Raw genomic sequence first — 106887 nt, forward strand, 5'->3', positions numbered from 1 at the left:
TGTCGAGCTTCTCGTCAACCAACACCTCCAAGTCCTTCTCCTCAGGGCTGCTCTCAATCCATTCTCAACCCAACCTATGTTTGTGGTTGGGATTACCCCAACGCAGGTGCAGGACCTTGCACTTGGCCTTGTTGAACTTCATGAGGTTTGCACAGGCCCACCTCTCAAGCCTGTCCAGGTCCCTCTGGATGGCATCCCTTCCCTCCAGCATGTCGACTGCACCGCACAGTTTAGTGTCGTCGGCAAACTTGCTGAGGGTACACTCAATCTCACTGTCCATGTAGCCAACAAAGATGTTAAACAGCACCACTCCCAATACTGACTCCTGAGGAACACCACTCGTCACTGGTCTCCACTTGGACATTGAACCATTGACCACAACTCCTTGAGTGCAACCATCCAGCCAATTCCTTATCCACTGATGGTCCATCCGTCAAATCCATGTCTCTCCAGTTTAGAGACAAGGATGTCATGCGGGACAGTGTCAGATGCTTGATCTGGGGTCCCCTTCAATACCTGAATTAGAGGATCATGCTTTCCACTCCACTAACTGTCAGAAACCTATGAAGTGAAAACAGAGTTGAAGTCATTGAGTTATCAGGCTTAGAAGGATCTGTTTTTCCATGGAAACCTCTTCCCACCAACACCTAAGCTTTTACAAGAAGAGAAGCACTTCTCATCATGTGAGAGCTGTCAGGGAGCTGTGCTGTGCAAAATGCTGTAGCTGTGCAGGTGCCTGCTGCAGAAGTCTTGTCCTGCAACCAGGCAGCATACAGCCCCATTCCCAACAATCCAGCTGTAATTCTGTCTGCTCAATAATTTTTCACCATGGTCATGCCAGAATCATAGCCTTGTTTTCAGTTGTCTGGCTGTTAGTGGTGATATATGAATGAGTAAGAAAGACAGCTTCATTTTCATAAGCTAACTTGTGCCTGGAGTAACAGAGAGTGAGAGGAATGCACTTAATCATAACTGCAGGGCCAGAGCAGAAAACAATGACAGAGCTGTTGGTGATGGTATTTTACTATAATAACTCTTAGGAAGAAGAAACAGGCAGCTCAGAATGCTGAACAATTCAAATTCATTATGGTAGCCACCATGTTCTCATCTGCTGGAAGAATAACTCACACAACTCTTTTTACACTTGCCTTTTACAAAAGGCCATCGTAGGAAGGAACTCTAGTCTTTCTCCTCAGAAAATCTGAATTCAGATTGCGGTATGATTAGAGGGGAAATGAAGCTGGTGAAAGTCTCCGCAGAACTGCAGGCACCTTGCAAGGAAGGCATGCAGAGTGGCAGAGGGACAGGTTGGGGCTGATGGATGGTCAGAGACCTGTGGGCAAGGGGAGCAGCCAGTGTGCCTGCTCAACACCATGCATTGCTTTGGCCAGTGCCTCACTTCTGTAACTTCATAATGCATTTGAAAAAGTAAATAACTAAATGAAATAACTGGTAATGCTCAGACACGCTGGACAGATATTCTCACAATGATTCATTAATACAAAAAAAACTTTGATGAAAGCTTTGAGTGAAACATTTTTATTTGTTCAAAACTGGAAGGGCAAAACTTAGGATTTTATTTTGTTTGAACTTTTAGATACATAGAATAATGTGATATATATGGTATATATTATGCATCTGTATCATGTCAGATTGGTATTATTTAAAATGAGGAGGGTTGTACATTTAGATGTTATTATTTTGATATCTTCAGATCAAAATGTTTGGGGAATATTTTCCAGAGAATATTTCTGAATTTCTTTTTTTCTATACTGATTCAGAATGAAAACATTTTTTGGAACCATTAATATTTGCTATGCAGCTGAAGTTCTGGTTTCCTGATCATTTCTGCCCTAAGTCAAGATCATAGAGACAATGTAAAGGGAAATAAAAATATATTCTTCTTTGGCAGAGACAGCAATGCTATTCCAACCTAGAGAAAACAGAGAAGATGATACAAAACATACCTTCATAACTTTCTCCAAGGTGGCTTGGGAGGCAAGCCATCACATCTGCCTAGTAGGTTTTTAGACACCAGCAAGAGTTACGACAGCCTGACAAGTTGCATAATGCTCTACCCTAGGACAGTACGCGAACATGTGCGTATTCCCAGGCCATTGCAAAAGCAAGCTAAAGTGTGTTAGCTAGCACATTTTACTTTGTATTTGTGACAAGCTAAAAGGACATGTACAGGCAGTTATTCCAGCTCAGTTGATACACAGTAAGTCATGTTATCTGATCCATGTATCTAAGCCCTAAAGCTTGCATGATGTTAATTTCTGCCTTCATCCATGTTCTGTATCAAACCTCAAGGAATACTCGTGAGAGCAGGATTTGTTCTGGTGTCTTCAAAAATAAAGAGAAAAAGGGGAAAGAAATGATACAGCTATAATAAATACATGCAAACATAATTTCCTGAGCCTTTTCAGTTTATCTTAAGATGAGAAATAATAACTGAGAAATAAGTATTTCAGAGGTACATTGTCAGAACTGAGATTTTGGACTGGTAGGTGGGAAAGGAAAACCATTAACAAGCAGCAAGGTTTGTTCATTTTTTATTATTCATCAGTTTGAAGGCTGAACTCTGTGGCTTGTTGAGAAATGCATGGGGCTAAAATAATGAAAGCAGATTGATGCTCCATGGTAAGGAAGTTCAGTATCTGCTTCTTGCAAATGGAAATCTAACGTTTCTTTTGATGTTAGCAGTACTGTTCTGAGAAGGATCTATAGACTGCTGAGTTGTGAAATGTGCTGTTAGAATATGGGCAGGGTCACTCTCTTCCTACCAGCTGTGCTAGTCCATTCCAGCCCAGCTGCACCTGCATTTTTTGGTTGTTTTTTTTTTCATCCTTTACTAGCCATGGTAGTTTTTTATTTTGATTTATTCTACCTCAACTGTAAGGGAGTGATTATAAAGAACAGGCAGTCTTCCAGCATGGAATCAACAAGTGTTGGTTTAAATTGTGCCCTTCAGCCTTTTTTGGCTAAGACTTGTTTCAGCCAGTTGAGATCCCTTTCATATTTCCTCACAACATATGGCTTGTGGCACCTCATGTGCTGTCTAGAGTGTTCCATGTGTCTCACAGGTTGAAAGATGGTACAGTTTATTTGTATGAACAAATCATTGGTTGCTTAGGATGCATCTGCCTCTAACTTGTCATTTCCTTCATTCTCTTGTGCATTGCACTCTTAATTTTACCAGTTCTCAGTAGCACCAATGGAGTCGTAAATATGTGGTGGGTTTTTATATGATCCTTTCTTCTCTCCCTCAGATTTTCCACCTTCTTAAAAAATTAGTTATGGAACATAATGTGAAAAATTAAATATATATATATTATATGTTATATATAAAATATAATGGAAAAGGAGAGACGACATTAGAAAATGAGGTCTGGTGAGGACTGGCATGCTGTGATTAGGACAGAGTAGGATGATCCTGAACAGTGGTGTGAAGTGGACTGGGTAATCTCTCAAGGTTATTTCTAGATTGATTTCCATTCACTCCTTGAATGCTTTCGTAATGTTCTGATCTGTTATGTGCATTGGCCACTCACTGCTGATCACAGTCTTTGAAACAGCATTCGAGACACATGTGGGGGTTACTGATGTTCTACTGAGTTACAGATACTGCAGGAGAGTATTGCAATCACCTGACCTATCCTAAAGTCTTCCCAGCTGATTATAAAATTGAATTAATCTCTTCTGTCTTTATGTGTTGCTTCTCAGCCCAATCTTGGTTTTGGGCCACACTGAAATTTCAGTAATACAGCTGTGGTCCCACATAAGCAACATGATCGTTTAATGCTTTCAGTGCACTGCTGTGACCATGCACCCAGTTTTATGAGCATAGCTGGGATTTGAAAATCTGCCTTCAGAGCATGATGCTTAATTGCTTTCTCAAAAGATTGCAAAGTAATTTCCAGTCCCAGTCTTAGTGCCCTCACTGAGCAGGTCCCTCTGTCAAAACACCATTCCCTTTCCTTTCTTTGACTAGATCCAAACACAGTTTTTCCCTTCCCTCCATCCTCCCTCACCAGAGCATCATTTCAATCACTTCTCTTATTTACATTTTATACAGCACATTTCAGGATAGATAATTAAGTCCTTATCTATACAAACATTCACTTTTCAGTTGATTTTTAAGCAGTGCAGACCTTCTAGACACATTTGATTTAAAACACGTTTTACTCTAGCTGAAGCCAGCTGCTAATCAATGTAAGCTAAACCAAAATAAGCCCATCTAAAACTGAAATCATAATTCCTATGCGGCATTCCACACAGGCTTACCTAAATGACTTTTAAATTACTCTCTTAAATTAAAACAGTGCAACTTTCTTATGTAGGTAAACTCTTAGAATCCAATATTTTCCTGAACAAAAGGGATTTTCTTTGTGACTGAGAAAAAAATCCCTGAAACTAGTGGGGAGAGCATGGGAAGAAAATAATTTGTTATACTGAGCCTTGTTCTTCAATTATATTATCTCCATCAGAGTATGAACAGATCTTCCTATTAGATGATCATTTTACCAACACTTACTCTCACTAGGAGGATTCTCCATCATTGTATTCCAAATTCAAGCAGCATTCAGATTTGTCTGGGTGATATATTTTTGTCAGCGTGACAAAGGTTCCCGCAGTGTTTAATTACTCAGACTAGCCAGGGGAGAAGGAAAGAAATGAGCCGTGCTGAGTTTGCTGTGCCAGGCTTGCTGTCTGTTACATATGCAGGCGTCCTCTGAATGCGTGAAAGGAAGGCAGCACCTGAACTTCTGTCTCCTCTTTCCACTGGCTGTCCCTCTCCAGATGTCATGTTTGTTTTCCATTACTTGACTGTCTTTTGTCTCATGATCTTTTTGCAATTTGCTCATTTCCAGGGCAGCAAGTTCTTGGCTTGGTGGAAAACCAGAGTGATTGGTATTTGGGCAACCTTTGGAAGAATCATCGGCCCTGGCCAGCACTTGGGAGGGGATACAACACAGGTAGGCCCCAAGGGTTTTCTCTGAATTAATGTTTGCGTTGAACATGCAATCAGTCTCCTGGTATAGAGGGTATGAGATGAGGTAACTTAAACCTCCTTTCCTAACCTACTGCAAAATTTGTCATTTAAAGCAGTAAAAATGACGCAATGCGATGCATTTTGGAGTTGCTGGTCCTGTGCCACTCTGAGGGGGATATGTTCCTTCTCTAAATGGACTTAAGAGAGATTGTAGGAGAAGGACAGAGCTTTTCAGAGGTCTGACACATCCTCAGCACATCTCCTACAAGATTTCTGTCCATGATGACGCGTATGTAGGCACAGCAGGAAGAAAAGAATAGGAATCAAGGCTCATTTTCTGTAGAGAGGTAAATGGTATCACAGAATGTCAGCCCAATAAAGATATAACTCCTGTAGGACAGCAACAGGGTCATAATTGTCCTAATAAAATGCAAACTACTGGCCATCAATTTCTGCTGCCATGAGAAAGGAATAAAGGCTCTAGATCAGAGAATTTATTAGGTTACAAGAGACAGGTCTTCCCGCTGATTTGTGTTTGGTGTGTGAGAAAACATACCAGGTGCATAAAGAATACACACGTACATCTAAATCATTTCAATGCTAGGCTTTACATGCTGATCCAGTGAGTTAGGTTCCCTCTCTATTTATCATAAAAGGGCAGAACAGATGGCGAAGCCTCTATTTAGAAAAGATGAGTCTGTTTAAATATCCCTGCACTATCAGGAAATTATTCACCATAATAGTGGTTTTGCTTCACAGAAATGGGTTGGCTTGAATTAAACAGACTAACTAGAAAAAGGATTGCACAAGTTGTGGTTGGGTCATCTGTATTTCTATATTCCTTTGTATATTTGAGAGAATCATGCCAGTTTTTGTGAATTTCTATTTCAGCCTCTGCAAAGCATCTCTGTTCTGTGAAAATGTTCAAAAGAATAGCCTAACAGAACACAGATAGATATGGATACAAGATTTTGGCAAAAGAGGTTTGTTTCCTGGTTCTCCACTTGCCAGAGCAGAATTGCATATATAAAGGCTTGGGCTGCCCACCCCTTCCCTCCATCACTCCAAAAGCATGAGACAGAGCTAAGTTTCATGGATTTGTCCTGAAACCTGAAAGCTTATGTTACACACAACTAAACTTGTTGATGTCAGTTCTTTGCAGTGTTACACCATGAAGCAGTATCTTTTGTTCTGCTGAAAGATAACCACCTTTTACAGTTACTTTCTTTCTGCTGCACTTTTGCTTTTTCCTTTCTGCCATTTTAATGCTGGCAGAGAGAAATGTGTCACAACCACATAACGTTAGAATAACCCAGAAATGTATGGTGGGTAGTATCTAAAATGCAGTTACGTAAATACAAATGCTGTAAACCTTTAATTTATATTGTCTTAACTTACTGTTCCAAATATTTTATGTCAGTATATCACAAAATTCTTCCACTGCAGTCAAAAATAATTGAATATCTGCAGTCCTTCACATACATTGCATGTGTTAATTCTTGGTATGTGTTAATACATACCTACCAGGCCATGGATAATCCTGCCCATGATTTTAGTCTGCTCACAATTTCTTGCTTCAGACAACTCACCTGTAGTTATAAAAACTTTCTTTTTTTTAGAAAAAAAACCAGAAGGTAGATAATAAATGGAAGATTGACAAGTGATCATAAGAAATGGAATCATGATTTTTCAAGTACATGGAACAAGAGGTCACTGAGTGAAACAGTGCAACCTCTGAGAAGTAGCAAACGATGTTATTGACAGAACCAGCATCATTTACTGTAATTTTCTTAATTGAATTCTTGCTTTGCCTCAGTAATCTAGCAGAGATTGGAGGTATAAATCTCTCAAGGAAAATGAAATACCAAGTGAAACGGGCTTGTTTGATGTATTCAGTAAATCAAAATAATTGACACTGAATGCAACACTGTGGCCAAGGAGGCTTCAGAAAACTAAAGGCGGGGGGGCAGGAAAGAGAGGCAATAACTCTAAGCAAAATGCTCATGAAAGAAAGTGGACTGGGAAAGGGAAGACTCAGAAATTCAGGTGCTTGGAGCTGTATTAGGAACAGTAAAAGGGCCCTCAAACCCCTGAAACTTTAATGAGCTAAACGAAGTTGGATCAGAGGGGAGCTCTCAGACAGACTTTGCTCTTGCTCTTGGGAGAGTGTTTGCTACAGTCCTAGGATACAATCCTAAGCAAAGGGATTCTTACATGAGCCTCTTCAGCCAGACCCAGCCTGCCAGATTTGATGCAGAAGCACCCCTCAAATTCAAAATTCTTCTGCTGCTTCCTCCCAGTTTCTGAAACAAATAATTTATCTTTCACTCCTACCTTTCTATGTCTGAGCCACTGCGGACAACGTATAGGTTGGAGAAGTCCCTGAAGGCAGCTACATTAAAGCCAAAGGTGTGTTTGTTCCTTCTCCACTAGCTCTTTAAACCCAGTAAGCATGTGCGTTCTCCTACTCATGTTTTGCCAGGGCACATCTCCTGACAGCCAGTACAGGTTTTCAAGGAAATATTTTATTTGCTTGTTTTTCATCCTTCTTCCTCATTTGCACAGGCAGAGAATTCAAGTCCTACTTCAGTCCATGATGTCCTGGTTTCAGCTGGGATAGAGTTAATTTTTTTCCTAGTAGCTGGTACAGTGCTATGTTTTCGATTTAGGATGAGAATAAGGTTGATAACACACTAATGTTTTAGTTGTTGCTAAGTAGTGCTTACCCTAAGTCAAGGACTTTTCAGTTTCCCATGCTCTGCCAGCTAGGAGGTTTAGAAGAAGCTGGGAGGGAGCACAGCCAGGACAGCTGACCCGAACTACCCAAAGGGATATTCCATACCATAGAGCATCACGCCCAGTATAGAAACTGGGAGGAGCTGGCCAGGAGGAGCTGATTGCTGCTTGGGGATGGGGTGGACATCAGTTAGAAGGTGGTGAGCAATTGTATTGTACATCAGTTGTCTTTTCTTGGGCTTTATTTCTCTCTCTCTTTTTGTTATGTCCCTTTTCATTACAATCATTATTTTTATATTATATTTTATTTCAGTTATTAAACTGTTCTTTTCTCAACCCATGGGTTTTCCCCTTTTCTCATTCTTTCCTTCATCCCACCGGGTGGGAGTGAGCAAGCAGCTGTGTGGTACTTAGTTGCCGGATGAACTAAATGACAACACATGATAATATAATCTTAGGAAAACCAGACCAAACTCAAAAATCAGTTCAGCGAGAATTTAATTGGTGTTTAAAATGTTCTTAGTTAGAACCATTGTTTAGTTGAGATAGCATTCCCTTCCTCATTTTAAACACAGTTCCTTCTGTACCACAAAGGTACTCAGGTTTTTTCTGTAGCTCACCGGCCAAAACTCAGTAAGATGCTTAATCAAATACTTTTTTTATATATCATCCACTCCATTTTGCTTGTCTACACTGAGATTAGCTCTTACAGACTCCTCATACATTAGTTAAAGCACACTTTTCTTTCTCTGTAATCCATATTGTCTTTCACTGACTAAACGGTGCTTTCGAAAGTATTGCCTGAGCCGCACTATGATTTTTCTCTTTACAGATGTTAAACTGACAGCTCCAGAATTGCACTGTATGGTTTGATGTTCATTTCTGGAGTATCTGAGTCCTCAGAAAAATATCTTGTCAAAGAAATTCTAAACATAAAAGCTTTTAGTACTTTGTCTGCCTTATACTTTCCATCATGGTGGAGAATAGCTTTTAAAAGCAGTTTCTGTGACTGTTACCGTGATTTGAGGCCACTTCCTCAGCTGGTGTGAATCACCCCTGGCTTCTCTGGCTTTAGTGCAGTAGGGCCAACTTATATCAGCTGAGAATGGACCCCATGCCTTTCAAATGGAGCTTTAGAATGGATCTGTGCCTGTAATTTGGGTGCCAGAGGAGCATTTGTAAAAGCTTTGGCCCGGGGGATTTCAGACTTCTAGGCTACAGAAGCCCATCCTGAGGATTTGGGGCTCATCTGAAATACACTGCCTGAGTGCAACTACTAGATACTGCAAGGAGGTATCTCAACAGCTTGAGCTGAGGCTTCATACTCCCACACTGAGATGTCACATTACCAGATTTGTGGATTGAGAACAGAAGGGAATGGCTAGCGCCTTACCAGGCTACGTGTGCACCGTGCATTATTACTCCCATGTTTTTAATGACTGGAAGAATACTAAAACGAATCTCTTTCCTTTATTGTTTCCCTGAAAAAAAAGGACCTATGGAAGATGAATTGGAAGTGGGAAGCATATGTTATGTCATTTTTGCATAATATTTAACAATTGTGAATAATAAAGAAAGCGTAGGGCAGACTGTTTATATGAAATTAGACTGGATCACATCTTGTGCTTCTTCATGATGATACTGTGCATCTTCAGTGCAGAAAGCAAGTGACTGGTAAAGCAGTGGAAAATGAGGTCATGGTCGTCATGAAACTGCCTGTGGTCCTGCTCCAGAAACACGATAACAGCTTTCATCTGTGCTCCACAGGCTTCTGCTCACGACATTATGATAATGGCTCTGATGTTGAGAAGTGCTGAGCACTTTTAATTTAATCAGACATTTGTGTTTTGCAGAAATCCTCACAATTAATGCTTTAAACAGTTATTGTTGCCTAATTCTGGATAGATCTGTTGCCAAAATGCCTTTTTTTCCCCTGGAAGAGTCAGAATGCCATGACAGCCATCTGAATATAACACTAATTTACAAACTATATTCCACAGATTCTGACTAAAACTAGTGCTTTTCTCCATGGTGTAAAGAAAGGAATAAAGTGGTTGCTTGAGAGAGGAGATTTTTCCAAATTGTCTCAGTGAATGAAGAAATCGGAAAACTCATGGTTTGTAGAACCTTTAGATACCCACCATCAGGGCCTGACTCAGTTTAGCCATGCCCTCTCTAAAAGCTATTGTGATATTCCTGTCTCCCATTACATAAAACATTTGTCACGTTTGGTACAGGAACTGGTATCATTAGGTTTGGTTGTAAGTACAGGAGCCTTTGCAAACAGATGAAAAATACATTTTAATGATAAAAAAAGAAAGAAGTCCAACACCAGCGTCAAGGCAAAAAGTAGTGCTTTCTTCACCTACTTGGATTCACACTGTACCAGCTTTTTGGATTAGATTATTCCTTCTTTAAGATACTGTGAGTTCATTCAGCAAATACTGTTATCAGTGCAAAGCATACTGATACACATGTGCTTTATAATGCACAAAGATGCATTTGAAGTACAGGTATCATGCACATTGTACAGGTAGTAGTTTAGGAAATGCCAACACATTGTTGCTTTTAGGTTCAACAGGAAACATCAGTCTGTTTGTGTCAGTGGTAGGAAGCTAAAATGGTAATTCTGCTTTTGATGACCACATCCCTATCTTTGCAGGCTACAATCTGTAGCTTGCACTTAAAAATAAGATATCGTAAAGCTGACTACCCTTACAGAATAGCTTCCTTTCCAGTCTTTCTCATGCAGTTTCGAAAGCGTGTGATGTACTGAGAGCCTGTTTACAGCACACTTGACATTTCTGAAATGAAGGTCAATATGTATTTGATTTTGAAAATGGTGCCTGTAGTTTGAGAGGCCTGTCCATGTAGTAATGGCATTGCTGCGGCTGAATTAGTCTACTGTTCGTTGCATTCTCTGAGATACATCCTCTGCTCCTTAGCAATTGAATCTATCAGACCCTGCAACAACTGTCTTTTTTTTAAAAACAACGCCTGACTTTCTTTGAAACACTGAAAACTTACGTCTCCTAAGAAACTTGTGATAAAAAACAAGGGTATTCAGAAAGTCTATACCAGATTCTGGCTTCCATTGTACTGAAGTAAATAAAAAGTATTTCTTTTTAGTTGGTTAAGTTGTCCTAGTTTGGGGTTTTTTACTGGTCTGACCTGGGTTCATAATGTAAAGATCTCCATGTAATGTACATAAATAGGACATATACATGTAGTATTCCAATCTCATGATTTAAAGAATCATTCTGAAGTCTGGTATTTTTAGCTTGATGAAGACAGTTCTTTATGTGAACATACATAGCTTGATGAGTAATTATGTTGTCCAGCATTCTGAAATGCCCTCTCTTTATTGTAGAGGGACCATCATTAGCAGGTTAAATTTAGATGAAAGACTTGTACATAAAAGCTTAGTAGAGGCATCCAGGTGTCTAAACTGAGAACAAAAACTTCTATTATATGACAGGAGAACCCCAGACAAATGCATAGTAATAGTAAAACCAGTACTTTTTCTTCTGAAGTGCCAGTTCACTTTCCAGTTTCTCATTATGCTCATAAAAGTGATTGTATAAAGACAGTTCTTTTTTGTAGATACAGAAACAGAGGTTTTAGCCATAGTCCCAAAGCAAGGAAAGAGGCATCACAGTTGGACTCCATCTTTGGACTCTCAACAGGTAACCTGGTGCCTGTCACAGAAAGTAGCAGAGTAACTCAGATGTCTTTCTGCACCCTTGTGTCAAAGCTGTCACCTCTAAGACAATGCCAACAAAAAACAATTGAATTTGGTCATAGTCAGATAGCTGTCTTAGGTACTGTTGGCTACAGAAATCGTTATGCTTTAATCATTTTAGTGTTAGGGCAAACGAGGTTCAGGAGAAACCTTTCCCCTTTGAAAAAATATCAAGACTTTTGAGAAGAAGAATCTGCAAAATTGAGTAGACACTGAGATCTCAAAAGCAGCAGCTCAATTCTTTCCTTTCCCCATTGTCTTTCTTCTGTCTCTATGTTCAGCTACATCCTGACTTTAATTGTTCCTGCCGTTGCTCCTCAACCCTCCCTCCTCCACCTATCTGTCAAACTGAGCTCAGAGTACCTATGTGTACCCATAGTTTCTACATGGTTGTTCTCAAGGCCTTAGCAGAGACGGGGAAAAGAGAAGCTTTCCCAAATAGGATCATAGAATTATAGGCAATTTAGATCAGAAAGGATGTCCAGAGGTCTTCTAGTCCTTTTCCTACTGAAAGCCAACTCAGGTTGTTCAGAGCCTTTTCCAATGGAGTTTTGAGTATCTCCAAGGATATCTATCAAGGCAGCCTGTTCCTGTATTTGGCTACTGTCTTGGTGAGAAAAGTGAAAAATAAAAGTAAAAATTCCTAATATGTAATTAGAATTTCTTTTGCTGCAATTTGTGTCAGTTACTTCACCTTCTGTCTCTGTGCATCTCTTAGAAGAGTTTGGCTCCATTAAGTAGTTGTAGACAGCAATAAGAGATCCGCTTAGTCTTCTCTTCTCCGGGCTGAACAAGCCCAGCTCTCTCAGCTTCTCCTCATACATGTTCTCCAGGCCTCTGCCCATTTTGGTTGCTCTCCACTGGACTTACTCCAGCATGTCAGTGTCTTTATTTGACTGAGGAATCCAAAACAGTGCTTCAGATGTGGTCTTACAAGCACTGAGTAAAGAGTGGTAATCACTTCCCTTGACCTCAGGGCTAATATAGCGCAGGATGTGGTTGGCTTTCTTTGCTGCAAGGTCACGCTGCTGGCTCATATTCAACTTGCTGTCCACCAGCCCCCTTAGGACTTTTGCTGAAAAGCTCCTTTCTATTCACTTGCCATCCAGCTTGTACTGTCCATTCAGGAATAGTCCCATGCAGGACTTTTCATTGTACTGTATGAGCTTTCTCTTAGCCCATTTGTCCAGCCTGTCAAGGTCCCTCTGAATAGCAGCCCTTTCCCCAGGGTATTGGCCACAGACCCCAATTCAGTGTCATGTGTGACGTTGCTGAGGATGCATTCTATCTCATCTCCAGCTCATTGAACAGGAGGTTAAACAATATCAGCCCCGGTATCAACTCTCGTGGAAACCACTTGTAACTGGCCGCCATCTGAATGTTTTATTGCTGAACACAATGCTTTAGGCTTGGAAGTCCAACTTACTATGCAGGCACCTTGTAGTCCACTTACCCAAACTGTACCTCAGTTTGGCTATATGAGCATGCTAAACAGCTCCACATACATTTTCTCCTTACACAAATGCATCCCTGTATTTCTGTTGTGAACCTAATCCTGTCTCTCTGTTACTGGAAGAGAAATGGTCATGGAGGAAGGATTGACCTGCAGCTGACCTTTGGGTCAAATCATTGCATTAAAGTACACAGTGTTTCCTGTTTTTTTTAAAAAAATACTGTGGTTAATTTTTATGCTTGTTCATTCTGTGCTGCTGCTTTCCTTCCCCTAATCCGTTTCTTAGAACATTCTATTCCTCCTGAATCTCATCCAGTCAATAAATTGCCCATTAAGAGGGGGAAAAGAAAGTTGTCTGGTTGCTTCTGATTGCAAAACCTGAAATCTCTTTGTCATCCAACTATAAAGAAATACCTGAGAGGCTGTTCAGCCCATGAGCCACATTTCCTCCTCTGTTGCTAGGGCATTGACTGAACACCAGACCAAGAAAAAGCTATGACGGGTTCTTACTCATTGTGCCCATCCCTACAATTAGCCTTGTGGACTACTGTTAATATTAGAAGCCAGCCAAAATAATTATCACCTGTGCAGGGTGCATTTTTCCTCTTCACATAGTCCAAAGTGGAAACCTTGTAAAATTGTTGACATTTCGACTCCTATTAAATATGATGCTTTTGAGAGGAACAAAACCAAAACCACCCACATAATTTAAAGCAATGGTCCCTGTTACCTTTCACTTTTTGCTGCTTTCTGAGGAAGAGAAAAACAGATAAGCATCATGGATGAGGTCCAGATCTGATATAAATGCCTGGCTCTTGCGTTAAATAGGCCTGAGCTGATTTACAGGAGCTGAGGATCAAGAAACTAAGAAACACCTTTTTTTTTTTTTTTTGAAGGTGAGTGATTCTTTGGTGGAGAGTCCAAGATAGATTAGTTTTGGAAGATGTACTTGCTTTCATCAGGGCCAATATTCAGCGAATTCCAGCAAGCCTCAGTTTTTATCTACGGAAACAAGCTTTGTGTGATTCCTTTTTCCAAACGTGCCTGCACAGGGAGATTCAATGACTGGATCTCCTGCACAATAACCCTGTACAGTCTGTACTCTTCGGTGATTCCTCTTCAGGACAGCTCACCTGAAGTCCAGTTACTTTGACTTGATATAGAGTTGTGACACTCACTCACACTTCTGTGTTTTGATGCACTGACATGTAAAATTGTACACTCAGAAAGAGTGCAGAGATGTGTGAGAATCAGTCCAGGATGGATAATCGGATGAACATGAACTCCAGGTTTCATACAGTTGTCAGAATACTTTGTGTGATGTATAAACAGGGACGTTTCAAGTATGAGTACAGGAGATATATTAGTTTTGTATTGGGTGTAGAATTTTTGCTCCTGACATACTGGATGTCTACACCGTCAGATGACTTAACTCCCTAGTTCATTCTTTGCTCTTGGCTCCCTGATCATCCACAGGGCACAGAAAGTAGTTGGTACCCTGTCTTTCTCAGGGAACAACCTGTCTTTTGTCAAGAAAAAAATTAAAAATTGAGTGTAATTTGTTGATAGTTCACTCCAGGAAGTATTTCTGGAAGGTAGTATGGATGGGACTACACTCTGTTTGGCACCTCTTTCCAGTCCTTCACCACTGCATCAAAAGACTTGACACTCTCCAATATTCCCATGTCCTGATGACATTCTCCAGTGCACACAACATAGACCCTCAGTTCCATGCTAAAAACTCTCCAATCTAGAAAATTGTAACATGGCTGTCTCCTAATGTCAGACACTGAGAAATGCAAACAAAATACTTGCTACGTCTAAAAACTGAAGGACCACAAACCAGGACCTCAGAGACAAGTACTATGTAGTATGAATGTGGCCAGCCTGCTCAATAAAGAGCTAGACCCTGAACAGTGGCTGTACAACCACTCCGTAGTCCTTGATTTGGGTGCTAGGCATCACTTCTTGGAGTGGATACATTTTAAAATGTAGATTTAGCTACTTGTCCGGGCCTAATCTCCACAGGTCAAAGATAAGTACTTATAAATTAAGAATGTTCAAAGAAAATACTGGAAAACTTCCTATAAAGTTGGGAAAAATGGCTTCAGGAGCTTATCTGGGAGCAAGTCAAGGGGTAGTTTGATCACAGCTTATTAGTATCTGCAGGAGAAAATAACATTTCTTAATAGAGGGCTTGCCAATTTAGCAAAGGTTCAGCAAGATCAAATGACTGCAAGTTCAAAGACATGTTCAAATTAGAAATAAGGGAAGTATCCTTCATCAGGGTAATTATGCGTTGGAATAACTTATCAAAGTTTGTGATAGATTATCCATTATTGTAAATTTTTTAATCAAGACTGAATGTTTTTCTAGAAGTTATGCTCTAGCTAAAGCACAAATTGATTTTGAAAAATCCTATGGCCTCTGTTATGCAAGAGCTAAAATTTATCCTTTCTGACTTTATCACTTAAATATCTGTTTAATCGGGACTTTGTTTTCGCTTGACTGAAGTCACCTAAGCAGCCAGGCAAATGAAATCACAGATAAACTGCTGTGTAAGAACTTACTGCGTTTTTATTATTGAAGAGAAGAAAAGTTCTTTAAAACTTTTTAGAAATTTTGCACATTTCCCCCATGTCACTTTTCTTTTTAAGTCTCACATTTCAAAGTGCTTAATAATAAGATGTGTACCTGACCATCTTTTCATTAGTGTTAACTTTTGACGCCTCCATCATGAATTCCAGACATGTAGAGAGATGCACACAGAGTAGCTGTTGGGTGATACTTGTGCATGGCAGGGATGTGAGACATCCTTGAGACAGCTCTCCTCTGCTCCCTTTGAATTGGTCATTGCCATTGTGCTACAGCATCTAGAAGCTGAAACCTCCCTCCTGTATTGCTTTGCTAGTCTGAAGTTAGAATGTGTTATCTGAGCTTTAAAACTTCTGAGCAAAAGCTCTACCCAATCTTTTGAATTTCAAGAGAATGTAATGATTTGCCTCTTGTGGGTTTTTTTCCCCTCTTGGAAGCCATCTCCCTAGTTTACCAGCTAAGAAGTCCCTGAAATATTTGCTTTCCGCTGGCTTCAAAATGTAATCTCTGTACCCTGTATGCTTACAAGGGTCACAGAGTGCAAAGGCTATAAGAAAACTGAGGAGCTTTTTAAAACCCATGTACAGAGCTTCTTCGCAGGTGGTTTTCAACTCCTACAACTCTTTGCACAGGGTTCAGGAAACACAAGGATTCGAGAAAGGTCACTGTCCTTACTGTCTTCCTTGACGCCCCAAGCAAGTAGAGCAGCTGGGAAAAAAATCTAGCCTCCCTTTCTGATTTTCCTAGTATTTGGGTTTTTTGCCAGCCATGTTGTTTTCCATTATAGGATTTAGGAAAACTTTATCAGCGATTTGGGCAGGAAGGTGTATGACTTTGCAGTTCTTGGAATCTATGTAAGAGAAGGCCAATTCCTCCAGGTCTAGAGACGGTTTTTCTTTGCTGACCTCTGAGAGACCTGCAGAATTGTTACTTCTCTTCACAAGACTCTGGAAGATAAGAGGGAAGAGCATTACTTAGCAGGATAGTTTTTAAGTAGCAGAGATTTTCCTCCGTAGGCTTCCTAAAAGTCTTGTGGCTCATTACTCCTCACCTGTAGACCTTTTAGACTCCTGAATCAAGGAAATTTTTCTGTAGCAGCCTTTGGGGCTTTAAGAAAGTTGGATAAATTCCCCCAGAAATGGAAGTCATTAAAGAGAAGATACAAAGCATACATATCTTTTTTCAAATTGCTCAGGAAAAATAGCATCTAAACAATAAAGAAACTATTAGAAAACCAGGAAATTCTGAGCTACAGTCAGTAGCTCTGTAAGAAGTTAGAATCGTGCTCGAGTATACCCTTCATCTTAATTCTGCCTCAGGAGAAACAGCATACTTTGGAAGAGGAGAACTAAGAAAATAAAAGTGTTCCATTTCATTAAATGGTCATCAGGAAGAGTAAACAAAATGTTTATAATGCTTCAAGAGGAACAGCTCCCAACAGAGTGACTGCACTACATTTCAAAATGCACTCTTATCACAGCTACACTTTCAATACATGTGCAGAGAACACAAGGACTACTGCATTCTCTCACCATGCCCGGAGGCACACCCACTTTCCATTTCAAAACAGCTTCTCAGCCCTGTTTGGTTTTCTCCGAGAAAGGTTCAAATGTGGAGTCATCGTTTATTCTCAATTAACACATTATGCATCCCTGCAAGTTTTTATTTTATTTTTTTATTCGTTGTTTTTTTTTTTTTACATTGTGAACGGCTTTTTTGGAGAAAAAGGCTGGTGCGTGTAAGTTCATAGTTAAATAATGTATCGGGATGCTCCAAAAATGTGTTAGAATGACGGTCCTTTGGTCATACTGTGTTAAAAGCTATAGACATAACCTATGGTTTTATTATGCTAATGATATGGCTAGTCAAATTATCAGCAGCAGTTAGATAGGTGGTCTATAAATCAAGTGAAATAAATGCAGTGATTTTCATCCACACAAAGACTTAAAATGAAGATTTGAAAATGTGTGCAATGGCTTGTAGCGGAATTGCAGCTTTAATTCAATTTTTTATTCCCTAACAGCCATATACTTGTGCTTTCCTATTTGCTGTTCATACTATGGGTGGAGAGCGGAGGCCACAGTCAGTGGTGTGGAGGTGCGGCCCCGTGGATTCCAACTGCAGCCCTTAGCAAAACTGGTCATTTGGGCTCTGATCCAGCAAAGGCATAGTCGCATTCCCAGCATGATACAGTCTGACCATTTCCATTGACGTCAGGTACAATAAATTGGAATTAAAAAAACCTGCATAAGTATTTGCTGGAGTACTAAGCAGTCGGCACTATCATGGCGCTTCTCCTGGGATAGCAGAGCTACAAGTCCCTTCCATAACGCCTAAAACTGAACTCAGCTTTTTGGTGCCAAATCTGTTTCACAAAATATGGTAGCTTACTGTTGTCTGTACCGCCTTAAATCTCTGGGTCAGTTATTTATTGCAGCAAATCTCCGTAATGTCAGCTCTATTTAACATTATTTCTGACAGCATCTAAGACTCAGTGGTCTTTGGTACGCTGCTTAGGTATTGTAAAATCCCTGTGATTTTTTAAAACTCGCTATTGCTTTATAATATATTTTGAAGTGGGTTTTACCTGTGTTTTTCAGATATTATAATGATACCTACTTGCTATCTGTCTAGATAGTTCACTGTTACAGGCTTAGTTTCGAAAAGAATTTTTAAAAACCCAACAAGGATAGGCTCTGGGATGCTGCTGCCATAATATGGCATTGCCTCAACAGCTCACAAAAGCATCTTGTTCCACCTGAAAGAAACAGGCAAGGTAGTGCTTACAGAAAATGATGTCTTAGTAGCTACATTTTTTTCCCCCACAGAACTGTGTATTTTTTCAGCCACCTTAAAAGGGCCACTGTAATAAATTGATTGAGGTTGAAAGCTTGTCCAGTTTCACTAAAACTTCTGTAAGTGATTCTGTTCTGTCTTAAAATGTTGGTTATTACTTCCAGCTCTTCTATATATTCCTCTCTGAATTTCAGGAAAAGCCGTAGTCTGTGTTCCTGAAGCAAGAGGTGGGGACGCTTGGTAGCATTCCAAGGGAAATTGATGATGTTTCTGCAAACTTTCAATTTACTATTCAGAAAAGTGAAATTAAATTAAATGAAATATTTTGTTCTGGAGCAGATTAACAAAAAAAATCCTCAGACTATTTTGCTGAGATGGCTTGAAGCATCTACTGAAACCATTGCTTAGTTAAAACATTGGAAAGACAAAAAATTTGACTCAGATTGAATCAAAAAAATGGGAAAAGGACAAAAAATTCAGGTGACCCACAGAGTTTTGTTAGACCCAGAGTGAAACATTTCTTTTCCTTCTCAGGTCTTGTAACCATTTCCAATAAGACTTTTAATTTGTATCAATTCCTAAGGGAAAAATATTATTTTAAAATAAGTTGGTTTTTAAAATGTGCCAAAAAAAATTTGCAGTATTTCTCAACTGAAACATCTTAGTCCAAATTTGTTTAATTTGCATTTTTTCCCTGTTTTCTCCAATCTATTCTCCAAATTCCCTTGTTTTTTTGTTTTGCTTTTGAGGCTGGGATTTTCTGTATATGTCCTGAAATTACATTTTTTAGCAACTCCTTTGTTTGTTTGTTTGCCGCCTTCTTTGTTTGAGCAATTCAGAATCTGTCAGATCTTGGTAGATCAAGCAAAGTCTCATCTAGCAGGGGGAGAAAATGCCATTCAAGTAAAAACTAGACTAGGATGTGTTCCACAGTTTTAGTAATAAAGCCTTATTTTTCCAAGAGCTCTTTGAGATATTTATCTGTCTGTATATGCCTGAACTATTTCCTCAGGATAAGGAAAATAGGGGTGTTCTGTGGCCGATCATAATTTGTTTAATAGTCATGAGACATTTGGGTTGCCACTTTTCTCTTCTTGTTTATTTGCTGCCAAGCTTTCCCTTTGTTTTTCTCAGGTAGCTTAGGGCAGGAAAATGCTGCACTCATCAGAAGATGAGAAGTCCCGCTGCCTGGGGCCAGATGTTCATAAAATATTCCTTTGATTTTTTTTTTTTTTTTTGCTCCAGTCTCTTCCTCCCCCAGCGCAGCAACTGAGAGTCAGTCCCTGTTCCCTTTATGTTCAGCTGTATGTCATCTTGAATTTAGTCTGAGATTTCGGTCACTTTGACTCTGAGGGAAGGGATTCCTGAGGCACATATTTCCCTCTCTTTATTTCAGACACTTTGCACAGATTGGAGTTAGTTCATTTGTTACGTTTGCCTTTGGTAAAACTCAAATGTTGTGTTCTGAAGAAAAGGTAATTTTTCCTCTGCATGAACTATTTAAAAGTTCCCAACACATGCTTTTGCTTTGCTTTTGCACTAAGTAATACTAATTAGGTGAATAGTATTAAATTCTCTTCTTAGTAGAAATCTCTTTTCTCACTAATACTAGTGAGTAAATATTTAAACTTGCTATAAATATTCTCCAGTAGTTATTTTTACGGCAGCAGTAAATTAGAATTCCACAGTCCGCGAAGCCCTGAACAGAGGCTGTACAAAGGTATTAAACCCAAGCCTGTAGGTGAATTAAAATAGAAGTCACATCAAAATTAGACCTGACGATGGAACATTAAAAGCTTGTGAATATTTTCAGTAGCCATGATTGCATCATAATTCAATATATCCTTTCTCACATATATTCCAGTTTTTTCACCCATCTACCTCTTTTACTCTCAGCTGCTACCATGATAGCCCCTCAGGACAGCATAATCTCTTTAGCTGCGATGCCATAGTCTGTTGCTAGTGTAAGAATGGAAGACAAAAAAATTGGAAATACATACGTGCACATAGTAAAACATTTCCCCTTTTCCTTCTCAGACTAGAGGCTTAAAGAAATTAAGAAAATTCGTTTTATTGTCTATAAATTGTAAAAACTATTACATTACAGTTAACTGAATCTTACAATTATTCTTTATTTTTCTTAATAAAGAATCTTCTCAGTTGTATCTCACTATTGAAACAAAGCTGACAGTTCTTGCCAGCTGGAAAAAATCCACTGCCAAAGAGGAGCTTATCCCACCTAGTTTTCTGCTGCAGCCCAAGGAATCTGCTTCATATTGATCTAGAATTTCAGGCAATACACAGTGGCTCTCTTAGAAGCTAATGCACGCACATTACACACTCCAAATAGGCTTTGGTTGTGCTGGAGAGAAGACAAACACACTGGCAGAAATAAGTTGTAGCATGTTGTGACAATACGTCCCTTTCCAATCCAACAGCTGGAAGCGGAAAGGTTGACTGAAGATGAAAGGGGATCCCTCCAGTACAGGTTCCAGCATCCTTGGGAACCAGATGGACTGAAATGGAAAGCAGAACTAAAATAGGCCACAAAATTCACTGCCAAAAGAGGTTTTCTTTTTATTCGTGGCAATGCCAGGTTTTACTAGAAAGAAATTTGCCATGTTGTAAAAACTGAGGATAGGAAAGAACTGGAACGGCCTTTGTTCTCTCTGAACCAGTGCAGGACTGTTCCAGGTGTATTTTCTCGTCTTTGTGTAGTCTGATTTTTAAAGACTCACGAAATAAAGCAATTTTATCTGCCATTTTTAGGTTATTTCACCACAACACTTGTAGAATTTTTCTTAAGTATTCAGGCTACATTTCCTTTCTTATTCTCATTACTTTTAATTTCATCATCTCAGACTCCCTCAGGCATCTTTTCCCAATGCCTGCTTTTTGCCATTTCGTATTCTTCTGTGTAACTGTTAACATTTCTCTACAGTTGCCATGATATTTTTTGTAAGACCTCTTGTTTAATGTCACTTGTAGATGTCATTACTATTCTCTTCACTTCCCCCTTCCGCTAATGAAGATGTGAAACAACACAGACCCTCCTTGCTCTAACCAGGTGCTTCCTGTCAACCTGCGAGGCTGCTCTTTATCGGTACTTTTCCTTTATGGTCCTTCAGTTTGCATTCATTCCCCATGGCAGTGCTCTTATCTAAGTCTTTCCAAATTAATTTTTCAAGTAAAATTATCTGAGACACTGGAGGAAAGGTTTTGCTGATGCTTCAATCCAGCTTCATTGCTTCTGCTGTTTTCCCTTTGTCTACAGTAGGGATTTAGTCCAGACAAAAAGCAACTGAGGAATAACAATGCACGTTGAGATTTCTCTTTTCCCCCTTCGAGTGTAACTTTCTGATCTGAGGATCCTGCTCTATGAACACTTGCTGCCTCAATGGCGAGCACTGTCAAAGGCTAGGTTGTAACTAGCATGGATAATCTGTAACTCGGAAAAGTTTCAAGGATTGCAATCATCAGACATGTCAGGTGATTAACTTCTTACTAAATGGAGTAAGGGCTGCAATTTATGTATTGCATCCTATGCAGTAAGTATTAAGGACCAGATTTCACCCCACACACACTAGGTAAAATGTTTTATATGAGTGACAAAATTCTCTTTGTCGCAGCATAATCTTTATTTCAGGCCAGATAGAAGTTAATTTAGGCCATGGGAATTTGGAAGAAGCGGATCTCTGTTCAGTGTGAAGATGGCAGAAATTGAGTCATACTGGATAAATCAGGATTGTCTCTACCCTTTCCCTAGTAGACAGTGACTTGACAGAATATCCTCTTGGAGCCTGTAGTTTTTCAGAATAAGGAGTGAGGAGGGTCACTTCTGAGTGTTAAGACATTCCTTCTTTCTTTCTTGTAGGATATTGTCTAACTCTCTTTGGAATGATAATGACTTTTGGATAGAGTTAACCTCCATCATGTGAATCACCTGTATTGGTTCATTTTGTAATGAATAATCCCAATGCTAATCATGTCATAATGGAATCAAGCTTTATCAGTTAAGGAGAGTACTAGAAATACAACATCCTTCTTTTGCTTCCCCTCTTCCCAGTTTCACTCCTCTCTGGCTACTTTAGCCTTCTTGCAAGCCTGTATAACCTAGCATTTGTCTGTATGCCATCTCTTCATTTCTTCTCTGCAGCCTCAGGGGTTCAGGAAAACTGTCTCTCAGTGTCATCTTGAAACCTGAAGCTTTTTTTAGTCAACCTCCTGTGTTAGCACAGGGTAAGGACTGTAGTTTCCACTGGTAGATCTCAGCTCGGGTCCTTGTTTTAACTGCTGAGTCAGCACATAGACAGGATGGACCTTGACTGGCATGTGACATCATGGCTTCTCTTGTTCTCTACGCTATGTTTTCCTTCAGGAGTTATCTTGCTGCTTCTCGATAAGTTACGGAAGATGAAATGGGAGCAGATGTGGAGACTCACAGCAGAGCGGGAGTTAATGAGCATGCTGTCCACTTCACTGGCTGACCAGGTGAGTAGGACGTTGCAGATGAGTGGTACAACCACTACTCCATGGATTGAGGAAGGTAAGAAAGGGAAAGGGGATGAGAAGTGAGAAAAACAGGGGAAAGATGTGCCTATAGTCACCATTTGTTGAATCATTCTGGGGAAAATGTGGAAGAGAGGAATGGAGATGTACTCATGAGGTTTCTGTTACTACACTGACATTTTTACCTCCTCTGCACAGATGATTCATAAGATAGACAAATGGGGTTTTCAAGCTTTAATTTTCTGTCCTCCTTTCTTTAACATAAAACTCCCCAGACACTAGAAGTCCAAATATACTGTGTCTTTTCCTACTGGTTATTGCCTAAGCATACTTTAGTTTTAAGAATCTCCAGATATTTCTTTACTGTTTCTGGGAGATGAGTCCCAGCAGTCTTTTAATGCACTCCTTGCCACAACACCCCTGTGAAGACAAAAGCGCTGCTGTTTCCCTGCCACAGATGGGAAACTGAGGACAAGAGAAGAAATAGTGTGCCTATACACATGAAATGCATACTCTCTTTGTGCTTCCAGCCAGCTCTCAGTTTTAAATCCAGAAACCCTGTTAATGTAGTACTGGACCTGAACCAATAAGTCTTGCTCAACAGGTTGAGTGTATTAACTCAACACAGCATCATATTTAGATATTTCTACTGCTTCTGAGCTACATCTGGCTTATGACCAGTCACCACTATGGAAGCATGCTGCTCACTGTGCACAGAGATGTGCACTTCTGTACAGTATCCTTCCAGGTTGATCCAAAAGCTACTGAAGTTCATTAAAATGATTCTTGCAATTTCACTGTGTTTTCAGTCAGGTCCTGAGTTGCTGTCTAACACCTGCATGGGGCAGAATTTTGCAGAGTGGACCAAAGTTGCTTATGTCTTACCCTAATACCTTAACCACAAGACTCTCCTTGTAACTTACTTCTCCAACTGGATGGCTGCATAAAGGCAGAACACATTCTGTCCCTCATGGTGTAGGCTGTTCTGCAGATCTGTCCAACGTGCCCTTTCCGTGAAAAACCTAGAATACTTGTTGCAACAATAAAGTACTAGCTAAAAGCCCATGTAGTAATTCGCCTTGAAGCAGTGCAACTGCCAAGAACACTTTCATCCCCTTTATTGAAAAGTGATGCAGTACTTACTAACAGCAGGCAGTTTGTCATTTACTGCATATTACTCTTCCTGGTGACTGGAAGAGGAACCACATCTCTTAGCAGCAGTACAAGATACATATTTGGAAAACTTCGCTGGAGTCCATTAGCTCTGTTTGTCAAGAGAACCTGTTCCTCTTGTTCAGATCTACCCATCACCCCTTAGATTGATAGCACCGTCTATGGAAACAGAATTACGAAGCAAGGTTTGCAGAGTTCAGCTCACAAAACCATTTGAATTTCTACCTGTGAGGGGGAGAAGGACAGTCAGCTCGGGGAGGGGTTGAGATCACCTCACTGTAGAAACAACACACCCAACTGTTTCTCTGGTTTTGTCTGCTAGGATATCTTCAATGCAGTCATCAAACAAAATCCCTTCCTTGTCTACCAGCTCCCATGTTTCTGGAATGTGCAGCTGTCTGATCACACCCGTTCCGAGCAGTGCTACAGAGATGTGTCTGACCTGAAGGTATGTTTCACAGGAGCCTGGATAGGTGATATCCTTTGGGACAGGGAGTGCAGGACTCCGCTGTGACAGAAAGATGAAGTCCCTTAAGTAAGGAGGAAGCTAACACATACAGTTTATGGGGACACCCAAGCAGGGCAAGCAAATACAACTTTAGCTTTGTGCATTTTGATGGCTAGAAAAGTCAAAGGTGGATGCTGCTTTGGGGTTTGGCAAGGTGTTAGAGAAGTGCTTCACCTTCTTACATTCTGTACCTGTCACCTATGCTACGGCACCTTACTGCTGAGTTCCTGTCGCTGTCCCAGTTCTTGGCTCTTCCTAGCCAAAGAATACAAAAACTTTTTTTTTTCATACTGGGCAAGTTTGAAGCTCTTTAGTCAACATCGTTTAATAGAGTGAAATTCACAAAGAGGATTGGGCGGACCCTGGCTAGAAATACATTAACCAAAGTTTAAAGACCTTGCACACTTCTTATTTAACCTTTGTGTACACTTAACCCAGCCACACTGCTCCTCATTTTTCCAGGATTTCCCCTGGGAAAAAAGGCTGAGTAGAAATCTATTAATTTAACAAAATGAAGCTATAGTATCAGCTTATTAGCACATTTTTCACTATTGTCAAGTAGAATATAAAAGCAGGATGGATTTGAACAGATATGTGTAAATTAACATCAGTTGCACTGTGATCATTTTGAAAGGCTGGACTCAAATGTAGCATGCAGAGAGTTCAGAACTGAACTGAGCTTCTACCAGGTGTAGAATAAGACTGACTGGCTAAACAGCAGTAGAGTCCATCAGAGCAGACTAGTGGCATCAGAACTCAGTAAATATTAAGTAGTTTTTGGCATTTCATTTTAAAATTCAGTCAAGGTTCATATACTTAATTTATGTATTGAGAATGCTTTAGTAAATGAGGGTTAAAAAAAAAAAGGAGGGGGACCTCTGGAGACCATCTAAACCCTAATCAAAGCAGGACCAACTTAGATCAGGTTGCTCAGCGCCTTGTGCAGTTGAGTGTCAAGTCTCTGAAGACTGAGATGCCACACCGTCCCTGGCCCCCTGTTCCAGCACTTGACCACCCTCATGGTGCAATATATTTCCTAAATCTCGCCAAATTTTCCCTCCTGACAATTTGTAGAGTAACAGCAGGAGTGTTCAATATGAACATCAGACACTGGATGAATATAGAAAATCAATCATCACCCTCGACACACTGATTTCAAAAGCTGTGTTTCCCAAAAGACAGAAGATCTACTACATGGGTTAACTGACCTGTCAAAGCTGGACAGTATTGGTTGAATTTCATTCATAAAGTATTCACAACCAGCTATTCAGGTGTGGTCCACAGAAGATAGCTTTTAAAGTTAGATCAGTATACTGGTCAGTACACTGATCACTAGATGTTTTATGATAGATGTTTGCAGGGCAGGATCAACACAGGGACTTAAAAGCACCATGGTTTTATGGCTTGTGACAAAGTGCTGGTAAAGATTTTAGTTCTGTGCTCATTTTGAGAATCATGTATGACAGCAGTTGCAAGGCCTGAAACAAAAGGAGAGATGTAGTAGCAGGGAAAATGTTTTATAAAAGATGAATTTCAGAAAAATACACCTCCTGCCTGGGAGATATCACAGTATTTTTCTGTGAATTAGAGGCTGATGTTAATTCATGTCGTCCACTGAGACGGTCAGATTGGAGTCAGCATAAGGTTAAGGCACTTACATTTACATGAGAAAAAGATATTGAAGCTAATAACTGAAGATCTAGGGCTTAGTTCAATTGCCTAAACACAGTTTGAGTCACCATAGATACTCTCAAATATCCATATGGGACTGGCAGATAGAACACAGACCTACAGGAGATGATACCCTTTTGGCAAGGCAGCTGATGGGCGGGCAGGATAACCCTGAGGTGCTTTCAGTGTTGCTGTACATCTGTATTTAGGCAGCTGAACTGTGATCCCTGTGAGTGGTTTTGGAGACTGGTTAAGTTCACCTCAGAGTAGACATCTGATGACTAATCAGGTAAATCACTCTTTAGGCTCCGATGACTGTGCTGGCTAATCTGCTTCAGGTATGGGACATCTAGCTCATATGTAACACCTACAAGTAAGCATTTAATAGAACTGTCTTAAAAATAAATTGAATCCTTTCTCCATTGTTGATTAACAAATTTATGTTTACAAGTATAACTTAGGCTTGGTTGTTTATTTCCATATGTTGTATCATGCCGTCAGTTCCATTACAGCATAGGAAATGTAGTCTAAGATGCATAATATCCTCCATTGGCTTTCTGGTCTGAAGTATTTAACTCAACAAGGGGTGCAGACACATAAGCAATTTCTTCAGCTGAACTGGACTTTTTCACACTACTAAAATCATCCCCTAAATACTGAATCAGGGCTGAAATTCTTTGCTTCGGAAGAGAGTCAAGAGCCTTATCTAGTTCACAAAAGCCCCCTGGTTTCAGTAAAGCTCTTCCCATATTCAGCAGTTAAAGAACTGGCCCTCAGGCAGCACTGTTAAAAATTCTTCATACAATTAAAAAAAAAAGCATAAACCAATTAAAGTTGTGAATTTACATTATGAAAATTAGCAAAATTCTGGATCTGAAAAGAAACAGGCTGGTTTTTTATGTAGTCCTCTCAAAAAAGCAACAAATGTAGTTAGCCCAAGTTAGAAAATATACTCTTAAAATCACCGAAGTTAGTCAGTTCCGTGGCATTTAATATAAATAGTATGACACAACATATTTGGCACATCCTGTGTTTCATGGTAAGACTGGAATAAGAAACGAGGTAAAAGAAACCTCCAGGGTAAGAGGGAGAGAAAGACAGATTGTGAAGTTTGTACTGAAGGATTAAGAAGGATAGTGTAGGAAAGAAGGAAATGCAGGGAGAGATTTAAATTCCAAGGTAAAGCTGGCCCAGTCAAGTATTCCTCACTAAATTCAGACCACATTCCTCATGTCAGACTGAAAAGGCACTGATTTAATTCCATCTGGCTTCAAAGTCCATGGGACACGAGGATTTGTCTTCTCTTACACACAACATTGTGTCAAATAAACTTAGACCCCCAGAGCTGGCTGCTGTTTTTTTTTTTGGGGGGGGGGGCGTGTGTATGTATATATATACACACTTCTTTGCTGCTTTGTTCACATTCATGCAAGCATAGGATGACCGACATACTTTTTTGCAGGCCTGTCAAGCACTTGAATATTTCGTATTGCCTGAAGAGGATTCTAATAATTTTTTCTCTTTATAGTCCTCATTAAGTTGCATCTCTATTGATTTTATTGTTTGGTTGGGGGTTTTTTTGTACTGTCTTATGTTAGAGAAGGTGAGATGTTTGATTACTGCTGAACACTAGTTCCTTGCTGCAGCTGAGTGGCATATGCAAATTTGGAAGGACTTGCATATGAGGATCTTTCAGAAAAGGCATAGGGAAATATTTATAACCAAGTTCTGCATTGTTAGTGACCACTAATTTTATATCCATCTAAAGCAACATCAAAATAAGACTACTTTATTATTTTTATTCATCTTAAATGCTTACTTACCTCCTGTGTCATACTATATAGTGCTAGAGGCCACACTGTACACAACTAGACTGAAGTCTGTGGGCTTTGTTTTGCTGTCTGTGGTGTATGGAACCAAAACTTATGTAAACAATTACCCTTACATAAATCTTCTTTTCCCCACTCTGAGGGCACCTGTATTAAGGATACTTTGCTTTAGTCAAGAGTTTCTTGAAATGAACAATTTTAATAGAAAACAAAGAGTGGGCTAAGAGGAAGCAGATGCCCTTGAATTTTTTTTTGCCAAGTGAGCCAACTGCAGTCTCTAAAGGCCAGAGGTGTTTATTTTTGCATGGCATTTGTTACCCCTTGGAGAAACACTCAGGAGTTGTTACTGAAGACTGGCCAAAGGATGTGGAAGTGCTAATAGTCATTCTGTGTAGGCATCCAGTGTCTATCTTGCTTATCTCAGCTCCTCACATGGTCCCCAGTAGCCCACGATGTCAATAGACAAGCATGTGTGCTGTAGGACCATGACTTGCTGGGCTTCAAAGCCTGCGGGGATCTGCCTGGAACTGAGGCTCATTTATGCATTACTTTTGCTGGGTTGGGCCCTGTATTTGCTTTCCTTTTTGGTTAATAGTTTGTTCCTGTCTGTAAGGAAATCTCAATTACTATGACTTGGCACAAACCAAATGGCAAGAAAAATCCTGTGAAAGAAGGTAATGAATTGTGATGCCTCTGACAATGAATCATGACCTCATTGAATGAGTCAGTCACGAAGAGAAGTCTGGTTGTCAAGGGTACGGATGCTATTTACACACAGAGAATCTGGTAATTTACAATCGCAAAAATCAGATGCTGGACTCTTCAGTGGGAATGTATCAAATTATTAGAATTTACCCCCCCACTCCAAAATAGGAAAATACTTTAAAACCTGTTGATGACTTCTTCAAACTGGTTTTGAGCACAGCTGGTTCTAAATTAGCAGGTAGATAAATAATCAACCTCATATATTCCCCATTCTGAAATTGTGTTATGTGGTTCATTATGTCCTCCCTGGGAGTGTCCTCCACACCAGGACAACTTTGTGAGATCCCTTACAGAAGCTGAAACAGCTTCTTCTCCATAACCCCAATACATCATTCTAGATCTTCCTCGAACGTGACCTATTGTACCTCTTTCTATCCCAGTCCCTGAGCCACCCCAAGACGTCCAAGCACCTCAGCACTGATCTGCATCAATTCTGACATTCTGCTACCTTGCACCTTTTAATGCCAACCAAGGAAGAGCTACACTGAGACGAGTAAGGGCTCAAGAGGGCTAAACATACCCCTCCCTTGAATGAACATCAGAGTCAGTAAGGTGCTTCAGCTCTGCCAAAAAGGGAGCACTGTGGTATTCTAGAGCTGGGTTTAGGGGTGTTTTAGCAGGCAGGAGGCCTCTCATTAGGTATTGGTACTGGAGTTGAACGGAGAGCTGCAAATCCTTTTAAGGAAAAGTTGAGAACTTTGAAAAGTGTAAGACAGGAACAGCCTGTCAGCTTACTGCCATACAGCATAGGCAGTAAGCTGGGGAGTAAAGTAATCCCTGGGGCCATGGGCACCAAATCAGGCAGGGCAGGGATTTGAATCCCACATCCTAAAGCAGTGCCTCGATGTCTGGGTTGCTGGCTACTCCAGCACAAGCCTCTTCCACTTATGTAGTTCAGAAATACCACTCTGAAACCTCCCTGATGACATTTTTGTGAAGTATTTGATCCTTTCTGAGGAAATTGGTTCTTTTATTACACCATTCATTTCTGATAAAATGCAGTGTAAAAATAAAATTTCCAGACATCTCTAATCGAGGCATAAGTTACACATACAGTGCTTGTTTGCAGTGTGACTTGGGGCATATTTAAACTTTTCAATAATATGTGCTTGAAAAAAAGCCTATTGAGATGGCTTTTAAGTGGCTGAACATTTAACTCCCGTTGATTTCAGAGGCAACTGTCTGGTTGCCTAAACAAGCAGTCTAGTTTTTAAGCAGGAAAGCTCCCCATCTACAAAATACCACTTACTTACCTAAATTGTGAAGTGCTCATGGGCTTAATTAAGAATATGTGTTCAGTGCTTTGCAAAATTAAACTTCTTTAGGCTTAAATTTAAGCTGAATTTATTGTTACTTATTACCCCTTCAGCCTGGAAAGTATGTGTATAGGTATATGGGATATCCTGTATTCTCTGATTTCGTCAGGGCAGAAGCAGAGCGAGACATCATCAAGATGTGTCTTTGGGTAAAAAATGGAAGAGAAGTGGTTAAGAAAATGTTTGACCAAATACTTCTTTTGGAGAGAGAAGATACTTCAGGGGAAAAATGCATAAAGGTGTACCTATAGAAATAATGTTGTGTCAAAGCTTATCGTTCAGTGGTTCAAACATCAGATTCGAAGTATTTAATCTCCCCAGAGAGGACAATGCAGCTGGTAACCTAAGGAGGTTTGCTGGGATTTTTATTCTCAATGTATTTCCATGCAGATAACTGACCTTAGAGCCCTCTCCTACACTCCACCAGCTTATAACACCCTCTGTTACCTTCCATCTCAGCTCCCATTGCCAGTCTACAAGGCTCCAACTGTGTCATCATTTGAGAGCTTTGGGTCAGAACCTGGTGAATAAATGGGGCCTATTGGCACAGTTAGCCTGTTTCACTAGGTCACAAGTGTATGGAAGTATTCCAGGAGGCTGGCTGAGCGTAATCAGTCAGTGGTAACGGTTGCTGATTAACTAGGATGGTATTAACAGAAATTTAGAGAGTGCCAAGTTGCTTAATGACAACTAACCAAGTGTTAAACAGATGTGGAATTTTAAGTTCTGATCTTTCAGTACTTAAATTACTAAATGAAGATTAAGGAGTGTATTTTTCTTAGTTCTCAGGAGGCTTTGATCAAGAGTGGGAAGGATTCATGGAACAGTCTGAAGGCTAGCACTGTTCCTGAGGTGTCCATCCAGATAATGGCACTGGAATTTTATATGTTCTAGCTGCAGTTTCTTCTGTAAGCCAACAGAGCTTTGGAATAGCTTCGAAACTAGGAGGGAAAACGGAAGAAGAAATAAACACAGTATTATGATGCTATTCAGTCTTGGAAAGGGGATATTGTAGTAATGAGATTTTTAGTTTCTAGATTCAATTTCTCTTTTTAATGTTGAGGTAACACTTGCTCAATCTTCAAATAAAGTGGATTCTGACTTTTTTTATTTTTCTTCTGATTTCCCTGTAGTCTCTTTCCAACTGACTTTTTTTTTTTCTCCAATCAATTCACTGTTGCCAACATAATGGCGATAGCTTCACCTGTGCAGCCCGTTGTCTGTATCATGTACCTCACTGATGCCCATGACAGGCTGTGCAAGGATGTCTTGGGCTGTACAACTTCTGCTGTAGCTGATTGGTGCAGTAGACCAAATCAGACAGCTACAGTCAGACCTGAAGGTGAATTTGTGGGCTGACAGCAAAAAAAAAAAAGAGTATGGTCTTTGGATGTAGTGTTGTATGTCAGTGGTTAAGAGTCTTGCTGCTTTTTGAAACCTGCTGTTCTTCTTTATGCTTTCATATATCACATAATATTTATCTAATCATGTTACATTTGAAAAGCAGCCTGCTTTTTTGCTAGATCTGTTGTGTGGTTTTCCTACCTCAGGTCATCCAGATGGTTGCGTGGTTCCTTGATGTTCTTTAGCACATCATTTTTAGCACGCATTGACGTGTGCTGTCTTTCTTGATTAAAAAATGATCTTTTCTGGATAGTCATCAGCTCCTTTCAGCTTTCTTCAGTTCACTCCAGGCTCCCCTGACATCTGTACACATGCAGCATCCTGACACGTTTCAAATCTGATCAGATCTGAACCACCAGCTAGGCCCTTGACACTTACAAGCTTTTACACACACAACAGATTTTGAAGCACGGCAGCAAAGAGCTTCTACACTGACAACTGCAGTTGTCTGGCTTTGACGTCATCTCCCACACAACTGGGTAGAGGCATCAACACCAGTACTTGACTGTGATGTGACATAGTGTATGTTGATGGGAAATTCCTTCAGCACCGGGGAGCCTGTCCCGTAACAGCTACCGAGTTTATCATCATTAGCCATTTCTGTGCTCATGGTCCCCAGGGTGAGTGGTCAGAGTGCTCAGCAGGAGGATAGGATGCTCATGAAGACATCCAAAACAAAACTAGAAAACTCACATGAGGTGCAGGAATAGTATGGAGAACACACGGAAAGTTTTTCTTAGCAAGTATTTTTTGTGCCATTTGGCAGCTTCTCAGCTTTCTTTGATCCACACTTAAATAAGTGTAAGTTACCAGCAGACAGTTTCAGTTCTATGCCTGCTTGTAAAAATGCATACTAGTACCCTGTAAAACTGTTAAGCAGCCCTTTAGGTTCCTTCAGCCCTATGCTTCTGTTAATGTGCCTGTTTCCCTGAGGTAGGATTCAATCGTTGAGATTTTTTTGCATGCATTTAGTGCCCTTTGCTGCTGTTAAATGCAATGGATGAAATATGTCAAGTTCTTTTCAAAGAAAGGGGATTTTGAAGATCCATTTTTCAGTGGAGGAAATCTGTCATCTTACGTCCTTCTGTTTCTCTGGTGTTCTGTATTTTAAGCACACGTTGCAGCTACATACTGTTGCACAGTTAAGCTACACTCCTGAACATATAGACAAATGTAAAACCAGCAAAGAACATAGCATTACCTGGCAAAAATATCTACACCAAGTATTTTTGTCCAAATAATTTCCCAGATTTATACAGTGTGTAAATGCATCATGATCTTGATTTAAAGTGTTTCTATAACTGGAAAAAGTGATTTGCCAATTTCTGAAATGATCTTTTTTCCTTGCAGTTGCTTTTCTGTAACTGTATGTCTGGTTTTCTGACGTTCTAATAGCCTCAGCAGTGAAATCCCAGGAAGGGATAAAGCTTTCCCCGTCAGGAGATATTTTTATTGGTGTTGGGTATGTAGAAGAAAGTGCCATAGCTTTTATGGCAGTATAAATACTCAGTGGAGAGACTATGTTGTTTGCTGAAGTTAGTACAGGAAGAATTCAGGCTACGTCCTGCTCTTTCCTCCTCCAGTCCACTCATTCAGCAACAGATAGGATGATTTCAGAGGGCTCCCTGTGCCTGTGGAGTTGTGTTGCTGATACCAAGGGAACTGCGTTCATCTGCCCTGGACTGCCTCCGTTCCACGTCCTGCACTTCAGTTGTGCGCGTTCCCTCCCACAAATGCAATGTTCAGAGCAAAGCTTACTGCGAGATCGGCTCGGCAGCTGGCATTGCAGCTCTGTGGCTGTGTGTGAGTGACACGATGCCTTCACGCAATTAACTTAATGGATTCAGAGAACCTCCAGAACTCCTAGCTTGGAAATATTCCCAAGGGAGACTTATTTTTTTAATCTCTTTAGAAGTCACGGGAATAAAACTGAATACAAAGCATTTGGTAGTTTTTTTCTTCTGCCTAAAATATAGCCTCTATAAAATGAAATCATTCCTGCAAGCCACTTTTGGCTCCCTCTTAGTTTTTCCTTAGGGCCCCATTCTCGTTCACACTGGCAGCAGTGCAAAGTTGCCTTGATGTAAATGAGAATCAGGCCCTTTATGTCAGCATTAGAGTTAAATCTAGGCCAGTGTGAGAGTCAGCTCCCATTAGCAGAGGCTAACTACCCGCTGGAAATTGGAATTCAAAGGGTGAAGCATTGTACTGCATCACTGTGTTGGGTAACGCAACTCAGATCAGTCTTGTTTAAATGAAGCAATGGCAGAAAGGAAGTCAGATTAAATTCAGTCCTTTTTGAAGGGTGTAAATGGGTATAGGATTTAATTTCAAGCTCTTTTTTCTCAATATCTAACCAAAGAAAAGTCTGCCTGCCCTGAAACAGTGAATCAATTTCATTAGCTCAAACAGTCATGTGGAAAGTTGAGATTAATGTTTAATACCTACATACCTGTGTCCCTCATCCTTTCACCTTCTTCAACAGAGTCCATAACCTGTCAGCTCCATAATTAGAGCTGTGGCTGCATCACAAGCTAGAGCAGCACCCTAACTCCAAAGTACAGGTAATCCTATGGAGGAGTTTCAAAGCGCATCACCTGTAGAGTGTGCAGTTACTTGTGAAAGATATGGCAAAGCTTTCCTGATAAAAAGACAGAAGGAAGTATGTGTAGTTTTGGGGTTGCTTTTTTTGTTTTTAAGAGGATAGCGAACTGAGCACACATAAAAGCAGCAGATAAAGCAAATCTGTATTCTAACAGCAGGATGTGTTTTCTCTTTTTTTCCCTCTGAGGTGATTCATTGGAACTCACCAAAGAAGCTGCGAGTGAAAAACAAGCACGTGGAGTTTTTCCGCAATCTCTACCTGACATTCCTGGAATATGATGGGAATTTGCTGAGACGGGAACTCTTTGGCTGTCCCAGTGAGGCAGACGTTAACAGTGAAAATGTAAGTGGGATGTCTAGGGCTTGATGATTTAAAGGGTGGTTCATACAAGGCACAGGCTACGTGAAGACTCAGAGAGTTGGTGGTGCGGGTAGTGCGGTGCAGAGGAACTTGGGAGAATTGAGGTCAGATTCCAGGAGTGACGCTTGCAAATTATTTAATCTCTCTGTGCCTCAGTTCCTTGCTTGTAAAACTGTTGTGTTAATCCTGCCTTTCCCCTGTTTTTTGTCACTTTTTTGGGTCTACTTTGCTTTATAAAAGTCCTCAACAAAAGTGACATCACAAACTAAAAGTGAGGATTTGGCCTCTTAATTCCATTAGGCAATTTTGCACATCTCATCCTTAGACCATTTATGTGTATCTGCATAAAATTTGCAATCAGAACCTTTCAGATGAAGCAAATCCTTTGAAAATGGTTGAAATCAAGGATGTTTACATACAGATGTCCTTATGTGTGTGTATGCCTTAGTACATATGATTCCAATGTAAAAAACTGTTAACTGAAACGTTTGTACACAGATGCACATGAACTCTTTATGTATAATGTGGTCTCTGGAGATTTCTAGACCAAGTACCAATTATGGCTGTGTAGTCTGAAAGGAAATAAAAAGGAACCTGTAACATTTTATGTTATCTTCAAGAAAAAAAACATTTCTAAAATATACAGCATCTCTATATAAAAATCAATAAAGCAAAGCCAGTATCATGTACACATTAGCAGTTAAGAGGTAACTGGCAATCAATAGCATCATTGAGGCTTGTAGTGTTTCCGTTTAGTCTGTGGATAAAATGACCACAGGAGATGCCATTCCCAATTTTTTAACTGTAGCACTCGGAGATTGGATAGATATATTTTAGCCCAAGGCACGGCTTCCCAGATACTTATTTGACCATCCCACTGTCTTCTGAAAGGAGTGGGGAACGATGAGAAACTGGAGGTAAGTATTAACTGGGAGAGACTGAAACCAAGAGACATGAGAGATTGGGGGAGGCGGGGGGTGGGGAGAGAGAGCACAGTGAGAGCAAAAGCACATGGAGAAAGAAAATCCTCTGCAAGGGTGAGAGGCTTCTAGACAATCAAGTGAACTGAATGTGATAAAAGACCACTAACAGTCTGACCATCAGAGACATCAAGATACAATAGACAGAGTAGAGGGTAGGATAGGAAGAGAAAAGGGGAGTGAGACATTAAAAAAAAAAAAAACAAACAAAAAACACACAGATCAAAACACACTTTCATCACACCTTAAGAGTACAGGTTAAAATTATACTGAATTCATGATATGTTGTGTGGGTTTGCAGAGCATGAATGCAGTCACAGACTTGTTGCTATATTTTCCAGAGGTCTGTACATCCTTAATAAACAGATTTATTCCAGACGACAAGTTGCTGGGGAGCAGTGTACAGTGAATGCAAGTTCTTGCTGCTGAAAATGGCAGTCCTGAAAGTTTAAAATGGCTCATTTTACTGAACTTGTATCTAGTTGACAGACACTGGAAATGACTAACTGTTCAAGCCTGTTTCTTATTCAAGACAAGTAGAACACAATATGGTATATGGTATGGCTTATGTCTGAAAAAGAAATGTAACTCATTCTTCCATTTATAAATTAAAAAAAAAAAAAGAGAGAGATATACTGGAAAAGAATGAGCTAGACATACAAAAATACATGAGTCCTAACTTGCCAAGAGGCACCAAAAAGTTAACAGCCTTCTATCAAAACAATCTAACTTCAGATAGCTTAAGAGTAATCACTTAGGAGAAGACATTGGTTTTTATTAGTTACCCTTGACGTAAGCTCCCCCCCGTAACTTGACTATGTCATTTTTATTGTAGAATACAAAAAGCAAGTTTCAGCTTTGAAGTTAGGAGACCCTAAGAATAGGTTTATCATGAAAACCACTATTTCTCTCACTCTGTCTGCTGTAGCACATACAGTGTCACAGGTGTCCTGTTAAAATACAGTACATTCCCCTGATCTATTGCAGGTAATCTTCAGAAGCAGAGCATCTTGTAAAGTGAGCAGGGAACCACTGTTTGTCATTCTTCCCAGTACGAGAAGTAGGGGACATGAAGTGGAAATAGCAAGCAGCAGGTTTAAAACAAAGGTAGACATTTTACCCACGATGTAATGAAGCTTTAAGCAGGAGGTAATGTTGCTAAAAATATACATATGCTCAAAAGTGACTCTTCGTGGAAAGAAAATCAATCAGGAGCTGTTAAGCTTTGGTGTAGAAAGTCCCTGAACCACAAGTTCAGGACTAGGGGAAGGTTTTGAGGAAGCATCGCTGTACACTCACCCTGCTTTTACACTGCTCTCTAGACAGCCAGCTTACAGCTGGAGACTGGATGCTGGACTAGATGGACCTTTAGTCTGACAAGATCCAGCCGTACATTTCCATTAGGATTCCTAAGCATATATGTTACATAAAAGGCTATAATTTCTGCAAAGTCAAGTATGTATAAAGTAGGAATTGCTATTTGATTTATCTTAATACCTATTATTTTTCCTTTCTTCTCTGAATTGAGACTAGCAGCTCCAAAACACCATTGGGCTTTATTGTGCTAGGCATTGTGTATGGGTAAAAAGTGCTCCTTCAGCTGCCTGTGCTTTTCTACACTGTGAACCAGTGGACAAAATGTTAGAATAGGTCTGCTGGTTTTCTAATCAGAGACAATTACTTAAGGACTAAATGCAGACAGCCCTGTTGCGGGAGAAGCAGTGGCTTGGTGTGAGTGTCACTCACAGTTCGGCTGTATCAGAATCTACCCTTAAGGTCTTGTCCCAGTATGCCAGCCATTGCTTCTCTACAGTTTAATATTTGTAATGATGCTTTATTTAGAATGCAACCTGTAACTGAGGAATCTCATTTGTAATGCAAATATCTGTAAAACATGAAAAGGACGTGTGGCAGTGAGTGCCGTTGGGCTGGTTCTGTTACTCTAAAGCCCCTTCACATTTGTCATCAGTACTGAGATGGCCTTGAAATGAATGTAAATTATGTATCTTCCCTTTTTAGGGACTCTTTACAGTGCCAGAGAGATGTAAAGGGGCATTAGTTTAAAAGGTAATCAGACTTTACATTAATCTCTGTCACTCCTCCTCTGTGTATGTGTGCACATGCATGTATGCTTAAATATATACGTCTATATGCATGTGGAAGGATTAATACTTTTCTTTTTTTAATGTTTGCTAAGGAAGTATAATACCACAGACTGAATTTTAAGAGGTCTAAAGGCAGTCTTTGTATCTTATACTGCATAGTCCTAATCTCGTCAGTTGTTGATCTTCAGCTGCACCAAACAGCACTGTTATTAGGTTCCAGGACATTACAAATGGGAATCAACAGAGCACATGGGGCTCTGTAACTGAAATAGTGGAGGCAAAGAAATACAGGGTGGGGTAATTTTTCTGTTTATGTAAAAATGCTTATATATGTATCTATGTGTATGTACATGTTTCTTCCTTTCTGTGAAATATTCAAGCTGAAAGACCCTGTGTGTTGCAGGGGCAGGCTGTGGACAGGAGCCTGCCACATGCTCCTTGCCGTAGAGAGGTACTGTAAGTCCCCTTTATTCAATATGTGCTAAAATGAGATTACACAGAGCAGACTTTTCTCTGCGTATTGGTATTACAGTCACCCCTTTGCCTTTTGTGCAGATTCTGGATGGGAAATTCAGAATATGAACTAAATCCTGCTGTAAACACAGCCATTGATTCAAGTGGCCTTTGGAGCACATCCTTAGTCACTGTATCCTACTTATTTCATGCTCCTTCCCCCTTCTCACCCCTTCTTTCTTATTTTGATGCAATGCAGAAGATTTTAGTGAAAGCCACAAAGGTGAAGCTCACAGTAATCTCAAATATGAATGTTTCCTATTGGCTTTTAATGCTTATGTCCAGAATTTCATTCTAAAGGACCTACTGTAAAGCCTAAAATATTTCCCCAGAATCTTTTGTGTACCAATCTATCTCTATGGTTATGCTATGAGATAGATATTGTAAGCCTGATTTTAGCACACAGGCACACACTCAACCTTTTAGCATTCTCATAAAACTTCTTTCCTGCAGACAGCTTCTCACCAGGTACTTCTGCCAAAGCATTAAATCTGAAGGTTGAATTGGGTGTCCCCTATTAGTGGAGCCTGTGTGCTGATCCAAAGCCCAGAGCAAGATCAGTGGGAAGTTTATCACTGATTTCACTCAGTTTGAGAAAAGGACAGCAGATTCCCATTAGAGAAGACTTTCAGAAAATACACGAAAAAATTCTCTGCAGATTTTTATTTTCAGATTTTCAAATCAACAATACAAAGAAGCGGTGTAAAAAAATCTATTTCTCCCTGAAAACACTTGCTTAGGCATGTACTTACTTACTAAACATGTTTTTACTTGTTTACTTTTTTGTGCAAAACCAGAGATTCTTAATATTAGCGAATGGCTGTGCATGTCAGCTTGTAATAGCCACCAGAAGAGCAGGAAATTCTAGCAATATGTACCACATAGTATAAACTCTGCTAACAAATTTAACAATTTTTTAATGTCTAAAAATAGCATGCAAAGGGAGATTCCAAGTCAGTATCGGGGTGCTGAACTTGCAGTCAGACTGATACTCTGAGTACCCTTTGCTCCTGCAGAATTTCAGAATACTGCATCATTTGTAGAACTGGGATTTAAAGTTACTATTTTGTCATGACATAGTCTTTCTCTAGTGATAACAGATGGTATATGGCAGTTTTGAGATGAAATCCTGACTTTCCCAGCTGTGTTGTTTCTATTATTATAACTGTGTTTGTTATTAAATGCTGAGCTGGTAGCCCATCCTGTTAGTTGCCTGAAAGTTGCCATTATGCAACTTTCAACTCCTTATAATATTGCTAGATGGGGGATCATGTGGACTGGGATTATTTTTTTTTGGTCATGCTAGTATGCCTCTTTTTCTCTTTTCTCTCATTTTTTAAAGTGAAACATGGGGAAAAGCTTGGAGGGATTGCCCACACCACAAGTTCTGATGACCTCTTCATGGAAGTACTCCATATCTCAGAGAAGGAACTGACTTTTGGGCCAGGAACATGTCTTTTGTCAACCTGGTGAAAACTTAGGCAAATTATAACGCTGAAAAATCATGGTTTACACATTGTCAGTAGTGTTTTCTTTGACTTTAAGGAGGCTCAGATCTCTGGAGCCTTTCTTAGGAATGTGCATGGATACATCTGACCAGATTATATATAGCCCAGTGACACTGCAGAGTTGGGCATGCTGCAGGCAGGGGACCTGGACAAAGATTGGCATTTTCTGTGACAGTTTCTTCTGAATGCTCCATGCCAGGTTCTGACTGGACAGTAGAGCTGAGAGCAGGAACCTGTTTGGTCTCTGTTCTGAGGGACGTCCATTACCCTCACTGATGTCCAGACAGTATGGAGAAGAAGAAATCCAGATTCATGTGTGAAAGGGATGAAAGCTGGATCAAAGGCAGAAATGAAAGAGTTAATGTAGACATAGGTTCTAGAGAGAGGGAGTTAGGAGCAGGAAGAGGAAAGGACTGATGGGTACCTGTAGGTATAGGGAGTTGGCAGACTACTTGAATAGGGACCGTGGGACTAGAAACAGGGCTGGGACTGACTCAGACTGTGGAACTTGCCATGCAAGAAGGAACAGGGCCAGGAACAATCTGGGGAGACAAAAGCAAGGAGACCAACCTGTCAAGGCGCTGCTGCGAGGTCTGGGAACAGCTCAGCCAAGATTTGACAGGAACGTGGGGAAAGGAGATGGAAAGGACTACCAAGATCTGACATCTGCAGCTGAAATCAAGGGAAGTTGTACTTCCTATGTGCAGAACTGTCAAAGATGTTATGCATGCCTAAAGATTGGGATCTTAATTGTGTTGATTATTTGCAGTCAAGATAAGCTGTTACTTCCATTTAGCAAGAGTATTAGCTACTTTTTACATGCTGCAGTGAAATTCCTCTTGCTCGGTAGGCTTGCTCCGACACTATCCACTTTGTCCTTAGCACAGCTTTGTTTCAATTTGACCCACAGCAAATGTACAAAATTTTATGGTGTGGGAGGAATAAAGGTTTAATTGACGTGGGATTAGTCTTGCTTTTATTACTGATCATTGGAGAAGCCAGAAGTACTTTATGTAGGTCATCCCAAACAAGACTCAGTGAATGCTTTTTCCTCCCTACATCATCATCTGCTTTGTTTATGCCATACTAAAGGCAACAGCTAATTCACACACTTTGAAAGTGCTAAATGTTGCAATCCAAATTGCCTACTGGTGGGAACTGGGGCAGCTACACAGGAGGAAATGAAACTGCTGCTGTTTATAACCAGATTATAGTTTCATCCTGTGCTGGTGTTAGTTTTCATCTCAGTGGCCAAGTTGATTTTGTGCTATGAATCTTAACTGCGCACATCTGGGAGAAGGAAGGATGATCTGAAAGTTAAAAGTTTTCATCTAAGCTGCTAAGTTCCTGTTGTGTTAGCATGATATTGAGGGAGTGAATGACTTAAGCCTAGTGTCACCTCACCTCACCTTAAACACTCGATGAAAGAGAGATGCCTGCATTAGGGTTTTAATCCCTTTTCCCAAGATCTAAATAGCCTCTAGACACAAAACATTGGTTGTTGTTGGGTTTTTTTAAATATTGCTAATCCCTAAGAAAATACTTCTGATCCTGGATTTTGGATTGATCTCATCTGAGATGAAATTCTGTAGATTTTGGTGGGAAGTAAATCGTTTCTGTGACACAGCACTTTAAAAAAAATTGAAGTCAATCTCAAATTTGCTTACACTAGGAACACCCTTAGGAAGGGAGATTTATGAGCAGACTAACCAGTTCACTGCTGAAGGGTACATGTTGTGTGCCATCTATCATATGGGTCCACCGTCTATCGCATGGATAGAAAACAACGCCTCATCTTATACAAATGTATTAGTCAGACAAATAGACCTCGTAAACCATGACGGTTTATGGTAGAGTTGAATACCTTCTGGCCTGCTTGGGCCTCTCTGGCCAGCCTACCTTCAAAGACTACTTTTCCTGACATCAAGTCTGATAACGTGCCACAGCTGGTTGCCCAGAGAGGTAACTTAGTGTATGTTTTTTTATGTATTTGCCTCTTTGTTTTGGCATTGTGCATGTCATGGCTGCCTGCCATTTTTATTTCTGAAACAAGTAACATCATGATGCTAATGAAAGCACTTGTTGTTTCCCACTACAGTATTTCCTAAGACAACATCTAACATACACAGCCTGAAAACAATACATTTTTCAACTGTGAGAGTGTTTCCTAGAGGTGACATTTCCCGCATGCTCAGTGGCAAGTAGTCTTAGCATTGAAAATTTAGGTAGAAACAGTGAATCTTATGCTAAGCAAGTACTCACTTATGAGAATACATGCTATCACCCTAAAGCTGAGAAATCTTTGCTATATTAGGCATTTTGGTATAATGGAGGGATCCATAATGGGGATGCTATCTTTTTATCAAATCCAGCTGATACTAAGGTCCTCATTTTGATGGTGCACTGTGTTTAAGTAAGCATCTGTTTGCATAGATCTGTCAGCATTCCCATTATAAACCCATCTTTTCAAGAAGACATAATGTGAGAGCAAACCTTAAACCAAGCTATAAGTTCTTTGACTGTAAATAATGGATCCACACAATATGCATGCTGTAGATAAGATTATATCATTTGAGAAATTTTATGTGATCATGTAACCAAAAAACAATGTGGCATAACTCAGAGATAAATTTAAGGAATGTTTGTCTTAGACAATACCCTGTCTTTTGAACGTCATGTATCTTCACATTCTTCATGTAAAACATTAATGTAAAAAATTCTATATGGCTGTGTGCAGTATATATTTATAGGTTGCATGTGTCTCTTCATAGTAAAGAGGAAGCAGCCTTTATATGTGTATGTGATACTGGGGCACGGGCATCTGAATGTATATATGAATGAGAGGAACAAAGAAAGTGAGAGAGGCTCTTAAACTGCATAAAACTGTGCAGCACTCAGCTGTTGGTCCTGGTAATTTGTCCGTGTCATACTGTTAGCTTCCGTGAGAAAGCTTGTGAGCTTATGGGTTTTGCTGGACCAAATCCAGAGTGCCTAGCATGTCCAGCATTGCTTCCAGTAGGAGAGGAGTCTTCATATGGATAATCCCATGCTATTGCATTCCAGTGCCTGTTGCCTCACCGTCGCAGGATAGGCCCATCGTTAATGCAGACTGCTTGTCTGCAATGCTACAATGCTACAGGCCAAGTCACACCCTGTCCTTAATGCAGACTGCTTGCCAGATACGTAGTGACAATGCTACAGGCCAAGTCACACCCTGTCCTGTGCTGGTTGTCCTGCCTGAAGGAGCACACCTTAAATCTGCCCAACCTGCAGAGCGTGGCTCCTAAGGCTGCCTAGCAGCTTAGGCTCATGGTACGAGCAGGCAAGGCTCGCACAAGCATTCCTAAAAGTGCTGATGGAGCTGTGTGTCTGATCCTGCCAAGTGATGCCCACATTTTAGCCAGGGCTCTCAGCCTGTGCTTGGGCTTCCCCCTGGCAGCCTGCCTGTGCTCAAGTGGAGGGTGCTGGGGGCAGAGGCTGGGGGAGAATCAGGGCACACCATGCCCATGGTCCTTCTGGGGGCTGCTGTCTCCAAGGGGTATGGACACCCATCTCATCACTTCTCTTGGGTCCAACACTACATACAGTGCTGAGCATGAGTCATGGGAAGTGCCAGGGAGAACCTTGCGGACTATCAGCATAGCTGCAGGCTCAAAAAAAGTCTGACAGGGTGGAGATAAAATCCTGCCCCGATGAAATGCAGCGGAAAGAGCAAGATTTCCCTTTCCCTGTAGCAGAAGGGATCTTCTGCTGTTTGCTGCTCTCCTTCACCTCCATCACCAACTTTGTGAATTGGTGAGTTTCAGCATCAAAACACTGCAGCCTCCAAGAACCTGTGCGTCCTCCTCTTCCCCTACCCAGGGCTCTGTAACGCGCAAAGCCATAATTTAGCCCCAAATGTTATTCTTTAACTCATAATTAACTATTTGTATCCTCTTAACTTGCAACTCGAATATAATCTGATAATCATTCAGTGACTGCCTGGTTAACAGCTGCCGTGCAATTATAAACTTATAGCCTGGTCATTTGTATGTACAGCAGGATAGTAAGGTACCCCTGAAATGTGCTTTGCTATTGTTTTAACGTCTAAATTTCAATCATCTCCTTGATAATTCTGTTAAGGGCATTCTGATGTCTCTTTTCAAGGAAGAAACAGGAAGATACAATATTCTTTCTAACCATTGTTATAAGTATTGGGTTTAATTCAAATATTGTTTTAATGTGATTTGGAAAATACAGACTCAGCTGAATGATGATTTGTAAAGCAGAATGAATGAAACTCCAAGAATATGTAAAAGAGCTCCTGATTTCTATTCCACCAAAAGAGATCTTGATTTCAATAGAAGTTTTGCCTGAGTAAACATCTGTCAAGATTCGGACTCTCGTCATTCTAAAAGAAGTCTCTCTTGAGGGATGTTTTAAGATCTGTGCAGAACAATAGCACAGAAGAATGAGAGCGTGATCCAAAACTCATTGAAATCAAAGGAGGTATTTCCATTATTCAAAAGAAGATTATAGAGTGATGTACAGGAAAATATCAGGAATTATTCCATCATCCTTCACAGGAAAACATTCAACTGTGAGCATTACTGTTGATGGCAACCATTATGCTTATAGTTCCAAGAACAACAGCTCATCTTCTTAACACAGTATTAGAACAAGAAATACCTGCATTTTCCATTTTTTTTTCTTGAAGATGGTGAAACTATTACTTTAAATCATTCTGAACACGATAAAAAGAAGAAATTTTAAAATCTAAATGAATGTCTATAGTTCAGTAATCCATTTGTTGCATGAAACAGTTCTGAAGTGCAGTGTGATTTTTATCAAAACTTGTAAAATTCCTATAAAATGAATGTTGTTCTTATTTACCAATAAATATGCAATCATATTCTTCTTATAGGATGCTTTTAAGGAATAAAGTATAAAAATTATACCTTTATTAATAACCTGCATTTTAGAGCAACGCAAATGGAACTCTATTTAACATGTTAAGAACATATATAATTTTCATCTTCATTACATTTTGTAGCACACTTTATAGCAGGCATGACTGATTTTTTTCCTTTTAAGTGAATGCATTTTAAATAATCTATCCAGATATTTGGCTTTAAAATAGTATAGTTCAGGGATGGAATTGGTCAGCTGCATAGACATTTGTTCAGTTTTTCTTCTCTTCCTTTCCCCAGAGCTAAATTTTTGTTCTCTTAAAGCTACGTGTCTAAGTGACTCGGGATTGGATTGCTTTGAGATGACTTTGAAGGGGTTTGGTTTCCAAGGGAGCTAAAAAAAACCCCACCTGTTCTCTGCTAATCTGCCATCCTTTGGATTTTTCAAACTAGGTATCCAGAAGCATAAATCCCGTTAAAAGTGTAGGCTTAATTTTCACACCTCTGCAGTTGAAAGAATATTTTCATTGCAAAATTGAACTGGTTGAGATACATAAATCTCAAGAAATGGAATAATGATCAGTTAAAGTTGTTAGTTTTCCAACTGTCTGTCCATGCTGCTAACAGCAGTTACTATTCTCCAACAGAGGCAGCAGAATGGGAATTACTCAGTCCAGCATGTACAAGCTTAATCTGCTGCTGAGTCTTGTCTACTAGAGCTGCATGTCTACGAGTAGTTTGAAACACTGCTTCTAATAAGGAATGACATTATGCATCACATTGGAGCATTAACTCTGAAACTTGGCAATTATTAAAGTTGTGGTTGTTCACTGTTTCATTGCTAGTCTGGGTGTAGAAAGTACATAATACAGATAATATATACAAGATATACAATGGTATGTCTGCCTTATCAATTTACTTTGAAATTCTTTCTTCTAATCTCTTGTCCAGTGACTTGCAGGAGCGAGGGTTGGGAAAACCCTGCTGCTCTGTAGCACTTCCACTGTTCCACTTCCACTACCATGTCCCACTTCCACTCCCCATTGCATCGTGGTACAAGTTCCCAACCTCCTGATTTACTAAAATAATTATAAAGAACATATCTTTATGTCCACTAAAACCAGAAACAGCTGTCTGAGCTGGATGAGGATGACTTATGCTATGAATTCCGTCGAGAACGTTTCACCGTCCATCGCACCCATTTGTATTTTCTACATTACGAATACGAGCCTGCTTCAGACAATACCGATGTAACACTGGTGGCTCAACTTTCAATGGACAGGTAGGGAAAATCTCTTGTTCATCTGGAAGTGTGAGACAATGAATATTTTCTTAGAGAAATCCAACTATGTAATGCTTTGGGGAGAGAAAAAGCTCACTTTTGTAGAAACATGGATGTCATACTGTAAGACCTTTCTTGGATTAGGAGTAGCACATGTAGATATCACACATGCATCCAGAGTTCAGCTCTGCAGTGCACACACGAGTGTGGGTAGAGTTCATGAGAGGCTGAATACTGGAATTGCAAGGGTTGTTACTTGTCAGGATTGTCAGGCATTATTAGTTTATGGAGTTTTGCGACAACTTAGAACAAACAGGAGGTGTTTGTAATAGACTTAGGCAAGCAGTTGTAGCTGACCAAGTTTTTACACACAGTATTTCCTCATTAGACAACATTAGTTTTGCTTTCATTGGAATTTCCTTGCAGAAAATCTCAATTAGTGATTTTTCTTATAGTGAAGAATCAAAACTAAGCATTTCATTTTTAAATTAGGAAGTTGAACATTAAACTTTTTTTTTAATGTGCTAGTGTGAAATGAAAAATCTCTTTTTGAGCAGAGTGATTGTATTTTTATATAAATGTTGATTTTCAGAATAACATTTCTAGTTTAACTCTCTTCAACTTTCAGTTCTGATGTAAAGTGGAATTTAACTGGTATTTCATTTGGGAAGGAAAACCCATTTCGTGACAAGTTCCACCTCACCTTTCTGATTGCCACCATCGCAATTAGTTGTCATTTTTCAGAAGCTCTGAATGTGCAGTCAGGATCAGCCAGCTTTGTGAAATTTTGAGTTCTCAATCTCTTTTTTCCTGCTACTTCTCAGTTCGAATCTAGTCCAAACTTTGTAGCTACTGCTATCCGAGTGGGTTAAAAAACAGGTCAGAACTCCTTGAATATTAGCCAGAAACTGACATTTCATTTAGTGGAGCAGATACAGAATACAACATGACCCGTGAATACCATCACTGCTACACCAGTGGAAGGTCAGCAGTATTCCAGGAAGGTCAAAAGAATTCAGATCAACAAACCATTTACAGCCTGTTTTAAAAATAAATGCGAACGAATGAGGGCTATTCTGTTTCGCCAGTGCCTCAGCACTGCATCCTGCACATTGTGCTATGATTTGCTATGTGCATTAGTGTCTGTTCTATTGATTTTTAATTGAGGAAACATTTGTTAAGTGTTCACAAACCTTTGAGTAAAAAACTAAAGAAATAAATTAAGCCAGACCCTGAGCGAGTGCCACAGTAAATTAGTAAAGCTGGTGTGTGCACATGCTATATTTTCCCCCCAGAATTTAATTCAAAAGAATGAGCTGAGGCTCAGTGCTGATTCACTGGCACTGATGCAAAGTCTGAGCATCTGTTTCCCTTTTTGGATCCTCACTGGGGCACATGTTTTTATTGATAGACAGAACCACACATTTTTATTCAGGAAGAACAGCCCTCCTGATACTTTGCAGGAAAAATCTTCCCTACTTTGTTGGTGTGTTGCTATAAATTATTGATTTGAGTTGGAAATACTTTCTTTCCACTAAAATCAATAAATAATATCATACCAAAGAACTGTTTAGCTGCTTTGTTTTCTTTCACATCTTTCAGTTACTGCCTTATTTTTTTTGTATCTTCTTTAAACCACTTTTATTAAACTCTTCCAGCATAGCTGGAGACATTTAAGAATAGTGTCTCAGATTTAAGATGACATGTATAAAAACAATGTGCTATACACTACATTCCTGCATCATTCTTTCAAATGATCATCTGAGATGAGAAAAGGCAAAAAAGCAACTCCCAGCGTCTCCAATTATAGTGCCATTGGAGATGAGACTGACATGACTTTCGTGACAGGCTTATGTTTGCCTGTGCTATAGGCTTGGGGAATGGAAGAGAGGGCCACAGTTTAGGAGCTAACATTAATGTCTTTAGATAGAAGCTTTGAGACAGACATCATTCAGTGTTGTTTGTTATTGGTTAATTCTCACCTTTGATCCTGATGTGACATTTTCTTGGATAATAGCTTGGTTGCATCACTGTGGTTTTCATGCATGTGTTTTGGCTAGGCAGCCTTTTTGAAGGCATGGGATGTACCTGGGGTTCAGAAATCAGAGTGGGAGGTACAAAAATGTGAGATCAGGATGTGGACAAGGAAAGAAACAATTAGCATTGCACCACTTGAAGTCTGGGTGAGAATGAATTGTAAATTGGTTGAGCATTCTTAAGAAGAAAAGTGAAAACAAAGAAACTCACGAATTCCAGCAAAATTCACTTGACTAAAACAGACCTTTAAAAAACTTACCATCTAAATGATGACCTCATTATTATGCAGTGCAGCAGTACATTCATTTTCTCTACAGTCCTTAAGAGAACAGATTCCTCCAGACTGCTAACAAAACCAAAATAACTTGGTCATGTTGTGCTTAGAAACTCGTAATTCTAAGTTTTATGGTCCAAAGAGACTATTGTAACAACCTATAGACAGCAGATTATGGAGCATCACCCAGCAGTCCCTGATTCAAACTCGTGGAAGTGGAGCCTGTCAATGAGAACACAGCAGCAAAATGGAGTGTGCTGAAGGGCGCTAAGCTGTCCAGCTGGAAATTTATACCTGCAAAACCCACTTCCACTTAGCTATGGTGAAAAGCTTTGCAGACATTATCAGGTGTGCCGTTTAAATAAGTTATGTATGCCATTTGTCCCCTGCGTGGAGTCCTTGAAAGGCATTTTGCTGCATTTCTTGCTAGGCAAGTATTCCATTTTTAAAAGGCTGCCCTAAATCTGAGTGCTGATGAATTGGAGTCTCCTGATTAATAGGTTTCCACTATGATGGAAAAAGGCAGGGAAAAAAAAAAAAGATCTTTTTCTCTATTTCTCTATTTATTATTTGTACAATCAAAAGCCTAAAGCCTTCACATACTTTTTAGATCTTTTTTATCGATTTGTGTTTCTAATTCGGCTGTATGTTTCAGGCTGATAATAACCTTTGTTTCAATAATAGATAAAAAGAAAATAATGTACCAGGTGTAGACTAGCAAAGGTAATATCTCATAGCTAAGAAAAAATGATTATATAATCTTGGATGTCATCACGATCATTCAGAAATGCAGGAAAAGCTATTAATGTTAAATCAGGATGTGTGTTTGCTGGTATGAGTATATCATTCCTTTCTGCTGCAAAGCTTAAGGGAGATGGTAGGAGGAGGAAACTCTTTTCTCTGATTACAATGATGCAGAAAACTTTTCTTGTGTTCTGTATAAATATTAATAAGAAAAATCTAGTAATGTGGATTTGGAAGGGAGAGAAGATAATCATGTTGCATAGGCTACTCTTACTAATTTTTAATAGAATATCTGTCTAGGCTGCATAGGTTCATTTCCCTTTGTATTAACTTAAGAGGCTTTGTAATCAGTCCTTGCTGTATTTTTGGGTGGCATATCTTAGTCTCTAGGCAATTCTCTATAAATTACCCAAAGTGCTTAAATGATTTTGACCAGGCTGGATTTGATTTACATTTGTGTATGAGATCTTTTGTTGTAATTTTCATCAGTAGTATTGTAACTGCTGGAAGTTTTAGAAAATAAACATCGATACAACTTGTTTTAAAAATCGTTTAATGAAATTTGAGATACTGCTAAAACATATACAAATTAGTACTTTAAATGATGGTTTTGTCTGAAATGTTCTTTTGATATTCCACAGCAATGCCATGTCTCTCCCTCCTTCTCTCCTTACTCTCTACATGTAGTAAATCCCATTTCTATTGATGTGTCATTCTTTTGCCCTTTCCCTGACAGTGAGTTTTCTTCTAGTCAATGTGAGTGTTCTTATAAGTCAGTATTCCCTTGACCTATCACTTTTACCACCTTTTAAGATCTGACTAACTGCCTTGCAAAAATCTGGGGAAGGTTTTCCTAAACAGGAAGGAAAATGATCTGGGGGTCTGTACACCTTTCCCCTCCACAAGCTTGTTGAAGAGCACTGTAGCGTGTTAGTGTGTGAGAACAGCTTGACCTGAAGTGTGAATTGGGCACTAGACACTCTTTAATACGAGACCCCTGTCCTGTAAGTAGATCCACATAGATGGCTGCAACTCAAAGCTTCCGTCAGATGAAGTCGCGTTGTCCATGTAGGCTTTCCTGTGGCATCAATGATTTAGACATAAAGGATGGTGTTGATTTCACCTAACTTGAGGTATCTGAGTTGTGGATGTGTGTATCTGAACTAGGGCCGTCTTAGGCTCCATTGCATTCAGTGGAGAGAAGTAGGCATTTCTAGGGTGCAGTCCATCTGTCCAGAAGGAGACATCAACTTAGATGAGATAAATTTTACTGTAGAAATATTTATTGCTTTCCACAGCATATAAAGTGACCGCAATCTGTCTCGCTTAGGGACAGATATCTGCATTTAATCAGATGAACCCAGGCAAAGAGTTCCAGACAGGGAGACAGCCTTTTCTTATTCTCACCCTTCCTCTTTCAGGCTCCAGATGCTTGAAGCCATCTGCAAACACTGGGAAGGTCCAATCAGCCTGGCACTCTATCTTTCTGATGCAGAAGCCCAGCAATTTCTGCGCTACGCCCAGGGCTCGGAAGTACTTATGAGCCGCCACAATGTCGGCTACCATATCGTGTACAAGGAGGGCCAGTTCTATCCTGTGAATCTGCTGAGGAATGTGGCCATGAAGCATATCAGCACACCATACATGTTTCTGTCCGACATTGACTTCTTGCCTATGTATGGACTCTACGAGTACCTCAGGTAAATGGACAGTGGAGGGATTCCCACCGTCACCCATGTTTTCAGCCCCTGCACACCCCACCCTTCTCACATGTTCCCAAAACAATGCAGTTTGATCGGATCTGAAAGAGGCAGCTGATAGATGTTTAAGGTGTGACAACGCCCAGCAAGGCACAAGAATTTTTAAGGTAGAAGAAGGGACTGTAGCTGGAAGTAAAGCAATACGGTTATGAAAGAAAAAACTCAGGTCTAAATGTGAACCCTGTTAGCCGTCAGAATAATTCGCTCAGGGCAGCACAAGAATCCATTTGAAAATTGAACTGGACTAAGTATTATTAAATGTGCCAGAGCATCCTGTATTAGCAGGGATGTGAACCAGGCGATTTCCCTAAATATCCCTGATTCTTAATGTCAGTGACAGAACAAACATGCGAAGCATTACTGAACTTCTTGTCCCTGTGACACACTCTTAATCCAGTTCCTTCTCTTGAAAAGAGGGTGATAGTCTAACCAGCTCAAAAATATGACTGCACTGCCAGCACCTGTCAAGGCAAAATAATTAGCATAAGGAAACTGGAAAGAGTAACCTCAGTGTGTATTGTATCATAATGAATGTGAGCAGGTTGGGCTGAGCAAACTACATACTTCTGATGCATTAACTGAACTTTTTTTAATAAAGACCTTTTCGCCCTGCAGAGGCTGGTCATCTGAGGCCAAAGCATAGAGCAAGGAGGACACCCTGTGGCCAGACAGGAGGATTTCAGTTCCTTAGTCCTGAGCAGTTTTGCTTTTCATCTCTGTTCCAATTTGGTAAAAGTTGATGAAAGTGTTCCAGTAAGGGTCTGCCTGGAGGTGATCCCTTTGAGTCCACAGAACCAGGGTTTTGGAGTGTAAAGGGAAATACACCTTCCAGTATCAAAAAGTTATGGAGTAATTCCCTTGTTTTGGGCTTAACAACTCAGTAAGCATCTTTTTCTCACTTCTCCCTCATGTGGAGAATGAATTGCCTTTTTCAATTTCTGCGTCCATGTACAGGGCCAAATTCACTATTCAGGGGGCTGGAGCACCTCTCCTGTGAAGACAGGCTGAGAGAGTTGGGGTTGTTCAGCCTGGAGAAGAGAAGGCTCCACGGAGACCTTAGAGCAGCCTTTCCGTACCTAAAGGGGGCTTGTGAGAAAGATGGGGACAAACTTTTTAGCAGGATCTGTTGCATTAGGACAAGGCATAATGGTTTTAAACTAAAAGAGGGTAGATTTAGACTAGATATAAGGAAGACATTTTTTACAATGAGGGTGGTGAAGCACTGGCACAGGTTTCCCAGACAAGTTGTGGATGCCCCATCCCTGGAAACATTCAAGGTCAGTTTGGATGGGGCTTTGAGCAACCTGACCTATTTGAAGATGTCCCTGCCAGTGGCAGGGGGGTTGGACTAGATGGTCCCTTCCAACCTAAACTCTTCTATGGTTCTATGATTCTGTGGCTTTTAAGACACTGCATTTCAATAATATCATTGAAGTTTTATTGCACTGTGTCAGCTTGTTTCCCACTTATTTTAGGGATATTTCTTTTTCACTTGTGCTGTGAGGACTCCAAAATAATTCTCTTCCTTGCACACATTAGCTGTCTCAAGATACATGTAGGGACAGTTGTTAGCTTTTCTCTTCTTTGACATTAGTGTTACGTATTGCTACATTTCTTCAGATTAGTGCTGGACGTGGTAAAGATAGCAGCTGTTGATATTGGCATGTAGTACTGAAAAAGCAACTTGTTCCTCCATGCTGCTTCGCAGTGCACGGATGAGAGTCAGCACTGAAGGGAAGAAGAGAGGAGAGAAGACAGAATGATATACCACAATATAGTTGAGATATTACAACCGTAGAAATAATTCTGGTATGGTGATAATGTATTATAGAACTAAATGCGCAGTGATGCCACCCATTGGTGCTGTTTCAGAAAAAAGACAGATTTGCACTGAAAGCTGTTGCATCCGAGACCTTGTGTTACTCTACCAGCCTTTTGTGAGACCCATACCACCTTAATTCTGACTGTGAGTCTCTGTTGTCTGGGAATATCAAAATTGCTAATCTGCTACTACCAGCTATTTTAAAAAGGATTGGATTTTTTTGCATGTGAACTAGAGGCTTTTGTTGCTTTTTCAATAACGATTTTTCTGAGCAAAATAGCAGGGAGGTATAGTGAGATTATTTTAAATACGAATCCCCTGTATCTTTCTGCACTGACTGTTCCCACCGCCTCTGCAAGTAGCTGATTAGTGCTATCTATCTGAATGGCAGCGACTGTTTGTTAGAAAGACACACAAACATTTTCATCTTCATTTCCTCAGATAGAACATCCATAAACAAATAGAAATAGTGTGGTGTTTCAGGCATCACTTTGTACAGGATGAGCCAGACAAGTCCCTCTCACTGCAAGTCTGCTGATTTACATATATTGTATATTGTGTCTCTACAGACAATATATTCTCAGACAGAAAGGGATTTTGAAAAACGTTTTCAACATGTTTTGAAGGTGGTGTATGTGAAAGGTTATGGCCAGTTTTGAAGGAGAAGCTGAGGGAGCTGATGGTTACCTGTCCCTCTAGGTATCTGTTGCTAGCACTTACATTTGTGCTAATTGAGCTTTTACACAGGTGCTAAGTAAGACCATTTCAATGCTTTTAATCTCCATCAAACCCCCTTTATGTCATACCTTACTCTTCTGTGAAGTACAAAAGGAAAGAAATGTATCATTTAAAGATTTCCTGTTTATGAAACTCAGTTTATGGTCTGTGCTGAGCCAAAGTCTTTTGTCACCTTCCCTCATTAGTTACTGAGGTCATCTTGTTATGGCCCCAGAGGTAAAGGCTCTTTGTGGTTGCTACAAGTAAGGTGTGTGGGTCATTCTAAAGGTTCTTCTAACATAAAATAACTAGACAGGCTGCTTATCTACTGTTGTCACAGCTAGCATGAAAGTTCTTTCCTGACACATTTGTGTAAAATATGCCTTTCGCTTCCTGCAACACATTTAGCATGAATTGGGACCTTGCATCCAATCTCTGTCCGCAGGTTTTATACCTGCCCCTGTAAAATGAGTTGTGAAGTATTTCTGGTTGTTCTTCAGTATCTCAGCAAAAGATAGACTTCATCTTGTGCCTATTGTTTTTTATTTGTTGGATACCTTTGTAGGCTATGCATTCATTGCTTTTGTAAAGAGGAGGAACGTTCTAATGAATTTAGCAGTGAACTGACAACTCTCCAGCTCTTACTACAAACTCTGTGACTGCCATATTTGTTGATCTCAAACTAACCACTTACCAAGTCCTGGTAGTGGAAGCTAACTTGAGTTAATGGACTTTTTTCTTTTTTTCCTGAATTCAGTGCTTTAGGATTAGGTTGCTAACCTTTCTGTGTCCGAGCTTCTCTGTCCTCCAGAAATGGGAATGATATTACTATCTGTCCCCGTGAGGATAAGAATTCTGTGTTAATTTTTTGAAAGGACTATGGAGATGAAAAGATTGATATCAACATGCTGGCGTTTATTCAACCTGTGAGGAGAGTCTTGTGATTTAAGATTCATTTCTTCCTTTCTTGCAAAAAATAGGGTTGATTAGTAGATTCAGAAATTTAACTCAACCTTTACTGTGTCAGAATGACATACATCAAGTCTGAACACAAAGATGCCTGGGAAACGGTTTCCTGGACAACACTAGCAAAGAGAAAGTTCTTCATAAAAACATAGATCCTTATTTAGGGGTTTGAGGAAACAGGACAGATAAAGGAAAATGGATACTGAATCGATATTACTGAATCCAAAAAACAACCTTTGTAAGGATAATGCAGGAATTAAACAGTATACCCAGTGCTAGTCTGAAACATAACCGAATGTATTCCCTACATTATCTTCCACATGTCTTGCAAAACCAACAGTGAAAATTTTCCTATTCCAAGTATCACAGAACCAGTCAAACAGCAAATGATTCCTCCACTCAAAACAGGAAAAAAAGTCACCCCATAGAAAAGGAAAAGTAGATTTGCTTCCAATAGGAAGTTAGATTGTCACCTGGTTGTCTGAGGAGCAGACCACCAGCCAAGTTATCAGAAGAAAATGGAAGGTGTTTTTTTCTCTACCAAGTCCTCCCTGCCATTATCACAATTTACATGGCCTCTGTTGTCCTTCGTCACTCAGGTTCAACAACTGAGTGTCAGCACTGATTCCTTCTTCCCCTTACATTAGTCCTTTATGTCATCTAGTCCACATCAAAGGCAGGCTGTTCTACTTGGAGGTCAGTGCTGCTGGACTTCTTGACTGAGCATGTCTCAACTCCCAGCTCAGTTTTGGTGAACCCCTCCACTTTGACCTTACCAACGTGCACCTCAGATGCTCACATATCTTGAAAATAGTTCTGCAGAGATTATCCCGCTATTTTATTTCACGCTTGAAGTACCTCCACCAGTTCTCTGGGTTTGACTGTATCCAGTACAAGCATTTTGTTTTCAGACCTCTGCTTCTCTCCACTTACCTAACTTTTCATGTTGACCTTTGACGGTGCAAGTGATTTCAGGCTCTTGCATCAATTTGTTCCCTCTGCCTTTTGTTTTTCTTCATGAGGGTAGTGCCATCTATTCTTTCCAACAGTTCTGCCATGGACACCTATATTAAATTTGCAGATGACAAGCGTAGGGAGTGTGCAGAAAGGATTACTGATATCTACATAATTTTTGTGCTTGTATCCCATATCTTATGAAGTGAGCCATGTTCAACACTAGTTTCAACACAGCTTGCTCTGTCTAACTGTCTCTGCTGTTGCCCTTGCTTGATATCTATACCTACTTCAGCTTTGTTCAGCTTCAGACTGTGAACTTTCGTGCGCAGGATTGTCTCCTACTCTTTGACAGTGCCAAGCACAGCAAGGCCTTGATTTTTGCCTGGGACTTCTGAGCTCTCCGTCAAACAAAGAGATAGTAACAGCCATAAATGGAAGCTGCGGTTTCCCTGCAGAGCCCAAAGGGTGAGCATCACTGCAAATGTTACCTGCTCCTTCCTGGAACTGAATCCTCAAAGCTGTACTGCTCAAAGCTGATAGATTGCACAGAGTCCAGAAAGCCTGAGATGTTGGAAGAGAAACTTTGTTAGTGTCACCTGCTTTCAGAAAAGGTATGAAGGAGAAGAAACATCAAAAGCGTCATAAAGACTGGATGCTGGCACTGCTCAACGATTCTGGAAGGTCGTGGAGGCTGATTGTGAAGGAGTCATCTATTTACATGCAGATATCTTGGCCGTTAGTGATGATGAGAGAGAAACTAGTGAAGAAAGTACAAAAAAGTTGTAATAAGATGCTGTTAAAATCCTTCAATAGTGAAAAGTTCACTGGAATGTGGCAGGGGTTCTTTAAACAGTGCAAATGTTGCAATAAGGCGCTGAGAACAGATTTCTTTTTATAGAACAGGCCTATAGGGTGGTGTGAATTCTCTAAAATTCAGATTTTATTAAATAGCCCTGCTCTTCTTCTTTTCTCCGATGGCAATATAAATGAATTCTAGGTATTCTGAGCCTAGAAAAGTGGTTTGTTTGGTCCTTCTGTTATTATGACAGTAATCCCAATTCTTTCATCTTATAAGGCTGTAGAGAGTTTGCTGCTTGTCAACGTTGTCCTGATTGCTTGTTGCAGTAACATAAAAGTCAGGACAGTGAATCCTATTAAGGGGAACTGACTTTGACAGGGAGAGAGGCATATTTCTTATATGAAATATGAAGATAATGAAAGAAAAATCGAGATGGAGTTATTTCTAATGACAAGCATAGTAAGATTCAGTTTGGGGATGGAAAAGTAACTTTTTTTTCTTTGGGTTTTAGTTTGTTAGGAAAGAATAGACTGAATACCTCTGGCAGGCAGGGCGTAAGATTGCCAAGCCCTCGTTCTCCTGCAGCAGTTGTCCTAAGGCTTCTGTCTGGAGAAGGGCCCTACTGTGCAAAACGCAGTTTGCACACACACGCACACTCAGACACCAAAACAGTCTCTGCACTGAACAACTTGCAGCAAAAGAAGGGGAAAAGCGAGGTATCTCAGTGCACCCAGTGCCCAGCTTTTCTCTGCAGGAAACAGCCTCTTTGCCCTACGTACAGAGCCAAGCACAAATGAGCTCTGATCTCTGGGTGCTACCATGTACGTAATTAACAGTACTCAAAAAATTACTGCTAATGTACAGTTTTGCTGATTTGCACCGTGTCCTGTTACAGCAGATCTGTGCCTTGTCTTGAACAGAGACCGACCATCATGAAAACAGTGCTCTTGAGGAGCAAATATCTGGTCCATAGTGGTGTTAAGGTAACACTCACCTTGCAGGACATACAGAGCTCTAAAACAGAGGTAAAAAGCAAGTATGATGGCACAGCATAACACAGAGAATAGCTAGGCTGAAATGCAGCCAGGCTTTCCAGCTCCTCATCTTGTAAAATCCCACTGAGTCCTGGATAAATCCCATTTTTTTAGAACTGCCATTGACTGGACAGCTCTTTCCTATAAATGTAGTAATATTCAACTACGTTTCTCTTAAAGGAGTGGTCAGTTGGCCGTGCTCAGAGTGCCAGTTCAACTCTGTGCACCCCTGGACATGCAGGGCAGCATTGATCAGTCAAGCACGCAAGCTCTTTTTGAACTGTGTTGTTGTCCCTACTCGTAGAGCAGCAGATCAAAACTAGAGGAAAATATGAAGCACCCCTGGGAAAAAATATGGGCCATAGTTACATTTATAGTATGAAATTGCCCATTCTCTGCACTGTATTTTGAAAAGCCAAGTGATTTGCTCAGTTTAACATTTTCCTGCTTTTATTTGTTGTTTCTCTTTGCCAGGAAGTCTGTCATCCAGCTAGACCTGGCTAACACCAAGAAAGCTCTGATTGTACCTGCTTTTGAGACCTTACGCTACCGCCTCTCCTTCCCCAAGTCAAAAGCAGAGCTGCTATCTATGTTGGACATGGGAACCCTCTTCACATTCAGGTAATGGAAAGTACTTTTGTTGAACCTGTGATCATTATCTCTAAAGATATTTTTGATGTTCTTGTGAATATTTGATTTTTCTCTGTCAGCTAGCTAGCTCCATTAAGAAACCTACTGAAATTGGTTTTCCCTTTTCATAGAGAGGGAGTGAACAGGATCGTATGTGGATATATTCCATCTGTAAGCTCAGCATTTTATCTAGTATTATAGTCCGCTACTGAAGGACTTCAGTTGTTAAATTGAATTTGTTTTATTTTCATCATTTTTTATTGCGCTACAAAATCAAGCGCGACCATTACACTCATGTGCGTGTAATTTGCTTTTTGGCTGCCAAATACTATCCGGATAGCTGTGTCCCTCATGTGAGCAAAAATAATTTCTCTCTGCTCGTTTGTTCGCTTCCTTACTGACTTACTGGAAAAACAAATGCAGACTTGTCATGTGCTCTTTTAAAGTGTGAAACAGCTGCTTAACTAGCTAGAGTTTCTCAATGCAGAGGTAAAAGTGTAGTCTGACTAGAAGTGGAGAAGTGAAGAACACCTAAATTTGGAGTTCCTCTCTGAAGCAGACTCCTTTTGTGGCTGTGAACAAGTCACTTCTATTATCTGCCAGACTCTTCAGTTTCAAAATGCAACTACCAGGGGTTAACTGTCTCTTGGGTATGTGTGGTAAGGTCTGATTAGCAGACATTTGTAGAGCATCACAGTGATGGGAAGAGTACAATATGGCCTTATGATGTTGCACAGAGAGGGGGCTTAGGAGACCTGCGTTCTCTTCTCAGCTCCACTACTGCCCTGCTGGGAGGTGGTACGTGAATCAGTTCGCTTTCTTACATCTCTGTTCTCCATCTCTGAAATGCAGGTAACAATGTTCACCTCTCCTTTTTACAGTATTTTGAGATCTAGAGATAAAAACTGTGAAGAAGCTTGGTATTATCCATGCCCAGTGGAGGTCTGTATCACCTCTCCCATCCTTCCCTTACTTTAGAGCTTTCCTCACACTTCTTCCATTCCCTGTATTACAACCTCTGTCATTGCAGCAGACACCCTTCCCTCATGTGGCCACATGCACATGTCACAGCAGACAGCCTGTGTGAGCCTGGAAGACATAATTCTGACACTACCTCTACCACTGACTGCCTTGAAATAGAAACTTGAGGTAACTGAGAGAGGCATGCCTATCTCTGGAAAATTACTTAAGGATACTGATAGAGCAAGTGCCTTTCAGTCTTCCATCATTCTTTGACAGTCAAAGACACACAAATTAACAAGAGATTTGTTGACAGAAAATAATTGTTTCTTCCATAGTTGAAAGAAGAAAATCCTTCTGGTGAAAAATAACACCCTCAGGAATTTCAGATGTTACATTCCACCAACAATCAAATTTTCAGCTTGCACAGCAGTGGCCTTCCACTACAGATTTCATCTTCGAGCTATATGGCATCTTTGTGTGTTATGTACACAGCCGGATTTGCAGATCCTTTCTCAAGTCTCACTCAGGAAAAAATGTCCTTAACATCAGTGGGAGTTTTGCCAGAGCAAGGTTAAATAAGAATTGAAGGACATGCGGTCTGTAGCTGGTGTACATATTAATGGACACATTTTACAAATGCTTCCCCAGTTTGCTTTGGCTCATTTCATTGCTCAAATCTATCAGCAGCCACAAAGCAGCTGTGATCTGGGCTGAGAATTTCCACCTCCACCTTCAAGGTGCTTTAATAATGCTGCAATTCGAGGCTGAGCAGGTGGGAGTGAGCTGGGGAGGACTGCTGTGACAGTGATTGCTGAGAGTGCCTGCAGCATCCCAGTCCCTCACACCACATGGTAGATTACAATCTTTCCCTCGCTGAAATTGCTTTTGTCACCTCTTTTCCGAATGGTGACCTTTTCTACCTCTGGGCAGCTAAGAAGTATGAAACAGCTCTCAATTACATCCCCTGGTCACCACCAGAAGAAAAAGGAAGACATGTGAGCATCTGCGGCTGGCAAGGTGTGCTGTGTGGAACCCCTCGGTGGTGGTGGGTTGCTCTGTGCCAGCTTGCTGGCTTGATTGCAGGTGCTGGCTGTGACTGTGCCGCACAAGGATGTGCCCGCTCAGTGCCTGGGTAATAGCTGATGAACCACAAACATACTGCCGACACAGCTTTCAGGCATAAGAGAAACCACAGCTGGTAGAAGACGCATCATATTGAAAAAACATAACCAGCAACAACTGATTAACTAATTAACTGATTGCATCCACAATCCAGCAAAATGTTTAAGCATCTAAGAACAGAACTGGGAAAGTTTTTCTTTCACCAAATCATCTTTCTCACTGAAATGGGAAGCTTTGAGGGACAAGGCAGGGAGGAAGAACACTCTGAGAATAATGATTTCATTTTACTGACTTTAGCAAAGTTTACTATAGTTTTGAAATTTTATTTTAAATAAAAGCAACAGATATCACAAGTAAGATGAAACATTTGATCCAAAGCGGGGCGGACGGGGGAGGTGTTTTCCAGTTGTTTGCCATGAACTGTGGGAGAGAAACTCATTATCATTTCATGGAGATTGAATGATTTGGTTTGGATTTGTCAAAATTGCCAGCGTAGTGAAAAATATGTTTTTCACAATTTTCACAAGGTTCTCCTGGGAGTCAGTAGGATTGAGTGTGGCCTTAAAATTCAATGTGTATTTAAATTTTGAGTGAGAAGGGCCTGAGCAGGAAAATTAGAGTTATTCATTTGTCCTGTGAGATGAAAGACCAATACAGACAGTGAACCACTTCTCACAACTGTGTCACAGAGACTAAAATGTGTTGGAAATGACACACTCTTTTATGGTAGCTTCCTCTATATGGGTATCCATGTAATGGTGTCTGCATATCTTACTTTGCAGTACCTTTCATGCGGTGATCAGCCATTGGCCACGACCTCACTCCAGCAGATTATATGTGTGTGTGTATATGTATGTAGATCCATATATATTGTATGTACAGGTATTTATGTAATCCTGAACTCTCACAATTCTGGTTTCCAGTCTAACTATTCCTTTATAGTCAGTGTGTGCACACCCCATTTGAACATCCTGTACTCAGTTTCCTCTTTGTCCTGACCTTAGCGATCCTTTTGTCAAACTTTCCCTCCACTCACATCAGTCACTCTGAAGAGGCAAGTAGAAAACCTCTGGTATTGTTTGGTACAATCAGGTCTATTCCTTCCTTTCTGCTTTGTTTTGTCTCTCCAATCTCGCTTCCATATTTTCCCTTCATTGTCTCTTCCCAATTTTTTTTTTCCCCCTGCTGGTCAGCTCTCTCAACTCACAGAGGTTATACTTGAGCTGCTGTAACGGCTTACATGGATATCCCTCAAAAGGGTGAAAAGGTGGAAAGAAATTGATGGCTTTTATGGTTAGTCCCCTGTTCCCCTCCTGTGTTACTAGAACAACAGCAGCATTTACACCAGAAGGCTGCAGTGCCATTCAGTGAGACATGGAGAGTCTCACGCTGGAGAGTTGGGCGGAGAGGAACCTAATGAAATTCAACAAAGGCAAGTGTAGGGTCCTGCACCTAGGGAGGAATAAGCCCATGCACCAGCACAGGCTGGGGGTTGACCTGCTGGAGAGCAGCCCGGCGGGGGAGGACCTAGGGGGCCTAGGGGACAACGAGTTGACCATGAGCCAGCAATGTGCCCTTGTGGCCAAGAAGACCAAGGTATCTTGGAGTGCATGAGGAGGAGTGTGGCCAGCAGGTCAGGAGAGGATAACCTCCCCTGATGAGGCCACATCTGGAGTGCTGTGTCCAGTTCTGGGCTCTGCAGTTCAAGAAAGACAAGGAACTACTGGAGAGAGTCCAGTGGAAGGCAACGAAGATGATGAGGGGACTGGAGCATCTCTCTCATGAGGAAAGGCTGAGGGAACTGGATCTGTTCAGCCTGGAGAAGAGAAGACAGAGAGGATCTCATCAATGCTTGTAATACCTTATTGTGGACATCAAGAGGATGGGGCCAGAGTCTTTTCAGTGGTGCCCAGGGACAGGTTAAGGGGCAACGGGCACAAACTGAAACTCAAGAAGTTTCATCTTAATACGAGGAAGAACTTCTGTGCTTTGAGAGTGGCAGAGCACTGGAACAGGCTGCCCCGAGGGGGTGTGGAGGCTCCTTCTCTGGAGATATTCAAAACCCGCCTGGACATGATCCTGTGCAACTTGCTTTGGCAGGGGGATTGGATCTCCAGAGATCACTTCCAACCCCAATCATTCTGTGATTCTGTGATTCTGTGATTTGACTTCTTCTCTGCAGGAATCTCTCAATTAACCAAAGTTTGTTTGGGGCCTTGAAGATACAAATCACTTCGTAAGTGTTTAGTAGTCAGTATTATTATTATCACAATTAATTTCAAAATGCCAAAGGTAGGGTTTTAGAAGACACAGCATCCTCCACAATCCCATATCATTTCAAATCCCACATCGTGATTTTATTTTTTTTCCATCATAGATAACTGCCCATTAGTGATGGCATAGGTTGCCCACTTATTTCCAAAAGAGACCAAGAACAGGGATAGGCTTTTTGGATATGATTCCAAAGGGCATTAAGGATTGTAAGCATCTTTGTGAATCTGGCACTTGTTTCTAATAATCTCTAGAGAATTAATTCACTGTCATTTTTTTTAATACAGAAGGGCTTTGGTTTTCCAGGTCCCCAAGCCAGATACCAGAAAGTGATGCAACTAGTTTACAGTTTAGAAATGCAGCTTTCAAAGGACCATATGTTACTTGGGACCCCAGTGCTATCCTAATAATTCTGTCCTCCTGCACTGCCCTTGAACAAGGAGTCAGCATAGCTGAACACCTCTCTGGTTTTCCTGTTACAAGCCATACAAATATACAGTCCGAGTGAAAACTCCGAGGTTGTGATATTACGTCCCTGTTTTTAGCAACAGCTTGCAACGTTATGAGAATTTCTTGGAATTCTGTTTCAGAGAAATTCTGAAACATTACCTCAGGTCCTAATTCTGCAAATATTTAATGCTCAATTCCCTTTACTTTTAACACATGAGTCATACCTGTGAATTCAATGTACCTTACATTACAGACTGGCAGGATGTTTGTTTTGCCCCTTCTGTTACACATCTCAGAGTGTTGTAATACAGATGGCCTGCTATGCCTTTGTTTCATTATTTAATCTATGAGTCTGCAGAAAGAGCCTGTCTCATTGATTTTGGGAAAGTGTAAGAAGAATAAGTGGGCGAGAGAGTCATTGACCCTGGCACTAATGGGATGGATTCAAGCTGTGCTTGGAAGAGGCCTGCTGTGACCTAAACAAGATTAACGAAGTATAAAAGGATATTTTTCTGTAAATCAAATTGATTACCTTGCTGAGGATCACATGGGTACTCCCCACAATGTAGAAAGTACAGCAGAAAGCCTTTATGTAATATTTTACTTATTAATTTAATTATGCACTTTGGTTCCTGCCATAGTAATAACAGTAATTAATAAAATGGAACATCTATCCAGAGCTGCAGGTGTCTCTCCTACAAATTATAAAATTGCATATAAAACAGATTGTAAATGTCACTGTAATGTAGAAATAGCTAATTTTAGGGACCTTATCTGAGCTACAGAATTTCCCACCGATTTTAGGGCACTGATACAGCCGTTTGGTTGCTAGAAACGAAACACAGCACTTTGTAGTGCAGATGAACCGTCTGTGTACTTTGTAATTGTTTCTCACATTAGCATTAGATAGTGTTTTCACACTATCCTTCACCATCTAGATGTCTTTAAGGACTGAGCACATACAGGCTCTGGAAAGCGTGCTGGAAATAGTCCTCGAAATTGCCTCCGATATGTCCTGAAAACGATGATGTGAACTGTAAGCTAATGTCCTTATTTTTGAGCATTTCATCTAACAAGTAACATTTTGTTGCCTTGCCAAGATGCGTTCTATCTAATTGCCTCCCCACGTCTGTGCCATTTATGTCTGTTTAAGGTATCACGTCTGGACGAAAGGGCATGCGCCAACGAACTTTGCCAAGTGGCGAACAGCCACGACTCCCTACCGTGTTGAGTGGGAAGCAGACTTTGAGCCATACGTTGTTGTGAGGAAGGACTGCCCAGAGTATGACAGGCGGTTTGTTGGATTTGGCTGGAACAAAGTAGCTCACATCATGGAACTGGATGCACAGGTGAGGAGACAACCACCTGCCTATCTCACCCAGGGCTGGGCAGCAGGGTTCTTAAAATGAAATCTGTGTTCTGTAGAAAAGCTTCAGACTTTGCATCAGCAAAGTGCTCATCTGGCCTTACTGAGCTCCTTAATGAGTGCTTCTTCAGTTGGGAACACTCACTTTAGTCCTTGTCGAGAATGAAAAGGAGAACTGAGTCTGAGTTAGTTTATTTGTCCATGCTGAGAAAGTTATTGTTTCGCAGTGGCACAATCCCCACAGTGCCCACCTCCTGCCCAGCAGTGTGCCTGAGCATTGCAGCACGTGTTGCCAGTCTCATCACTTACTAGGGGATCTATAGACCTAGCTGGAAGTTTTTCAGTTAAACAGAGGTTGGTGAGTCCCAAATGCTAATTTAGAATTCAAAAAGCAATCTTAAATTGAATCCAAGGCAAGCATCTTCAATTTCTGGCCTGGATTTACAGCGCATCTCTGCAAAGCCAAGGACTTTACATTTGCAAAGTCTCTGGCTGTGGAGCAGACTCTAGAGGATCCAGGTACTTGATCCTTGGGCTGCCTGCCTCTTGGATGGAGCTGCTGGGCAGAATATATAAGAATAAGGATGCAGAGAAAGCTCGAGAGTCCCAGACTGGCACTAGAGCTCTCAGAGCTGCCAAGGTCCCTGCCACCGACCTAGATGTTAGAGGCTGGCAGTGACTATGGCTCTGTGGGAGCCCAATGCTGCTGCTCACTGAAATGGCAGGGTTTGCATCTCCCTGCTGTTCTGGGATGTGAAGCTAACCATTGTGCTAATCAGCAGGGTCTGGGTCATGGCATTTCTTTTTAGTTTAGGTTTGTTTGGTTGTTTTTTTTCAGTTTGGTTTCAGTCCCAGTTTTTGAACTAGTAGTATTTCATGCTAACCAAAAAACACGGGTTTTGGCCATCTGTATCCTCCTATGCTAGCTTCTGCTATGGATCTGGAACATAGCTGATCTTCTCTGCCCAACTCTTACCAGTTTATGTGAAGCAGAGCAGCACAAGGCATGCAGCAAGTTACTGGGAGGCTGTGTCTCTAGAATGTGGGCTACGGTGTATTTGTGTGCAGGCACATATGTGAAAGGGATATTTTCCACTTCTGCTTACAAAACCACATGGTCACCTTGGGCTGGCAGCTGCTTACCCTCTGTTTGCAAAAGGGCATTCCCAACAAATTCGTACCTACTTACATTGAGAAAAAGTGATTACAGAGTAAAAAAAAAAAAAATTATCCCTTATGTTATTGTTACTAATAATACTTTGCTTTGCTATAGCACTTTAATTTTCCAGTGCACTTTCCAAACACTAATCAATTAACCATTGGTTGTGGAGAGTGCCAGGGTAATGAATTATTATTTGTTAATCTGGGTAACAAGGCTTATGTTCCCACTGGCAGCTCTCATCTAGCATTCATGATCTACCTCTTCTGTTCAGGGACATTTACCCAGCATACAGATTCACACACGTGAAACTGGAACATTTTTCAAAGTTGATCATAGCGCAGGTACGTTAACTGGCCATTGGGTTGGAATTAACTCTGAGGAATTGCTTTTCTCACTTTTTCAGCCTTAAAAACGTTCTCACATTGAAAAGAAGTTTCATTTTCATCTGTAGCAACATAGGTATTGGTCTGTTCTCCCACCAAATCAGCCCAGAGAGGATGTGGGATCACACAGCTACCTCCCCCTTTGGTATTCCTCTGCTTCAGGGTGTCCACAGATCAGGTTGCTGCCAGCTGCTTGGCTGGCTTCATTACCAGCAGGCAGAGCAACCTCCCAACTGAATTATTTCCCTGCTCCTCACAACTGCAGCATCTGTCAAGAGGACTATTTCAGACTCCTTACCAGGGGCCTGTGCCACTACCGTTCTTCAGAGCAGCACACTGCATGGAGATAATCATCATTATTATTCTGGGGGCATGCAGATGTCCACTGAGCTGGATGCTGTACAAATACATAGATAATGACAGTCTCTGTCTAAAGAATTTATAACGCGTGAGGTAGGGACAGAGGTTCCTGCAAGTGCATTGCTTTCTCAACAGATGTTTCCTCATAGTAGGGATGGGTCATTAGGAAACCTTTCCCTGCTCTCCCAGTGACTATGGAACTAGACTGTGAGCATCCCTTTTTCCGGGACCCCAGCCCAGCATCTTATTAGCAGGGCTTATTAGCAGCAGACTAAGTTTTTGGAAGGCTTTATGTGCCTGAAGGCCTTTTGGAAGGATGAGAGCACCGCTGTACTGAGCAATTTACACTGCGGAGCATAGATAGTCCCTGACCTGCAGGATTAGACTTGAAATGGAAACAGAGAACAAAGAAAAGGTTGTATGAGGGGAATGCATTGTCCTCTGCAGCTTCAGCCCATAGTTTTAAGGTCCCAAAGAGACATGTTTTGTAGTTTGTAGTTTATCAGGTCTCCTCACTCCATAGTGCCAGGCTTTGGTTTTGTGTTTTGTTCCTCATTAGTTCTAAGGCTCTTCCAGCTAAGTAAGTTCTGCCTGTGTGCCTTAGATTATTTTGCTCTTGCTGTACATTTGTTACCCCAAACAGAAGCTCGGAGAGGCCCATTCCCATATGTGACAGCATTGTAATTTGGCACAAAGATTTACCACTTTAGCACTGTCTGGCAGGGAACAGGCATTCCCGTAATGAGAAAGGAGCAGCCATACAGCTGCATCTGCACCTAGCTGCCCAACACATGCTACTGTTTCATAGGTGTCTCTGGGAAGGCACTGCAGCCCTAGCTACTCTTTGCGCTCACCAGTACCACTGCCTGAGTTGAGAAATGGATCCACATTGCATTCTGCTTCTTTTTTCCATTTTATTTGCGGTTCATTTTGGGCTATGTTGCTCAAACGCTTGATTTCTGCTGGCATCATAACCCAGCAGCTTTCAGTCTTTTCTAGGTTGATCCTATTTTGTTAGGTGAAGAAAGATTTATAGGTGAAGCACTCATGTTTATTAGCACAACTGTGTTCTGTCCCATAAATCTCTTTCATATTTGGGAGTACTCGGCCTCTGTGCTGCAGCTACTCTGTGTCTCTGCACAGACTCCTAAATCTACAAGTGACTGGACTTTGCAAACTGGGGGAAGTTGTGCACCATTTCTTTTAAAACCAACATGCTCTGTGGCTGTTCCTTCCCTGCCCGGTGTCTTATGCAGAGATGGTTAATGAGTCAATCCAGCAACAGTTGTAAATAGAAACTGTGTGAGGACAATAGGAAATTTGCCAGTGGAGGCTTCGAAGTTTCTTTGTCATTTCCCTCCCATACAGCTCAGACTTTTTGAAATTCCATAGGAAAAAAGAGGTAGCATCCTAGTGGTTAGGGTACTTTGCTTGAGGCTACAGAATACTGAGGTTCACATCCCTCTTCTGCCCAGTTCCTTGCAGGAGCAGATACCTGGGTCTTGCACATCCTACACTAGTGAACTTTCAGCTTGTCTAAGAATCAGTCTTTGTCTAGCTTTGCTCTAATGATCATATATTTAATGATAAAAATTGAAAAAATCTAACAGGAGTAATTAAGACTTAAATGGACCATCATTTTTTAACACAAAAATTGTCAAAGAACTTGATCAGATATAAATAAAGAGAATTAGTGAAGTAGTTTTAGAGGAGAGGGGAAATTAGCACAGTATCTCATACTTTGTGAAGGATAATTTAATTTGCATACAAACTTCTCAAAGCATATGGAATTAGCAGGTCCATTTTCACACATTGCCTATAAAAGATACCATATTCTCCCCTTATTTCAGGTTTATAAATAGTTTTGCACAGTCTTGTCACTGTAAGTATCTTAGTATATAGACAAAGCAATGTATGTAGTGTAGTGTGTGCCTTTGTAAATACAGCTTATTCCAGCATCCCAAGCAAGATAAATTGTAGGGACAAAGCCATGCTTTTGCGTGGGCACTTGAGACTCATCCTGCGTGCAGTTACAGCTGTGTTGGTTGCAAGCACACTATTGCAAAATCTCTATTGCAGACATGGCTTCAGGCATGCCTTTCATACTGTTTCCCCATTATTTGGCTTATATGGAGTGAAGCATTTTAAAAGAGAAAGTAGATCTTTAAAAAAAAAAAAGCAACTTTCAATAAAGAAGGCTTGTTTGGCATATCTGTATGGGTTTGTTGTTTCTGAGACCCACACTGCGCTGTTACATGATGGAAGACATTTGACTGTAGAGGTAGGGGAGAGATACATTGCAGGAGAGCTCAGAAACACCCTCACAGCCGGTGTCTTTCTCCCCAGGAGTACGAGTTCACGGTGCTGCCCAACGCCTACATGATCCACATGCCGCACGCCCCCAGCTTCGACATCACCAAGTTTCGCTCCAACAAGCAATACCGTATCTGTCTCAAGACCCTGAAGGAGGAGTTCCAGCAGGATATGTCGCGCCACTACGGCTTTGCAGCCCTCAAATATCTCACGGCAGAGAACAACAGCTAGCACAACGGAGCCCGTGGGCGGGAAACAGGGACACCGGAGGGAGGAGCCACTCAACTTTTGGGGCCTGGGCTTCAAACTTCAGACTGAGAAACACTTTCTGTTTTTATATCATACTCGGCAGTTCTAACAGTAGAAATTTGAAGTGACATGTCTTCAGACTATGCTCGTTTGTCCCTTCCCCGATTATCCCAGGCCTTTCAGCTTTAGGATTCATGAGGTGTCAGCGAGAGGGGCCAGCCAGGCACCCGCCATGCTGCCGGCAGTGGGGACTGACAGGGCCTGGGAATGCACTCTGCTCTCTTAACTGCAGAGCCAAGACAGACCTTCACAATATAGGATTTCATGTTGCTATTTAATAATTTGACATGCTTTTTATCTGTAAAGGAAGATCTTCGGGTCGCTGTCCTGTGAATTTCAAATCTGCACTACTCTGAAAGGGAACTTTCACCTGTGAACTTTCACAGGGGCCCTCTTAACATGGATGACCTTGTTAATGCAGGATGAGCCAAAGGTCTGAATTAGCCTTGAAAACGAAGGGGACGCTTTTACAATACTGCACTCTAGAGAAGGTGTGTTACTGGTTTAGGTGTATACATGATATTGGTTGGTCTTCTATTCTCAAATTAGTTGTTTTATCAGGAAAATCCCCTATACTCCACCCTGCCTTTTTCCCAATCCTAAATGCTGCTCCTTTCCTTGCCAAGGAAAAGTCTCCCTTGTGTTTCTTTCCCATCTTCAGTTCTGGTGGTCCAGTAAAAAAGATCAGTAGCTCTGCCAGAAAGTGAACAAAACTTGTCAGTGTAAGGTCTGTTTTCACCAGAGCAACTTGTCCTTGTGTGTCTCGTAAAATAAAGGGCCTGGCTGTCACTCTCTGTCTTTTCTAGGCAAGAATTGGATTTTGCCTATAAGGCACATTGAGTGGGGGGATATTGATTTGTAGGCTCATTTCAGTGCATGCCCATCCATGAAGGCATTGGGCCTTGGGCTTTAAGTGGACTTCTTTGCTGAACAGGGAATATAAACATGGCAACTAGTAGCCTTGGTGCTCTCCTGCTTCCTGCTGCAAGGTTTCAGAACTACTTCGTTAAAGGAGTTTATAATTAAAAGGAGCAGAACTGTTAGGAATAAACTCTCCCCTTTTGAGGGGGAGAAAAGAATGTGTTGGGAATCTTGAGTGTGAGTGTTTGCTTGAACATGGGCTGGTCAAGTTCACAACTTCAGTACACACAGGAGTATGCTGGAGGGCGGACAGGAAACCTAACAAGCAAAATGCAGAAAACAAGACACTGGACTTTTTACCATTTTCTTTATTCTTCAGTATTAATGTTGTGTTTACATGGGATGAAGAGATGAGGTTTAATGCACTACCCCTTGCAGGGCTATTTGTAATTTCTGTTGCAATGTTAATAGAGAAAACAGAAACAACTCAGTGAGAAATGCGTCTGTCTTCCTACCCCAGATCCCCATACAACCACACGTACCAATACCACTGCCCTGCCTGAGTTGGGAAATGGATCCACATTGCGTTCTGCTCACTTTTTTTCCATTTTGTTTTTCAGCCACTGGACCTTCTACTTTCCTCCCCACCTCATCCCTCTAGAGCTTGGTTTTATTTCTAACCTGACATTTCGTGAGAGCTTTCTGTTACGGTGGAAACCACGCTGTTAAACCAGACATTTAAACTACAAATATCAGTTCATCATGCTGTGTATATATAAGAAAAGCCAAAAAAGGCAACATCTTTGACCAGAAATAAAAAAGGGCGGGAGGCTATGTGTAATTTTTACTTTTTCCCCTGGGAGTGTTGGCTGCATAAGAATACATCACTGCGTAATTTTCCGAAGTGCTTTTCTTCTATTCTTAATGACTTTATGTAAAGATTTACATAAAAAACTGGGAAGAGCTGGGAAGAAGTGAAATGAGTGCTGAGTCCTGGCTAAGATACATTCTTTTAAAAAACCCAAAATCTTAACTCCCCCAGTCCTGTATTACTCACCATTAAGGGCCCAGGTCACTGTGCATATTGAGAATGAGAAGAACCCTGTGGCACAGAGTCCTGTTGGTTAGCTAATGTGCAGAAAGATACCAAAAGCTGATCCTAAAGTAGGCTAACACTGGTTGTACCTACATAAAATCTCTAGGCAGAGCTTCAGTGTAGCCACCATTATGTTTCATCTGTATTAAAACCTGTCATTTCCAGATGTACATTTCTCCTTGGCTTAACAATATTGCCCAAGGACGGACTGGATTGCCCTGCAGCACCATAACCTGTAGCATGGACCTGTGTATTGTTTGGATGTGCCATTATCAACATGAACATTATTCTCTCCTCGGTGGTCATGAGATGCAGACGGGGGAGCAGGGAGGTAATCATTTGCTACTGGCCTGTCTGTACAGCGAGTTGTGGGACCTCCAGGGTAGGCTTAGGTGTGCTGGCTGGTGTGACCAGCTCTAAGATTGGTAGTAGGTTCAGAGAGCCCCCTTTTTTTACCCTTACAGACGCTGTACTGACTTGTATTTATCATGTCATGTTTATCTATGTGCTTCATAGTTTGGGAAGTGTGGGGCTTGGGTTTTTTTAATGCATTTCAGCCAATTTACATGATAGCAAATTAGGATTACATGTCTGTAACTACCAGAGCTCTTCCAACACCGTGAAAAAAACACCACCGACAACAACAAAAATCCCCAACTCAGTTATAACGCTGTCTTCCAGTCCTCTGCTGTAGTATGTATTTGCTAGCAACTTTGTTACTTAATTCTCAGTTTTCTCCTGAAATCTTCAAGAAATATCAGATAAACCTGGTGACTTAATGCCTTTGATTTATTGATTTGTTCCACCAGCTTCTCTCTTGAGTCTGCAGTCTATGACCTCTCCTTATCTTTGATATTTGGAAAGTGTGAGTCTCTCATTTAGATATCAATCCAGCACCCTCTCTAGTGAAGAATGATGCAAATAAATCATTTAGATTCTTGGCAATGTCCTTATTGTCTTTAATTGTTTCTTCTACTTACTGTTTGGGGTGGCCTCCTGGTTATCTCCGGTTTTCTGCTTTTGGTGTACTGAGAAAATGTGTATTTCAGTTTTAACTTTCTACTGTTTGCTCTTCAGATTCCCTCTTAGCTTGCTCAAAATCCATCTTAACTATTACATACCTTCCTTTCAGCTTTACAAAGTTTTGAGTTCCATTCTCTGAAGGTTTCCTATTTGGCCTGAATAACTTCTAAAATTTCCAATTTAGTCATACCAGCTTTTCCTTGTCCTTGTCTTCCATTTATCTAAGGGGATACCATACTCCATGGCTATTTATAAGCCCTTTCCATGTTTAATCTGAGGATTTTTCTTTTCTTTTTATTTAGGGCCACTGATTCTTTCTTTGAAAGGAAAAAGAGAGTTTTGATTTAAAATTTTTATATCAAATATCACCCAACTAGTTTTTGAGGGTCTATGTTTTCCTCTTTAACCTTCCTAAATGCTAACCTTTTCCTATTCAAGGGATCAGAAATAAAATCTTACAAAATTCTTTTCTTCTTCTAATTTGGGCTCTTGACACATTTTGTTCTGTGTCTCCCTTTCCTCCCTCCACTCCAAAACATTGACACATACAAGTCACTGCAAACTTTTCAGTCCTAGAGCCTGAACTATGTATTTCCCAGCACCTTCTGACATCCCACCACATTTCAGACTTAATTATTATTCCAAATAATAATCTACTGGCTGGCACCCCATCCTCTTTTTTTTTTTTTTTTTAATGCTTCTCCCTTTGATATAATAGGCTTTGCAAGTTTTAAGGTTTTGGGCAAAGCATTTGCCTTTATTTAATGCCTTATTGCAACCCTCTAATATGTTTCCATGATTTCTCTCTGTTGTCACAGTATATACTTTCAAATGTTTGGCTGTAGTTTCCATCCTATCATTTTCTGGCAAAGGGTCATCTAACATTTGCCTACCTGGCAGACCTAGAAAATGTCTTTATTTATCCCAAATAGTCCTTAGTATCTATCAGATTTTTTTCCAGGTCCTACTTTTAGTAATTCCTTCCAACCTTGCTAGTTTCCTATGTGAGCAATCTGGTTCCACTTCATAATTTGTGATTTTTTTTCTATTTGTAATCATCATCTTGGACTCCCTGACATAAAGTAATTAGCAGCTGTACCCACAGTTCCATCGCTCTTGTTAGACCGAGTATCACGTATGCTCACATTATTCTTAAAGTACTGATTTTTTTTTACCTGGTAGGCTTCATGTGGTTTGTGTGTAAATCATAAACTGCATTTTCCTTTTACTGCAACAAGCAGAGGCACTTTGTAGTATTATTTGCAGTAGCTGTTGCAGCAGCGTAAGCCCCGTGTTAGAGGGAAAAGCACAAAAACCTTGTCAGAATTGCAGCTGGTGTTTCTCTCCGCAGGGGGAAATAAGGCCCTAGCACAGCTGAACGGTTTTATAAATGTCCTGCACAAAACACATTGCACATTATTTTCTGGTAGGTATAATCGTGCATCGTCCAATTAAATATGAAAAATACATTTTTAATGTTCTCATTTTTAGATGCGATTCTATCCAGAAGATAATGCATTTCTTTCTGCATCTTGCCAGTTTCCCCCATTACTCCAGCCTGCCTAATAGCCCCATCTGGTTTTGGCTGAGAAAGATTAATGACCAGCAGCACTGGGAGTCCTGGCAAATCAGCAGAGATATTACTCTTAGGCATTGCACAGGACATTCCTTTCTGCTCTGCCAGATACTGTATGGTGTTCCTCACGTTTCAGTGCAGCAACAAGAGAACACGGCAAGCTCAACAAATGGGGTGAGCATCATTATTTATGAACTTCAACAAGGTCTAATACATTAGAGGGTGGGAGTGCTATAAAAAGAATGTATCACTGTTAGCTAAAAATTATTTCAATTTTAGGAAAAGAAAGCAGCTAAGTTTCTGCAACTCCAGTAAGTGAGACTGGAACAAATAAGTCGCTCGTAGACAATGACAGCAAATAACCTAGTATTTCCACTGTGCTATTGAAAATGCAGAAGCATTGATAGCAAAATGAAGTCATTTTTACAATAGTAAGTCATAATATATATTTAGATGGTGTGTTTACGTCCAGACACTTAGGTGAATTGGGAATCTTTGAAGATTGTTACTTTAGATCACAATATTAAAGTGTTTGGAAAAGCTTCTGACTGTGCACAGCAAATTATGGCTCAGGAAATGCTTACAAACCTGGATTTAGAAATAACTTGCTTTTATAGGGATTTGTTTTCATCAATAGTTATACATTCCCAAAATAAGACACAAAGTCCTTGAGAATTTCAAAAGGAGCTATGTACGTGTCAGTTGGCTGGAACGTTTTCCTCTTACGACTACTTGGGATTTGGGGTTTGTTTGTTCTGCAGAGTGGAATTGTTATGATCCGTTGAAAAAATAATCTGGGAATTAGAAGGCCAGCCAAATATTTATTTGTGTGATGGATCATATGAATGTATTTGTCCAGACATGTTAATGGGTACTGCAATGCAAGTGTTAGCTCATTGAGGTTGTCGGAATGCAAAAGATTGAAACCCAGGCTAAGGGCTTAGTATCTTTTCAGCCCTTCTGTGCTATAGTTTCCCCTCGCAGGATGAGAACAGCTTTCTGTCTCCCAGCTAATTACTGTTTTTGTAGGGTTAAAATGTCCTAAACCTCTGCAACACGGATTCATGGGAGCTCACTGTGCAGGTGACAAAGGCTGCATTTGACCTCCATGGTCCATAGTCATGAGATACAAGATTTCAGTCCAAAAGAAATACTTCTGACCTGGGGGTAATACTCCGACCAGGCATGTAGGCACCACTCCCACCAAATATATTCGAGAAGAGGTCCCCGAACACATGACGACAATTCAAACCAAGCTAAGCCTGTTCCTCAGTATTATGGTAACATCATTCTCAGACAATAGATATGTGAATTTTCAACATTAACCATTATATTACAAGACTCCTGCTAAGGCTGCAAAATCAGTCATGTGAAATTTAGAGGATCTAAAGTTTCAGGTTGCTGGTAGAGCTGGTGGTTTGCTCATACAACTTCTTTCTGCTCCCTGGCACATATGTAATAGGACATAGTCTCTACACAATCATTTGCTGGGGTTTTTTTTACAGGATTCCTGTTTCATTCTATGCACAGTGTGGATGGTACTCAGGGAGTGAAGCAGCTGGGTGATGTTTCTTTTTACTTTTGCTCTCATTGAGATTTTTATAATATGATAGCTGGCTTGATTCTGAGCAAAGCTAGACTTTTTTTTCCTTTTTTTCTTTTTTTTCCAAAGGATAGGTTTAAACTGTGATTTAGGAAAATCAATTATCCCCCGTGCTCTCAGGCTTTCTGAGCAGAACACCTGCAGTTCTGTTCTACAGGTTTTTCTTGTGTGGAGGGATCCTATGGAGCTGATGGAAATTACACACCTGGAGGCCTTGTAGCACTCACCCCCAGCCTATGAATGCTACAGCTGAACATGCAAGAGTGGTGCCAGCTCTGTCTGAGCATGTCTGCCCCATCTCTGAGATCTCTCTAAAAACTATCAGCAGTCTGTCAGGTAAGCAGTGAAAAGATGGAAGTAAATAATTGAGGGGAGGGGCATGAGGGGTTGTTTTAAGTAGCCAAATTTCCAGAGGAATGAGGAAGGCATTCTGAGGGCCCTCAGATCTGTTCGTAGGATCTGTGGGTTGGACTAAGCTCATTCTGGATCTGTGGCATTTCTTATCCAGCACTGGCCAATGTGGCCCACCTGTAGTAAATTTTATGGGTTGTAAAATTCATGAGAGTCAGCACTGAGATTAAACCATTCTCAGCTCAAAGATGTTTAATTTGTTTTAGTTCTTTGCATTCCCACATTGGTCCTTTGGTGCTCATAAGAAAAAAAAAAAGGTAATAGCAGCTTGGTAACAGTAGGAGTCTGATTACCCAGCCTTTTTTACATTGTCAGCACTGAGGTCAATGGTTGGGTCAAAGCTGGAGTTAGCGAGGTTCATAGATTTTCTTCTTTTGATCTGCCTGTGGATCTGTTGTTCCAACGGTGCTCTCCAGTGATGCTGTAAGGGAAGGAAAAGCTCTCCAATGCTGATTGATCCATGAACTCTTCATCTAGTCAGAACTAACCACCAGCAGCAGTAAGGAAGCTGCACCACTCTCTGCTTTGAGTTTTTTTAGATGGCAATAGTTCAGTATGAAATCTATTATTCTGATGGTGGACTTTGCTGAGCTTTTCTGCATTTTAGATGTATACTTGCTGTCAGTGACAGAGGCCCCTTGGGGTTAGGAAGAGATGGGACTCAGCAGTTTGCTCATTCAGAATGAGAACAAGAGATGTGTGTATTTTCCCTCAATACCTTGCCTGGTGTTTACTAATTATATTAGCTCCAATTAATCTAGCTGGCCTGAAACTCAGTGTTCAGGCTGGGCAGTAAGCTTCTGCTGTCTGTGTTGATAAGAGAACAGACAGATAAACAAAATGATGCTTTCTGTCCATAACATCATTGAATATTGCTGTACAGGTTCAGATGGCTCACGGAGAGTTTACGTCTTTTACTTTTCACTGTCAGGGTGTGTTCAAAGACAATCTAAAAAAAAGTGATGAGTTCTGTAAGGACCCAAAAGGATTAACATTCACAGAGATTCGTCAGTGTAATATATCCACCAAGTTAACCTGCCAGCTTTTTTCATGAACGCAGAGAATACAGGCACCATCACCTTCTTTCTGATTACACTTCACAGAGCAAAACAAATGCGTGTAATAAAAACAAGTCTCTGAATCAGATCACCCAAGACCCAAATATTTTATAATTTTTGTTGCTTTCATGGCCATTTCATATGGGAAATTAACAGTTTGCAAAACTTTTTTATTTTCTTAGGCTGATACAGCTTTCTTCTGCATCAGTCAGACTTGCAAGCACAACAGCATTGTCTTGGGTGAAGGACAGAACTGAGGGGTCACTGAGATGTCCTCAGCGCTACTTTAGTGCAGGGAGAGCCTTTCCTGTAGCCTAGGGAATTTTCCTTTCCTTTGTGCTATCACAGGTTTCATTTCTATCATCTTAGCAGTGTCTCTTCCAGTAAGTAGGAAATACTACTGGCTTGTGCTAGACTCACTGCGTGAGTTCATTACTAAAGCAATGTTTCTGGCATGGTACCTGGGCCTACACATGTATTTATTCTGCAGGGTGTTTTTCCAATTTTAATCTTCAAGCCTACACCTGAGAGAAAATTCAGCAGTTTGAAGCTGTAAGAATGGGATCACTATGCTTTGTTTTATTTTTAGCATATTCATATTGTTCAAACTTTTCTGTCCACTACACCCATATATCTTCCAGAAAAATACAGTTTTGAGAGGAAGAGAGTAATTGCAAGTAATCCAATGGGGCTGAAATCAGCAGCATTTATGAAGTAACTTACTCAAGCCAGAAGTTTTAGTCTAAGTTTCTACAATTTACAAATTTGCTACTATTTCTGTAGGGCTCACTTTCAGAATCCTCCTTCAGCCAGCCCATCCTCGTGTTTTCCACCTTTTCTCCACATTCCCAGTTGGCCGCACCCCTAAATCTATGTTTATACCAGCCGTAGCTAGGTTTTGGCAGGTATTTTAAAGACGGTATGGACAGCTTCCACAGTGCTGAGGTCTGGTTATAACTATTACATAGAAAAAGACGTCTCTTCATTGCTGGTTCCCTTAAACCAGCAAGAATCCATTTAAAAAATAAGAGAAAAACAAATACTTGGGCTTCTGGGGGAGAGGAGAGTGAGAGACTTGGGCCTTTAATACCGTAATACCAAAACAAGATGAGGTTGCTTAGGACCTGACACATTACTACAAGTTGGTAGTCATGTATAAGATGACATTGGTAATTATGTGTAGCTCTGGAAGAAACAATGACTTGAAGAAGGCCGAACAACCTCTTCACAAGAAGACTTGACATAGATCATTTGGTCTGAGGCCATAGGTTTTGCTTTTCCTATGCATTTGAATTGCCTTTCACAAAGCCATCTCCCAATAGCATGGCTCCCAATGGACAAGCACTAACTAACGTAACAAGTCTACAAACGCTCCCTTTCCTTCCAAACTCAGTATAGATCAAACTGGCATCGCTCTGTTTCTCCACCCTACAGCAGAGGGTCCAAATCCTGAAGAAAGGTAGCACCAAAGTGATCTAAATACCAAATCTACCTTGCAATGCCAGAATCCCTAGGTTTTTAGGTGCCCAGCTGGAAGCATTCAGGCCCAGATTCAGCCCATGCAACTTAGCAGCTTGAGACCTACGGTGTTGGAGCTGGTCCCCTTAGTTTCCTTTGACAGTCAACAGAGTCAACAGGACCTCTGCAGAGGGTGTTTCTGTTCACCTAAGCCCTACATCACCCTTTGCTCTCTGAGTAGCAGAAAAGGTTACAGTGCTGATGGTCCCCACGCAGGTGCCTCAGATGTGCACCTGCCCAAAGTAACATGGGACAAACCTGGGCCAGTGAGAATCAGTTTTAGAGCTACCACCTACTGATTTAAGATTGCAGGTGTGAAAATCCCCTGGAAACTAAGCAGTAAGTGCTATGAGGCCGTACACTCAATATTAGCTGACAAACTTGAAAACAACAATCTATATGATGGAAAACGTGTGGGTGGATCAGCCACGGGAGGGGAGTGATTTGTGGACTCCAGAGACTGTGATACACATTGTGACAGACAGCTTCTGCTAACAGCCGGGAAAGCACTCGTTTTCAGCACAAAGCTGTGGGCTTCATAAGTGGTGGTTAAAATATTACCCCTGACATTGCTGGTCAACTTGTGCAACATTCATTGCACTGTTATTATCCCTGTGCAGCATTTGCAATGTGTCAGCCAGCACTTTTCCAGAAGTGCAGGTAAGAAATCCATGAGAAAGAAGGGAAAAAAAAACTCAACAGCAGCCTTTCACGTGTGTTTCTTCTTAAGACTCAAACTTCATTCCTTTTCTGTCATGACCAAGGTGATTCTACATTCTCCAGGGGAAAATTGGGATGTTGTGACCTTTAGGGTGAACCATGCATGAAACAAGGCTTGTTGCACTGAAGGGTTTTGGATCTTCAACTCACCGCCCTGTCAGTACGTTACCTGACTGGCTGGCCCTCTGCTTGAACAACTCTCTTTTTTCTCTCCCCAGGTTGGAGAAAGATCCTTAAGTAACATTTCAGGAAAGAAAAAAATGTGTCTTCTTTCCTTCTGCTGCCCCATCTCCCAAGGACCTCCCCCTCCAGGGTTAGACTGAGGCAACTGGCATTTAACACAGACCACTTAGTTTACATGTATGCTTCAGTCCGTGTGTAAGTTTTCTAGGTGACAATTTTATTGGGGAAAATACTGTTTAGATTGTGTGTGCAAAATAAATGGCTTGTAAATATTTAAAAGAAAAGGTTAATTTTCAGTTGTGCAATAAAATTGTGAAATAATCCTCTCAATTCCTTTCCAGTGTTTGACTTGACATGTGCTGGTTTCAGGAGTATACTGGCTGTTGTTTCTTCAGATGGAAACAAAAAAAGAGAGGTCATGGACTGTTTTGTTTTCATTTTTAAGGTTTTTATTACTTTTTAATTTTGCATTGTCATTCACTTTAATCTGGCTTATTCCTCCAACCCTGGTTTAATCAGACACATTAGTACAAGGCTGTTCCCACTGAAGATAGGTGAGTCATTATCTGCTCAGAGTTAATCATATGCTTATCTGCTTTACTTGACCTTGGCCGCCTTCCTGCTGTTGTCTTCTGTAATCAAAGACAAGACTTTAGCAGATGGGGGGAGTTCATTCAGTTCATATTTAAGTATGACAGCAAGCAGATGGATACTCTAGAATGAATGACACCTCACCACCACCATAGAAGCAAATCCAGCTGACAGGTTTGTATTGCAAATGCTTTATCTGCTAGGTGGAAGCCTGGATTTCCCATTATATAGGAGTCCTTCTCTTCATAATAGGAAAAACTATGCAAAAACCAAAGCCTTCACTTTTCTATTAATTAACCCTTGCTGATAAGGTTTTTCAGGTCCTCAGAGCTGCAATTGCACCTCCCATAATCTCACTTACAGCTGGTGCATCCTTTAGCACTAATAAGTAGAACCATAGGACTACAGGTCTCTGCCTTCCTCCTTCCTTTCTACTTGGTAGCCTGAGGCTTCTCTGCAGAACTTCATTATCGAGAAAGGTGATGGGGGCAAGACTGGGAAGACAGGTTAGCTGCATAATGCTGTGTGGTTTGTTTTGGTTTTTTTTTTACCTGAAATTCAAAGTAGAGTCTACTGTAAAAGTGTTTGCTGGGGAAGACAGCACATTTGTAGGGACATCATAAAGAATAGGATGTCCCTGGATGTAGAATATGGAGCCTTTCTCAAAGACTGAATAGAATATGAATAAAAACTAGTGTAAGTTGGGAAGCTAGCTGAATTTCTTGTTTTTCAGATGATTACAGAGTTGAATGGATTTTGTGTGGTGCAGGAACAGGCTGGGGGTCCAACAAGAGTTAGAAAGAGAGCAAGCTTTGGATTCGTTATCAGTAACATGAATACTTGGAAAAGTATATATACATATAAATAGGTACAAAAAGAATTCACAGAAAAGGAAGATGAAGGGCTGAAAATGTACAAGTGGGAGTTTTATAAGCTGAACTCTGCAATCACTGGAGAGAAAGAGAAAACCTGCAGGTGTAACTCCCTTAAATTCCCTGACTTTGCAGCAAGGCAAAGCTGGCTTGCACTGGGAAATGAATGACTGAGCAGGTGCAAGAAGTGAATGGCATTAACTGTGTAAATAGCAGCTGATTTTCAATAATCAAGCTCCCAGAAGGGATCCTCTGCCTGTGCCATTTCCATATTACCCACAACTCTTCCTATCCATCCACCTCTGACAAATTGGTAATAAAGAACAGAGCTTCCTTTAGGATTTATGTCAAATATTGATGCTCCAGGACAGATGCAGTAGAGCAGATTACAATGTGTTTACCCTGAGGTCAGAAGTTATGTTTCATCAAAAGGAGGCAAGTTGAGTTCCCAAGACTGAAGTAGTAATGGGGCATTACACACTTCTGTACCAACTCTTCTCCAGGCTCTCTGTGTGATTCCCGGTGGTCTTCGTGTAACCACATTCACCTTCAAGCTGCTTTAAAAGAAGAGTTAGCTAATGACTAGATCGTACAGACAGATGGGGGATATGTGTGTGTTTGCTGCCTCGGGGTGTGTTATGCAGCTCAAGAGCCAGGTGTTAGCCAGGCTGGGGATGTTGATGAGAGTTCTGCCACAGATTTAGCCACTAAAATAGCTTAAAAGAGAGTTATCTATCTCCCTAGTTTGCCACCTGAGTTTGTCTCAGGTTTCTACAGATCAAGTCTGGCTACTATTTCTCCACTTTACTATCACACAAAAGCACAGTCTACAATTTCCCTTCTTTCTCTGCATGCCCAAATTATACTTCAAGAGTAACTCTTGCATGACAGTAGTATGAATCATATGCCCTGTATAGTCAGTGTAGCTATAACATACCCACTGTCTGTGGAGAAAAGGAAAATCAAAATCTAATTCACATGTCAAAAATTGGATTTCATAGCTCAGGCACTGGGAGATTCTGAAAACTTTAGTCTTGGTAATTTTGTATTTGAACATACATAAAAGCATAGTATATTCATAGCAAAGTCAAAAAGGGGTTACCAGTTGTACTAACCCAAATACTGTCTGTGGTGAAACCTGTAGCATCAGCTGGTCATTAAATAGCCTTTCTACACCAGGAGAGAAATAGCATTTTGCTGACTTTCACCTCCCAGTTTGGCTCCAGAGCTAGCAATTTCAGGTGGTAAATGGCAACAACCTCTCAGAGCTCTCGTTTCAGGCTTTTGCTGATAGAGCATCTTCATTTATGTTGGGTTCTGACTTTGAAGGTTAATTTTGCAATTATAAGTGCTGTACACTTTTTTTTTTTAAAACAAAAGCCGGTATTTTGAAGTGGTCACCAGGGAGAAGGATGAACAACTCTAATGGGTTCAATTCATCTTCTGCTTCAGGGCATAACAACAGTTCTTATAAGCAACTGTTCCTCTTTCCTGAACTGTATAGGCAAGTGAGAGACATCCGTATACAGTTGCCTTTCCTTCATCATGCCCTTGGATTATTCTTTCACTTGAGGACTCCCATGTATTTCTGGCTGAGAATAGCTCTTTCATGTTGTTTTCAGGGAGCAGCCCACCTGTTACCACCCTGTTTGTTAGTCTCAGCACTGCTCCTAGAGGGGCCCAAGTTCTTGTCCCTTCTTCAGCTGATTAAACTCTCTCTTGGTGCTGGAGAAGCACATGTGGACACCCACATAACCTGCTCGTTACCTGCTCGGTTTGAGCAGTGTTTGCAGCAAGTGGGAAACCTTTACTTAAGTTTGTCGTAAAGAAATCGGGAGATCTGTACTACTGCTACAGCTTACTGATGTGTTGTTTTGTAATAATCCGGGGAAGTTTGTAAAGTCAGGCTTTTCTATCATGGTTACCTGGATAAACCATTAGGAAGCTTTAAGGAGCAAAGCAACATCCAGAGACTCACAGGCAAATCTCTTATTCCGTTTGCTGGCTCGTCATAGATGTCTGTTAATTACCCAGAACGTTGTTTGCTGTACATAATTGATAACAGCACCTCAGTGAGTTTAATATCCTGTTACTTATTCTTTGATTAATGTCATATTTCCCTAAATAGGGTACTTGCCTCCTGGCACGCATGAAGCATTAGTTGCAAGGATTTTAGGAGTGGTCCATGTTAAGGCAGTTAGATTTTTTTAGCAGCACTTGGCAGGCTGCTTACTATGGCTGTGTCTTGGGGATGGGGATGTGTGGTGGTCTCCTGTAAGAGCACATAGGCCCTAGTCGCAATGTGTTGTACATCAGCTGGATCGTAAGGCACCCGGCGTTTACATGTTTGTTTTCCTTTGGCTGAAGTCTGGAGGGATCCTTTATGCTTCAGTCTTGCCAGCAATCTCTTGCTGAGAAATCCTATGCAGCTCAGGAAGTTTCATTCTTTGTGTCTATTTGGGAATCACCCAGATGGTCCTATGTGGATGTCTTCAGAGGCTTCTGCAAGGAAACTCAGTCCTCAAAGGCTCAGCTAAAGGAAAGCAAACATGAGATGCTCCACTAACACATAGTAGTCAGCTCGGTTCCAAAATACTTTCATAGGGGAATAAGCATCACATCTCAGAAGGCTGCCACACTGCTCCGTCAAACAGCAGAGACAACTTTCAAGGACCAGAAATGTCACTTCATAATGACAGCATTTATTTATTTATCTATTAAGATTTTTTTAAAAACCCAACACTGCCCATTCTCCAGCTTTCAGTAACATTCCTCCTTGGAGCTCAGTTCTTGTTTTAGTGACACAGTCTTCAGCCTTTCTTCACTTCTCTTTGTATTTTTCCATTATGCAGGGGCTCTTCAGGTGGTAAGGCTGTGTGTTTCATATGGGTAGGCTGGAAGCCTGCAAACCACAGGACAATTCAAACATGGGGAGAAGAACTGCCATGGCAAATTCCTCCTTGCTCTGTATGTTCTACTGCCCTCACAGAGATTACTTTTGCACAATGTCCCTCTGAGGTGCTGCAGGCTGGCAGAGAGTGTGGGAAATTTCAGGTTATTTCGGTGAGGCTCAGTGGTTTCCTTAGGGTTACTGGAAAGGGAGGGAGCAGAGATGCAAATCTGCATCGCTACATCCCCTCGCAGTGAGCCCATTAACACAGTGTCATCATGCTTTTGCTTTCCAGCATAGCAGGGGTGTTTGGTACCGTACGTTGAAGCAGTTCATGGATCAGAGCTTTCTTCCCTACCAGAGAATCACCTTGCTATAGGAACGTCTGCCTATGCATGGTCTGGCTTAATTTTGTTGTGTTCCCCCTGCAGAGAGGATAAGTTTGTTTTGAGCAATAGAAACAGTCCACCAGCTCTGCTCATTCCAGTTAAGTGTGAGGCATAGGACCTTAACTTTAAATGTCCCTTAAAATAACAACAGGATGTTTAATTTTCAGCTGGAGCCTGTAAAAGTCCTTGTGCCGCAGTGCTACACCTACTCCCCTCAGCTACAACAAAACTCATCAGTCCTGGCCATTTATCTGCGCTTCCCAGCACAGCAAGGAGCAGTCACAGCCCTAACCCTGAGCTGGGTGACTGCTCCCTTCGCATCTCTGGCTGTCAGGAAAGGCAGGAACCCTGAGCTGGGGGCTCCTTTCAGCTCCGTATCTGGAGTTTGGTGGTTATTTATTGTACCTGAATCTTTGTGAAATGTTTGTTTCATGGGAAACACATTTAAATTGGATGGTTCATTGATTTGATTAAGAAAAGTGATTAGTGTGGCAGTGAAAACTTGTTAGTCAAAGACTTTTAACCCAGCTGTTCCTGTGGAAAAAAAAATAATCAGATGGGATTTTACTGCTGATGCCAGCACTCAATGCATTTTGTTTTACAAGCTGTTGCAAAGCTAAAGGCAGAGGAGCTAAAGCATTTGGCTATTGAAAAGGAAAATATTTCAGCCTGTGTCACATCTCTGCTTGACTTTGACTAGAAGAGAAAGGTGCAGGGCTATATATGTGCATGTATTGAGACAAGGTGAGAAATATGTGACTGGATCCCTTCTTTTGGGGCAGAGCTGCCATGCCAAATTTTCTGACTCTCTTTGATTGAGGGGCAAATGAAGAAGCAGTGGTCTGCTGGATGCCAGGATGGCGGTACTGCGGGGCCTTTGTGGGTACTTTCATCCCTGTACCTACCCTGAGTGTGGAGTTCAGGAGGTGGTATCAAGATGAGAAGCAAATACTGAAGCCCTACACCAAAGACTGTAATACTTAGTGTCCCCTGAACATCTATTCTCCGTGTACATAGTCTTGTGGTGTAGGAAAGGGGGCTTAGCACATTTTAGAACTGAGTTATCTGAAGCAGGTTGAGGTTAACTGGCTTGTAAATGTGTCAGTAACTCAAAAAACAACAAACAAACAAACAAAACCAACAAAAAACCCAACTAGCTGAAATGCCTTAGTTATACTAAAATCCATATTTGACATGGGCGAAGGGTTCCTAAATGTTATCATCTCCAGCCTGTTCTACAATAAAAAAACAGACTCCACCAATTAAGTTCCTTCAGCCTGGTTGCTTTCTGTACTGTACAGAAGAGACTGGGTAAAAGGGTAAGGAAATGGGAGGAAGGAAACTGGTAAGGGTCTTGTCCCGCATCCTCACCAGACACCTGGGGGTAGGAAGTCCCCGTTCCTGTGTGCCAGCCTCTACTGAGAGGCTGGTGCAATGAAGTGGTTAATGGATCATAACTCACCTGGAGGCCAGAAACAAGTGGAGTAATGCAGGGGTCTTTCCTGGCACTGCCCTGTTTAACATCTTTATCAGTGACTTGGAGGAGGTGACAAGGTGCATATTCATCATGCTCACAGGGGACACTGTGAGCTGATGATGGTGATGGCCCGTGGGCAGGGTGGCCGTCCAGTGGGACCTAGACAGGCTGAGGGCATGGGCTAACAGAAACCTCATGAAATTCAACAAGAACAAATGCAGCTGGGAAGGAAGAGCCCGGTGCAGCAACCCAGGTTGGGACTGATGGCCTAGGGGGCAGCTCTACTGAAAAGACCCCAGGGGCCTTCATGAGCAGTGAGCTGAGTGTGAACCAGCAGTGGCCCTGGCAGCAGGGATGGCCACCAGCCTCCTGGCCTCTACCAACCACAGTACAGCCAACAAGGTCAAGGGAAGGGATTATCCCACTCTACACAGCAATCATGAAGCCACATCTTAAATACTGCATCCAGTTTTGGGCCCAGACATTGATAAACTGATGTGAGTTCAGGGGAAGGCTTCCAAACTGGTAAGGGACTGGAGCTTGTGCTCTGTGAGGAGCAGATGAGGAAGGTGGTCTGGGGAAGAGAAGGCTTCAAGGAGATCTAACCACAGCCCCCGTGTGTCCAGGACGAGGTTATAAAGAAGATGGAGCCAGGCTCTTCACAGTAGTGCATAGCCTCTACCAAGGCTATGCAAACTCTTTCAACCCATAGAGAAATCCCTGCAGCCACCCACCCATCACAGCCCTGCTCTGCCCGAGCACCTGCCCGAATTGCTTCCCCGTCGGCATCTCAGTCCCGACTCTTTCTGGGAGCCCAGCAAGCCCAGGCACTCTCCAGCTCTTCCATGTGCTCTCCTTGCACACCAGCCCTCCTGCTCTCATCTCTCTTAGCTGTGCTCTGCTCCTGTCACTACATAAACCAGTGTGTATTGCCATGACCTGAAGTTTATGCTCATAGGTAGGCAGTATTTTATTAATATTTAGTGCATGAAAACTCTTGCAACATTTCAAAACTTGACTGCTTTACTTTGGAAACTGATTGGAGAGGCAATAGCCTGAAAAAATGACCCAGGACTGTAGCTCCTAGGTGGGTAAGTTAGTACCCACCTCTGTCCTGCACCCTGTCAGTCAAGACTGCAGCTGTGCTTGGCATCTTTCTGAAGGCATTCGTGATGTCAAGCTGCACAGTCCAGTGCCAAAGCCTTAACCAGACATACTCTAAAATACAGAGAAATCATGCAGCCCAAAACTGCTTAAGATTTACCTACCTCATAGCTGAAAGACAGTGGATAATAACTCATACCATTGTGCAGAGCGAGTGATTCAGAAAAACCAACTGCTTGCACTGCAAGAATGATTAAAAAAAAAAGTGTCTGTATTGAATGGGTCAGACAGGTGCCTTACAGGTCCCAGTTTGCCCACACCATGGCACTTAGAGCTGTTCAGGGCTGTACCAGTGAAAGAGCGAGCACAACCAGGGCTACAGCATCACAAGTCTGCAAACGGGAAACAGCGGATTTAATTCACAGTTTTCAGACAGCGTGGGGAGACGGGCTGGTGAACAGGGCCGCCCCCGATTGCTGTTGTGAGTGAAGTGGTGCGTACATAGACTGGCATTGCCCTCCTCTGGCTGGTGCTGTGGGTGGGTGGTGCTGGGCACATGGGGCACACCAGGCTTTTCAGGACTTCACCAGGTTTCTTACCATGCTCATCACAGTCTCTCCTTCCCTCTGTATGATAGGTAGCCCAACGGTCATTCTGCTTTCTGGCTACTTTGGTGGCAACTGGGCAGGGTCCGACTTCACCCTTCTGTGTTTGACACGCTGTTCTACTTGTTTTTCTCCTGTGGGTGTAGTTTTGGCCTTACCTTCCTCTTCTGTCTCTCAGTGTAAAAGCTATTGTCCCTCTGTGTAAGAGATGCCATTGCCCACTGTGCTAGCAACTGGAACTGCTAGCTAGTGTTTTTAACAAGTCAGCTAGCAAAATTTTAACCATTGCAGTGTAAAATGCTGACTAAACAGGGCAGGATCCCTTTGGAGGGAGTCAGGAAGCTGAAAGAACTTTCTCTCAGTTTTATTTACTTTCAGCATATTGGTTAATGACTTACTTTCTGCTTTTGCCTAAGTTTCTGGAGCACTATTCCCTGATGGGCACAGGACCATTGCTGTTAGTGGCATTGCATTATAAAAAAGAACAAAGCTCACAGCCCCAAAAGCCCTAAGAAGAGTCTTCAGTGCTCTCCCCATATTGCATTACACACATTGCATTTCGCAGTCTTGCCCTTGGAGAGCTGGTATCTTCCCAGGAGGATATGAATCTCTCAAAGAAGATACAGGAGTGAAGGGAAGTGCAAGCCAAATTTCAGGGGTGCAGAATGGAAATAGAGAGGCTTTTTTATGAGTTGTTCCCATCTCACAGAGCAACAGCCAAACTAGTCCCAGGGATGGAATTTTTCTTTTGCCCTCACCCGGTACCATGTCCCACCACCAGAAGAGCTTATGCTGCTGTCTGGTGGGTTGCACAAGCTTTTTTTGGTGGAGCTAATGAAGTTAAGAAAGAGCACAGAAGAAAGGCTGGTAGGAAATTATTTTACCTGAAAAAGGTCTCAAGACAGTACTGGCAAAAGATTGTGAAGGATGCTCAACAGGGAAAGAACCACTGTAAGTGAAAGTCCTTGGTTTTGGGGCTGACGATCTAGATCTAATCCAGATGGAGCCCACTGGCAGGTGAGCTGTATCAGCACAGTCCAGGGCAGTAGAGTTGGACAGATACGGGGACAAAGTCACTGTTATGTACCTCACGCTTAAAGGATTATCATGAAGCATCGAAGTAAGATGCAGGTCAGTCACCTTAAATGAGCTGGGAGGAGGTGTCCCCTGCATTCTCCAGTTGTCAGGAAAATCCTGCAAAGGAAGGCAGAAATCCCTAAGGTGGGCATAAAAACACACAGCTTCCATATCTGGCACTGCAGTAGCCTCGGATAACCTGCTACATCCCTGAATGTCTGTGCTAGCTATACAGAAAATCAAGACACTCTTGCAATTGCTTTACAATCTGATAACAAGTTGTCTGTTATGGTGATACATTCTTGTTGTGATGATGGTGATGCTCCTGTGGTGGACCAAACTTCCAAACTAGTGTCAAGGAGTAGAGTCTACATTGGGGCTGTATTTTATACAATAATATTGCTGGTCAGTGGTTTGGATCCTGCTCCTGCCAGCTAAGCAGGAGAGATAGGATCAGCTGATCTCTTTCCCCAAGTATTTGGGACATTATCCTCTGCTGGACATAAGCTGATGGTCCTTGGAGGCACAACAGCAACAAAGAACATGGCCCATAGTCTCAAATTCCCCAAGCTAAGATGCACTGCTCTCAGCTTAGCATCTCTCTTCAATGGTTCTCCGTGTGACACAGATGCCTGGAGAATCAGGTGGGCGACCCCTTTCATGACTAATGTTGAATGGGGAATCAGTGGTTTGCTCAGTGTTATTCTGCATGCAAGATGATTGGCAACAACAACGAAAATACAGATGGTAAATCATGTAGAACTTGAGAAGCTGCTGCCCTGAAACTTTACTCTGAAGGGTCAGCAGTAGAGTGATGCTAATCTAGTCTGAAAACAGCTGTTCCTTGGGGAGCAGAAAATAATTCTGTTAGGGAAATTATGAGTATAATCATTTTTTGTTTTTATCTGAAACTTTATCTGCCTGTTTCCTGCTGCATTTTAGATTGTTTTTTCGTTTTGGTTTCAGTAAAGACAACAGTTTCATCCGGAGGGCCACCCACTTCTGATGTGCATTGTTGCATGCACTTTGTGAGTGAGCGTGAGGGGGGAGAAGGAGGAAAACCAAGTTATGGTTAATTATAGCCACTCTTCTGCCACTAGAGACCCCTGGAAAATATCAGTCACCTTCCTGAGTACCTCCTAGCAGTTACAACAGGTTTAACAACCCAAACAAGGTGAAAGTCTGTATCAGGTAGAGAGTAATCTCTGGGGACACATTGGAAACTCTTGAAGGAGGGTAAGTAATATGTCAGACTGACATTATGGTTGGGGATAAGGTTAGCCAAGAGACATTCTTAGCAAAGAACACAAGGACTGAATAGCTGTTCTCCTGAGAGTGTAGGCCTGCTTTCTCTCAAGTGACTGGTAACTTGGGAAGCCCAGTCTGGAGCACAGAGATGGCCAAATGAACTTCAGAACTTGTACACTTATGCCCCAGAGTACCTAGAGCATAATACTTCATCCACTTCCCTTATATTCAGGCCAGAGGATGAGAGTTCTTCTGATGTTCAGCCCTTTCTGAGAGTTGTGCCCACTAGGGGATGGCGGTCCCATGCCTGTCACCTTTGGAGAGTTCTGCACTACGACGAGTAGGATGCTTCTGGGATGAGGTATCCAGGGGAGTTTGCACTGCTACTGCTGCTTGTGATGAAAGCAAAGAGAGAAGACCAAGTTTGGTCAACCAAGTCCTTTGAGAACAACTAGCCTGGAGCCTTTTTTGTGAGAATAAGGGAGCACTTAGGCAGGAACATGGTTCAGGATGTGTTGATACATGTCAAGATGCAAGGTCACTGTTTATGGACTGGGCAAGTTCCAGGGAAGCACTTGCTGGGCCTTACCTCAGTTTCCTCCCTCTGTAAAAGAAAAGGGGATCAGGGTCTGCCCCTCTGCCTATCAGTCTCTCTTACATGCATCGTGGCACAGGGACAGCCCACCTCTTCAGATCAGGGTGTCCCAAGCTCTTTGTATCATTTACAGCTAGGGTGATCAGACTATCTGCGGACACCATAAAGCCGCAGGTACTTTAAGCAGTGATTGCAACATGTTTTACACAGGTTATTGTGCTAGTGCTCGGGGGTGGGGGGGAGGATCTGAGTCAGTTGGGGTTCTCAATGAGCCAAATGAACTAATTCCTGTCTGTATAGCCAGCTCGAAGAAAACTGTGTTATAGCACAGCCAGGTTATCTGGTACAATTGACAGAAATTTTACTCATGCTTGGAATAAAAGAGAAGAATAGTTCTGCAGCAGGCTTGGCTGAAGGGCATATAAGCCTGGAAGTGTAAATATGCTTTGTGATGCTCTCTAGTGACTTGCATGCCTTGAGTAAGTTGAGGTAAGACAGGCTGTGAATCTAAATTGCAGTTGTTGTTCCTGGATAATTCTATGGGTGGCCCAATGTAATCAATGTTTTATCTCAGACCCACTCTGATTTCTCAGCCTGCAAAAAAGCCAATACTCTTTAATGAGACAAAAAAGGGAATCTTTAATCCTATGTGAAACAACCTGATGTTTTTAACTGAGGTTTCCACTTCATTTATCACAGTGGGCTCTCTCCCTCTGTCCTGGGAGCACGCACCATTTCAGGAAGCTGAAGAAAAAGTTGTCTTAAGAAGCCATGTCCTTCTGCTTCAAATGCTATAGTTAGCTAAATGTCACCTCTAGAAACATTGTAATTCAAGTTAGTGGGCAATATGGGAATATTTCTGAGAATTTGATTTGCTTAAATCTGTCTTTATGCCCATAATCTCAGATCCTAGCATTGCCCTTTCAAAATGCCAAATGCAACAGCTTGGATCATTAGCACACTTTGAATTCTGTTATTTGGGTCATGCAAATGTGACTCCTGTCCTTTAGACAGACACTTTCACGCTGTAGGGAGAGCAGGATGGGAAAGGGGGGATAATATTTAAAATATCATAGGAAAGTTCTGATGTTGTGTACAGCGTTGTAACTCCGATTAAACCTAATAGACCTATCCCAAGCTTAGATGACATGAAAAATTTGCCCAGGTGTGAGAGGCTTGTCATTAACCCATTTCTCTCTCTGAAATTTCATTTCCCCTGCAATATTTCTTATCAAGTTTCCTCGCTACACACTCGACTTTGAGTTGTGTTTCTTCTCTAAGAGTCTAACTTCCTCCTGGGTGATTCCATACAGAAATCCTATTGAGGAGGAAGAAGAGGGAGAGCTTTAGGCAGCCTTCTTCAAGTCCGCACAGGCTGCCACCAGGCCATTCAGGCTGCATGACTGCCAGGCTTGCAAGGAGGTGCTTCATTGAGCTCTGTGGTATTTGCAAACCCTCCTGGCCTCTGCTATCTGTTGGTTTCTCTCTCTTATTTTGGATCTGTTCTCAATTCCGCAGTGCAGTTTGTAATCAAAGTGATGTTAATCTGTTGCTGCGGTTCTTGCCAGGAAATCATTTTTTATCTGAAGGTGTTGGGCTGGGGAAGTGGAAGGGCATAAATGGGGCTCTAGCAGAGATGACTGTAAGATAACACAGTGAGATTAAATGCAAGTGTGGAAAAGGGAGGAGAAAGACTGGGTTTTGAGGAAGAACTGGAAGTGTGTATGAGGAAAAACCAAAGAGGAAAAGTAGGAAAGACAATCAGAAGGGATGAAGGGAGAGGAACAAAAAAAAAGAGATATAGGAATTGAAAAGCAGCAGTATGGGATGCCACAGACATGACCAGAAAAAAAAAAAAATCAAATAGAAGGAAAAGCAATACCAGAATGAGTTAGTTAAAAATAAATTCTAACAAAAAGTTGAATGCCAAAGTATCACCAGTCACTGTCAATAACTCTTCTGTGCGTTGTGTTGCTTTCCGTTGGTGTAACACATACACCAGGATGGATACTTCCAGCATCATGTTTTATCATGCACCTTTAAATACTTAACTCTTTCAACAGAAAACTTTCAGGTACATGGCTGTTTAGACTTTTGGCCAACTCCACTCACATCCCCACAAGGGAGTCTGTCACCGCTGTATGTATATGTCACCTTCTGTGTATATGTTGATAGAGGCAGAGTATTTGCTCTGCAGCTCCCATATACTCTCCTGAAAAGACATGTCATAATTGCAATGTACCTTGTAACATATGCAAACAGAGAAGCCAAACTAAGATTTCACTGACGACCTTAATTTTGGCATTTCCCAGCTTTCAAATGCTTCAGTTTGCAACCTTGATGTTTTTAACACAGTTTTTTTTCTCTGCAATTATAAACAGTACTTTGCATTTCTCTGATGTGTTCTGCCCAAGAATTTGATAGTGTTCTATAAACATTTTTGGGATTAGTCATGACAGGAGCCTTTTGAAGTATGTAACTATTACCATTATATCAGCTTTTGAAATGGATACATGCAGAGATCGTGCTTTGCTGAGAGTCACACGGGACGTTGGTGGATCAGAAGTGACAGCCTCTAACTTCTACATCCTGACCTGTGTTGTGACCTTCATCCACACTTCTTTTTCAGCTAAAAAAGTCCTTTTTAAGATCACAGAATTGCATTTGTGACTCTGCCTGAGGCCACCTCTCATCCACAGTAAGGCTGAATGGGATGCTCATTAACCAGTAGCATCCCCAGTCAGCTTGGGGTTCACTGCAAAGGGCCACATGAATACTTTATAAATAATAAAATGGACTGGAAAAGTTTGGATAATGCAGGTGAGGTCTTCTGTAAGAACTATCTGAATTACTAACGACAGAACGTCATTAAATTCTTGTTAGCTGAGTTTAAATTTGATCTGCTTGAAATATTTTCTAATGTGTCCATCAGCAAAGGTCTTTTGTGCATTATGTTGCCTTTTGATAGAGCAGTCTCTGCCTGTTGGTAAGCTAATTACTTATGTTTTCATCCTGTCTGGTAAACAGATCTCCTCTTGTTCTTATCACTTCTTTTCTGGTAGACTACTTTATTTCTTCTGTCAAGCTATAAAGGCCCCTTCTTCCAAGGCAAGAAATAATAAGGGTTAAAAACAAGTCCAGGCTGAAACTGTATAGTCCTTTGGCTCTGTACAGGTGAAATACTTCATGAATTCAGAGCAAACAATATTCACTCTGCCTGCACTCACTTTTTCACTCCGTTCCTATGGCCTCACGTCTTACTTTTACTGGTTGCCATTTCCTAAGAGGTATCTATAGTGTTTCCATCTCTAAATACCCTCACAGAGCTTTTCCAGACCGTCTTCCTTGGCTGTCTCCCAGAATAGATCTTTCTACTCTCTAGACCCAACCAGCTTGGTTGGGTACCATTCCTGGAGCACAGGACAATGTCTGAAGCCACTCTGAGGACTCAGTGGCGGCAGCAGCAGCAACAAAAGGAGCTGGGCTGCACGTCCTGTGGTTTTCTCTAGCACGAGCAATAGGAGCGTATGTCACCTCAGCCCCTAACCAGCAGTGGCCTGCTCCACAGTTACAAACCACTTGGTGAAAATCGCTCCTTCCTGATACATCTTCTGAAACAGACCTTTCTTGACATCCTGTCTCTTCCCTCCTCTTTGCCTCCTCCATCATGTGAATTGGACTGATGGATAGGCTAATAGTGTAAAGCAGCCTGTGCTGAAATAAGAGGTAGACTGAGGTGTAAAACCTGGTGTCAGGATCGTATTTCTACCTGTGCGCTTTTGGAGCTTCTGACTTTTCTCCACTTGATGATGAATGGCAGGAGAGGGGGAAAGGAGGTATGGGAAGCCCCGCACTGCTTTCATTAGGGGAAGAATGCTTAGTGTGCGGTAAATTCCTCATATTTCCAACTCATTCTGGAGCATGTTTACCAAGATTTAAGAGTTACAGGTCCGTAAGTCAAATACCTTGCAAAATAGGTGCCATTATTCTCCCATTTTTCACCTGAGCTTGTAAGTAGGCTCCATATATCTTTGGGTCACTCTGTAGCACAGATTTCTTCCATGTTCTGTTCTGTTCCCTATGTCAATTTAAGTCCAGCAGGGAGGTGATGTATGAATGTATTTCATCAAAATAATCATGCCCACAGCCTGGTGACGGTGCTCCAACAAAAGCCGTGTCACAGACACAGCATGCCAGGAGGTGACATCAGAGCTTATTCTGATTGTACCCAGCGGCTCCTATGGGCAGCACCACGACTGCTTCATCGCAGCAGACACATCAGCATCTATCATATTAGACACATGGCCCACACCCTGCCGTCGTTCCAGTGTCTGGGTGCTTCACAGCAGGCCTTTTCCCTTGCAGCCACACTCGGAAGGAGAGAAACATTCCCAGCTCCGTTTCGTGGTGGGATAACTGAGATACTACCAGGCTAATTCACTTACCCAGGGGACTCTTCTTGAGGATTAAGGATGACTAGGAAGAGAAGGAGTCTGCCTGACAAATAGGGATGAAGAAAAAGCAGAGGCATTCAATGCTGCTTTTTTTACCTCAGTCTTTAATAATGCTGACAGACCTTGGGCTGCCCAGTCCTCTGAGCTGGAGGACCATAGCTGCGGGAACAGTGACATTAGGAAACATTACTGAGAGGGTAGTCAAACATTGAAACAGACTTCCTAGAAAGGTGGTGCGTGCCCCAAGCCTGTCAGTGTTTAAGAGGCATTTGGACAATGCGTTTAATAACATGCTTTAACTTTTGGTCAGCCCTGAAGTGGTCAGGCAGTTGGATCGGATGATCATTATAGGTCCCTTCCAGCTAAGCTGAGCTACGCTATGCCACTGTACTCTACTCTACTCTAGTTTTTCATCGTGAGGGTGGTTGACCACTGGAACAGGTTGTAGAGTCTTTACCCTTTGAGATACTCAAAACCCAACCAAGCATGGCCCTGAGCCACTTTTCTGCTCTAGGTGACCCTGGTCTGAGCAGGAAGGCTGAACAAGACCGGCTCCAGGGGTCCAAACTCAACAGCTGTGCCATTCTGTGCCTCTATGGGTCATGCAGAGTTCTTGGGCTGGGGCCTGTTGCAGATTTCTTCCATCAAGTGTTATTGGTGAAGTAACCTTAAAACTGCTTTCATTCTATTAGAAATAAGAGGCAACAGTGTTGTCCCTCAGCACAGACTTTGCTTGCTTTAGGTATTTTGGGGGGTTTAGTGTTAGATGGAAGCTTATGGCCCGGTGTATGCACTCATCTACCAATTTTTAGTAAAGTTGCTTGTGGGTTTTTCTATACTGTTACGGCTGATGGGGAAATACCCATCTTCACTGGCATGGTGTGCTTCTCTGAGCTTTGTATCTGACACCAGGTCACGTAAAGAGGGAGAATGCTCAATCAGAATGCTGGCTTTTTAGCAGGTGGTGAACTGAATATTAAGCTAATTCCTGCCGTTATCTCTGCTATTACCCCAAAACAGCACCACAGTCTTTGCTAGGTGCAGTGACTTTTTCGGATGCCTTTTAGCGTTCTTCCCATGTACCAGCTCTCTCAGAGACCTGGCACAGAGGTGAAATGGTTTCATGACTCAGTCACCGAAAAAGAAGTGCTCGCATTACCATAGGACTATATCGTCTTGTGTCATCTGATAGCCTTCAGTCAACAAGTAGTACCACTTGATCAGTTGATTAAATGCTCTTTAGCAAGCCTACACTACCCAAAGTGAGTTGTTAAAAGACCAAAGCCTTTCAGAAGAAAGAGCCTGATGCCTGTTGTATTGAGGTTGGTGGGGGCATTTCCCCTCAGCCTGGTCACCACCCACAGCCCATCTCAGGATCAGTCCTGTCCCATGCTTGTTCTTCAGAGTCATCTCTGCTGGTTCCTGCAGCCCCAAGGAGGAGGAGGAGGAGGGCAAGCTAGCCAAAGGCTCACTGTATCCAGAGTCTATAGGGACAGAGGCTGCAACTAAGCAGACCTCAGTTATTTCCACCAGGACACAAAGGATCTTGTCAGCAGCAAGGATGTGTGGGCAGAGCATTGCCTTCCCCAAGAGTAGGGAGGAGAAGGGTGATATTGCAGCAAACCCTGAATGAAGGCAGCCACCAGGCAGGCCTGGTACACATGCTCCAGCTCCACCATCAACTAATTAGAGGAGTCCATGGCACCTCATCACATGGCTGTCCTACCTCAGCAGCTGCAACACTTGCACCTCTTCAGACAGACAGGTTAGTACATCAGTTCGGTTGGCTCCTGCACCCTGAGTATGGGGACGCTGGGAAGCTTGCATCTCATGGAATGCTTGCCCACGTGATGCACCCTCAGCAGAGGTAGCACTCAACCAGCAGTGGTAAATGAGGGAGAAGGTGGAATCACAAGACATCCAGGCCAGCTTAGCCTTTTGCAGGAAATTGGACATTGCAGAGTTCTCTTTCTGGATCTTTAACTTTTTCCCTTTTCCAGTTTCGGCACATAAGAGGTGAGGATTCTTGTCTATATTGTATTATGGACATCTCAGAAGGTGCAGTATCGTCTACCCATGCCTTTTCTTTGGGTGGGTGCACTTCTCAGTTTGGGTCAGTCTTTTATGGGAGACAGAAACAGAGCATGCAAGCCACCTTTCTGGGCAGGGATGCAGCCAGAATAGAGAGCAAAGTAATGGGACCTGGTTCCTGGGTCAGGGTTGTGATGAGCAGAAGAGGTCAGCTGGGGAGTCATTCTTAGGGCAAATCTTGGCTTTTGAGATGTTTCACTATCCATCTCCTGCTTCACTTTCTGCATGGTATTTGAGATACCTGAAACTTCCTACTACCTCCTAACCTACCCCCTTATGTATGTAAAAGATCGCTGCAGCATGAAGATTAGAAGAAGCCTAGGCAGGGATGACAGGCTAATGTGTATGCACATCTGTAGCAGAAACTTGCCGAGGATCCTGTTCCTCCTAGCACAGACGATCATGGTGAAATCTTCCCATCACCATACAGCTAAGGACATACATATGTCCTTGGAAGGTATATTTGGTAATAATTTTTCCAAATGGTGGTAGTGGTGTGGAGGAACATCACCAGCACTGATCTTCGCTCCCACTGTAGAAGACAATGATGTGCCCATAAAAAAAATGAATATTTGGGTTTGGTTTTTTCCTTCTGAAATGGAGGATGATGACCTTCAGCATGGGCTGTTCAGCATGGACCAACTGCTGCTTGTTGTTATGGCAATAGAGGAAGCAGTCAGCTGTCTGCAGAGAGTGGGAAAGTGGGGAGAGGAAGGCAAAATTGCCTGAAGGAGGAAGGAACTTGTGGTTGGCAATGAAGACAGGCAGCAGGGGACGCAAGTAGGCACCCTCAGTGCCAACATCATATGGCAAGAAGGCAAAAGTCTTGTCCTGTACGGAGTTACAAGCAGAGCTCTTAAGGAGGTAAAAGTCCTGCACGTCACCATCTAGAGCATCCTCGCAGGAGTGCTGCAGGGGCAGATGGGGAGCTAGGGTCATCCCATGCCTGGTGGAGATGCCTTTGGCACTTGCACAGGGGCAGCCCTCAGTAATGACCAAAGAGGACAACACAGTTATTTACTTACATCCCTATAACCTCTCTTCAGCATTAAGGCACGCAGGATGTTGTTCTCCTGTTAGAAATGTTCCCAAGAAAGGGCTGACTACAGTCTCAGCACTAAAAGCTGGTGATTAACAATACGTCACATCCTTCACCGAAATAAATCCTGGGAAAGAGAAACTGATATAATAAAGAAATGGCTAGAGAAAGCACGACTGTGAATACATTAAGGATTTTATGTGAGGAGAATAAGAAACTTTTATTAACACGTACAAAATGTTCATTAAAATGAGACAGCAGGAAATACTAGGCCAATGTTTCAGGCCTTTCTAACTCTGTCTTTCCCCATTCAACTAAAACCTGTAGTAGATACTAAAAGACGTTCTTTTTTCTTTCAAATGGGTACGCACTCCTATATTTTTCTATGCTGTGATACTTTGTGAGCACCTGCATTAAACTCCACACTTATTTTAGCTTTGTCCAATAGTTAAAGTAATTAGTTACGTATATTGTCACATTCAGTAATTCATTAGATGTATGTGGCTGGTAGGGAAATTTTGGTAGTTAACAGAAGGTTTTGGTTTAGTGCCTCTAGAAAATTAAGTCATCTAGAGAAACAACTCAATTTTTGCTAGGGAGGCTAACAGTGAGATGTAAAGATAGCTCAAGACTTTGCCTCTTGACTGTTATCTGTTAAGTGTACCTGGAGCTAACAAACTCATCTTTTATCAGAGTCTTGAATGACAGATTAAATCCATCCCTGGTTTCTTTGATATTGTAGACTCAGTACTTTGCCACACACCAGCAAAGTCAAGGAGGGTGGCTTAGTGCCCTGTCACCAGGCGTAGCAAGAGGTACACGCCTGCACTGTAATTCAAGGGTTCTTGGTCATGTTAACAAAACCCAATTTAGTGCTGGAGCTGGGCAAAACTTTTCATCTGGGAATGATGCCATGACCCTGTGCCTCAGATTGCATTAAATAACTCCTAGCAGTGGATTTGGCCAAGCTGACATGGATATAGAACAAAGACTGAAAATGTGCCCAAGCCTACCTGGCCACCACAGCTCTCCTGCTTTCCAGAGAGCTTGTCTGTGAGTCTTGATGCCATTTTACTCTTGCTAGCTTGGTAATATGTGATTTCTTGTATCAACTCCCCAAGGCACTTTCAGGCCAGCGTCCCAGCTAGGGATAGGCAGGAACAAGCGTGTTTCAGCCAGACTCTCCCTTTGCATTCACCTATAAATGCAGTGCCAAGGGCAACGTGGGGTGTGCACAGGAGCCACCTTGGCCGATACACACCTTCTGGATCTTCCCTATTGAGGGTTTAACGAGTCGGACTGAAAACATGCCCTGAAATACTGGCTGTGCTTCTTGACTTCCAAAAAAGGCCATGACCATCACTCAGACATATAAGTCTGAGGAGCACTTTGCTGAGACCATAGTATCCAAAAAAGGCTGCCTAAAGTCAAACTTCTCAGAGTGTGCTTAGGCACCTAAAAAAGGGTCTTTTTTTAAAAAATGTAGAATATCTAACTTGATGTTTTCACAAACCAGGCATCAGAATGAAAAATAAGTGTTGAAATAACACCATGGTTTGTGAAGCTCTCTTACAGGCTGAGGTGAAAAAATAAATTGAGGTTAACAAGAGAAGTCAGGAAAGTGGAAAGGCAGGAAATTAAACCTTACTTTTTTCAGCACTTATTCAGAGAAAAAAATGAACAGCATTTTGTTTTGTAGCACACGTTTTTCACAATGGTTCCTAGCAAATATCAACCACAGATACATTGCTTTATCAGAAAGCTGGCAAGCGACAACACAAAGAGCACAGATGGGAATGCAGAGATGGAAAAATAAGCAAAAAGTGTTCTGGCCTGTATCTTAAGTATGTATAAGGTACTACCCTGGTATCTAATTATAGGCTGTGCAGGAAATAACAGCTATAGTTAAGGTTTCTTGACATTCTTATCTGCATGTCTTCTGTTGCTTTCAACGTCAACAGATTGTTTAAGCTGCTGTTTTCCACAGTGGGTATTTGCCTCTGGCTGAACATGCTCCAGACACAATCGGCCCAACTATTTCAACTGTTTTGCACGAAGAGGCAATCCTGGAACTTTAGCCATCCTAAAGAAACATTTGCAGCTTTTTTTTTTTGCAATCTGTGTTTAAAGACACACCCCTGTAAATCTTTATATTATTGTTGACACCCACAGTTACTGAAATGGTCCTGCTTTTGACCACAGTTTAATACTAAAAGAGAGCTCCCAGCACAACCATGGTCCAGATACAGGATCCCTGTTAGTGCCAAGGCGAGACCCATATTAGCGCCTGTCAAGAAGCCAAGGACAGAGCCATAGGCTCCCACCCCATATGTCTGGCTTCCTCCTATCTTGAGTCTGGACCCCGTCACTGGGCTCAGGAATCACACTGGCACCATCCGGGATCTCCATCATCCTCCCGCTCTGACTGCACTGTGATCCTGGCCTCGCTGACCAAGATGGCTTTCACTGCAGTGCTCCTTGCAGGCTCTAGTATGGGGGCCAGTCTGACTCGAAGCACATCAAAGTGTAGCTGTAGTCTTAGTCTGGTGATAGTTCATTGATTTTTGGAAGGTTTCTTGACAAAAACCGATTAACCTGAGAGAATGCTTCTAGTGCAGTATCCACAGAGGACGCTGAAAATAGAAGTTCTATTCATAGTTACAGGAGAGGAAACTCCTATTATTTTTATATTCCTTGAATAAATATGTCCACAGGATGAAAACTGTCTTTGGAGAGACAATATAAACAGCAAAGGAGCTCCTTTTTTCTTGGTATGGAGAGTAAGGGCTAGAGTAACTACGGTGATAGCTAACTATACAAAATATCGGTGCCACAAACAGGTAAATCACTGATAAGGGAAAAGTGACAGAAGACTCAGAGACATATGCAAAATCAGCTCAGCCCTGCGCTGGGAGGCAAAGTGAGGCAAACACCTACAAGAAAACTCTTAACCCTTTTTCAGGCTCAAGCATTACTGAAAGAAGGTGGACATCGTTGTCCTTGGATGATATGAAAACACCACAAGTAAACAAATAGTGTGAAAACTTTATTGTTTCCAGTATTGTGCAGGATTACATAATTATAGAGTTTTCTTCTCCTTCGGAAGGCTTCTATGTAAAATACCCACAGCTATGAAGGCAAATGCAATGGGAACTAACAAGACTGTTGTGTGGAGTGCTCTGGATGGCAGACAAAAATGCTAGTGAAGAAAGAGAGGGAAATAACTGCAATTTTTAAAGCATTTTTTTCCTGGTGAAATTTAGGATAAGGTCCACTTTATGTTGGATAGACAACAGCCCGATGGAGCTGGTTTTTAGTTTATGATAACCAGAGCCCCCAAAGAAGTGATTGAGCCACATCTTGCCTCCAGACAATTCCCAGCCTATCCCTCTCCACAGGGCTCTCAGGTGACATCATTGAAAAAACACATCAACGGGCACCTCACAGTATCCCTCTGGATTTGGATCAGCTTACCTTTTGGAAACGACTGGAGGAGATGCCAAGGGATACTTTGCCCATGGTCTTTGTCTAACTGAGCACAAACGGATCACTCCTGAATAGCTATTCAATCCTGAATAATTACCTGTGGCTACAGTTTTACTCACACAAAACTGGCTGTGGTGACATGGCAATGCGCATCTTCTGAGTAAAGCACCTGAGAATTCAGCCAGCACCACCTGGTACCCACCAAGTCCTGGAGGTGAAAGGCTGGCAGCATCCTGGCTCATCCACTGAGGCACAGGCAATTTCGCATCAAAAAGGTCTCTTTGTTTGGATGCTGCATTTTCATCTATAAGGAGGCAGTGTTCGGGTTTCAGTTTGGTTTGGGGTGGATTTTTTTTTGACTATGGAGCTTAAGGCTGCATTGCAGAGGTTCAAAGCACAGATATCACTGTCTGGTACATATAGAAAAAAGGCAATTTTTTTTTTTTTCTCCAGTTTCACCACAAATGCAGGAGACAATTTCACCAGGGCCCTCTTGTCATCCAGGAGGATTTAATAATCCCTCCTTACCTTTGATTTCTGTCTTCCTGGACGGTCTATTTTTCTGGAATTATCTCAATATATACATTCAAAGCAATTTTGGATTACTTGTCCCCCAGTACTGGTCACAGACAGACCCTTCCACATGTCATGGTTCCATCCGGGGGTACCCAGAGTTAAGTCCACTGTACCATCTCTAGTCAGGGCTGATACCTCTCTCTCTAGTTTTACAGGAGTCGGATTCTGCTGACCACACAAGTTTGCTCCAGGTTTCCAGTGTGAGCAGGAAGCCCCAGCCAGGATTGAGACCCCAAGCCCACCTAAGAGTGGCATGACATGGATGAGTTTTCTGGCTTTCTCCTGCTGTCCTAGGAGGCAGGAACAAGCCCGTTCAGCAACCTCTCTGCAGATGCTGTGGCTTCTCCCCACTGCTCTGCCACACTGCAGGACCCCCATGGCCACAGAGGTGGCTGAGTGGCTTTTTCTAATCAGTGCTTCTTACCAAGATGACTACCTCAATCCTGCCTTTCCCAGGACTCACCACCTTTCTCTAGCAAACAGACTAGTTTGCCAGCTCCCTATTGCCTCATTACATCCAAACAGGTTCTCCCAAAACGTCTTTGTTTCTCTCCACTGCTTGCCCTGCCTCTTAAGGATAATAACGTGGTTTATCTGATAATGGCTACAACAAAAAGCTTGCTGTAATTACTGTGTATTGGTACTAGGCCAAATGCAGCCTTGGTAAACTTGTATTGAAATTAATGCAGTTGTGTTAAGGATGCATTTGTTCCTTTTCCTTCATTTCTCTGCCAGCAACCATTGTGCGATAAGCTTTGGTACATGGAAAGTGAAACAAAAGGGTGTCAGGAAAAAAACAAAGTGGTTTCGTCATCTGAGGAACAGGTTATTGTTTAGAAATGCAAAGACCTATGTACATCTAAAAATTTTATTTCAATTCATATTCCTGTTTGACCTCTGAGCTTTCTTTAAAAAAAAAAAAAAAAAACAACCACAGAAGTAAAATACAAGAAAAATAATTGACGAACCCTTATTCTATCACTTTGTACTGAGGTCCTTTGTGTTGTTTGCCTTTTATTAATTCTAAGAGCTACTCCATCTATGTCAGAACCAGACGACAGATAAAGCAGCAGTTAATAATGTTACCACTACTATTATCACAGCTCCTTGATAGTCTTTTTCATTTATAGCTCTTATGATGTTTGGATAAAGAGTCAGTGCAAGTACACGAGAGAGAATAGTGAAGTTAAAAAGCCATCCCTGCTTTGGAGACTACTCACAACTTCATGGTCCCCTTGGCTGATGGGTTGGCAGCTGCAGCTCAGTTTTCAGTTAGCATTTGGTAATGCATTATTGAAATACTTCATTTCTAAAAGTTGAGGTTTTTCTACTCCTCTAAGCAGCCCAGTGAGTCCTTGGGTAAGTGTTACCTCCTGTGTCACAAGTTCTCACTTGGTTAGCCACCTTGCTTAGGCTGGGTGAGAAGTAATTTGGACTGCAAAGTACCAGAAGGATATAAAACTCTTTGGGATCTGCAATAGTTTTTATGCAATAGGGTGAGTGATTGCAGGCCTGTGACAAAGGAATTAACCTCATCCATGTCCAAAATCTGGGGATACTGATTCCTTTGCTTTTGAAACACTCCCCAAGAGAACCAGCAGTCAACGTTGTTGCCACAACTGGATTTCCCCCCCCTTAAAAACCAATTGCTGCCCATCAGCGATGATGGGCATTGAGCCCAGCCTTGCCTGTGTTGTATCACCTGGGCAATCAATCTGCTGACTCACACTAGTGGGTGTGGTGGATGTCTCTAAAAGTTCAGGAGGGACCTCCTACTCTTGTTTGGTTAGAGGTTATGTTGGCTTAGCAAAAGTGTTGAAGGAGCTTATAATGTTGTGAGAAGTTATGAGGCTTTTGGGGGGGAGGGCTGACTTGGTGCTTGGAGAAGTATGTTAGAAACTGAGCAAATGCCTACTGAGAGGCTTTGACCTAAAGGAGGTTTCTAAGTAAGCTGCCTTCTTGGGTGTTCTCTTGGAGATGGGATAGCTGAAGTTAACAATGAGGATGGACATTGTAATATGCTTCCGGAAGGTAAGAAAGGTTGAAAACTTACGCTGTGCTGTGTAACTATAGCAAATGCTGTGTGTGGACTGCAAGCCAAAAGCTTGTGAAGGTAGCTCATTACTCTTTTCCTGAACATAAAAAAATCCTATGTTAGCCATGGGACAAGAATCTATGCGTGTTATTGTGAAATAACTGAAGGTCATTTAGTTCACGGCGTACTTATCTCCTAGTAGTTTGATTGAGTGCATGTAACTAAAGAGAAACTGCAAATGCTAAGTCCTAGGCAAGGTCTGCTGCTTAGTTTGTATCAGTGTCTGCTTTTTTGGCTTTCCTGAAGAAGGACAGGAAGAGGAATACCAATAGCTGTCAAAGGGGAAAGATGAGGGAAGGATAGGCTTTCAAAAACTCTAGCAGTCTTATTTGTCTTCATACTGACTTTTACATTAGATGGCCACGTAATCAAAAAGGAGTCGCACTCTTTGACAAAGCTACTTGGTTTTCAGGGTCAGGCTTTGGTATAAGGACCCCAATTTTTGGAAGCGCTTGTCTTGACAAGGGAGATCTCAGGTCTGGGAGCCCCATTTGTAGGTCTGGAAGCCTGAATGTCCAGGGGCAGCATGCCTGTGCTGTCCTCCTCTCAATGGGGGTCGTGCACTAACACCCACTTTGGTTCTTTTACACAGCTTAACTTAGTCTAGAGCCTGTCCAGGACTCTGGTGACCGATTGCCTGTCACATCTGTTTCTGCAGGGCTGTCCTGCCTACTCTGTGTTAGGTTTCCTTCCCTCTCTGGAAGGGAGTAGAGGTTGTACACTTAGAATATACCACAAACTGGTTCTGTAAGTCTCAGAAACGGTAACTAAATGAAAAAATGGGCTTTCTAGGCACCACTAGATGGTGCCTCCTGATCGCTGTCGCTGGGAAAACAGCGATGCTCATCCAGGAAAACAACCAGCAGGGAAGGCGAGGGGGGATGGATTCTGCAGCTGCTGGTGGGGGCAAACGCAGACCCTGCCCGGGGGTGCCTGGGCAGGCACATGGGCAGGCAGAGCTGTCCCTGGAAATGCAAATTTAAGTTGGTTTGTTTTCTTCGTTAAAAGACACTGAACTATGGAAGCCTTAACCTCTGTGTTATGTGAGCTCCCCTCAATAAAAAAAGATGCTTTGGAGGGAAGAGAGACATTTTGATTTCGCTTAAACTAGTTTCTTTCAAGGAAGGAAATTCAGTAGCTTATACTTGCAAGAAGTCCATGCAGTTAGGTTAATCACAGGTGCAGAAATGATCCCTGGATTCTGTGGCCTGATAGTGATCTGAAGGACTTAGGTTATTCAATTAATAAGCCAAGTGTGGAGGAAAAATATCCAAAGGGGCTGGGGTTCAGATATGTTTGAAGTAGCAATATTAGCTAAAACAAAGCAAGCAAAAACTTAGGAGTATCCCCTCCATCAGAAAACAAAAATAAAAAATTACTTCTGAGCATCTTCATCATCATCATGAATATATTTACATTTAATTTTAGTATTTTTATTTCCTGCACCCATAATCTTAACTTCTGTCATTTTTCATTTTTTTCTTAAAAAAACCATTAGGGCCTAGAATCTTCCTTTGTTTAAAATAAATAATAAAAATGAGGTCGGAGTAACCCAGACTTGTGGCTTAGATCCCTGTTACAAGCCTGGCCTTCTGGCTGCATTTGAGTATGTAGAGTGGATACTACTGAAGGCAACAATATGGAATGATACAGACCCAAGAGATTGACTCACATGTAGATTTACCAGAAGGGCATGATGAGTTCACTTTTCTACTGTCACTGTCCCCGGTCCTCTGTTGCAGCATTGCCAGCTCGTGTTGTCTTCAGTAGTGGAGGACCCAGGGGGTGGATGAGAGCACAGGAGGGGAAGAGCTGCATTGCCCTCTGCTTTGCTGTTCATGTCAGGTCTGTGTCTGCCCGAGGACTGGTGCATTGCCAGAAATCCCTCTCTGAGAGGGTTCTTCTGAAGCGCTCAGGGCCAGATTCTGGCTTGTGTAAGTCTGGGGTTACCTACATCAATGGGTTTGTTCAAGGACTGTGAATAAAATCAGACTGATGTCTGTCACTTGTCTGAATGACAAGTACATCTGCAGAACAGATAAATATTTGACCCTGTTCTCACTGCACCAGGGTTCAGCTCTATTCTTGATCTTGACTTATTTTTTTCTTCCCCCTTTTCCTCTTACTCCAGCGCCTACTTTTCTGCTATTGTAATCATACCGCTAAAATAAGTGTGCTTTCTGCTAGGGGATGAAAGCCTGAGTTGCAAGACATGTCATTCTCTGCCCCGTGTTTTGGTGCTGTGGTTTATGCCAAGGTTGGTGGGGAGGAGAAGCCGGGTTTAGAAGCCCTCGAGGGAAGGGTGTGCGCCTTCCTGCGGTACACATGCAAAGACAAGATGTTGCTATGTTTAGCTTGGGGTCCTCTTGGCAATAAACTGTCTTCCATAAAATACCTTCCATAAACTCCAGGTGGATCTTTGAAATTCCATCCAGAATACTATGATTCCAATAAAAAGCACAGTGAAAAATCAAGATACTGTGTAACATGCTGGGAACGTATGATGAGAAAATACACAAAGCTCTGAAAATCGATTGGTTTGAGTAGTAAGAGGCAACCCTGCAATTAACAAGTCAGTAAAATGGTAACCTGTAAAATAGTAATGCTGTCACCCCTTATTAAGTCCCTCAGTACTTTTACTTCATCAGTTTATGGTGCCTACATTTCAAAATGGATAATTGGTGGTCGGAGAAGTCTGGAAAGGTTTAGAAAATGTTTGAGAGGCTAATTCAGGAAAAAGTATGTAGTATAATTCATGCTCAGTTTGCTTACATGAAAGATGATTAACGTGCTATAGGAGTCTACAAAGCACTGAGTGTACTGCTAGATGGCTCTCTAACCTAAGGGAGAATTCTGATACACAGTGGCTGGCAGCTGAAGTGAGACAAAGTCTGACTAAAAATTGAGTTCCAGCTTCCAACAGTGAGGATAATTGGTTAATGGGATGACTAATTGCAGGGAGGGCATGAGGACTCTGTGAGTTAAATCTTGATTAAAAACCTGGCTCTCATTCACAAAATGCTTTATATGCCAAAGAGGGTTCTGGGCTTGATGCAGGGATTTGGACAGTTTTAGGTCTGCTCTGTAGAGAGTGAACTTCAGTCTCTGAAATAAAGCAATTATAGAAGAACAACCTCTGAGTTGGTAAGAAGTAGGTTTGTGTAGGCCACTTAGTGGTCCTTAGTAGGAGTAAGGGACTTTGTCACACAGGTGAGGCTGAGATCAGGTAAATGAGCTTTGCACAGTGACACCCATCACTAGAAAGCACGTGCACACGTGAACATCACTGGAGGTGAATAACGCGGAGGAGGCAGTGCAAGACTTCTGCTGTGCCTTGTTGGTTTTACACTAGCATACGCTTGCTGCAAGAGGTCAGCCTAAGATCCCCAATGTGAATTACAGGGCTGCACCATCTCTGGCTCTGGTCTTTCATGAAACATGAAGTACAAAAAGGAGCTGCTGTCATCTGTGGTTTTACCTTACAGCTTGTTACTATTCTTTCTCCACTGCAGTGGCAAGTATTATCTCGTGAGCTCGCTGGTTTGGATACCTGTCTATGGTGGGACACTTACCTTTCTCCATGCACCATGAGTTTGCTCAGTCCTATATGACTGTAGTCAGTGGTCTGTTTTCTTCCACATTTCCTTCCTTTTTGGAGTTCAGAGACCCTTGGGTGCGTATTTGTATCTGAGTTTGCACACCTGTGGTTATAAATAAATGTAGTGGCATAGGCCAGAGAGGCTGTAGTGGCTTGCAGATAATGGTGGGATTTACTGATAAGGCTTTGTTGTATAGCTGCTTCCCTCAGACTAGAAATGGAGGCAGTATTTCTCATGCAGAGCTGTCGTGGTGACCAGAAAAATCACCTGAAGCGAAAGGGAACCATCTCAGTCTATGCCACTTTGAGGGATGTCTTCTGAGGTTCCCTGAAAAACTGACTTCTCAGCTCTGCTGATAGCACTTCAGAGCATCTGTCCTCTGCCAGCAGAACAGGGTTCAGTTTGGCTTGCTCAAAGAAACTTACTGTGTGTCTCCAGCCCATTCTCTATTACACTCTCTGTGGCTAAACCAGACA

The 106887-nt window shown here is 41.6% G+C and overlaps 1 protein-coding gene across 1 annotated transcript; it reads left to right on the plus strand.

Annotated features, from left to right (window-relative positions):
* Positions 1–4803: 4803 nt before the first annotated feature.
* On the plus strand, positions 4804–68482 carry LARGE (like-glycosyltransferase; the record flags this gene model as incomplete). Its single annotated transcript, XM_009703288.1, has 10 exons — positions 4804–4979; positions 22697–22809; positions 24323–24448; positions 34285–34425; positions 43299–43316; positions 45578–45735; positions 50212–50490; positions 57320–57466; positions 63435–63630; positions 67899–68482. Coding segments are annotated over 10 exons (1552 nt in total), but the record flags the coding sequence as incomplete, so codon positions are not given.
* Positions 68483–106887: the final 38405 nt, after the last annotated feature.

Source organism: Cariama cristata, unplaced genomic scaffold (assembly GCF_000690535.1).
Source record: "Cariama cristata isolate BGI_N322 unplaced genomic scaffold, ASM69053v1 scaffold1387, whole genome shotgun sequence".
NCBI lineage: Eukaryota > Metazoa > Chordata > Aves > Cariamiformes > Cariamidae > Cariama > Cariama cristata.